This window comes from Capra hircus, chromosome 1 (genome assembly GCF_001704415.2).
Source record: "Capra hircus breed San Clemente chromosome 1, ASM170441v1, whole genome shotgun sequence".
Classification (NCBI taxonomy): domain Eukaryota; kingdom Metazoa; phylum Chordata; class Mammalia; order Artiodactyla; family Bovidae; genus Capra; species Capra hircus.
In genome coordinates this window covers 111,437,922-111,559,817 of record NC_030808.1, presented here as the reverse complement: position 1 = coordinate 111,559,817, position 121,896 = coordinate 111,437,922, and the positions used below count along the sequence as shown (strand labels likewise).

At 40.6% G+C, this 121,896-nt stretch overlaps 1 protein-coding gene, 1 non-coding gene and 1 pseudogene across 2 annotated transcripts; 1 reads left to right on the top strand and 2 right to left on the bottom strand.

The window, feature by feature from the left end:
• On the bottom strand, nt 229–53,671 carry LOC102184199. The gene is made up of 3 exons (XR_001918625.1): nt 53,448–53,671; nt 11,164–11,282; nt 229–261 (listed from the first exon to the last, which is right to left on the bottom strand). It is a non-coding gene; the product is annotated as an uncharacterized LOC102184199 (transcript).
• Nucleotides 70,406–94,730, bottom strand: C1H3orf33 (chromosome 1 C3orf33 homolog). The gene is made up of 5 exons (XM_018048605.1): nt 94,584–94,730; nt 92,660–92,719; nt 89,292–89,439; nt 73,968–74,128; nt 70,406–71,468 (listed from the first exon to the last, which is right to left on the bottom strand). The coding sequence occupies exons 1-5, from the start codon at nt 94,695–94,697 to the stop codon at nt 71,067–71,069; spliced, it is 885 nt and encodes a 294-aa protein (XP_017904094.1). The 5' UTR covers nt 94,698–94,730; the 3' UTR covers nt 70,406–71,066.
• LOC102175900 lies at nt 75,986–76,862 on the top strand (annotated as a pseudogene).

The following is a 121,896-nucleotide window of genomic DNA, read 5'->3' as shown; positions in this document are numbered from 1 at the left end:
TGCCCCCAATCCCTCCCAGTATCAGAGTCTTTTCCAATGAGTCAACTCTTCGCATGAGGTGGCCAAAGTACTGGAGTTTCAGCTTCAGCATCATTCCTTCCAAAGAACACCCAGGGCTGATCTCTTTCAGAATGGACTGGTTGAATCTCCCTGCAGTCCAAGGGACTCTCAAGAGTCTTCTCCAACACCACAGTTCAAACACATCAATTCTTCGGTGCTCAGCCTTCTTCACAGGCCAACTCTCACATCCATACATGACCACTGGAAAAACCATAGCCTTGATTAGACGGACCTTAGTCGGCAAAGTAATGTCTCTGCTTTTGAATATGCTATCTAGGTTGGTCATAACTTTTCTTCCAAGGAGTAAGCGTCTTTTAATTTCATGGCTGCGGTCACCATCTGCAGTGATTCTGGAGCCCAAAAAAATAAAGTCTGACACTGTTTCCACTGTTTCCCCATCTATTTCCCATGAAATGATGGGACCGGATGCCATGATCTTTGTTTTCTGAATGTGGAAAGAGGCAATTTTGCTCCAGACATACTGAGTCTGAGGACTGGCAGGCATCAGTGGAGCTGTCAGGTAGGAAGATAGACATCTGAGCGTGGTGCAGAAGAGGAGCCATCTAAGCCAGGGACACACTGATGGGAGCTATGGATGTAGAGATGGGAAAAGCTACAAGAGTGGGTGAAAAATACACTAGGTTATGGGCTTCCAATTTTTAAAAAATCTGAATATCCCTTTGAAATCAACAGTTTGCACTTAAAACAACCCCAAACATACCTGCTTCAAGGAATGAGCCCTAAAAAACATATAAACTATCACCAGTCAATTGGATGACTTTTCATGTACACAGAGTAAAGGACCAAACTGGAATTTTCAATCTTTGTTTGTGATTATAAATACAATCACTAATAATTATTACTTTGGTCAAAGAAAAAAAATATGGATCTTTTGTATAACTAAATTAAATAATTATGCTGCCCAGGAAGAACCCTGAATCTACTTGTGGAAAGACATCAATCTCTGTGCATACATTAGGCACAGAATAGGAAAGACAATGGGGAAGATGAGACAGCAAAGGAAAATTAATTATAATTATGGAAATGCAGCTGAAAGAACAAAGGCTTAAATTTGTAAGACAGGTCTAAAGGGACATAATTCTCATAAGTAACCATTTAAAACGTGAGAAGTCTGCAAATCAGAAGTTAAAGTTGACTGTTTATTAGATATTTCTTTCTAACTTAGGAAGTGGAAAACTGGTATTCCCAAGCATAAAGGAATAAAACAATCAGTCCTGCTTGGCTGGACTCCCAGTGACCAGAGGTTTGAGAGAATTTGAGAGATTATCGGGAAAGGCCAGCCAAGGATATCACTTAACCCAACAGGCTCAGTGCAGACAACAACTAAAGCTTCAAAGACTGAACACTGTTCACTTCTCATCCACCAGGGCTTCCCAAGGTGTCCAGATCTTCAATTTGCCATTTTCGTACACACTCCACCTGGGTCTTTTCATGCTCTCCATCATTACAGAATGTGAATGACCTTGACACAGAAAGCATGACAAAAGAGAACACAGTGGGTCCAGTCACCACCCCCACAAGAAGCCCACGGAATCAGATTCCCAATGGGGAAAAGAGGCTGAGACATCTCACCACAGATTTTTATAAATCTGATCATTGTTTGGTTCTGATTAGTCCAGATACACAATCTTGCAAGAAGCAAGCACAATAAAGAACACCAGTACCTTTGGGAAAAGGACATCACTTGAATCCAAAATGTTAGTGGACACAGACTGGCCTGACATGGCTCTAGAGAGGACCAAGGAGAACTGCCAGGGGTAAGGAGGGTGGGATTCCATCTATTCAAAATCACATGACCTGACTCCCTATTACATGTACAGCCTGCTGCTGCTGCTGCTAAGTCGCTTCAGTCGTGTCCGACTCCAGGCTCCCCTGTCCCTGGGATTCTCCAGCCAAGAACACTGGCGTGGGTTGCCATGTCCTTCTGCAATGCGTGAAAGCGAAGTCATTCCATCGTGTCAGACCCTCAGCGACCCCATGGACTGCAGCCTTCCAGGCTCCTCTGTCCATGGGATTTTCCAGGCAAGAGGCATATGGAATAGCACAGACAGTACTCTGAGAATTAAAATCAGAGCACCAGTCATTCCCAGAGATAAGCTGGGGAAGAGCTCATTTCAGTTAAGTCACTCAGTCATGTCTGACTCCTTGCTACCCCATGGGCTGCAGCATGCCAGGCTTCCCTGTCCATCACCAACTCCGGGAGCTTGCTCAGACTCATATCCATCCAGTTAGTGATGCCATCCAACCATCTCATTCTCTGGCATCCCCTTCTCGTCTTGCCCTCAATCTTTCTCAGCATCAGGGTCTTTTCCAGTGAGTCAGTTCTTCGCATCAGGCGGCCAAAGTATTGGAGTTTCAGCTTCAGCATCAGGCCTTCCAATGAATTTTTAGGACTGATTTCCTTTAGGATAGACTGGTTTGATCTCCTTGTAGTCCAAAACCACAGTTCAAAATCATCAATTCTTTGGCATTCAGCTTTCTTTATAGTCCAACTCTCACATCCATACATGACTACCGGAAAAACTATAGCTTTGACTAGACGGACCCTTGTTGGCAAAGTAATGTCTCTATGAAAAAGTCAGATAATTCAGAGAGGCTTCCTAAGGCTTGTGGGGGTAGCACCCATAACAGTGTAAGAAGAGACAGAGTCAGAGATCAGCAGGTCTGGGAGAAGGACAGGAGCAACTTCATACCTGGCCCATCCTCCAGGGCCCACAGAAATCCATGCGCAGAAACATGGAGCTAAGAAAAGGGGCAGGGACCAGGCAGTCACTCGCACCCCCTCACCAAGAGTCCTCAGGGCAAGGGAAGCCAGGCCTCAGCTAGAGGAAATTAGAAATGGACATTGGGTGGGCCTGAAGGGAGACAGCAGGTCCTCTTTGCAGAGTCCTAGGTGACAGAGGGGTCAGGGTGAAACCAAGTATTCACAGAAGATGGAACCAGAGGCTTGATCATCTCACCACCAATGAGAAACGGGCTGCTGTGTGGCTCCAAGGCCTTTGCTTCCCCCATCTCTCTTCCTAATACCAAAATCTGAGGATTTTGAATTCTTCTTCAAGGGGAAGAACTATAGCAGGGCCAGAAGAATGCCCACCCTCAGCCCCGAGCCAGGAGTAAGGCAGGAGACAGGATTTAAATGAGTTTGACTTTAACATTTCAAACTTGACTAGACCTCAACTAGGCTTCCCAGGTGGCACAGTGGTAAAGAACCCACCTGCCAATGCAGGAGATACAGGAGACTTGGGTTCAATCCCTGGGTCAGGAAGATCCCTCGGAGTAGGAAATGGAACCCACTCCAGTATTCTTGCCTGGAGAAATTCACGGACAGAGCAGCCTGGCAGGCTACAGTCTATAGGGTCACAAACAGTCAGGAGCAACTAAGCACGTATGAGCACACAGTACCTCAATAACCAAAAGCAGCCAAAAAGTATTAATAGAATTTGCCCAAGATGTTGCAAAGATTATTTTTCAAAGTAGTAATTGGTGAAAAATAGAACAATTTTGTGCATGTTAGTGTTAGTCGCTCAGTCGTGTCCAGCTCGTTGTGATTCCATGGTCAGTAGCCCACCAGGCTCCTCTGTCCATGGGATTTCCCAGGCAAGAATACTGGAGTGGGTTCTCATTCCTTTCTCCAGGGGATCTTCCCAACCCAGGGATCAAACCCAGGTCTCCTGCATTGCAGGCAGGTTCTTTACCATCTGAGCCACCAGGAAAGCTGTTTTAGTAATTGGTGAAAAATAAAACAAATTTGTGTATATGCTACAATAAATTGAGAATGCTCAATAAACAAGTTATAAATGGAATCCCCATCATGAGAAAGAAAGAAAGAAAAAAGAGGGGAAGAGGAGTAAAAATAATGAATTTTGAATTTTGGTATAAAAAGCATTTCACTGAGGTTTTGAGAATTTTCTCTGTCTCCAAGAGATGAAGGAAGAACATCATGTGATCAAAAGGTTATAAAGTAAGTCTGCCTCACCAGCTCACAATAAAGTTTATGTCTAACTACGCACAAGTGTATACGTTTGTTAAGGCCTGAATGGCGAACTCTAACTTGTCTCAAGCGAGGAATAAGTACATAGGCCAATTCGGCTGGTTGCTGCTGTTCGGTCATGTCCAGCTCTTTGCAACTCCATGGACTGCAGCACGCCAGGTTTCCCTGTCCCTCACCATCTCCCGGAATCTGCTCAAACTCATGTCTATTGAGTAGATAATGGTCAGTTAATTAATAGCAAATTCCTTAAACAGCCTCTATTTAAAAGTGGCCTGAGGAGGAGAGGTGGGAAAACAAGCATTTCTTGACATTTTAACACTTAGGAAGACATTTGGAGGTCATCTGTCCTAAATAGCAGCATTTGCTGATATGGAAACTTCGTCCAAAGCACAAAGTTCACAGCAACCCAGTGGGAGGGTGACCCCTGCAAGAGGCCTCGATCTCTTTGCTGAGCCCTCACTGCCTCTGGCTATTTGCAAGATGCCCTTAACATCACAGACCTGTCCTCCAAGCTTTCTACCTGAGTATGGGGCTAAAGAGGAATCCACTGGGCAAAGCTGCTTCCAAAATTAGTTCTATTAAATTTATAACATGTATATATATTATACATTCTCTCCTTTAAGGCCTTTTTAACTCTTTGTCTCAATTTGTCTTTGAAATTTTTTCCATGTAGTGTTCCTCTCTTGGAGAAGGCAATGGCACCCCACTCCAGTACTCTTGCCTGGGAAATCCCATGAGCAGAGGAGCCTGGTGGGCTGCAGTCCATGGGGTCGCAAAGAGGCGGACACAACTGAGCGACTTCACTTTCACTTTTCACTTTCATGCATTGGAGAAGGAAATGGCAACCCACTCCAGTGTTCTTGCCTGGAGAATCCCAGGGACGGTGGACCCTGGTGGGATGCCATCTATGGGGTCGCACAGAGTTGGACACAACTGAAGCGACTTAGCAGTAGCAGTGTTCCTCTCCAAGAAATAATACTTTTGATCTTAATGATGCCCACAATATCTTGACTATCATTGCATTAATAGATATTCTCTATGCACTGGTATTTTTCTGGACCCAGAAGAGAATGTTTATAACAGTCATTGGCTGGAAAAGCCAGGCTTTGACTCAGTAAAGCGATGACACTCTAATAAAAAAAAAAAAAAGGTAGTAATGCCCCCAAAACCCCTAAAGCAGGCAGGCTGCTTAAGTCATAACTTGCTAATAAACTGGTCTAAATTAATAAGAACCCTAATTCACTTCTGTATAACTTCATTCTCCTTACATATTTACCTGGCAGGATCTGACAGGATGGAATTCCAGTAAGGTAAATCTCTCCACTCTTCTTCTGTGAATAAATGACATTTGTCCTAAAAATCTGTCAGTCCTTGCTACTGGTCTCTCTATGGTCAGGAAGGACTTAGGAACACATACACACACAGACACACATCCCAACCCCCCACCACCTCCACCCAAAGGGACATGCTGCTTTTTGCCAGTGCAAAGGTAACTACAAATTTTACAGTCAAATAAGAATCCTACTTATGTTGCTTTTCCAATATCACAATTATAACAAACAATGCTAGAAATAAAAATTAAGTCACCTCCAAGGTGACTTGGAGAAACTCAAATGTTTGAAAAAGCTTATGTGCATTAGAAATTATATATGTTAAATAGCAAATATACTGACAATTGGTTTAAGAATCTGTGTCCCAAGTCAGAAAAAAATGAAGCAATTCACAACAGCCAAGAGAAAGAGCTGAGGATACAGGTCATTTTCAAATGAGAACAATTTACGAAAATATAAGCCATTAAAGCAAGGTTCATACTATATAAATTATTCTTTGCCCAAGTTCTTTCTCTATATCAAACAAATTAGAAACAAAATCCAACTAGAAAAAGCCTCTAGCAACTGGCTTCTTTGATAGGCTTATAATCCCTTTGGATTCAATAGACTCACTAAAAGTCGGGGCAAAAGACAGACAAGTGGGAAATAAAAAAAACAAAAACAAAAACAAAAACCTCATCATAATTCCTACCAGAGGTCTTCTCCTCACTGACACAGAATTAAGTCAATTCAACCAGCTCATTACTGTTAGCCAGCACCCACCATTTCCTACCTGTTCCAAATATTCTATTCCTAGAGCAGGATTGTTGCAAAAATGAGAAAAGATAAAAGACTGGACAGAAACTGAAGGTTAGTGTTACTCTTTGGTTTGTGGGATTGTGGGTAATTTTCTACACTGTTCCAATGAGAACTCACTTCCTCTATATTCAGAAAAGGAGGCTATGAATGCACTTTATGAACTGTGAAGCAGTATACAAATGTTACATTTTTATTTTTACTTTTATTGACCTCTATAACCCACCTGTAAGCTATGTGATCAACCTAGATGTCATATTCAAAAACAGAGACATTACTTTGCCAACAAAGGTCTTCTAGTCAAGGCTATGGTTATTCCAGTGGTCATGTATAGATGTGAGAGTTGGACTGTGAAGAAGGCTGAGTGCTGAAGAATTGATGCTTTTGAACTGTGGTGTTGGAGAAGACTCTTGAGAGTCCCTTGGACTGCAAGGAGATCCAACCAGTCCATTCTGAAGGAGATCAGCCCTGGGATTTCTTTGGAAGGAATGATGCTAAAGCTGAAACTCCAGTACTTTGGCCACCTCATGCGAAGAGTTGACTCATTGGAAAAGACTCTGCTGCTGGGAGGGATTGGGGGCAGGAGGAGAAGAGGATGACAGAGGATGAGATGGCTGGATGGCATCACCGACTTGATGGACGTGAGTTTGAGTGAACTCTGGGAGTTGATGATAGACAGGGAGGCCTGGCATGCTGCAATTCATGAGACTGCAAAGAGTCAGACATGACTGAGCGACTAAACTGAACTGAACCAAAGCTATGTGAGAGCTTGCAGGTGCTCAGTGGCTTTAGAGAGTTCTAGGAAAACATCTACCTCTGTTTTATTGACTATGCCAAAGCCTTTGACTGTGTGGATCACAACAAACTTTGGAAAATCTGAAAGAGATGGGAATACCAGACTACCTAACCTGCCTCCTGAGAAATCTGTATGCAGGTCAAGAAGCAACAGTTAGAACCAGACATGGAACAATGGACTGGTTCTAAATTGAGAGAGGAGTACGTCAAGGCTGTATATTGTCACCCTGCTTATTTAACTTATATGCAGAGTACATCATGCAAAATGACAGGCTGGATGAAACTCAAGTTAGAATCAAGATTGTCGGGAGAAATATCAATAACCTCAGATATGCAGATGACAACACCCTTATGGCAGAAAGTGAAGAGGAACTGAAGAGCCTCTTGATGAAAGTGAAAGAGGAGAGTGAAAAAGTTGGCTTAAAATTCAACATTCAAACAATGAAGATCATGGCATCCAGTCCCATCATTTCATGGCAAATAGATGGGAAAACAATGGAAACAGTGACAGACTTTATTTTCTTGGGCTCCAAAATCACAGATGGTGACTGCAGCCATGAAATAAAAAGACGCTTACTCCTTGGAAGAAAAGCTATGACAAACCTAGACAGTATATTAAAAAGCAGAGACATTACTTTGCCAACAAATGTCCGTCTTGTCAAAGCTATGGTTTTTGCAGTAGTCATGTATGGATGTGAGAGTTGAACCATAAAGAAAGCTGAGTGCCAAAGAACTGATACTTTTGAACTGTGGTGTTGGAGAAGGCTCTTGCGAGTCCCTTGGACTGCAAGGAGATCAAACCAGTCGAATCCTAAAGGAAATCAGTCCTGAATATTCACTGGAAGGCCTGATGCTGAAACTCCAATATTTTGGCTGCCTGATGCGAAGGACTGACTCACTGGAAAAGACCCTGATGCTGGGAAAGATTGAGGGCAGGAGGAGAAGGGGATGCCAGAGAATGAGATGGTTGGATGGCATCACTAACTGGATGGATATGAATCTGAGTGAGCTCCGGCAGTTGGTGATGAACAGGGAAGCCTTGGCAAGCCGCAGTCCATGGAGTTACAAAGAGCTGGACACGACTGAGCTACTGAACTGAACTGAGTGGCTTTAGTCGTATCGCACTCTTTGCGACCCCATGAACCATAGCCTGCCAGGCTTCTCCATCCACGGGATTTTCCTAGCAAGAATACTGGAGTGGGTTGCCATGCCCTCCTCCAGGAGGTCTTCCCAACCTAGATCTCCATCATTCAAGGATGGAGTTTTTATCACTGAGCCACCAGGGCAGCCCACCTAGTCCTCATTTTAAAGTGGTTCTTTTCTCCTGGGAATACTACTTAAGTATGCATATTCTAAAAGTCTATTATCTTGCAGAGGAAATGGTTCTTTTCTGTTTATAATGAATGGGGTTTTGTTTCTTTTTGTTTGCCTTGGTTTTGTAAGGAGAGTTACCAGCAGACCTGGAGAAGCTCCTCTAAAAGAAATCTGACCTTTCTAACTCAACACATCCTGTCCCCTGTCTTTTCTCAGAAATGTTCAGACATTCTCTATAAAAATGATATCACTAGTGCTCCCTTGGCTTAAAATATACTAAGAATCCTCACAATTCTCATTAAGTTAAATAAACTTCTGTCTTCACAGGCATTACTTTTCTGCAGAAGTAAATGTACAGCAAGAGCAAAAGCATCATACTTTCCTGAATTACACAGCCTTTGGCACAGAGATCCAAAATGATACTTTATACTATCAGAAATACTTAAGGCTACTCCTTTACTATAAATGAAGCAAACATAACTCTAATTGGTTTTAATCCTTTTAATCTTGAGAAGATTTGCTATCTCTAAATCCTCTCAAAAGAGTAATTCGTCAATGTAAGAAGGAACCAACTCATATTTTAAGTATTCTGCTGCCCCCTTGTGTATTTTACGTTTAGAGACAAGACAGCTCACGGAACACAAAGTGTAATCCTCAGAAATACTTCAATGGAATCTTGGAGCCTAGAACTGGAAAGAACCTAAAAAATTATGGAGAACGGCACACTCATTTCACAGAGGAGAAAACTGAGATCTGAAGGATTATATAACTTGGTCAAGATCAGATATGGTTAGTTAATAGCGGAGCACACACTGCTGAATAGAACTTCAACCTCTCAGTGTTAATTGCTCTATTAAAATGGAGATGGAGCCTGGAAGAAAACAGTGGGGTTCTGGAGTTAAGCAGATATGAATTTGATTTTAGGTCACCACTTTGCAACGGTCCACAAACCTCTTTCCCCATCCATAAAGTGGGATGAATAATAACTATGGCAAAGGTGTTAAAAGGATTCAGTAGGACTGTGTTTCTCAAGCCATCAGCATAACTACCAGCAATACGGTAATTCACTCAGTGGTAACACAACTATAAAAATACATAGAAAATTGTTTTAAGTTGTTATAGCCTTTAGATGTCTAGACAAACGTATTCTAAAATAACAAATGAATAAAACCTGAACTTTTTCAAAACCGGCACAAAACTTGGAAAAAGAATACAATTTTTCTAACTCCTGTGTTTCCTTGATTATCATATTTTTTTATTACAAGTAAATTTGTAACAGAAAACACCAACCACACTTTGTAACAGCAAACAAATTTGTAAATTTTTAACAGCAAACACTGTGTGAGAGATGAAGCTAGGAACAGGGTCCTTAGATGAGGCTCACAGGAAAACAAAACAGAACTCAGTGCCAAAGAGTTAAGTTACAATATTTTCATCTCCTTTGCTAAGAGGTCTTCACTGATACCATGCTGAGGGAGAGTCAGCCTTTGGTAGAGGCTAAAATATTAGCTATGACTTTGCTAATAACTGGTTATGCCAACTTGGGCTGGTCTTTTCCTCTCTTCCTCCCTTTCTTGACCTGTAAATGATGGCATCCAAGGCAATGGCACCCCACTCCAGTACTCTTGCCTGGGAAATCCCATGGGTGGAGGAGCCTGTAGGCTGCAGTCCTTGGAGTCGCTAAGAGTCGGACACGACTGAGTGACTTCACTTTCACTTTTCACTTTCATGCATTGGAGAAGGAAATGGCAACCCACTCCAGTGTTCTTGCCTGGAGGATCCCAGGGACGGGGGAGCCTGGTGGGCTGACGTCTATGGGGTCTCACAGAGTCGGACACGACTGAAGTGACTTAGCAGCTATCGAGCAAAGTTCCATAGCAAGGTGGTATAATGAATGTGAAAAAAACATGGCAAAGCATGCTTTGACAAAGTAGAGTTAAGTTTATCTTGAAGTTAATCTAAGGCAATAAAAAACATTATGTCTGCACTAACTTGAGGAAGAAAAACCAAACTGACAAAGTAGAAGGCAGGTTAGGTTAAGGATTCTGTTCAGCAGCACTCTACTCATGAAATCTCTCTTCTCACTACAGTTCCACTAGCTCTTGATGGAGATCACTCCCAAAATCCCGCCAACACACGCGTCTCTTGAGTCAATTTCACCCAAAGGAATCCTGATATCAGGATTGACAGAGCTTACCCCTAACTGTCTATCGTAAGACAAATACAGCAGCAGGGTAATGGCAATTCATCCTAGTTTGTCATGAAAATGACTAATGTTGACCATTCTGATTTATAGCCGCACTTGTCCACCCTGTTACATGAAAATGACTAATGTTGACCATTCTGATTTATAGCCGCACTTGTCCACCCTGTTACATGAAAATGACTAATGCTGACCATTCTGATTTACAGCTGCACTCGTCCACCCTGTTACGGTTACATGCCATGACCTGTTTTGTTTTGTACGGTACCTGATGGAACGCACACACCAGGCTGATTGATGATCCACCAATATTAACTGAATACTACCTGTGGGTCTAGCCCCTCAAATTTCAAACATCAGAGAGGAAGGATTATGACTAGAGTTGATAGCATGGAAGAGGAGGAAAGGCCCTGACATAAACTAACTTTCAACGTAGAAAGTGACGATGCGGTTATGGTTGTTGAGGTGAGGCATGCCGATTCCAACTGTGGGCAAGGAGTCCTGTGGGGCTTCTTGGGTAATTTTTCATCAGCAAGTTAACTCAAGCTCTTGGTTCAACCCAATAATTATACCACATTTGCATCCGGAGTGCTGGAATAAAAGTGCTGTGAGAAACAAAAGATCCAACTACAGGAGCAGAAAAGGCAACTCACCATGAAACAGACTGTTGTCCACCAGAAAATGCCTGCGGTACTGCACACAGTTCCTTTTCTCCAAGTTCCAGTAACTCATTGTCAGAAGATTGCTGGCACAGCATCAAAACCAAATTGCCCTGTCAAGGGAAACAGAAGGAGACAAAAAATGAAGAAAGCGGCAGCCACATGCCCACACTGGCCGCCTGATGCTTTCCAGTCCCCAGGGCTTTGGGGACAGCACACAGGGCTCCCGCCTCCTCCACAGGGGGAGCTGGTACCCCCCAGTGCCCCAAGAAATTCCCCCAAAGTTTTCCCACCCAGCAGAAGGTCCTTTAACACACCACCGCTGGAGCTTTTTCTAATAGCGCCTTTACAGGGCTCAAAGTTACCGCTGTCCTGGGGGAAAACCAATCCACCACCAGGGAACAAGTTTCAAGACTGGTTTCTGTGCTCCAGGCCTCGCCCACTCAGCCAGGACTCAAACCAGCCCGTGCTGGTCGCTTTTCAGGAAAGCTCAACTGCAGGAGGGAAGGTGATAACAGAAGGGTGACTGTCATTCCCAGTTCCCCAACTTTTTAAGTCACCACCACTCTGGAGGACTACATTTATGATCCACCCATGGAGATCTTAGAAATTGTAACGTGTCCATGTAGCCAGGGGTCAGGCAAACAGTAACAAAGCTCGTCTCCCTCTTCTGGACTCACTATGGGTGCCACTTAAGACCACTAGGGCCTGCCTCTGACCAGACTGAGCTTACTTGTATAACCAAAGCCGAGTACACAAGCAGTGGGTCTGGCTTCTCCAGAAGGTTTGCCCCTCCACAGACAGAGAAACACAGTGCTAACCAGAGCAAGGACTTGAAAGGCAGAGATCCGAGCTGATGAATTAAACGCCTCCAAAAGCTGTGTGCATAACAAGGTTCCCTTTGTTCCCAGCATTTGGTGAAAGCAACTTTTCAGAATCCCAACTCCTTTTCTGATCACAAAATAAAGCCAGGGAAAACCAAGCAAGGCTGGCACGAAGGAAAACCCACAGGTGGGTAACAGTTTGTCATCTGTCCTATTAAAGCAATCTAGACTTTTGTAAAGGCAGTCAGTAAGTGCTGATGAAAATAAACGAGCAGAGCTGCGCCTATTCATTAATGGAACCACAACTAGTAGAGGCTCCTAAAGCTCTTGCCAGCGCTTCTCCTTGGCTCCCGATGTTCACTCTTCCTCCCTCCCCTAACCACAACCTCACTCACCTTTTTCTCTGGCTCTAGGGGGAAGTGCCCGCTCTGGCTTCCAGAGTCAGAGCAAATGATTTTCTCCTCCTAACTCCCCCACTTCCTCTAACCTCACCCCCACCTGACTTCTGTAAAGACTCAGCGGGTAAAGAATCTGCCTGTAATGCAGGAGACAAGAGTTCGATTCCTGGGTTGGGAAGATCCCCTGGAGGAGAAAAATGGCAATCCACTCCAGTATTCTTGCCTGAAAAATCCCAGGGACAGAGGAGCCTGGCCAGCTACAGTCCAAAGGGTCACAAAGAGCCGGGCACAACTGAGGGACTAAGCACACAGACACTTGGCTAAACCTGGCTGCTTCTCCCACTCCTTCAGGCTGAAGATGAGTCCCATCCCACCAAGATAAAATCACCCATGCAACCAACTGTAAAATAGGACAGAAAACAAATGATTATAGAAACAACCCTCCCTGCCCTCTCCCCACCCAATATGCCATACTACAAAGATTTTTTTTAAAGTATTCTAGTTATATAGTTAGCTATACTCACCAATTTTTTTTAAACTCAATACTGAAATACATTAAAAATATTTTCATCCAAAATCCCCACTTGCCTCATTTAATGTCCCTTTCCTGGAATGATAACTTTGGGTTTGGTGTGCGTCCTTTCAGTCTTTTTATGCATTTACTTATTTATACATATATTCATTTTGGGGCTTCCCTGGTGGCTCAGATGGTAAAGAAATCCTGCCTATGAGGGTGACCTGGGTTTGATCCCTGAGTTGGGAAGGTCCGCTGGAGGAGGGCATGGCAACCCACTCCAGTATTCTTACCTGGAGAATCCCCATGGACAGAGAAGCCTGCCTGGCATGACACAGTTCACGGAATTACAAAGTTTTGGACACGACTGAAGCAACTAAGCACAGCATATTCATTTCTATATATATCCATGTATTCAATTTTGCATATATGTATATACTATGTTTTTCATAAGAATACCTTTTTTTTTTATGAACTAGAAAACACTTTTCCGTAATACCAGTAATAACTATTTCCTACAAAAGTATATTCATGATTTATATTAGAAATATTTTAGGTTATCCAGAATTAAGGAGAGCTCTGCCTGTATTCATGCTAATTTTTCCTTACTAACTTGATCTTATGATTTGGGTTTTTATTCTTTATTTTTATTTTATTCTTTTATTCTTTTTCATTTTTTATTCCAGTCTTTATTTTGCTCTCTCTGTTCATTTTTAATCCAAGAAAGATTAGTGGGATGGGAAGATGAAAAAAACTAAGGCATATTTGTACATAGTTAAAACATACACACACATACCTGACCCTCATTTGGCCCTTCCTTTTAATCAGATGAAGGCAGAGATGAGGACCTTGGAGTGAGTGACTCACTTCTGCTGCTACTTCTGAGTAGCAGCGGGACTTAAAGTTGTATGTTTGGATGACGCGCTCTGCTGGTAGGTGTTTTTAAAGAGGAGGGGACTCAGTTTAAATGATTAAACAAGAACACAAAGATAAGGAATTGAACACTACTGTCACCAGGCTGTGTGTCCCCTATTTTGGTTAATTACTGGCATGTCTTACCTCCCCTGGCATCTGTTTGCTGCTGCAGAGCAGACAGTAAGCTGCCTCTGAGTTGTGCACACACTACAGGCCCTCGGTAAACACAAGTGACGCCTTCGTCATACACCCCACTTCCTGAATTCCCTCCAGCCTGAGACTGAAGGAAGTGCCCGCTCTGGCTTCCAGAGTCAGAGCAAATGATTTCAAAATTGAGAGGTAACGGAGGCGGAGGTAATGAATGGAGTCAGTAGGGCAGAGGCAGGGGGAACAACCCCTATGCAACAATGCCAACCTTAGCCACAACCAGAATTAGCTGAGCCAGAGGCCGGGTGCCCAAATCTCATGCAGTGTAGCCAGAAGGAAAGTAGGTGTAGCTCAGAAAGTAGGTGTAACTTGCAAGACCGCATTGCTAGCTCCTCAAGAAAGCTAGCAGGAACTCCAGGCTCAGCAGTCCCAAACCAGGAGTCTTTTGAGGGTTTTGTGATCCCATTTGTGTGAACATAATGGGTGAAAATTGCCACTAAAATAAACTTTCATTGATTTAATATTTGCTACTTAATATACATTACATTTGGAACTCTATAGAATATTTAAATCGCCAATCCTTATTAAAAAATTAATAATTGGCAGTGACTAAGGAATATCACCTAAAGAAACAACTCATTAAAACTAGTTTTAAATTCTGCCTTTGAAACACGGATTACCTAAATTTTTTTTTAGTGGATAGGAAAGTCACAGAAAATGTCTATATGTGTGTATTTATCTTTAACAATTTATTTTTATCCATTTTTAGTGCTTGAAGCAAGTAGAAAACCCAAAAAAGAACTTATATAGTGGTATCACTTATCAGCCAAAGACAACTGCCATGGACACGGTGGTCCTTTTTTTAAAAAAAACAAAAACTAAATTCTATTTTTTGAAGCCTTTTTTTTTCACTTGATAACTTACTAATATATTGTGACATTCTAGCCATATGAATAAACATATTTCTACAGAATTATGTCTGTGATTTGAATAAGAAATTATAATCAACTCTACTCAGAATCTCTCACCTCCAAAAACTCTAAAGCAGCAACAAGAAATAAAAGAAGCTAAGTAAGGATGCAGACAGGAATCATGTTCAGTACAACTGCTTAGTCATGTTTGACTCTTCCCAACCCCATGAACTGTAGGCATGCCAGGCCTCCTGTGCATCACCAACTTCCAGAGTTCATCCAAACTAATTTCCATTGAGTCAGTGATGCCGTTCAATCACCTCATCCTCTGTCATCCCCTTCTCCTCCTGCCACCAATACCTCCCAGCATCAGAGTCTTTCAAATGAGCCAGCTCTTCGCATCAGGTGGTCAAAGTATTGGAGTTTCATCTTCAAAATCAGTCCTTCCAATGAACACCCAGGACTGATCTCCTTTAGGACAGACTGGTTGGATCTCCTTGCTCTCCGAGGGACTCTCAAGAGTCTTGACACCACAGTTCAAAAACATCAATTCTTCAGCGGTCAGCTTTCTTTATAGTCCAACTCTCACATCCATACATGACCACAGGAAAAGCAATAGCCTTGACTAGACGACCTTAGTCGGCAAAGTAATGTCTCTGCTTTTGAATATGCTGTTTAGGTTGGTCATAACTTACCTTCCAAGTCGTAAGCGTCTTTTAATTTCATGGCTGCAGTCACCATCTGCAGTGATTTTGGAGACCAAAAACATAAAGTCAGCCACTGTTTCCCCATCTATTTGTCATGAAGTGATGGGACCAGATGCCATGATCTTCGTTTTCTGAATGTTGAGCTTTAACCCAACTTTTTCACTCTCCACTTTCACTTTCATCAAGAGGCTTTTGAGTTCCTCTTCACTTTCTGCCATAAGGGTTGTGTCATCTGCATATCTGAGGTTATTGCCCTCCCTGGGCTCAGACTGCCTCATCTTGGAAACAAAACAGAGGGTGGTGATTGAGTGAGAGTGCTTCTCCGAAGCTTCAAACTTTCAATATTCTACTTAAGTAAGGCTGTCGGGCAACTCCCAAACCACCCGACTAATATCCCAGCCATTACAGCTTTAATTATAAATTAAAGATAGCCTGAGAAAACCACAGAGTTAATTTCCCATTAGTATAGCCTGTAACTTATTATGGCAGGAATGATTTCCTTCTCCTTAAAGCCTTGCTGAGGGACCAAAAGACATAATTAATCGCTCTGACAGCAAATACTTCATGAAAGAGAAAGCACCTGAGAGAAACAGGAAGACAAGCAGGGAAAAGTCCCAACACTGCGTCCTGCCACCCTCAGAGCCGTTGCTGGGCCACAACACTTTGGGCGAATTCACACCAAGGTCTCCCTAAAGGTTTGAAGATTCCAACTCAGTGTCCAGTTAAAGCGTACGGATTCAGAGACAGGTGCTGCTTCTCTCATTTCTCCACTAATTTTGGGCCAAAAAAGTTAAAATGAAAAATAAAAAATCAAAACAATTACATAGTGCAGAGGGATGGAGTGGCGAGGGGTCACAGCTCCTGTCCCCTGGTGCCAACGTCTAGATAAGAGGTACTAAAGCAGCTCAGATCGGCCTGGCTCAGAGGACGAGGCCAGAGCGGCCGCTTACTCCACAGAGGGCATCTCATCTCCTTACTCCCTCCCCCCTCGTACAGCTCCCTCCCGCATTCCACCGGTTTCCAAGCCGCGCCGAAAACTGGTTGTCACAGGGCTTGCGAAACAGCCTAACTCCATAGCTAGCCCCCTCCCAAGCTATTGTACACCACAGGGGAAAGAAATAAAAAGAGTACTTTGTTCATTTGTAAGGCTCCAGGGGGACATTCACTGAAACCCCAAGTTTCTCCATCGTTTTCTTTTCTTTAAAGGTAATCAGGAGCTGCCAAATTGCCCTGAGCTAAGTTGAGCAGTGAGATACACATCACTCCTCAAAGCACATGGCCATCTTCATTTGAAAGGACTGGTTTCAAGTATATAATATGTATCATCGCTTCAAAAGAGGTTCATACCTTTTGGTTCATAATTCAGTTGCTGGAAATATATCAAAATAGAAGTCACTAAAAATACAAGACAAAAATATATAACATTGAGAAAATATTCATTGCATCAATTTTTCATGATGCAGAAAAGATAGAACACTAAACTAGCAAGCTATTAGCCGGTTAGCGTCAATATTAGGTAGATATTTACACTACTTTGTTCGCAAAAAACCTTTGTAAGGGAGCTGGAAAATGCTCATGATGCTCATGTGAAAAATTAGACACACGTATGATATTAAAGCCATCAAACACGCAATATTGACATTAGCGTAAGATCTTAACAAGAAACAAAATACATGTTATATTTATTCATTAAGTGTACTGTTTCCATATGTTATTTGTAAAATATCTTTATTATGTTAAGAAAACTGCCCTCTATTCTGATTTCTGAACAGGCTTTTGCATAATTTTATTGAAACATTTTAACATGTTTTCTATCTATTTAATATTCATGTGTCGTGTCTCGACTGTTTGCAACCCAAATGACTGTAGCCCAACCAGGCTCTCTGTCCCATGGAATTCCTCCAGCAAGAATATCGAGTGGGTAAGCATTCTCTTTCTACAGGGAACAATTCCCAAACACAGGCGGAATACCAAACCCTGTTGGTCTCCTGGCATTTGCCAGGCAGTATTTTATTTACCATCTCTGAGCCATCAGGGAAGTTCTCCATTATCTGTTAATATGAATTTCCAATCTATATATCAACTCTGCATTCTCAAGATCTAAGCCAAAGTTCCGTTTACCATGTAATTACCTTTTAACACACTGCTGGATTTGGCCTGCTCGGGTTTTATATGATGTTACATGCTTATATTTCTAAGCTTGTCTATACCTTCCACTTCTCTCTTTCTTGCAAATTTTTACATTAGGTTATAACATAGCCTTGAAAAATGCAGTTTCTATTCTCTGGAATGCGTTTAATGCAGATTTGAATTATTTCTTGAGTGCCTTGGTTAAACTTGATTCATCATTCAGTTTCAAGTGGCTCAGTCGTGTCCACTCTTTTGCAACCATGAAATTCGCAGATCATGCCAGGCCTCCCTGGTCATCACCAACTCCCGAGTATTCACCCAGACCTTCACGTCCATGAGTTCAGTGATGCCATCCAGCCCATCTCATCCTCCGCTCATCCCCCTTTCTACCTGCCGCCCAATCCCTCCCAGCACTCAGAGTCCTTTAACAGTGAGTCAAACCTTCGCCATGGGGTGGCCAAAGTACTGGAGTTTCAGCTTTAGCTCTTCCCTTCCAAAGAAATATCCCAGGCTGATCTCCTCAGCAATGACATGGCTTGATCTCCTTGACAGTCCAAGGGCTTCTCAAGAGGCTTCTCCAAGCAACCAGCACTTCAAAGCACAATTCTTCGCCTCAGCCTTCTTCACAGTCCAAACTCTGTCACATCCATACAGACTGACTGGAAAAACCTAGCCATCACTAGTCAGACTTAGTCGGTCAGGTAAGTCTCTGCTTTTGAATATGACTATCTGGTGCGATAAGCTTTTCTTTTTTTTTTTTTTTTTAACTTTTTATTTATTTATTTATTTTTTAATTTAACAATCTTAAATTCTTACACGCGTTCCGCATACAATGAAACCCCCTCCCACTACTCCCTTCCCACACAACATCTCTCTGGGTCATCCCATGCCACCTGCCCAAGCAATAGGCACACCCTACGTCAGACACTGGACTGGCGACAATTCTTACATGACCAGATAACATGTTAGAAGCTCATTCTTCCCAAATGTCCACCCTCTCCCTCTCCCTCTGAGTCAAAGTCCGTTATACCACATCTGTCTTGCTATACCGGGTCGTTCATGCCAATCTTCCTAAATTTTCCAATATATATGTGATTGTATGACTGTATTGGCTGTTTTTCTTTCTGGGCTTACTTCACTTGCTGGTTAATTGGCTCCAGTTTTTTCATCCCATCTCATCGAATGATTTCCAAGATTGAATCTTTTTTTTTTTTTTTTTTTATTTAATTTTTATTTTTTTTTTAAATTCTCAAATTCTTTAATTCTTACACTTGCGTTCCCCAAACCATGCAACCCCTCCCACCTCCCTGCCCAAACTACTCTCTCTGGGTCAATCCGCCATGGCACCAGCCCAAGCAAGTGACCTACGGTCAGACATGGACTGGCCGATTCTAATTCTTACATGACAGTATACAGTGTAGAATTCCATTCTCCCCAAATCACTCCCACCTCTCGCCTCTCCCTCTGAGTCCAAAAAAAGTACTGGTATACACATCTGTTCTTTTTCCTGTCTTGATAACAGGGTCTCATGTCCACTTCCTAAATTCTCCTTATATTTGTGGTTTAGTGATACGAATTGGTCGTTTTTCTTCTGGCTTACTTCACTCCTGCTTAAATTGGCTCCAAGTTTTCACCCTATCCTCATCGAACTGACTCAATGATTCTTTTTAAAGCGGCCTGGTAAATACTCCATTGTGTATATGTGACCACAGTTTCTTATCCATCATCTGCTTGATGGACATTCGTAGGTTGTTTCCAGTCCCTGGATTATAAACAGTGCTGCGATGAAACTATGGGTACATGTGTCTCTTTCAATTCTGGTTTCCTCCATGTGTATGCCCAGAAGTGGGATTGCTGGTCATAAGGTATTCTATTTTGCAATTTTTACAGGAATCCCACAATGCTCTCCATAGTGGTTGTACTAGTTTGCATCCCACCAACAGTGTAGGAGGGTTTCCCTTCCTCCTCCAGCCCTCTCCAGCATTCTATTTGGCTGGACAGATCTTGGATCGCACGCCAATTCTGACTACTGGTATGAATGAAGTTGGATACCTCATTCAGTAGCGTTTTTGATTTGCATTTTCTCTTAATAGAGTGATGTATCGATCTAGCGTCACTTTTCAATGTGTTTGTTACCTATCGCTATGTTTCTTTGGAGAAATATAATTTATCTTCCAATTAGAATGGCCCATTCTTTTGACTTGGGTCGTTTATATTTTCTGGAATTCGAGCTGCAGAAGTGCCTTATGTCTTATATTTTGGAGATTTAGTTGTTTGTCAAGTCTTGATCATTCATTGATAATTACCTTTCCTCCATTCAGAAGAATGCTGGCTCACATTGCTATTTCCTTGTGTACAGAGCTTATTATTTAATTAGATCCCATTTGTTTATTTTGCTTTTATTTCCAGAATTCTGGAGAGGTGAGTCCATAAAGGTCCGCCTGTGAATTTAATATCTGAGACCAGTGGTTTTTCCTCGCTTCCTTCCTCTAGTGAGTAATTCCCTAAAGGAGTTCTATCTTACCATTCTTAGATCTTTAACATCCATTTTCGAGTTTCATACTTGTGTACGTGTTTAGAAATAGATCTAGTTTCATTCTCTTTACAAGTAGTCTCTGAACCAGTTTTCCCAGCATCAGCACTTGTCATAAGAGTCATTGTCTTTACCCATTGTACATAATCTGCCTCCATTTGTCAAGAGATAAGTGTCCACCTCATGTGTGTGGGATTTATCTCTGGGCTTTCATATTTTGTTCCATTGCATCTATATGTCTGTCTTCTGTCCAGCTCCATATCTGTTCTGACTGTGGCTTTGTAGTATGAGCCTGAAGTCAGGCGAAGTTGATTCCTCCAGTTCCCATTCTTCTTTCTCAGATTGCTTTGGCTATTCAGAGGGTTTTTTGTGTTCCATTACAAATCTTGAAATATTTGTCTAGTTCTCGTGAAAATGTGGCTTGGCGTAGCTTGACAGGGATTGCATTAATTTTAAATTCGCTTTGGCGTGTTACTCATTTTCACCTATAGTGATTTGTCCGATCCATGAACATGGTATATTGTCTTCCATCTATTTAGATAGTCCTCTTTGATTGCTTTCATTCCAGTGTTTCTATAGTTTCTATATATGGTCCTTTTAGTTTCTCTATAGGTAGATAATATTCCTAAGTATTTTATTTCCTTTCGTTCTGCATGCGTGTAATGAATTGATTTCCTTAATTTCCTTTTTCTACCTTTCTCCATTATTGTGTCACACCCCGCCGCCGCGCATCCAACCACGCCACCTGCTTGTTTTTCGCCCCTCAACTCCCGCCCCACCCGACACCTATAGAATGCAAGGATATTCTGTGTGTTGATTTTTATATCTGCAACTCTTACTATATTCATTGATTAGCTCTAGTAATTTCTGGTGGAGTCTTTAGGGTTTTCCACTGCTACGAGGATTATGTCATCTGCAAACAGTGAGAGTTTCTCTTCTTCTTTCAATTTCGGATTCCTTTATTTCTTTTTCATGCTCTGACTTGCTGATGCCAAAACTTCCAGAACTAGTGTTGAATAGTGCGGTGAAAAGTGGACACCTTTCTTGATTCCTGACTCTTAGGCGGTTGAATCGCTTTCAATTTTTCACCATTGAGATAAATGTTTGCTGTGGTTTTGTCATATTATTGCTTCTTATTATGTTGAGGTATGTTCTTCTATTCACTTGCCTTTCTGGAGAGTTTATCATAAATGGATGTTGATATTATTGTCAAAGGCCTTTCTCTGATCTATTAGATATCATATTCGGTTTATTATTTTCAATTTTTAATTGTCGTGGGAATTAATGTTGATCGATTTCGCGGATATGGAAGAATCCTTGCCATCTTGGATAAAGCCACTGTCATGTGTTATGATCTTTTTAATGTGGTTGTGGGGATTCTGATTGCTAGAATCTTTGTTTGAGGATTTTTTGCTATCTATGTTCATCAGTTGTATCTGGCCTGTAGTTTTCCTTTTTTGTGACATCTTTGTAGGTTTTGGTTCTAGCGTGATGGTGGCTCATTAGAATGCAGTTTGGAAGTTTTACTCCTTTGCAATTTTCTGGAAGACTGGTGAGGAGGATAGGTGTTAGCTCTTCTCGAATTTTTGGTTAGAATTCAGCTGCTGAGCGTACTGACCTTCGGCTTTTGTTTGCTTCGAAGATTTCTGAATTACGTTTCAATTTCCGTGCTTTGTGACTGGCGTCTTTTAGGAGTCTATTTCCTTCCTGGTTCAGTTTTGGAAAATTGTACTTTTCTAAGAATATGTCCATTTTCCACGTTGTCCATTGTATTGGGCATACAATCTGATAGTAGTCTCTTATGTCCTTTGTATTTCATGATTGTGTTCTGTTTGATCTCTCCATTTTCATTCTAATTTTATTGATTTCGATTTTTCCTCTCTCTTGCTTCTTGATGAGCTCGCTACATGGTTTTGTCTTTTAATTTTCCTTTCAAAGAACCCAGCTTTTGGCTTTTGTTGATTTTTGCCATATGGTCCTCTTTTGGTTCTTTTGCCTTTATTTCTGCACCTAAATTTTTAGAGTTTCTTCCTTTCACTAATCACTCTGGGGTTCTCCAAACTCTTCCTTTTCTAGTGTTTAGTTGCAGAGTTAGGTTATTATTTGAGCTTTTCTTGTTTCTTGAGTATGCCTGTAGTTGCTATGAACTTTCCTCTTAGCACTGCCTTTATAGTGTCCCACAGTGTTTTGGGTGTTGTGTTTTTCATATTTCATTAGCTTTCAGCATATTTTTGATTTCTTTTTTGCATTTCTTCTTGTGATTTGTTGGTTATTCAGAGTTGTGTTTTCAACCTCCATATGTCTGGATTTTTAATAGTTTTCCTCCTGTAATTGAAGACTGAATCTTATGATTATGGTCAGAAAAGATTGCTTGGAATTGATTGCGAATTTTTTTGAACTTTATCAAGTTTAGATTTATGGCCCAGGATGTGATCTATCCTGGAGAGGTTCCATGTGCAGGTACATGACAAAAGTTGCCGGTGTCCAACTACAGGGCCAAACGTAAAATTATGAAAGCAGAACACCACCAAGAAGGTAAGTAAATGTTAGTCATTCAGTCATATCCAACTCTTTTGCAACCTCATGGACTGTAGCCCATCAGGCTCCTCTGTCCGTGATAATTTTCCAGGCAAGAATCCTAGATGGGTAGCCATTCCCTTCTTCAGGGGATCTTCCAACCCAGGGATCAACCCTGTGTCTCCCACTGCAGGCAGACTTCTTTTAATGTTGAAGCCAGCAAGGAAGCCCAAGAAACATTAGAAATTCAAGGACATTTTTCATTAAGAAAAGTAGAAACTATTGTGATTATGAAGCATCTGTCAACGCTTTTAAAACTCCACAAAAAAAAAAAAAAAAAAGAGAGAGAGAGAAAGTTTTCATACCAACACCCATTCATTTTAAAGAAAGGCCCTAAGAAAAAGTCACAGTGACAGCCATCCACTGTTGTCCCTCTGCTTCCTCTGATGTCCTCTAAGAAATGCCTTCTCCCAAGTTCTGTCCCTGAGATGCAGCTGGTATCAGCTCCATCTCAAGTCAGGTGGGGGCCTGGCTAAGCCTGGCAACTCAGAACACCACCTCCCTCAGGCCATAAAGCAGGAGGTGCACATCACCCAATCTGGACCACTGAGACTCAGTCACGGAAGTCTGTTTGAACTGTTGAAGAGAAACTTTCTTGTCTGTTGGACTCAAAGTTGTGAGGTTATGAAGTTGTGAAGCCTGGAAACCTAGAACTCCTTGCCACTACAAGGGTAAAAAAAAAAAAAAAAAAAAATCTATGAGACAGGATCCAACCAAGAGGAATGAAGGGAAACTTGGTGCTACTGATATCATTTAAGCACACCTGAAGTCAGATCTCTTCCTGTACTTTTTAGGTAAATGAGCCAGTACATTCTTTTCTATGTTATGTTTACTTTTATTTAAGCCACATTGGTTTTCTGTCACTTGCATCCAAAGAGTTCTGACTGATGAAATATGTCAGCAAAGCAAAGTATCAAGGGACACCTGGCTGGCAGTCATGAGCTCGCTATTCTGGTTTCACCTCTAACAATTGAATCACAGGCAGGGGGTGGGGGAGGGGGGGCGGGGCGACCTTGGCAAGTCTTTTTAGCTGGCGCTAAGGTTCAAAATATGACTCCGTATTTACTTGGGCTTTCCCTAAGGATATGCTGTATTCAAGTTATTTCTTCCGGTAGTAAAGGATTCCGTCAATCCCCTTGAAGTGCATTTAAGCAGAGCACACCCTGAAATCTTTTCTTTAGAATTTCCTTACCTATTTTTACATGTGAGGCAAATCTATACTACTGCTTTAACATGAGTTTTATGGAACTCAACAAACATGTTCAAAGCCACTAAATGGCTTAATAAAAAGCAAACCATTCAAGGTTCATATATGGTAAACAGTTCTAACACTGTGCCAAAGGAAAAGAAGGAACAGGAGAATGTTAAAAGAGAACTTTGGGGAAACGGAATATATTTATGTTTCTGTGTATACTTATATTTTAAGTACAGGGATTTGGTTACTATATTACTGACTATCTCCACCTCTTCATCTTCTGTGACTGCTACATCACAGCCCATTCTCCTCTGGCACCGGGCCTCTTCCATAAAAACTAACCACGTCTACTCCCATTCCTTTATATTCTTTTTTTCTTAAAAAACTTATTATTTTGTAAATCACTTTATGGTTTTATACAATATTTCCACTTACATCTTATCTTTTTAAAAAGTGATCTTTATGGCAGCCCTGTAAGTCATGTATTATTAAGCATGAGTTCAAAGCGCTTAATAGGAAACAATAGGTTGCAAATTCATGCCTTCCGACTTCCCAAAGCCATGGACCTAATCGCAAGTTTACACTGTATCCAGCTGTTTCCTCCCCGATCTCTGATTCCCTATGAAAAAGCCTAGAGTTGTATTACTCCATGATTAATAAGATTAATTCTTCCCACCTCCACCATTCAATCCAACTCTACTATGGGCCAGCCAGTGAAGGAGAAGAGCCAGGAGAAAGGGAGGAGATGACTAAATGAAACATTACTTACTAAAAAAATACCTACCTTGTCCCTCCATCCAGGAGCCTTTTTGAGTATACAGATTGGAGGGGATCAGTGCAAAAGTATCAGTCCTTTGAGAATCAAATAGTGGGAGGTTTCACTGCAATGATATCTGAGTGAGCTACTTGGACCAAGTTCAGAAACACCAAGGCCAAATTTTTGAGCCAGAAAGCATTGTGAAAACTGTCTGAGGGGCTCATGTGTTTTCCAAATTGCTAACAACAGGGAAGAAGGCTACAGCCAGAAATTAAAATGTGTAAACACACCCTGTTGTTGGAAAAGGAGGAACTAGTTCATGAGATGTAGTAAGACATGAGAAACAATGGGAAAATGTCTGACTGGCTGTCAGGAGGCCAGGGTTCCAACCCAGCTGATCCTGACTAAACAGTGTCAGGTAAATCTCTTCCCTCCCCTGGGCTCAGACTGCCTCATCTATGGAACAAAACAGGGGTGGTGATGAGTGAGATGCTCTCTCCGAGCTTCCAAACTTAATATTCTACTTAGTAAGGGCTGTCGGCAACTCCCAACCCCCACTAATATCCCCAGCCATACAGCTTTAATTATAAATTAAAATAGCCCTGAGAAACCACAGAGTTAATTCCCATTAGTATAGCCTTTAACTCATATGGAGGAATGATTTCCTTCTCCTTAAGCCTTGCTGAGGGACAAAAGACATAATTAATCGGCTCTGACAGCAATATTCATGAAAGAGAAGCACTGAGAAACAGGAAGACAGCAGGGAAAAGGTCCCCAAACTGCGTCCTGCACCTCAGAGCCTCTGGCACAACACTTTTGGGAATTTCCACACCAAGGTCTCCCTAAAGGTTGAGAATTCCAACTCAGTCCAGTTAAAAGGTACGATTTCAGAGACAGGTGCTGCTTCTCTCATTTCTCCACTAATTTTGAGGCCAAAAAGTAAATAAATAAAAAATCAAAACAATTACATAGTGCAGGGATGGAGTGGGAGGGGCCACAGCTCCTGTCCCCTGGCCAGGTCTAGACTAAGAGGTTCTAAAGCAGCTCAGATGCCTGGCTCAGAGGGACGAGGCCAGAGCGGCCCTACTCCACAGAGGGCATCTCACTGTCCTCCCCTCCCCCCTCGTAAGCTCCCTCCCCCGCTTTCCACGGGTTTCCAAGCCCCGCCAAACTGGTTGTCACAGGGCTCTGCAAACAGCCTAATTCCATAGCTAGCCCCCTCCCAGCTATGTACACACAGGGAAAGAAATAAAAGAGTACTTTGTTCATTTTGTAAGGCTCACAGGGGACATCACTAAACCCCAAGTTCTCCATCTGTTTTCTTTTCTTTAAAGTAATCAGGAGCTGCAAATGCCCTGAGCTAAGTTGAGCAGTGAGATACAATCACTCTCCAAAGACATGGCCATGCTTCATTTGAAAGGACTGGTTTCAAGTATATAATATGTATCCAGCGCTTCAAAGAGTTCATACCTTTTGGTTCAGTAATTCAGCTGCTGGAAATATATCAAAAAGAAGTCACTAAAAATACAGACAAAAATATATACATGAGAAAATATTCATTGCATCATTTTTCATGATGCAGAAAAGATAGAACACTAAATAGCCAGCTATTAGGGTAGCGTCAATATAGGATAGATATTAACACTTCTGTTCGCAAAAAACTTTGTAAGGGAGCTTGGAAAATGCTCATGATGCTATGTGAAAAAATTAGACACAGTATGATATAAAGCCATCAAAACCAATATTGCATAGAGTAATGGATCTTAACAAGAAACAAAATACATTTAATATTTTATCATTAAGTGTAATGTTTGCCATATGTTATTTGTAAATATTCTTTATTATGTTAAGAAAACTCCCTCTATTCTGATTTTCTGAACAGCTTTTGCATAATTTGATATGAAACATTTTAACATGTTTTCTATCTATTTAATATCATGTGTCGTGTCCGACTGTTTGCAACCCAATGGACTGTAGCCCAACAGGCTCCTCTGCCCATGGAATTCTCCAGGCAAGAATACTGGAGTGGGTAGCCATTCTCTTCTACAGGGAAAATTCCCAACACAGGGATCAACCCTGTGTCTCCTGCATTGCAGGCATATTATTTACCATCTGAGCCATCAGGGAAGTCTCCATTAATCTGTTAATATGAATTTTCCAAATTTATATCAACTCTGCAATTCCAAGATAAAGCCAAGTTGTTTACCATGTATTACCTTTTTAACACACTGCTGGATTTGGCCTGCTCGGGTTTTATGATTGTTACATGTATATTTCTAAGCTTGTACTATACCTTCCACTTCTCCTCTTGTTCTTGACAAATTTTTACATTGAGGTTAACATAGCTTGAAAAATGCATTTCTATTCTCTGGAATGGTTTATGCAAGTTTGAATTATTTCTTTGAGTGCTTGGTAGAACTTGATCATCAGTTCAGTTCAGTTGCTCAGTCGTGTCCGACTCTTTGCAACCCCATGAATCGCAGCATGCCAGGCCTCCCTGTCCATCACCAACTCCCGGAGTTCACCCAGACTCACGTCCATTGAGTCAGTGATGCCATCCAGCCATCTCATCCTCTGTCATCCCCTTCTCCTCCTGCCCCCAATCCCTCCCAGCATCAGAGTCTTTAACAGTGAGTCAAACTTCGCATGGGGTGGCCAAAGTACTGGAGTTTCAGCTTTAGCATCATTCCTTCCAAAGAAATCCCAGGGCTGATCTCCTTCAGAATGGAATGGTTGGATCTCCTTGCAGTCCAAGGGACTCTCAAGAGTCTTCTCCAACACCACACTTCAAAAGCATCAATTCTTCGGCGCTCAGCCTTCTTCACAGTCCAACTCTCACATCCATACATGACTACTGGAAAAACCATAGCCTTGACTAGTCAGACTTTAGTCGGCAGGGTAATGTCTCTGCTTTTGAATATGCTATCTGGGTTGCTCATAACTTTTTTTTTTTTTTTTTTTTTTAATTTTTTATTTATTTATTTATTTTTTAATTTTAAAATCTTAAATTCTTACACGCGTTCCCAAACATGAACCCCCCTCCCACCTCCCTCCCCACAACATCTCTCTGGGTCATCCCCATGCACCTGCCCCAAGCAAGCTGCACCCTACGTCAGACATGGACTGGCGATTCAATTCTTACATGACAGTATACATGTTAGAATTCCCATTCTCCCAAATCATCCCACCCTCTCCCTCTCCCTCTGAGTCCAAAAGTCCGTTATACACATCTGTGTCTTGCATACAGGGTCGTCATTGCCATCTTCCTAAATTCCATATATATGTGTTAGTATACTGTATTGGTGTTTTTCTTTCTGGCTTACTTCACTCTGTATAATTGGCTCCAGTTTCATCCATCTCATCAGAACTGATTCAAATGAATTCTTTTTTTTTTTTTTTTTTTTTTAATTTTAATTTTTTATTTTTTTTTAAATTTTAAAATCTTTAATTCTTACATGCGTTCCCAAACATGAACCCCCCTCCCACCTCCCTCCCCACAACATCTCTCTGGGTCATCCCCATGCACCAGCCCCAAGCAAGCTGCACCCTACGTCAGACATGGACTGGCGATTCAATTCTTACATGACAGTATACATGTTAGAATTCCCATTCTCCCAAATCATCCCACCCTCTCCCTCTCCCTCTGAGTCCAAAAGTCTGGTATACACATCTGTGTCTTTTTTCCTGTCTTGCATACAGGGTCGTCATTGCCATCTTCCTAAATTCCATATATATGTGTTAGTATACTGTATTGGTGTTTTTCTTTCTGGCTTACTTCACTCTGTATAATTGGCTCCAGTTTCACCCATCTCATCAGAACTGATTCAAATGAATTCTTTTTAACGGCTGAGTAATACTCCATTGTGTATATGTACCACAGCTTTCTTATCCATTCATCTGCTGATGGACATCTAGGTTGTTTCCATGTCCTGGCTATTATAAACAGTGCTGCGATGAACATTGGGGTACATGTGTCTCTTTCAATTCTGGTTTCCTCCATGTGTATGCCCAGAAGTGGGATTGCTGGGTCATAAGGTAGTTCTATTTGCAATTTTTTAAGGAATCTCCACACTGTTCTCCATAGTGGTTGTACTAGTTTGCATTCCCACCAACAGTGTAGGAGGGTTCCCTTTTCTCCACACCCTCTCCAGCATTTATTGCTTGCAGATTTTTGGATCGCAGCCATTCTGACTGGTGTGAAGTGGTACCTCATTGTGGTTTTGATTTGCATTTCTCTAATAATGAGTGATGTTGAGCATCTTTTCATGTGTTTGTTAGCCATCCGTATGTCTTCTTTGGAGAAATGTCTATTTAGTTCTTTGGCCCATTTTTTGATTGGGTCGTTTATTTTTCTGGAATTGAGCTGCAGAAGTTGCTTGTATATTTTTGAGATTAGTTGTTTGTCAGTTGTTTCATTTGATATTATTTTCTCCCATTCAGAAGGCTGTCTTTTCACCTTGCTTATATTTTCCTTTGTTGTACAGAAGCTTTTAATTTTAATTAGATCCCATTTGTTTATTTTTGCTTTTATTTCCAGAATTCTGGGAGGTGGATCATAGAGGATCCTGCTGTGATTTATGTCTGAGAGTGTTTTGCCTACGTTCTCCTCTAGGAGTTTTATAGTTTCTGATCTTACATTTAGATCTTTAATCCATTTTGAGTTTATTTTTGTGTACGGTGTTAGAAAGTGATCTAGTTTCATTCTTTTACAAGTGGTTGACCAGTTTTCCCAGCACCACTTGTTAAAGAGATTGTCTTTACTCCATTGTATATTCTTGCCTCCTTTGTCAAAGATAAGGTGTCCATATGTGTGTGGATTTATCTCTGGGCTTTCTATTTTGTTCCATTGATCTATATGTCTGTCTTTGTGCCAGTACCATACTGTCTTGATGACTGTGGCTTTGTAGTAGAGCCTGAAGTCAGGCGAGTTGATTCCTCCAGTTCCATTCTTCTTTCTCAAGATTGCTTTGGCTATTCGAGGTTTTTTGTGTTTCCATACAAATCTTGAAATTATTTGTTCTAGTTCTGTGAAAAATGTGGCTGGTAGCTTGACAGGGATTGCATTAAATTTGTAAATTGCTTTGGGTAGTATACTCATTTTCACTATATTGATTCTTCCGATCCATGAACATGGTATATTTCTCCATCTATTAGTGTCCTCTTTGATTTCTTTCATCAGTGTTTTATAGTTTTCTATATATAGGTCTTTAGTTTCTTTAGGTAGATATATTCCTAAGTATTTTATTCTTTTCGTTGCAATGGTGAATGGAATTGTTTCCTTAATTTCTTTTTCTACTTTCTCATTATTCGTGTATAGGAATGCAAGGGATTTCTGTGTGTTGATTTTATATCCTGCAACTTTACTATATTCATTGATTAGCTCTAGTAATTTTCTGGTGGAGTCTTTAGGGTTTTCCATGTAGAGGATCATGTCATCTGCAAACAGTGAGAGTTTTACTTCTTCTTTTCCAATTTGGATTCCTTTTATTTCTTTTTCTGCTCTGATTGCTGTGGCCAAAACTTCCAGAACTATGTTGAATAGTAGCGGTGAAAGTGGACACCCTTGTCTTGTTCCTGACTTTAGGGGGAATGCTTTCAATTTTTCACCATTGAGGATAATGTTTGCTGTGGGTTTGTCATATATTGCTTTTATTATGTTGAGGTATGTTCCTTCTATTCCTGCTTTCTGGAGAGTTTTTATCATAAATGGATGTTGAATTTTGTCAAAGGCTTTCTCTGCATCTATTGAGATAATCATATGGTTTTTATTTTTCAATTTGTTAATGTGGTGAATTACATTGATTGATTTGCGGATATTGAAGAATCCTTGCATCCTTGGGATAAAGCCCACTTGGTCATGGTGTATGATCTTTTTAATGTGTTGTTGGATTCTGATTGCTAGAATTTTGTTGAGGATTTTTGCATCTATGTTCATCAGTGATATTGGCCTGTAGTTTTCCTTTTTTGTGACATCTTTGTCAGGTTTTGGTATTAGGGTGATGGTGGCCTCATAGAATGAGTTTGGAAGTTTACCTTCCTCTGCAATTTTCTGGAAGAGTTTGAGGAGGATAGGTGTTAGCTCTTCTCGAAATTTTTGGTAGAATTCAGCTGTGAAGCCGTCTGGACCTGGGCTTTTGTTTGCTGGAAGATTTCTGATTACCGTTTCAATTTCCGTGCTTGTGATGGGTCTGTTAAGATTTTCTATTTCTTCCTGGTTCAGTTTTGGAAAATTGTACTTTTCTAAGAATTTGTCCATTTCTTCCACGTTGTCCATTGTATTGGCATACAACTGCTGATAGTAGTCTCTTATGATCCTTTGTATTTCTGTGTTGTCTGTTGTGATCTCTCCATTTTCATTTCTAATTTTATTGATTTGATTTTTCTCTCTTTGCTTCTTGATGAGTCTGGCTAATGGTTTGTCAATTTTATTTATCCTTTCAAAGAACCAGCTTTTGGCTTTGTTGATTTTTGCTATGGTCTCTTTTGTTTCTTTTGCATTTATTTCTGCCCTAATTTTTAAGATTTCTTTCCTTCTACTAACTCTGGGGTTCTCCAACTCTTCCTTTTCTAGTTGCTTTAGTTGCAGAGTTAGGTTATTCATTTGACTTTTTTCTTGTTTCTTGAGGTATGCCTGTATTGCTATGAACTTTCCTCTTAGCACTGCTTTTATAGTGTCCCACAGGTTTTGGGTTGTTGTGTTTTCATTTTCATTAGTTTCTATGCATATTTTGATTTCTTTTTTGATTTCTTCTGTGATTTGTTGGTTATTCAGAAGTGTGTTGTTCAACCTCCATATGTTGGAATTTTTAATAGTTTTTCTCCTGTAATTGAGATCTAATCTTAATGCATTATGGTCAGAAAAGATGCTTGGAATGATTTCGATTTTTTTGAATTTATCAAGTTTAGATTTATGGCCCAGGATGTGATCTATCCTGGAGAAGGTTCCATGTGCTCATAACTTTTCTTCCAAGGGTTAGCATCTTTTAATTTCATGGCTGCAGTCATCATCTTCAGTGATTTTGGAGACCAAAAAAATAAAGTCTGACACTGTTTTCCACTGTTTCCCCATCTATTTCCCTTGAAGTGATGGGACTGGATGCCATGATCTTCGTTTTCTGAATGTTGAACTTTAAGCCAACTTTTTCACTCTCCACTTTCACTTTCATCAAGAGGCTTTTTAGTTCCTCTTCACTTTCTGCCATAAGGGTTGTGTCATCTGCATATCTGAGGTTATTGATATTTCTCCCGGCAATCTTCATTCCAGCTTGTGTTTCTTCCAGTCCAGCGTTCCTCATGATGTACTCTGCATAGAAGTTAAATAAGCAGGGTGACAATATACAGCCTTGATGTACTCCTTTCCCTATTTGGAACCAGTCTGTTGTTCCATGTCCAGTTCTAACTGTTGCTTCCTGACCTGCATACAGGTTTCTCAAGAGGTAGGTCAGGTGGTCTGGTATTCCCATCTCTTTCAGAATTTTCCACAGTTTATTGGGATCCACACAGTCAAAGGCTTTAGCATAGTCAATAAAACAGAAATAGATGTTTTTCTGGAACTCTCTTGCTTTTTCCATGATCCAGCGGATGTTGGCAATTTGATATCTGGTTCCTCTGCCTTTTCTAAAATCAGCTTGAACATCTGGAAGTTCATGATTCACATATTGCTGAAGCCTGGCTTGGAGAATTTTGAGCATTACTTTACTAGCATGTGAGAAGAGTGCAATTGTGTGGCAGTTTGAGCATTCTTTGGCATTGCCTTTCTTTGGGATTGGAATGCAAACTGACCTTTTCCAGCGCTGTAGCCACTGCTGAGTTTTCCAAATTTCCTGGCATATTGAGTGCAGCACTTTGACAGCATCATCTTTCAGGATTTGAAATAGCTCTATCGGAATTCCATCACCTCCACTAGCTTTGTTCATAGTGATGCTTTCTAAGGCCCACTCAACTTCACATTCCAGGATGTCTGGCTCTAGATGAGTGATCACACCATCGTGATTATCTGGGTCTTGAAAATCTTTTTTGTACAGTTCTTCTGTGTTTTCTTGCCACCTCTTAATATCTTCTGCTTCTGTTAGGTCCAGACCATTTCTGTCCTTTATCGAGCCCATCTTTGCATGAAATGTTCCCTTAGTATCTCTAATTTTCTTGAAGAGATCTCTAGTCTTTCCCATTCTGTTGTTTTCCTCTATTTCTTTGCTTTGATGGCTGAAGAAGTCTTTCTTATCTCTTCTTGCTATTCTTTGGAACTCTGCATTCAGATGCTTATATATTTCCTTTTCTCCTTTGCTTTTCACTTCTCTTGTTTTCACAGCTATTTGTAAGGCCTCCCCAGACAGCCATTTTGCTTTTTTGCATTTCTTTTCCATGGGGATGGTCTTGATCCCTGTCTCCTGTACAATGTCACGAACCTCATTCCATAGTTCATCAGGCACTCTACCTATCAGATCTAGTCCCTTAAATCTATTTTTCACTTCCACTGTATAATCATAAGGGATTTGATTTAGGTCATACCTGAATGGTCTAGCAGTTTTCCCTACTTTCTTCAGTTTCAGTCTGAATTTGGCAATAAGGAGGTCATCATCTGAGGCACAGTCAGCTCCTGGTCTTGTTTTTGTTGACTGTATAGAGCTTCTCTATCTTTGGCTGCAAAGAATATAATTAATCTGATTTTGGTGTTGACCATCTGGTGATGTCCATGTGTAGGGTCTTCTCTTGTGTTGTTGGAAGAGGGTGTTTGCTATGACCAGTGCATTTTCTTGGCAAAACTCTATTAGTCTTTGCCCTGCTTCATTCTATATTCCAAGGCCAAATTTGCCTGTTACTCCAGGAGTTTCTTCCTACTTTTGCATTCCATTCCCCTATAATGAAAAGGACATCTTTTTTAGGTGTTAGTTCTAAAAGGTCTTGTAGGTCTTCATCGAACCATTCAACTTCAGCTTCTTCAGTGTTACTGGTTGGGGCATAGACTTGGATTACTGTGATATTGAATGGTTTGCCTTGGAGATGAACAGAGATCATTCTGTTGTTTTTGAAATTGCATCTAAGTACTGCATTTGGGACTCTTTTGTTGACCATGATGGCTACTCCATTTCTTCTGAGGGATTCCTGCCCACAGTAGTAGATATAATGGTCAGCTGAGTTAAATTCACCCATTCCAGTCCATTTTAGTTCTCTGATTCCTAGAATGTCAAAGTTCACTCTTGCCATCTCTTGTTTGACCACTTCCAATTTGCCTTGATTCATGGACCTGACATTCCAGGTTCCTATGTAATATTGCTCTTTACAGCATCGGACCTTGCTTCTATCACCAGTCACACCCACAGCTGGGTATTGTTTTTGCTTTGCCTCCATCCCTTCATTCTTTCTGGAGTTATTTTTCCATTGATCTCCGTTAATATATTGGGCACCTACTGATTTGGGGAGTTCCTCTTTCAGTATCCTATCATTTTGCCTTTTCATACTGTTCATGGGGTTCTCAAGGCAAGAACACTGAAGTGGTTTGCCATTCCCTTCTCCAGTGGACCACATTCTGTCATACCTCTCCACCATGACCTGCCTGCCCTGGGTTACCCTGCAGGCATGGCTTAGTTTCATTGAGTTAGACAAGGCTGTGGTCCTAGCGTGATTGGATTGACTAGTTTTCTGTGAGTATGGTTTCAGTGTGTCTGCCCTCTGTTGCCCTCTTGCAACACCTACCATCTTACTTGGGTTTCTCTTACTTTGGGTGTGGGGTATCTCTTCATGGTTGGAGAAATATTTGATGAATGGCTTATTTAATTAAAAAATTAAGAACTATTCAACCGATTTTTTTTAGTTTTGGTAAGTTATATTTGTCTAAAAATACATTCATTTCCTCTAAGCTTTCAAATGTTTTAGCATCATGTAAGTAAGTAAGTAAGTAAAGTCTCTCAGTCGTGTCCGACTCTTTGCGACCCCACAGACTGTGTCCTCTCAGGCTCCTCCACCCATGGGATTTTCCAGGCAAGAGTGCTGGAGTGGATTGCCATTTCCTTCTCCAGGGGATCTTCGCCACCCAGGAACCGAACCCGGGTCTCCTGCATTGCAGGCAGACGCTTTACCGTCTGAGCCACCAGGGAAGCCATGTAGTTCATAATATTTTTTAATATCTACAACATCTGCTTTTCCACTCCTAATATTGCTTAGGAATACTGTGCCTCTCTTTCCTTTTGAAATTGATCTCACCAGGTCAGTTAATCAACATTACTAGCTTTTACCAAGAACCGAATTGTATCATTCTTGATCCTCTCCACTGAATAATGAAATTATTATTTCCTTCCATCTGTTTTCTCTATTTTGCATCTTTTTTAACTCTTCAGTGTCTAGCTTATTTTCAGACTTTCTTTTCTCTAATTTTAACATTTTATGCTTTAGCTGCTTACCCCTACCCCAGGTCTTGACCCATTATATTTTTGTCATCATCCAGTTAAAAATAGGTTCTGATTTCCATTGCAATTTCTTTGATCCAAGGGTCATTTTGAAATATATTCCTATAATTATTCATATTCATTGTTTATTATCAGTTTCTAGCTTAACTACATTGTGGTCACAGATCTGGTCTAGATGAAACCAATCGTTGTTCACTGTTAAGGCTTGCTTGATGACCAAGTTTGAGGTCACTTTTTAATAAGTGTTCTTCGTGTGCTTGAAAATGTGCATTCTGTGGTTTTGAGATGCAATGCCTTCACATGTCTATCAGCTCAAACTTACTAACTGTATAGCTCAAATATTCTATATGGTAGCTGATCTTTTCCCCTCTTTATCAAGTACTGATGAAGTATATTACAATATCACTGGGAATATATGTTTCCCATTGCAGTTCTCTCAGTTTTTCTATAACATGCATAATATACATTGAGACCACATTATGAGATGCAGAAAACTTTTTTCTGATGAGTTCAAACTTTTGAACCAATATCACGTTCTTTTATCTCTAAAAATGCTTTTTTGACAGTCTGTTTCATCAGATGTCAGAATTGCCAGCTTTTACTTTATAATTACCTGTTTACCTTTCTATATCCTTATGTTTTAGACAAATCTTTTATAAACAGCAAATAGCTAAATTGTCATCTAGTCTAACAATCTTTGATTTCTTTATAGTTGCTAATACATTTCATTTTACTTCTTCATTTTACTTATTTTGTGTTTGCTACTTGTCTTGCCTATTCTATGTCTCTTCTCTCAACTTTCTTGTGTTTATATTTAATAGTTTTCTCATTTCCATTTCCCCTTTAGTTAGAAAGTTATTCATTCTTTTACTAAATTTTAGTGGTTGCCTTAGAAATTTTAACAGGTACACTTGATCAATCAAAGTACAAATTTAATCTATCTTTAACCTCCTCCCAAACTATACAGAAACTTTGGAAAACAATGACTCCTTTTGTTTCTTCAGCTTAATTCACTTCCTTTATCTAGTTTCCACTAAAGACATCATTATCACCTTACATACAGTCAATGTGTGTTTTACTTAAAATTTTCCTTTTCTTTGTTTTTCACTTCTTGTTTCTGAGACCTTCCATCTGGTAATAATTTTCTTCTGCCTGAAATGTATACTTTTTGTGAGGATCTGCTAGAACTCTCGGAGAAGGCAATGGCACCCCACTCCAGTACTCTTGCCTGGAAAATCCCATGGACAGAGGAGCCTGGTGGGCTGCAGTCCATGGGGTCGCTAAGAGTCAGACACAACTGAGCGACTTCACTTTCTCTTTTCACCTTCATGCATTGGAGAAGGAAATGGCAAGCCACTCCAGTGTTCTTGCCTGGAGAATCTCGGGGGAGCCTGGTGCGCTGCCGTCTATGGGGTCACACAGAGTTGGACACGACTGAAGTGACTTAGCAGCAGCAGCAGCAGCTAGAACTCTAAGGATTTTTTTTAACTCTGAATGTCTTTGTCTTTGCTCTTTAAAGATATCTTTAATGAAAACTGAATCCTAGGCTGATAATTAACATCTATTGGGGCATAAAATTTAAGTCTACTGGTCTTCTGGCTTCTATTGCTGCACTGTCAGGATAATTTGTCATGTCTTTTTAAAAATAAGCTGCCTCTTCTCTCTGACCTTGCTTAAGATCTTCTCTTTATCTTTTGTGTTCTGCAATTTAATTATATTTTATCTCTGTGTGGATTTCTTTTTCCTTATCCTGAATGGGATTCAGATGACTTCATGAATGTTAAAGTAATGCTTTTTATGGGTCCTTGAGAATATTCGGTCATTACCTGTTTAAATGTAGCCTCTCCTCATTGTCTTTCTGCTTCTGAAATTATATTTAAACTTACCTTGAGTCTGAATTAGGTATCTTCCACATTGACTAACCTTTCTTTTGAGTTTTACATTGCTTTGCCTCTCTGTTGCCACTAGAAAATTATCTTCAGATCTATCATTCAGCTGACAATTTCCCTGTTCAGATTGGATGAATCTGTTGTTAAATCCATTCACTGAGTTCTTTCTCTTTAATAATTTTACTTATTTTTGGCTGTGCTGGGTCTTCACTGCTGCATAGGCTTGTTGCAATGCTGCAGCAAGCAAGGGCTATTCTCTAGTTGCAGCGTGCAGGCTTCTCACTGAGGTGACTTCTCTAGCTGCGGAGCATGGGCTCCAGGGTGCATGGGTTTCAGCAGTTGCGACACGTGGGCTCAGTAGTTGCTGTATAGCACAGGCTCAATAGTTGTGGCACACAGGATTAGTTGCCCCACAGCATGTGGAATCTTCCCAGATCAGGGATCAAATCTGTGTCTCCTGCATTAGCAGGCAGATTCTTTACCACTGGGCCACCGGGGAGGTCTCCTCTTTTCTTTCCCCAAGTTCTATTTGGTCCTTTCTCAAATCAATTTGGTTAGAGTTTCTGTTTCTCAGCTCATACCTTGTGTTTAGCAATTTTTTTTTCCCCCAAACTATGAGATGCCTATTTTCCTTCTAATTTCATTGATGGGGATTCTTTGAAGTTTAGGGTAAAAACAGATTCCTCCAAAAGAAAGGAGAAACTGGTCCCTCGGTACCAGGGACACTTGCATTGTAGGAATTCCTTAAAAGTTTTCATCTTGAGGTTTTTCTGACCACTTAGTTATTGTGATTCTGGATGCAAATCTGTTTCAGAGCTGACTCAGAATCACAATTTCTCAGGACCAAATAATCAGTATCTGCTCAGAACCAAATTTATTGATAAGTGATTTTCCTTACAGACATAGGGTTAGAAAGAAAGTTTGTTGTTTACTCACTAAGTCATGTCCAGCTCTTTACAACCCCATGAACTATAGCCCACTAGGCTCCTCTGTCCATGGGATTGCCCAGGCAAGAATACTGGAATGTGTTGCCGTTTCTTTCTCCAGGGGATCTTCCTGACCCAGGGATCAAACCCACGTTTCCTGCATTAGCAGACGGGTTCTTTAACACTGAGCCATCTGGGAAGACCAAAAAGAAAGAAAGCAGATAATTTTTAATTTTTTAAAAATTCTCATTCATATTTCCAAAGAGTGAGAAGCCCTTTGAAGTCCTAGGTTTAAGACCAAAGAGTCCCTCCCAGATGTCTTACTATATCTCTTGTCCCCTGTGCCCTCAGGCCATGAAAGGAGAAGTTCAAGTTAACCTGGTTTGGCAATTGTCCTCGAGGCAAAAAGCCGGCTTCAGTGCTCAGTAGACCCCTCTTCACTTAGCATTTGGCCTGAGTAGTCATTACTTTCTTATAGAGTATTGTACTTAAAAAAAAATCTTTCTATTGTACCCAACATTTTCAAATTGTTTCATCAGGAGTACTGATGAATTATATTGTTAGAAACAGAATTCAACCCTGGAGATTCACATTCAAAGCCACAGAACCTTGCAGTCTGATGGTCAAATCAGAACCTGATCTAACCCCAAAGCATATTAGCTCAGGACCTGCTATTTTGTAATATCTGCTGATACTTTGAGCACTTTCTATGAGCCAAGTATATTGATAAATATTTCACAAGTATTATTTTTCATCTTTACAATGATCCTAAGGGCTAGGTAAAATTATTACCCCATTTTACAGATGGAGAACCTGAAGCACAGAGAAGTTAAGTAATTACCCTTAGGTAATTGCCCAGGGTTAAGTGACAGCACTAATATGTGGCCTAAATTAAAACTTCAATGATTACACTCTTAAGATCTATGTAATTTTACTTAATAAATAATGAAGAGGAAGAGAGAAAAAGACAGTAAGAGAGAGGGAGAGAACACACTACTAGGCATGGCACAGTCAGTAAAAGGATCCAGACTTCTCAATGCAATTGTTTCTAACTCCTTATGCTCATGTCACGGTTGAGATATTTTAATCTTTTTAAAAGTATACTCTTTAATTTTAAAAGTAGACAGAAAGTACACACTGAAAATTAAAACTACATTTAAAAATAAAAAAGCCCCAAAGGAATGACTGTTAGGTAATTAGATTTCAACTCTCAGTGGCCGCCAGTCACAAAAACCAGCCCAATATTAACGCTTTTGATCATATTTCAAGACTGTTCCTGATGACACACTAATAGCAAACATTTTTTTGGTCACAATTCTAATTTCACCTACTTCTGTCCAGGTCTAACATCAAAAAAAACCCTTTGATTTATACTGGTTATCTCTAAACCAGTGATTTCCATAGTTTTTAAAAACTATACAAGGACTTCAGAATAGCTCTACTCCTAATTCCTTCATATATAAGGATGTCCAAAATTTAGTCGCAGAAATGGCAACCCCCGGAGAAGAGCAGATCTCCCAGCTTTCCCAAGTTCATCTCACCCCTTCTCCTATCCACTTGCCCACACACCAGTGAGACAGAGAGCTTATCACAGAGGATGTATTGGATTCTCATCTTTGTCTGCTTTCCCTGCCCCTTCCACTCAGCAATAACGTGCAGCTCCAACAAGAGATCTTTACTGGGGCTGGTGCACTAGGATGACCCAGAGGGATGGTACGGGGAGGGAGGTGGGAGGGGGGTTCAGTATGGGGAACACGTGTACACCCATGGCGGATTCATGTTGATGTATGGCAAAACCAATACAATATTGTAAAGTAATTAGCCTCCAATTAAAATAAATAAATTTAAATTTTAAAAAATTTAAAAAAGAGATCTGCCTTTAATTGGTCAATTAAACCTCCAGTTAATACCTTCTCTCCTTCCCGACCACACAGCAGGGTAAGTAGGGGAAGTGGCCCCTGATCTGTGCTCAAAAACAGGAGTTCAGGACCCCTTAAGGTGCAAAAAGCTACAGTCAAACCAATTTATGAGTCAAATAACCCACTAGTATGCTCTGAGCCTTACTACAGGTGCTATAAATATTGAGGGGATGGAGAGATGGCTAAACACTGTCCCAGTCTTCAAGAAACTAATGATGAAGATGGGAGAATAATGCCTAGATAAACCCAAAAAGTTTATACAAAACTTGCACAGAAAAAAGCAGAATACATGATACTTGGCAAATGAAGCATCCTGTAATGGTTCAAAGAAAAGAAACCAAAGGTGTCAGGAAAGAGTTCCTGTAGGGTGGGAGGATAGAGCTAGATGTCAAAAGATCAGTAGGTTTAAAAGAGGAAAGATGAGAAGGGAGGGGAGTGGGAAGAGTAGTTTAGTGGGAAGGCACTGTAGATGCCCCAAATACCGCTCTCAGTTATCAAAGCAAAAGTGACTAAAGTACATTGTTAATATGCTGTTTAAATATAATGTGATATAACAAAGTACATATAAGGATACTGGCAAAAATAACATCATCAAGAATGCTTAAACGTAACTTATTCAGAATCTAAATCCTGAGACTGATCTCACCTCTCTTTAAAAGGATAGTAGTGATCATAAAGGAGAAGGCAATGGCACTCCGCTCCAGTACTCTTGCCTGGAAAATCCCATGGACGGAGGAGCCTGGTGGGCTGCAGTCCATGGGGTCGCTAAGAGTCGGACACGACTGAGAGACTTCACTTTCATGCATTGGGGAAGGAAATGGCAACCCACTCCAGTGTTCTTGCCTGGAGAATCCCAGGGATAGGGGAACCTGGTGGGCTGCTGTCTATGGGGTCACACAGAGTCAGACACGACTGAAGCGACTTAGCAGCAGCAGCAGCAGTGATCATAAAGGGCCCTCCTCATGGCTCAGCGGTAAAGAATCCACCTAAAATTCAGGAAACGCCATCTGAATGGCAACCCACTCCAGTGTTCTTGCCTAGAAAATCCCATGGACAGAGGCACCCAGTGGGCTACAGTCCACAGGGTTGCAAAAGAGTCAGACGAGACTTAGTGACTAAGCAATAAGACATCAGTGATCATAAAGACTAATTTTGCAAAGATTTTAGCCTAAGATAATGGGGGTAAAGATTTAGAGTTTAATTTCTATAAAGCCAGCAGAGATGTTAACTATCTAGATGTTCAATAGAGAACTTATACCAATGCAAATATTCAGTTCAGTTCAGTCGCTCAGTCATGTCTGACTCTTTGTGACCCCGTGAATCGCAGCACACCAGGCCTCGCTGTCCATCACCATCTCCCGGAGTTCACCCAGACTCACGTCCTTGGAGTCAGCGATGCCATCCAGCCATCTCATCCTCTGTCGTCCCCTTCTCCTCCTGCCCTCAATCCCTCCCAGCATCAGTCTTTTCCAGTGAGTCAACTCTTTGCATGAGGTGGCCAAAGTACTGGAGTTTCAGCTTTAGCATCATTCCTTCCAAAGAAATCCCAGGGCTGATCTCCTTCAGAATGGACTGGTTGGATCTCCTTGCAGTCCAACACCACACTTCAAAAGCATCACTTCTTTGGAGCTCAGCCTTCACAGTCCAACTCTCACATCCATACATGACCACAGGAAAAACCATAGCCTTGACTAGACGGACCTTAGTCGGCAAAGCAATGCCTCTGCTTTTGAATATGCTATCTAGGTTGCTCATAACTTTTCTTCCAAGGAGTAAGCGTCTTTTAATTTCATGGCTGCAGTCACCATCTGCAGTGATTTTGGAGACCAAAAAAATAAAGTCTGACACTGTTTCCACTGTTTCCCCATCTATTTCCCTTGAAGTGATGGGACCAGATGCCATGATCTTTGTTTTCTGAATGCTGAGCTTTTAGCCAACTTTTCCACTCTCCACTTTCACTTTCATCAAAAGGCTTTTTAGTTCCTCTTCACTTTCTGGCATAACGATGGTGTCATCTGCATATCTGAGGTTATTGATATTTCTCCCGGCAATCTTGATTCCAGCTTGTGTTTCTTCCAGTCCAGTGTTTCTCATGATGTACTCTGCATATAAGTTAAATAAGCAGGGTGACAATATACAGCCTTGATGTACTCCTTTTCCTATCTGAAACCAGTCTGTTGTTCCATGTCCAGTTCTAACTGTTGCTTCCTGACCTTAGGACATCAGAAATTGTAAAAGGAAAGGTTATCACTGCAGATGGTGATTGCAGCCATGAAATTAAAAGACACTTACTCCTTGGAAGAAAAGTTAGGACCAACCTAGATAGCATATTCAAAAGCAGAGACATTACTTTGCCGACTAAGGTCCGACTAGTCAAGGCTATGGTTTTTCCTGTGGTCATGTATGGATGCGAGAGTTGGACTGTGAAGAAGGCTGAGCGCTGAAGAACTGATGCTTTTGACCTGTGGTATTGGAGAAGACTCTTGAGAGTCCCTTGGACTGCAAGGAGATCCAACCAGTCCATTCTGAAGGAGATCAGCCCTGGGATTTCTTTGGAAGGACTGATCTAAAGCTGAAGCTCCAGTACTTTGGCCACCTCATGCGAAGAGTTGACTCATTGGAAAAGACTCTGATGCTGGGAGGGATTGGGGGCAGGAGGAGAAGGGGACGACAGAGGATGAGATGGCTGGATGGCATCGCTGACTCCAAGGACGTGAGTCTGGGTGAACTCCGGGAGATGGTGATGGACAGCGAGGCCTGGTGTGCTGCGATTCATGGGGTCGCAGAGTCGGACATGACTGAGTGACTGAACTGAACTGAACTGAGAGGTCCTCAAAGCAGTAAAGAACAAGATGGGATAGTAAACCTAATTTGATTATAAAAATTTTCAAGCTCAAAAGAACATCAAAAAATCTAGCCAAATGTTTTAAATTTTGGAAACTCAGCTTTGTTTTTCATGTGCTGAATTCTTAATTATTAAGAAGCTCTGAGGAAAAAAACCTGAAGCTGATGTAGTTAGCCCAAGTTAAACGCATCTAACATACTTCCTGGTCAAGTTTATAAGTATTTGATTCTTTAAATCTAATAAATAGCTTGTCCAAAGTTGCCATCTGAAAAAAGGTGTCATAGAAAGCATTAACAAGACAAAATAGGGAAATAAAACCAAACAGTATTACAAATTCCTCAAATGAAATTTATAGTGTGGTGTTTTTTCCTTAAATTGGTACAAACAAGATTTTAGACACAGCAGCAAACCCCTTGTTGCCCCTGGCCTGTGGGTCTTCTCCTAGTATATTCTCCTGCACAGTTTCCTCACCTTGAATATCTAATATGTTCACACTAAAATCATGGGAATCAGAGTGAGGCACAATATTCTTGCAGCCAGGGCTTGGTTCCCTGCCACCCTCAGAATTCTCCATTATTCCTAAGCATCTCATCCATGTTCAGGGAAGAGCAGGGATCTCTCGAGTGTCCAAACAAACAGCAGCTGAAAGTCTGAAGTCTGAATGCTCACTACTACTTCTTTCCTTAAATAATGCTAGGACACAAGAACCTATGCAGCCACTAATGACAATAAGGAATTCAAGTTAGCTTCCAAACCAGGGAGTGGTAACAATCAGTGCCACAGCCGAGCCCATTGCTGACACCATCCTGCCAGGACTGGAGATGCTCTTAGATGTCGAAGATATCAACTCTCCCAGACCTGGGGAGAGGAGTGAAATATTGAGGCTTGGAAGGAAGTGTGAAAAGCAACTAAATGCTTATCATTCAAGAAAAGTAAGTGTGCTGAATCTGATCCTCTATCAGGCAATGATCAGAAACCTATTCATTTGCTTCTTCAAAACTGATTTTTTTCCATCTATAAAAGAGAGAATGAAGTGACACTTTCTACTCTGAGACGCTACTCAAAATGGAAATTTGCAAAGTCACCCATAAGTGAATATGAGAAAAGCGAGTTTTATCTATACCAAGACGGTAATTTTTTACCTATCAGATCAGCAAAAATCAAAAAGTGTGATGACAAACTGTGTTGGTGAACATGTGGAAAAATCATGTGATATATTTCTGATAAGAATAAAAACTGTACAAATTTCATCAAAGTTGATTTGACATTTTCATCAAAGTTACAAATGTGTATAATACCTTTGGTTGAGCAATCCCACTTCCAAAAATATATTCTATAGCCATACTTGAGCATGCAGAGTGTGTACAGGGTTATTTACTACATCATTGTTTTCAAAAGTTCAGAAACAACCAAGTTGTGCATTAATCTGGTTAAATTTAATATATCCATACACTGGAAAATATGTAGCCATTAAAAAAATATCCAGAATAGCCAACACAATATTCAACAAAGTTGGAAGACTAAAATAATCCAACTCAAGACTTACTCTAAACCTACAGTAATCAAGACTGTGGTATTGAAGGAAGAGCAAATGAATAAATCAGTGGAACAGAACAGATAGCCCAGACACAGACCCACATAAATGGAACTCAACGATCTTTTACAAACAAACAAAGGCAATACCATGAAACAATTTTCAACAAATGGTGTTGGAACAACAGTTTTCCACAAAAGGTGCTGGAACAACTGAACACCCTATGCAAAAAAAAATAAATGAATTTAACCATACCCTTCACAAAATTTAACTCAAAATGAATCACAAACCCAAATTTAAAACACAAATACTAGATAGATAACATAGGGGAAAAAAAATCTATATGACCTTGGGCATGGTGGTGATTTTTTAGATACAACACCAAAGGGATGATACACTAAAGAACTGATAAGCAGAACTTCATTAAAATTTAAAACAATCCCAAATGAATTAGAAGACAAGCCACAGACTGGGAGAGAATATTTGTAAGACATTTAATAAAAGATTTATTCAAAATATACACAGAATGCTTAAAACACACACACACACAAATGGAATTAAAAAACGGACCAGAAACCTGGACACCTCACCAAAGAGACAGAGATGGCAAAGCAGCATATGAAAATATATTCTTTTCATCATATGTCATCAGGAAATACAAATTAAAACAATGAGATACCACCACACCCCTATAAGAATGGCCAAAATCCAACTAACACATCAAATGTTGGCGAGCATGTGGAGCAACAGAGAAGGTTGTCTTCACTGCTGGTGGGAATGAAAAATGGTACAGCCACCCTGGAAGACAGTTTGGCAGTTTCTTACAAAACATATTCTTACATACAATCTAGCAACTGTGCTCTTTGGTACTGTCAGCTCTCAAAGGAGCTGACAACTTATGTCCACACAAAAACCTGCACAGAAGTGCGTAGAGCAACTTTATTCATAATTGCCAAAACTTGTCATCAAGATATTCTGCAACAGATGGATGGATAAACTGATACATGCAGACAATGGAATATTATTTGGCACTAAAAAGAAATGAGCTATCAAGCCTTGGAGGAATCCTTTCACATTACTAAGTGAAAAAAGGCCAATCTGAAAAGGTTACATACTGTGATACCAACTATAGGACATTCTGATAAAGGCAAAACTAGCGAGACAATGAAAAGTTCAGTGACTGGTAGGGGCTGAAGGGTGAGAGAGCTGAACAGGCAGAGCACGAAACTTTTAGGGCAGTGAAAACACAGTGTATGATATCACAGTGATGGATATAGGTCATTACACATTTGTCCAAACCCACAGAATGCACAACACCAAGAGCGAACTATAATGTAAACCACGTACTCTAGATGACTATGATGTCTCAATGTAGGTTCATCAATCATACTGCTACTGCTAAGTCGCTTCAGTCGTGTCCGACTCTGTGCGACCCCATAGACGGCAGCCCACCAGGCTCCCCCGTCCCTGGGATTCTCCAGGTAAGAACACTGGAGTGGGCTGCCATTTCCTTCTCCAATGCATGAAAATGAAAAGTGAAAGTGAAGTCACTCAGTCGTGTCCAACTCTTAGCGACCCCATGGACTGCAGCCTACCAGGCTCCTCCGTCCATGGGATTTCCCAGGCAAGAGTACTGGAGTGGGGTGTCATCAATCACAACAGATGTACAGCTCTGGTAGGGGATGTTGGTAATGGGGAGTCTATGTTCTGGGGCAGGGAATACATGGGAAAGTCTATACCTTCCCTTCAATTTTACTGTGACCCTAAAACTGCTATTTTAAAGTATGCTATTAATAAAAAGGGGACTTCCCTGGTAGTCCAGTGGTTAAGATTCCACACTCTCAACACCAGGTGTGTGGGTTCCACCCCTGGTTGGGGAAACTAAGATCTCACACGTTATATGGTGTGGCCAAAAAATAATTAAAATTAAGTAAAAAGAAAAAAAATTAAGAAGCCCAGTATGCTGATATGGAATGACATACAATATATATTATTACAGTAAAAAAAAAAAGCAGATTCTTATGGATGGTGCATTACCATTTGATTTTTGAAAGAAGGCAAAAAGCATCCATATGCATTTGCTTATATATTTAAAAAAAAATACAGAAGAAACCAATAACTATTGGTCTGTTAAAGAAATAATTGGATGGCTGAAGGACAGAGGTTAGAGAATTTTCACTAAATGCCCTTTTAGGTTTAAAAAATTTAAACATGAGAAAGTATGATCTATTCAGTTATTCTTTTCTAACAAAAGTAACAGAGTAATAAGAATTCTGTGAGGAAAGAATGCCTTATTAACTTCAGTTTTCAATGAGGAATTTTCAAAAAGTTGAGAACTGACCCTGACTTGAGTTTTTTGCTTTTGATTGAAACTTGGACACTAAATAATACATTTCACACTTCTCTCTGGACAAGTGAAAAAGAAGTTGGTACACAGTTTTGTGTTCTCTCTCTTCCAAGATTGCACTTTCAAGATTTACCCAGTAAACAGAAAACTACTTCCAATTCACAACCTGTTTCAAAAAGAAAAGCTGTGGTTCAGAATAAAACAGTTGTATAAGCTTTTTTTCCCCCCCTTTTCAATCTGAGAAGAAAAGATTCCTCTAACATTCGCAGTTAGACACTGATTAGGAAAATAAAATATTCACGTTACAGGGATTTCTCCATGGGGGAAAAAAACAGGGCAGGGGGCTGAGTGGGTTGGGGAGAGGGCTTTCTGGGCTTCATTCCATAAACATACTGCCAGCAGAAGACAGGCTTAGTGACTCAGGAAAGGAACAGATTCTCATTGGCCCACTGAGTCTGGGAGCAGCCAATCACTGATGCTTTATGAGAGGGAAGAAAACTATCAAAATTAAAAAAAAAAAACAAACAACAACAACTCCCCAAGCTCTGTTATTTAAATCCAGTGTTAAAAACACTGCTTTTAAAAATTACTAAATACAAAAGAAATTACTAAATGTGAACTCTGGTGAGCCTTAAAAAGATAGCTAAAAAAAGAATTTCTTTTCTTTAATATCGCTTCCCAGTTTCCTACTTCTATCACTTAGGTCCCAGGAGATAGTTACTAGTTTCCTTAATACTGAAACCCAAGTTTGTTTTTTTTTACTTTAATTTTACTCATTAAGTTTCAAAATCCAAGGGCATGAGAAGGTATACGGTGAAGAGTTTACCTCTGGTATATCTCCCAGCAACCAACATGATTAGTTTCTAGTGTACCTTCCAGAGATACTCTATATGCATAGAAGAAAACTTTCTTTTCCCATCCCTCCCTTTCTTTCTGTTTTACACAAATGGTTGTCTGGAACCAACAGTCTGAATTGAAATAAAAATCAAAGGATCTTTTCATAACCCTAACTCCTTTTATTAATAAAGAAATCATTTTTTAAAAAATTCTTTTCAATCCCGTATCAAAGTTAAGAAAGAGTTGTTTGGCAAAAAGAAATAGGAAGTCTAGAGAACTAAATTACATGCAATCAAACAGCAAATCCACTCACTTAACTTCTGGTCCAGGATTTTGACCCCTGGAAAAAACAAATAGGTCTTCAAAGTTCCCACCAGAGGTTCCACTAGTGCTCCACAGAGACCTGTTTCAAGATCCAGTGGCTCCTTTAGTTAAACTGAAGAGGGAAAGAAGAGGGAAGTAGGAAGCTAAATTCAAATGTTTGGTTCTTGCACGCTAGCAACAAGGAAGCGAAGGCAGATGAAAGAGAAACCATGATTGCCTTAGATCAGTTAATCAGTAACTCACAAGGAGAGCACCAAGCTAGATCTTTCTGCCTTCCAGTGGTAACAGAATAGCCAATGCATGGGCACATGAATGGTTGGACAGGTTCTTAAGCCCCCTGCTAGATTCTGAAGATGGAGCCACAGAGAAAAGAGGCCTCTAGGAGGTCAAGACACAGAGAAACAGAGGGAAACACAGAACACACCCCAGGGTCCTTTGCATTGCCTGAAGCGAGGCTGGGCTGAATTCCAAAGTGAAGTCTGGCATCCAGGCTTCCGAAATCCTCAACCTTTTCTTCTCCCCTGGAGCCAGAAATACAGGGAGAAAAAGAAGGCCCAGGAGAGAAAGGGGTGCGTTTAAGGCGAGGTGTGCTAATTAGGTCACTAGACCAGGCATCTGCTGGCAAGTCAAGGTTCAGTTCCCAACTGTTTGAGGTGGACATCCCTGAGCCTCAGTTTCTTCCTGGGTACCTCTCAAATACACTGTGAATCTGAAACCAGCTGAGTATAGTCTCAACACCATGGCCAGAGTAGTTTCAGGAGTATCAAAACTCCAGCTTTTGGTCAAAGTTTAGAAATTTTCAGCAACTGTCCGAGGTGATTCAGGTCTCCAATTTAAAAACATTACGGAAACATGCCATCTGATTCCATCCAGCAGTAAGCCATTATTTCAAGAAAAATAAGTGAGCAAAGCTTACACAAGATAAAAATCAACATCTAAGTCTTGGGATGCCAGAAAACACACATTAAAATCATGAGGGGTCCTCTTAGACCCAGCATAATTCGACAACAATCTCAAAATGATAAGTGGGCCACTTTGATGTGGAAGAGCATTTGCACAAGAGAATCTAAACACCACTCACTTCTAAACAAATAGCCAACACAGTTTATAAACAAAGCCTTGAATGTTTTTCTGGAACCAGGCCTGGATTTATAACCTCCTAAACACCATACGGGGAATGCAGCGTCTCCACTCACCAGAAAGCTTATCAGAGAAACTTCTAAATGTCTGTATTTTGGATGGCATGCTGAGTTTGAATGAAAACTCAGTATTTTTCATAATTTAGCCTTGCTTTTCTGAATGACAACATGACATAACAGAACATGGAGGCAGACAGACCTGGGTTCTAATTCCAAGACACTTTCATACTCACTTAGATTTGGGGCAAGAAACTAATCTCCAAGTCTCACTGTTTCATTAAGTAGTATGGGATAATAATTCCTGAATCCCTTTATGAATTTTAAAGTTGAACTAAAGTAAATGAACAGGCACATGATTGGACTCTATCAATGTTCATTTCCTCCTTTTCTTCTAGAACTCCTTGTTTAAGATATTTACTGGATAATAACCAGAAACGCTGCTCTCCCTTACATTGTGTTCATCATGGCAGAATTCTTCAGGCCAAAATACATACTAAAAAAGATCTCTTTCTTGTTTATACACATGAACCATACACATTCTCATGACATACATTTGCTTATAACCAAATATTTAAATCAGAAGGTGCCCACTGTCAATTCCACTCAGTGAAATTAGACTAAATCATAAAACACTCTTGATGTTTGACTACTTTATAAGTTTATATGGTTACAAACACCAAAGTCTAGAGAAAGGATTTCATATCTGCCCTTCCTAGATTTCCTAGAAACAGCAGCATCATTAGTAATCATAACATTTTCACCTCAGTTTTTTCATTTATTAGCTGTAGGACATTAAGAAATCCTTTGGCAACCATGGGCTCTGGCTTCCCGAATCATATAATAAAAACAGTAGACATATTTTTCTGCTCTGTAACATGGCAGATCATGAGGCACAAGCATTTGGTTTAACGCATCAAAAATGCAGAACTTGATGAGACTTTAACTTTGCTACAAAAGTTTTCTTAGCTGTCCCTTCTGTGTCCATCCTGCCCTCTTTTACTTTGAAGCACAGAAGACAGAGACCCTGAGGATAACAACACAAAGCTGTGTAAACTTCTTCATGGCTTCTTAAAATGCACTTCTAATTCGGCACACCCTACCACAGCAGTCCTGGATTTCTCCTTAAACAAAAATGGTCACGGGTATCAAAGAAATGTGAGTGTCCACTGAACTGTGTCTAAATGATTTTCCTTGTGAGCAAAGCCAGCCTGGAATAAGCCCCTACTAGTGAGGAGAGAGAACACGCTTCCCAGGCCGAGGAGGCATTGTTCAAAGAACTGAGTTCTGCACCACTTGGGCCACAATTCACAGCTGAGTCTGATTTTCTGAAACAAAGAGCAATAACCAAATGGCGATGCTCTTCAGCAAGATTCTCTGAGCTGCTACTGTTAAGCAGACTCATGAGGATGAAGAAAAGGAGGCTACAGTCTCCCTCATCTTCTGTGTCCCAAGAGTGACCAGAGGAAACGTTTGTCAACCTTGGTAATTATTATGCCAGAGGTTTGTCATGACTATAATGGATTTCAGTGGAGTCTAAATGCATGAAAAATGCCTAGAAAGAAATTATTCCAGTTCAAAAGTTAAAACGTTCACATGCCCTACTGTATTCCTTTTAACCTTCTCCATAATTTTATATCTTTTTTTTTTTTCAGACAAATAATAGTCATGATCCTTCAAGCATGCAGACCAGAACTATTCTTAGAAGGGAGCTGCAGGAGGTTTATTATGTCATGAAACACAGAGCCAGAACAAAGGACTACTGAATCACTCACCTTATCTTCATCTAAGAAACCTGAGAATTACAGGGTTTCTTTTTTCCTCCCAAACTCAAGAGCTGCACTTGCCAAGACTGCAGGTTTTACGGTTGAGACTGTATTACAAAAATGTAAAAAGATAGATGCACATAATGTTTCTTACTGTATATATGACTCATCTAAAATGCTCAAAAACAAGGTTCAGGATATTTTTAATCAAAGTTTAAGCCTTTGTTTCTGAATCTAGATGTCTGATTGCTTGGCACTTATTTAAGGACTCTCCTTAAGAGTGCCAAGATAGCATCTTTTCCCTGAAAACCTGAAACAGGATTAAAATTATTTCAGAAGTCACAATTCTTAGTTCATTGAGAACAGAAATCTAGGTTTACTTACCTATATCTTATATATCACTTTGTTGTATATCTTATATAACTGGTTTTCAATAAATACTGTTGACTAAATGAATAAATTAAATAGGAAGGATTTAAGAGTTTTCCCAGTATATTATAGCACCCTAATATAAACCACCTTTATCATATTCTATTTCTGTAACTGTCTTTATAATTATTTAGAAGACTGATTCTAAAAATAAGTTTAATTGATGTTGATGATGTGGGGAAATGTATCAAACAGAAGCAATGACTGTGACAGCTTTTATGAATAATCTGGTGCAGCTATAAATCCTGGCTCTGCCCATCAACCTTCCCTCCCTTTGTCTCATCCCATGGCCTCTCCCCAGCCTTCCCCCAAGCACTCCCAGTCTCATTATCCCATGATCTGCTAAACTGCAGTTTACCTCCTGGAACCAGCAGAAACACATGTCACTGAGAATTAGGGAATTGGAGGCAGTTACAAGCCACCAAATAGGGTCACAAAGTATCTGAACCTGAAAATTAAGAGTTTTTATATTTTTAATGATAAAAAACTTAATTGGACACTTCTAAACGTTTGAGCCAGATGGATTGCATAATGTCTCGGCATTCATAATGAATGGGATGGGAAAGAGAACTTTAACAGCATGTTATTTGTTAATCATCTGAAAAGTCATATTACCGTTGACTTCATTTGCTGATAGTGGAAGGATATTGTCTGAATATTGCCACTAATAAACATTTGCTATTCTTGAAGGCAAATTACTTAAAAATAGGATATAGCAAGACAGTGCTCATGTATTACTACACTTACGGTATTTTTTATGCCGCACTTTATCCCAGAAAGAGTAATTCCATTTTCATACTTTTATTAGCAGTTAATTCTTACCAATGTTTATTTAATAGCAACTAAGTATACCAATCACGCTGCCAAATACTGATATAACTTAAGAAGTGTACTACAAGAAGCTACAGCGCCTTCTACATAACCCTTAAGATGTGTACCCTTGCCAAATACTAACCTATACGTAAACAAGTGAAACTCTTAAAGGGCAATGGAGTTGTCAAGACTCAATTTTAAGAAAAAGTGACTCTCAACAGAAAGCTTGAGGGATCTGACTGGTTCGTGCCAAAGTTTCTTGAAACATTCCCTGCAGATGATTAACCCCAGAAGTGATCAAAACGCCTGAGCAACTGGAAAAACAACCTCTTCTGGGAAAGCCTTTGTTTCTTTTCATTGCCATTTTACGTTGGTCCATTTCGGATCGCCTTTAGTTCTCATAAACAAGCCAAAAGGAGGACACAGGTGCTGCTAGTTTGTACACGCCCGCCTCTACACCTGCGGAAAAGCGGCGCAGGTCTGTCCCCGTAACGCGCAAGAACACCTGACCGATTTTTTTTTTAACTGCTTAACTAGTAAGAATATTTTATTCGGGTCCATTTTCATGGGCTAAAAGAAGTGGGGGGGGGTGGATCTCAAAACACCGTCCCAATAAGCAATTTCTCATCTCTTCTTCCGTCGATGATCAAAGCGGTATTGCCCTAAGACCTGGGCGGGGGGTGGGGGGGGGGTCTTTAAAATTTTACCTGGTTATTGTTCTAATGCTGAAGTCCTAACGTCAAAATGAGATCATAAACTTATTCCGAGTTACAAATAACAAAGAAAAAGTCTGGGGGAGCGGGAGAGCGCGCCGCAGACGCTCAACAGGGAGCAGGGCTTGGGGCACACCGGGTGGCTTTGCGGACTCGCGGCGCCGTCGCTATGGGAACCCCGCGCAAGCGCAGAGTGCGCGGCTGTGTGTCCGGGACTAGCCTCCACCGCCCAGCCCGGCGCCGCTCGGGTGCCCCGGGTTTATTCCAGGAAAGGGCAATGGAGTAAATCCTCCCAGCATTGAGAGCACCCGGTCTTCTCTCAAAGGGTCCTGAGTGGGGTCACTGGGCGCAGGAAGAGCTCGTGAGACTCCAAATGTAATGGACACCGCACTCCCCTTGCTGGGAAAAGCGGACCTGCTCTTTGAGAAGACTGCGGGTCAGACAGGCGGCCCTCCTAGAGATGAAGCACCCTGCAGTGAGCGGTGCTTTACCCCTCACCATGCATAAACCCCCACTCACCACCACAAGAGACCTGAGAGTTAAATCCTGGCGCTGGCTCACACACCCATCCTTCTAAATTACGGGACCCCAAGACCAATTGTGGTCCAGTTCTCCGCCAGGGGGTTTAAGGGATCCCCACTCACACCACACCTCACTGTCCTAAAGAGCGTGTCCCGACCGGAACTGCAGAGAGGGGAACTCGAGCCACCTGCTCACTTGCACACCTGGACTGCAGTACCAGTCCTCTTCTTTCTCGTCCGCCACCCTGACTCCCCCCAAAGCACTGACCTGCTCAACTTTGGGTGCTCGAGAGATGGATTCCTCTGAGTCCTCCCCGCTTGATGAGTTATTGGTCCCTGTGACTCCAACTCCAAAACCCTGTGGAGGAGCAGAAAAGCCCCCCAGAAGGACACGTCTGCACACCAGCCAGTAGATCCCCAGAGACGGGCAGGACAGAATGGGTCGCCGCCACCACAACCTGCTTTCTCATTCAAATCCTCACACACACTCCGGAGCCCCCTCCCTGCCAGTCCCGCAGCTCCCGCGGAAATCAGGAACTGGAGCCGCGGAGAGCGGACTGGAGCTGGCGCCGCCGCCAGGGGACCCAGCGACTGGGTGCGAGGGTCCGAGCGCTGTGCCCGGACCCCAGGGCTTACGCCTCCTTGAGGGGTTCCCCGGCAGGCAAGGGTCAGGAGCACTGGAGATGAACTCTTTTTGTCGTTGTTTTGTTTTCTCCCTCAAGTTTCAAAGGGTCCCAAACCTAGGGAAACCCCTCGATACTCAGTTCGGGGCTGAGATACTCAAGAATGTCCGCGGTGGGACAGTAAAGGAGTCTGGCAAAATGAAGCTGGGAAGGAAGGGAGCAGGGACTATGGGCAGTTTGCACCGAAGTAAAAAGTGCCAGAAGTACATCTTAAGGAAAATTCCCACCTGCTCATCTTATCTCCCCTCTTTGTTGTTGTTGTTGCTGCTGTTTTACCATTCTAAGAAAACAGCATCTCTTATGCTGTTACAACCAAGAAAACCTGTTTTGAGCAAAATGGAGCTAAAACTGAGCAAGAGAGGGTAGTTAAGCCCACTTTTATTTCCCCGCCCCCTCTCCCAGGTGCTTCTCCTCAGTTAACATGTCAGTTATTCAATCAGATCAATTTAGTGGCAGGGGAACTCGAGCGGCCCACAAGCGGTGAATGAGAGCACAGGCCTGCGGCGGGAAGCAGTAGGCACTCCAGTGGTGCTAAAACGATGCAATCTACTGAGCATCCCGAGTGACTAGGTCGCTGCGGCTGCTGGAGCGCGCACCGAGGCTGTCGCGTGGTGATCCGGCGTCGGCATTCCGGGATTTGCATTTATCAGCCTTCATTCAACCTGCCCTATTGTTAGTTCAAAGCCTGGCTGGGAGGGACTGGGAGACGCGGCTCCTCACTCACCTTCAGTTTAAAATTCTCCACCAATAAGAAGGTCCTAGGAAAGCTGGCAGCTGGGGGTTGGCAGGGATTTTCTGGGCTTAGTGACAACATAAACTAAAGTCATTTTCTTTGTCAAGCGTGAATTTGCTCAGGAAGTTACAAATGAGCACCAGAGCTCGGAGAACAGGGAGCCTGGCTGCCGGTCAGCTTTGACGGACAGTTAGTGTTGGAGGAGGGGGTGGGTGGTAGCACCGTGACCTCCCAGCGCAGGATCTAGGGTTTCACCTTTTCATCCCACTTAGCCGATACCATAGAAACAACCCATTTGTATTATTCAATTCAACAGAGGCAATTACAATGTCACAGCAAAGCACCATGGGCAAGAAGAAACTTTATCCCAGAAGGCGATCCTGGACTCTAAGAAAAAAGGAAAAAGCCACCTGAATAGTTACTTGGATTTTTTTTTTTCCTGCCGGGAGTAACAAGAAGAAATCAGTTTGGGAAAAGATGTAGAAGGTCCTTTGGCTCCATAGAAAGACACTGTCCCAAATTTTCTGGCCCAGCTGCAAATTCCCAGCTTAGGAGAAATTAACCAGATCCTCCCCCCACCAGGTTACTTTTTGGAGAGTTGTTTGACTGTTAATCTCCCTGGTGATTAGGAAGCACCCTCCCCCAAGAAAAAGAAAAGGGGAGAAAGATATTCAAGACAACCCCTCACACAACCCTAGAAGTTATCCATGTCCCCCCAACCTACTGTGTTTGCATCTGCAATTTTTCAGATAGGAAAAAGACAAATGGTGAAATAAATGCATAAAAATGTTCATAACAAGGGCACTTGTTTGCTATGCATCTTTTATTTTGATAGTTTTAATCAATTACCATAATTTTGAGAACACTACATTTTTTAAAAATCATACAATATTTCAAACCTACCAAAAACAAGGCAAGCAACCCAAATCATACTCTCATTCCTTCATCCCTTAATTTTTTAAATAAAGCATTCCAGATACAGCTAAAGCCCCATCTCATGGCCCTTCTCCCTCCCTTTCTCCTCAAAGGCAATCATTCTGAAGTTGGTGTGAATCATACTTCATCATGGTCTTAAGTGTATATATCCATAAATCTTTTAATGTAGCTTTTCCCTCTGAGTCTGTCTTTCACCATTAATCAGAGAAAAATTACTAACTAAAACCAAGAAAATGTGGTGGTTATACTAAGTTTTTAGAAGCAGGACAGAACTATTTTTCCCTGCTTGTGAAAATCAAGGAGAACAATAACAAAGGGATTAGACAGTGGGTAGTAAACAGCCTCTCTAGGTTACACAAACCCTTCCATGGTTACTGAACAGTCCATAGGAAAACAAACCAAATAACACCCCATTCTTCCTTCACTGGTTACAAGGGAATTGGAGAAAATGGGACCTAGGTTAACACTTCTTTGAGCAGGTAAAACATAAGTCTTAAATGGTAATAAAGTACATTTTTTGACTGGTCTCTTGGTCACGTAAGCTATAATCTTTTAGTAAGGATTTCCAAGCATAAGGAACTCCTGCTGGGAGCTCAATTCAAGGTTGAAATCAGCCTTGCTGAAAAATCTGGGGTTGAATTCTCCCTGCTTCCCCATACACAGGGACCTCCATCCTCGCAGGGAGTTACAGAAAGCCCTTTACAGCAGTCCTTTGACTTAACCTCCTCACAGCAGTAAAAGGGCTATGAAAGCACCGATTTTTCTTAAATGCCATTGACTGGTGAAAGACATCCTTCCCAACCCCCACTCTCCTCTGGCTTTCAGAGCGATGACTCTCATTAATTATCCTGGCACAGCACTGCCTGGCCTCCCTTCTAAATAGCTGCCAGACTCCTCCATATCACCCCTGCCTTGATACACAGTGCGCACTGACACCAGGATCACAGAAAATCCTGTAAAAGGTACCCGATAAACGGGAGATGATTGATGTGCCTTGCGGTGGGCCCGCTGTGCTGCAAATCTTACCGAGTTCTTAGAAAACTGAACTAGAAATCTGTGTTGGAAATAGCTTTCTCTAGCTGTGCAAAAAAAAAAAAATCATGTTTTCAGTTGCAAAAATAGCTGTGTTTGAGAGACTCAAATCAAATCTTTAAGTTACCAGCATGAAACAAGAGAGTGAAGGAGATGAATATTCTCTCTATTTTAATACATGCACCAAGAAATCAAGAGGATGACCGAGGAGCTTAACAATTATCAAGGAGGACCCACTGATCTTTCAACACTTATGTCTGAAGCACTTGCCATGTACCAGGCGTTGCTGAAGTCTTAGCTGGAATATAGATAGTACTGAAATATAGAGCAGTAGCTGTCACAGATCTGCTCCCTGTAATGATGAAGACTTTTAGATTAAAAATCCCAACTCAAATTAGCTTGAGGGCAAAAGGCAATGTGCTGACTCCTAACTTAAGACAGGAGAAAGGATAAGGGCTGCAGTAATGACTAGATCCTGGAGTTCAGTCATCATTACGCTCATTTTCACTTTTGTTTCTACTCTTTCTCTGCTTTTTTCCAGTTTTGATTGTATTCTCTCCTACTACACAAGAGCGTCCTCTATAGGCTGGTGGGGATGGAGCATGGCTAGAGACAGCTCCAGGCTTCAACCATCTCAGCTAACACCCTGGAGAGTTGCAGGGGGGTGGGGGGGGGGTGGGGGTGGGGGTGCGTGGCAGTGGGAAGGGAGTCCTTCCCGCTTTTACCATCTATAAACAAGATTGAAAGTATTCTAACTGACCTGCTTCAAGTCATGTGTCCATCTATATAGATCAATTATTTTGGTCATCAACAGTATATATGTGTCCCACTCCTGACTAGATATCCATGCCTCCCCAGGGCTGGGTGGAATATTATGAGGAACAGCCCCACCAGAACTTGGGGGAGGATTTGCTCACCATAGGAAAGGGGTTGCTCTTCCCAAATAAGGGTAGGAGGAGAATCTGGCAGATGAAAAGAGCAGGTGTCCCCTATGTACCCTCTCCTGAATGTGCCACCAAAGAAAGACAGCATGTTTTGTACAGATTCATACCCTTATGAGAGGGAGAAAAATGAGAAGAGAAACTTGCTAAGTCCATCAAGAAGGATGGGGTAGGGGGGAGTGGGCAGACCAGGGTAAGTCTCACTGGTTTTTCCCTCCCCAGCTTGAGAGACATGTATCCACATATGTGGCCAACTGTCATGTGGAGCAGGAGATGGAAAGAAAGGAACACAAGCAGGATGGATGATCTTGGATGATGGGATTGTATTATGCGTTTCAGTTTGTTTTTCACTTTTTACTATGGAAAATTGTATACGTACCCCAAAGTAGATTAGTATAAGGATACTCTAGGTATTGTATTATCCAGGTTCAACAATTATTACTATTTTGGCAATCTTTTATCTACTCAGGAATGTGGAAAATTCACTGGAATACTCACATTGATAATAAACACATTTCTGCAGTTCTACAATGTCAGTTAATGAAAGAAATGCACGCCTCCAAAATAACTAAACAGAAGACCAATACATGTGAAACTCTTAGCAAATTGTCTAGTACAAAATTAGCTCTCAAAAATGTCCATTATGTTTACTGTTATTATTGGCAACCCATTTCAAGCTTTTAAATACTAAGAAACTACGCAGTGAAACAAATTTTGCCTACAAAAGAAAAAAATGTTTTAAGGGTAAACTCCTTCTTCTTCTTGTTATTGTTCAGTCGCTCAGTTATGTCCGAGTCTTTGCAACCCCATGGACTGTAACCTGCCAAGCTGTCTGTCAATGGAATTCTCCAGGCAAGAATACTAGAATGGGTTTCCATTCACTTCTCCAGGGAATCTTCCCAACCCAGGGATAGAACCCAGATCTCCTGCATTGCAGGCAGATTCTTTACTGTCTGAACCATGAGGGAAGCCCCCAAACTTCTTACCAATAGACAATAAATAACATTTTTAAATAGGCTATTTGTATGCTTTTTCTATAACAAGCCTATATAATTGTTTCCCCTTTTATAGGGAAATGTCAAAAATATTACAAGCAAATGCAATTTTCACCTTACAAATAAGGAAAAAGTATAGGTTAAATGGTCAAGATCGAGAATGAGTCTGGACTAGATATCTGAATTCTAAACTCCAGGTTCCCTATTTTAATACCTCGGGAAAGAGATTTATCCTGTGAATGCTGGATGAAGGTAAAGTAACTGAGTTATGCCTGCCTAAGTCCTTCAATTCAACTAAGATTTTCTTATAACCAGTTACACATCTCAAGTTTCAGTTCCCAGCATAGAATGAATACTTTGTAAAAGGAAGAAAGCATGCTAATTAATGTGAACTTTCCCCATCTTCTGTTTCTTCCCAACTTGTGTTGTTATTGGGAATTGGGGAGCAGAATGAAGTATTTTGGAGGAAACAATAGTGTCAGAGAAGGACAGAGTCCCCTCTCCTTCCTCCTAAAAGCTTCACAACTCAGCTTCTACGTGTTTTGTTTCCAGAAAGACCTCCCACAGAGCCAATATCTACAGCTTTCAAGATGGCCAGAGCCTGATGGGCAGGACAGACATATAACTGAAGTACTTCCTACAGCCTAAGAAATAATATTGAAACTTTGACATTACGTATTTCCCTTAGGGAGTATACTGGGATTTCCCCTCCCATACTAGTACAAATTCCTGCAGAATTCCATAATACAATCAAAATCTAATTGCAGACCAGTCGTCTAATACAGAAATTATTTTTATAGTCATTGAACAAAAGTTTAGGTACATGGGCAAATCATATTGCAGAGTGAAAAATGAAGAAACTGGTAAGACAATACAAATTCCAAAACTTTGAAAGCTGGGGGCTGGGAAGGCAATTTATACCATGAGGAAAATTCTATTTCCAGGACTATTTGGAATCCTAATGAAGCATGCAATCTCTATTAGTAACAGTTGTTTTTTTAAACCAGACAACAAATGGTTAGGTTTTCCCACACAAACATAGTGAAAGGAAAAACTGCATTTTAAAAACCATATGTTAGTTTTTGTTTCATTTACTTGCATATTTAAACTAAATATGTACTTGGGGGCTTGATCTGTTCAAAATATCATGTTCAAATTTGACTAGCTTAAAAAATGTTCCTTCAGACTACTTAAGGCAAATCAATTTTCTTGGTGTAAGATCATGAGAGGTACAGGGGAAATTAGACTGGAAAAATAAAATTTTGGTCAAAATGAGAAGGCAATGCTGTAATGGTCCACTTCATTCCTTATTTGGTTCCTTTATTTTAAATGAATATTTATAGAGTTCCCAATAAGCAAGCAACTAAGCTAAATGCAGTGGAAGGAGCAGAAATGATCCAAAATGTACAAGGGATGGTTAGAGTAACAGGATGGAGAAGGCAATGGCACCCCACTCCAGTACTCTTGCCTGGAAAATCCCACGGACGGAGGAGCCTGGTGGGCTGCGGTCCATGGGGTCGCTAAGAGTCAGACACGACTGAGCGACTTCACTTTGACTTTTCACTTTCATGCCTTGGAGGAGGAAATGGCAACCCACTCTGGTGTTCTTGCCTGGAGAATCCCAGAGATGGGGGAGCCTGGTGGGCTGCCGTCTATGGGGTCGCACAGAGTCAGACACGATTGAAGTGACTCAGTAGTAGTAGAGTAACAGGATGCCCTATACCTCAGACGTGAAAGAAGACCCAGTAGATCGCCTACATATTAATACAATGTGTCAAGTGCTAAAATAAGTATGTGCAAAAGTGTTAGTCGTCCAGTCGTGTCCAGCTTTTTGTGATCCCATGGACCGTAACCCACCAGGCTCCTCTGTCCATGAAATTTTCCAGGCAAAAATGCTGGAGTGAGTAGCCATTCCCTTCTCCAGGAGATCTTCCCTACCCAGGGATCAAACCTGAGTCTCCCGCATCACAGGCAGATTCTTTACCATCTGAGCCACCAGGGATTCTTTGAAATAGATATGTGTAGTGGTGTTGTCAGAGAAGGCGATGGCACCCCACTCCAGTACTCTTGCCTGGGAAATCCCATGGGCAGAGGAGCCTGGTAGGCTGCAGTACATGGGGTTGCGAAGAGTCGGACACGACTGAGCAACTTCCCTTTCACTTTTGACTTTCATGCATTGGAGAAGGAAATGGCAACCCATTTGAGTGTTCTTGCCTGGAGAATCCCGGGGACAGGGGAGCCTGGTGGGCTGCCGTCTATAGGGTCACACAGAGTCGGACAGGACTGAAGTGACTTAGCAGCAGCAGCAGTGGTGTTGAAGAACAGAAGAGGGCGCTAATTACTTAATTTCATTGACAAAGTCTCTACAAGCTATTTTAATAACAAAACAGAACAGAAAATAGAAGTAATGATCCCAGTACCTCTGTTTCTAAAAATCTCACTTCTGCCTGAATTAGTTGTAGTCCTAACTTAGTTATATAAATCTACAGATTAGGATTCTTCAGAAGAGCTTGTTGGAGAACGAGAGCTTCTTTTGTGGCTTTTAGTAATCCATATATTTTTGCATTCCAAGCCAGTACACACATTCAAACATATTTGTAAAAAAAATTTTTTTTCAAAAAAAACCCACATATTTTTGCCATGTGCCATGCACTTATATATTCTGTTCTGTTTTTTTTCTTTATCTTTTCTTTAATTGCTAGTAACAACACATTACAGAGAAGGCGATGGCACCCCACTCCAGCACTCTTGCCTGGAAAACCCCTTGCATGGAGAAGCCTGGTGGGCTGCAGTTCACAGGGTCACAAAGAGGCGGACACGACTGAGCTACTTCACTTTCACTTTTCATTTTCATGCACTGGAGAAGGAAATGGCAACCCACTCCAATGTTCTTGCCTGGAGAATCCCAGGGACGGGGGAACCTGGTGGGCTGCCGTCTATGGAGTTGCACAGAGTCGGACACAACTGAAGCGACTTAGTAGCAGCAGCAGCAGCAGCAGCAACAACACATTAAATTGATGTCCATCTCACTAATTAGAGTTCATGACCTGCAGCTGAAAAACGTGGTTCCACAATGTTCTTTAAAAGTGAAAAGAAGGGACTTCCCTAGCCTTCCAGTGGTCAAGACTCTGCACTCCCAATGCAGGAAGATCAGGTTCAACCCTTGGTCAGGGAACTAGATCCCTCAGGTCGCAACTAAGACCAGAGCAGCCAAATAAATAATTTTCTTTTAAATGAAAATAAGGAAAAGCAGTAGTTTTCAGTACATTGATAGATCTCAAAACAATAAAGATTTAAACCTGTGGGAGAAAAAAAAATGCATGTGATTGCTCAACCCTTTGACCATGAACCCACAGCAACAGAAAGGAGCTTCTGAAGTTGCCCAGCCCTCAAAGGGTAGATCCTCCCCCTTGTGAAGAGGCTATGAAAGGTAAAGGTAATCTTCCAGAGAGCAGAACTGGGCACCCAGATTGACTAAGAAATGTGCACTCTGCCAAGACTGGGAGGCATTGTTATCCCTGTCCAGCAGGTTGGAACATATTCTAGAAACTATTGACATCCTATTTTCCCTCTATGTTATATATTACACTGGATGAACTGACATGTGGCCTTAGGCTTCCAGATCATGAGGAACTTCCTCAGCGAAAGTTGCTCAGCCGTGTCTGACCCTTTGCAACCCCATGGACTATACGGTCCATGGAATTCTCCAGGCTAGAATACTGGAGTGGGTAGCCATTTTCTTCTCCAGGGGAATCTTCCCAACTCAGGGATCTAACCCAGGTTTCCCACATTGCATGTGGATTCTTTACCAGCTGAGCCATGAGGGAAGCCCACCTCAAGACCTGAGCAAAAGGAATTCACATCACTCAGAGATCCCAAACTGGTGCAGGGACTTACTTCTGAGAGGGACCTCACCTTCTTTCCCGAGGAATAATGAACCCTAGCATCATCATTATCTCAGTCAAACTCTTTTCATCCTAGTTTGCAAAACTTCAAAATATCTAGCTAATTAAAGGCCTTATTAATATAGTTTTCCAGTTTTTATACCATTTTTCTCCATTCTTTGTTTGATATTTTGACATAATTTGAAAAGAAGGCAAATGAGTGAGCTCAAGAACCATTTTGGAATAGAAATATGGTTCATGTCTTAAGTTTTTTTACTATTTTATTTTTAGATATCTATTGACATTTTATTTTTAATCCTGGGCATTTTATTTTCTTCAGTCTTCTCATAAATTTGCATTACTTTCTTCCTGTGGTTTGCCTTCCTTGAAATAGCTACCTTGGTAACATTAAAAAAGTTCCAAACCACTTCTGGGGTTCAAGACATGCTACCCCCAAAATATGGGCTTCCCAGGTGCTACAGTGGCAAAGAATCTGTCTGCCAATGCAGAAGATGCAAGAAACACAGGTTTGATCCCTGGGTCGGGAAGATCCTCTGGAGAAGGAAAGGGCATCCCAGTCCAGTATTCTTGCCTGGGAAATCCCATGGACAGAGAAGCCTGGCAGGCTATAGTCCATGGGGTCACAAAGAATCGGCCATGACTGAGCATACAGACACAAACACACCCCCCCACCCCAGTGTATGGCACCTTAGTATACTGAATATTTAAAGCTGAAGGAGTTCGAAAAAGCAGCAAAAGCATAGGTTCACTTGACCTCTTCTCCTCCTTCTTCCCTGGAACAGGACATATTTCAAGAAGCCAAGAAACGGCATTTCAGAAGCTCAGGGCACCAACAGAACTATTATTGCTTCAGTCACCATTAAAAGAGATGGCAGACATACCAAGGAGATGCACCTGCTGCTGCGCTAGCTGGGGTAGAGATGGCTTCTCTGGCTCTTTGTGGTGTGAGGAGGGGGAAGTTTTCCTTGACCTTCTGAGGGTCTCTGGCTGGGTTTGAAAATTAAACTGACAAAGATTAACAAGAGAAAAGCACACAAATTTATTTAATACAAGTTTTATGTGACACAAGAGACTTCATAAGGAAATAAAGTGTACTGAAAGTATACCGAAAGTATACCCAAAGAAATAGACCTGAGTACTTTATGGTAGGCTTGATGGAAGAGTATGTACTTGTGGAGGAATATGATAGGAAAGGAGTGAGGTAATTGCAGTGCATTTACTGGGGGAAATTTAGCAAGCCTGTTTGTTAGGATTCCTCTTGGCATCCCTTTGTGTTTGCAGAAAAGGATGCTTCTTCCCTTCAGCTATAGCGAGGGCACTTCCCATCCTAGATGGTAGGAATCCGGCAGTTAAAGGCTGTGAACTAGATTGCACTGGGAGTGAAGCAAGTGGGAAGAGAAGAGTTAAGAATCTCCCAAGCCTGGGGACAATGACAGAAAGCCCTACAGACCCCTCCCTGAACAGTAACTGTTACCCAATGTGCTAGAGAAGAGCCAGACCTTGCCTGTCTCATGGATGGAACTAACAGAAACACTAGCACCACAACAGAAAGCCACGTGTAAGGAGCCCTCGGATGTCTGTTTTCCTCCTCTGGATGTTAGTGGGATATGCTTTTAGCTGCCAAAAATGACCAGTGCTGAATGATATATATGGGACTAGCTTTCACTCTTTTCTCAAGTGTTGTTTATTGTTAATTATGATAAAGCTAGTAACGCTATCAGCATTTCATATATAAAAAATACGGGGACTTCCCTGGTGGTCTAGTGTTTAAGAATCCACAAAGCAGGTTCAATCCCTGGCTGGGGAACTAAGATCCCATATGCCACATGCCACAGAGCCACTAAAGCTGTGCACTGCGACTATGACCTGATGCAGCCAAATAAATAAATGAATATTTTTTAGAAAGTATGATTGAAAAATGAAAAATAAATAAACCCCCAAAAGGAAATGTGGATCTAAGACAAAATAGATAGAAAAGGACCATAAAAATCCAATCCTTTAGAAATACTGTAAGAACTAAATTCATGTCATAGAAATATATTTAAAAAGTAAAGGAACCTAAATACCCAAAATACCAAAAAAAGAAAGCCAAGGGGAAAGGTAGTCATGGACCCTGTCATTTTTGAAGGCAAGAGACCAAGAAGTAGTAAATCCTTGGGCTTCCCTGGTGGTTCAGAGGTAAAGAATCCACCTGCCAATGCAGGAGACAAAGGTTCGATCCCTGGTCCAGGAAGATCTCACATGCCAAGGAACAACTAAGTCTGTGTGCCACAAGCACTGAGCCTGTGCTCTAGAACCCAGGAGCTATAACCACTGAGTCCACATGCCACAAGTATCAAAAGCCCACATGCTCCAGAGCCTGTGCTCCACGACAAGGGAAGCGCTGCCATGAGAAGCTCTCGCACCACAACTAGAGAGTGGCCCACACTTTCTGCAACTATAGAAAGCTCAAACGCAGCAACAAAGACTCAGCACAATCAAAAATTAACTATTTTAAAAAGTAGTAGTAAATCCTCCATTACTTCCCTGGTGGCTCAGACGGTTAAGCGTCTGTCTACAATGTGGGAGACCCAGGTTCGATCCCTGGGTTGGGAAGATCCCCTGGAGAAGGAAATGGCAATCCACTCCAGTACTATTGCCTGGAAAATCCAATGAACAGAAGAGCCTAGTAGACTATAGTCCATGGTTGCAAAGAGTCGGACACGACTGAGCGACTGAGGTAAAGACCTGGACTTTGGTCAGAAATTTAGCCTAAACGGACTTTTTCACATTTTTAGATAGTCCTGTTATAACCATCCCCAATGACAAAGATCTAGCCTCTCTGCAGTTATCTAGTTCATCTTGCCCTTGGACCAAACAAGCTGGTCTAATTAGTGTTCCCTAGGAGCCATCCCACGTTGAAGGTCAGGAAGGGTGGTGGTGAGGAGATACCCCTCATCCAAGGTAAGGAGCAGTGGCTGTGCTTTGCTGGAGCAGCTGTGAAGAGATACCCCACGCCCAAGATAAGAGAAACCCAAGTAAGATGGTAGGTGTTACAAGAGGGCATTAGAGGGCAGACACACTGAAACCATACTCACAGAAAACTAGTGAATCTAATCACACTAGCACCACAGCCTTGTCTAACTCAATGAAACCAAGCCATGCCCGTGGGGCAACCCAAGACGAGCGGGTCATGGTGGAGAGGTCTGACAGAATGTAGTCCACTGGAGAAGGGAATGGCAAACCACTTTAGTATTCTTGCCTTGAGAACCCCATGAACAGTATGAAAAGGCAAAATGATAGGATACTGAAAGAGGAAATCCCCAGGTTAGTTGGTGCCCAATATGCTACTGGAGATCAGTGGAGAAATAACTCCAGAAAGAATGACGGGGTGGAGCCAAAGCAAAAAACAATACCCAGCTGTGGGTGAGACTGGTGATAGAAGCAAGGTCCGATGCTGTAAAGAGCGATATTGCATAGGAACCTGGAATGTCAGATCCATGAATCAAGGCAAATTGGAAGTGCTCAAACAAGAGATGGCAAGAGTGAATGTCGACATTCTAGGAATCAGCGAACTAAAATGGACTGGAATGGGTGAATTTAACTCAGATGACCATTATACCTACTACTGCGGGCAGGAATCCCTCAGAAGAAATGGAGTAGCCATCATGGTCAACAAAAGAGTCCGAAATGCAGTACTTGGATGCAATTTCAAAAACAGCAGAATGATCTCTGTTCATCTCCAAGGCAAACCATTCAATATCACGGTAATCCAAGTCTATGCCCCAACCAGTAACGCTGAAGAAGCTGAAGTTGAACGGTTCTATGAAGACCTACAAGACCTTTTAGAACTAACACCCAAAAAAGATGTCCTTTTCATTATAGGGGAATGGAATGCAAAAGTAGGAAGTCAAGAAACACCTGAAGTAACAGGCAAATTTGGCCTTGGAATGCGGAATGAAGCAGGGCAAAGACTAATAGAGTTTTGCCAAGAAAATGCACTAGTCATAGCAAACACCCTCTTCCAACAACACAAGAGAAGACTCTACACATGGACATCACCAGATGGTCAACACGAAATCAGATTTGATTATATTCTTTGCAGCCAAAGATGGAGAAGCTCTATACAGTCAACAAAAACAAGACCGGGAGCTGACTGTGGGTCAGATCATGAACTCCTTACTGCCAAATTCAGACTGAAATTGAAGAAAGTAGGGAAAACTGCTAGACCATTCAGGTATGACCTAAATCAAATCCCTTATGATTATACAGTGGAAGTGAGAAATAGATTTAAGGGACTAGATCTGATAGATAGAGTGCCTGATGAACTATGGAATGAGGTTCGTGACATTGTACAGGAGACAGGGATCAAGACCATCCTCATGGAAAAGAAATGCAAAAAAGCAAAATGGCTGTCTGGGGAGGCCTTACAAATAGCTGTGAAAAGAAGAGAAGTGAAAAGCAAAGGAGAAAAAGAAAGGTATAAGTATCTGAATGCAGAGTTCCAAAGAACAGCAAGGAGAGATAAGAAAGCCTTCTTCAGTGATCAATGTAAAGAAATAGAGGAAAACTACAGAATGGGAAAGACTAGAGATTTCTTCAAGAAAATTAGAGATACCAAGGGAACATTTCATGCAAAAATGGGCTCGATAAAGGACAGATATGGTATGGACCTAACAGAAGCAGAAGATATTAAGAAGAGATGGCAAGAATACACAGAAGAACTGTACAAAAAGGATCTTCACGACCCAGATAATCACGATGGTGTGATCACTCATCTAGAGCCAGACACCCTGGAATGTGAAGTCAAGTGGGCCTTAGAAAGCATCACTACGAATAAAGCTAGTGGAGGTGATGGAATTCCAGTTGAGCGATTTCAAATCCTGAAAGATGATGCTGTCAAAGTGCTGCACTCAATATGCCAGCAAATTTGGAAAACTCAGCAGTGGCCACAGCACTGGAAAAGGTCAGTTTGCATTCCAATCCCAAAGAAAGGTAATGCCAAAGAATGCTCTAACTACCACACAGTAGCACTCATCTCATACACTAGTAAAGTAATGCTCAAAATTCTCCAAGCTAGGCTTCAGCAATTTGTTAACCGGGAACTTCCTGATGTTCAAGCTGGTTTTAGAAAAGGCAGAGGAACCAGATATCAAATTGCCAACATCCGCTGGATCATGGAAAAAGCAAAAGAGTTCCAGAAAAACATCTATTTCTGCTTTATTGACTATGCCAAAGCCTTTGTGTGGATCACAATAAACTGGAAAATTCTAAGATGGGAATACCATATCACCTGACCTGCCTCTTGAGAAACCTGTATGCAGGTCAGGAAGCAACAGTTAGAACTGGATACGGAACAACAGACTGGTTCCAAATAGGGAGAGGAGTATATTGTCACCCTGCTAATTTAACTTGTACACAGAGTACATCATGAGAAACGCTGGACTGGAAGAAACACAAGCTGGAATCAAGATTGCCGGGAGAAATATCAATGCAGATGACACCACCCTTAATGCAGAAAGTGAAGAGGAGCTAAAAAGCCTCTTGATGAAAGTGAAAGTGGAGAGTGAAAAAGTAGGCTTAAAGCTCAACATTCAGAAAACGAACATCATGGCATCCAGTCCCATCACTTCATGGGAAATAGATGGGGAAATAGAGGAAACAGTGTCAGATTTTTTTGGGGGGGGGCTCCAAAATCACTGCAGATGGTGACTGCAGCCATGAAATTAAAAGACACTTACTCCTTGGAAGGAAAGTTATGACCAACCTAGATAGCATATTCAAAAGCAGAGACATTACTTTGCCGACTAAGGTCTGTCTAGTCAAGGCTATGGTTTTTCCTGTGGTCATGTATGGATGTGAGAGTTGAATTGTGATAAGGCTGATCACCGAAGAACTGATGCTTTTGAACTGTGGTGTTGGAGAAGACTCTTGAGAGTCCCCTGGACTGCAAGGAGATCCAACCAGTCCATTCTGAAGATCAACCCTGGGATTTCTTTGGAAGGAATGATGCTAAAGCTGAAACTCCAGTACTTTGGCCACCTCATGGGGAGAGTTGACTCATTGGAAAAGACTTTGATGTCTGGAGGAATTGGGGGCAGGAGAAGAAGGGGATGACAGAGGATGAGATGGCTGGATGGCATCACTGCCTAGATGGACGTGAATCTGAGTGAATCTGGGAGTTGGTGATGGACAGGGAGACCTGGCGTGCTGCGTTCATGGGGTCACAAAGAGTCGGATGAGCGACTGAACTGAACTGAACTACCTCTTTAAGGAAAAGATTAGACCAGGTTACACAGTCCCCAGGAGGGGCTTCACCAGCCCCGCCTTCACACAGTTCAACTGGAAAGATAACAGTTCACTGGCTGAGCTGGCAGAGGTCATCAGAACTAATTCCAGTGATAACTGTGATGAGATCTGACATCACTTGGAGGCAAACTGAGGGGGAAAAAAGGCTCAGGAGCTTGCCACAAAACTAGTTTAACATCTCTGTAAATAAAAATCTTAACATCTCTGTAAACAAAAATAACACATCCCCTTAAAACAAATAGAAAGCTATTGATCCAAGGAATAAAATCTACCACGTAACTTCCTAATCTACCCCAAAGATGATGAAATACAGTCACACACACAAAAAGAACTTTGGAAGATTTGAGACCTCACTAAAAATTCATGTTGTTTAATTAGAAAATGTTGGGAAATCTACTTTGCTGTATTTTTAGGTTACATTTATTTTTAAAACCTGTATTTATTGATTCATTTGGCTGTGCTGGGTCTTCACTGCTGTGGAGGGCCTGCTCTGGTTGTGGTGAGTGAGGGCTCTTCTCTTGTTTTGGGTGCAGGGTCAGTAGCCGCGGCTCCAGGGCTGTAGAGCACAAGTTCAGTAGTTGTGGCACAGGGGCTTAGCTGCCCCTCAGCATGTGAAATCTTCCCAGACCAGAGATGGAACCCACGTTCCCCACATTGGCAGGCAGATTCTTAACCACTGGACCACCAGAAAAACGCTACTTTGCTATGTTTTATCCCAGAAGCAGCCATTTCCTGCTTTAATCAGGTTGCAGCAGTAAACTTCCCATTCTAAATCACTGATTCTGATAGGAGTCAGCATGAAGAGGACCAGATGACTCCTCTGACTTTGGTCAGTTCCTTTGCAACTCGTTAGGAAAAACTTCTGGAGACCCTGTGAGGGGATCATTGCTGGTGTTTTGAAAGAAGCTTATAATGTCAGGATTGATTTTAGCAGCAAGTACATATTTTTGTATGTCACATCCTCAAGCCACTCAAACTGACTCTAAAAAATAAAGAAATGTATTATGTAGGGGACAAGGTATAAGGAAGGTTGAGAAGTGCTTGCAAACGAGACTCTCAACCAGGGCTGAACATTCTTGCAAACGAGATGTTCAGCTAAGAATCCTCTGTTTGTTCCCGTGGGAAAAGAACATTTCTTGCACACAAGGATGTTTCTCTGATTCCTCAAAAGGAACAGACCCAGGGACAAAACGGATTCTAAGTTGATAAGGAAGTTCCCCAAAACAAAGTCTTAGCTGCAGTAACTAAGTTAAGGTAAAGGTTATCTTGCCCTACGCCTGCGCACTGTATAGTCACTAAATCATAGTGCTTGGCAACTTGCCCTGTAGATTGTTGTGCAAAGGATATAAAATAAAGCAGCTGTAAAAAGCGAGGAGTTAAAATACAAAGATTCAAACTACTCTGCAGTGTTGGTGTTTCCTTCCATCGCCAGCAGTATTACCTTGCACAATGAGAAACTGGGAGGCAAGAGAATTCAAGTCCTCGGGGTCTTGACAATGTCAGAAGACATCCTTGTTCTTTCCCATGTCTGTGCCGCCATCCTCAGCACATTTGTGCTTTTGTTCACAGGATTGGCCCCCTCATCTAACAACAGGTGGAAATAAGCCACTCTTTATTACTAGAAACGGTCCAAGTGAACTTCTCTTGTGGCTCTGCCCCAAATTCATAAGCAATTAGAGAGCAGTGGAGAAGAAAGAGCAGCCTCAGACATGCTGCCTAAAGAATTCCTTTATTATAAGTAATTAAAGTTGATAAAACTGGCAAAATAAACAAATACTGTCTTTCAACAAAAGCTAAACATGGCTGCCCCAAATGACTAAAATAATACAACGGCCAATAGTTACACTTTCTCTTCATATACCATCATTATATGTATACCTTCTTCAACCTGATACAAATTTTTTTGGACTCCGTTGGGTCATCATCGCTGCTCAGGCTTTTCTCTATGTGTAGTTCGTGGGATTCTCGTTGCGGTAGCTTCTCCTGTTGTGGAGCACAGGCTCTCGGGCGCAGGGATTCAGCAGTTGTAGCTCCTGGGCTTTAGAGTACAGGCTCAGCAGTTGTGCTGGACAGGCTTAGTTGTCTTCTCCGTCGATAGGTGGATTCTTTACCACTGAGCCAGCAGGGAAGCCCAACCTGTAACTTCTGTGGAGTATTTCATTCTTCTTAAAACCATACTATATTAATCACAATTTATTTACATTACTCTGATATTACATGTACAAAGAATCATCTCTTAAATAGTTAAATACCATTAGAATGCAACTTTGATCTTCTGGGGAAATTTCCCATTTCAACTCAATGAAAAATATCCATTATAATTACACGTTTTATTCTTTTTGGAGTAGATCACCTCCAGACCTCTTGGAATATTTCATTCTTTTCTACGAAAGTGTATGCGACTCATAAGTTCTCTGAACTTCAGTACTAAGGAGTGGTTATTCATGTTCTCTTTCCATGTTTCATAAGACCTTTTAAATCTGTCATAATAACTTTCTTTTTTCAAGTTGGAATCTGATCCATTTTTTTTTAAATAACTGTCTTTTTTCCATATTTCTCTCCAGGAGCCTTTCAGTTTTTCCAAGTAACTTTCTTTTTCAGAGTCTTCCTTCCATATTCCTTCTCCTTTTCTTAAGGCTGTTAATTCAGCTTTAAGTAAATTTCTGTGAATTCTCCAATAGATTTTAGAATTATGACTTAACCCCTTAACAAGAACAGTTTTGCCAAGACCTCTTCTCAGGATTTCTTCATTCAGACTCACACTAAAAAATCTACCCTTGAATAAAAAATAACACAAATCAATTATTTAATAAAATTACTAATATACCCACAATACCTTATTTACTTCAAAATCAGTCAATCTGCAATTTGAGTCCTCCAGAGAAAAGCCAAAAATATAAATGATGGGACTTGCATGGTGGTACGAAGGTTAAGAATCCATGCTTCCACTGCAGGGGGCATAGGTTTGATCCCTGGTTGGGATCAAACATACATATATATGTATGTATATATATATATATTTACACACACACACATACATATACATATATATGCAAAGGGGTCCTTAAGAGCTTAAAACAGCTAATGTTAAATCCAAGAATTTCATTACTAGATGAGACCTTTGTTCAAAGACAACTGACTCTTTTATAACACATAGCTCTCCACAGGCTCACTGGTCACCTAACTCGAAAGTGTGTAGAAGCGATAAAGTATGAAAACAGATTTTTGATTTTTCGGTTGATGTTTGAATAGAGAATGGAGCACATACCAGTTAGGGAAAATGACAGGAGGCCACAGCAAAAGAAATTAACAAAACTAAAAAGTAGACACATGCAAAATGGACCGAAGCATCACAGAACTGTTAAATTATGCTCAGAATTTCAGGCCTTTAGCAAGGCCTGGCATGTAAGAATGTTTTTAAAAGATGGTCCATAAAATAATAAATGTAAAGATAGCCCTGGCCCTTGAATCTTCAAACTTCAAGAAATTTTAGTTATATCTCACTGCCCTGTGAAACCAGATAAATGGGAACTTTTTTTCCCTTTACTAATTTACAGTGTAAAAGAGATCCTGCTTAGCTGCTTCCACAGTCCCTCCGGGATTTTAATTTAACAAGATTAATTTTAACAGGTGTTAGTAATTTTATAGCTTCATTAGACAAGTAATTCACAGTTAAAATTTTTTAATGTGAAAACTAAAGGTTTAAAGTAGGAAACATTTTCTAAGATTATCTAAAAGAATAAAGGAAACTTTTGTTCCTTTAAATCCATAACTTTTGATACATGATGATAAGCAGCTAATAAGTACAGTTTTAAAGGGTATATCATATTTGTCTCACTCTTTTAAATTTAATGAGCTGAACCAAAATGAGAATAATTAAAGTTCAACCTCACACTACAGAAAAGTTCAACAGGAGAAGTAAATACTGAAATATGCATAAAGTATAGTCTGGTGTAAGGTAAAGACAGAAAAGGTAAAGTTCGGGCTCTGGAGCCCCAAGGAGCTGGACTTCAATACCAGCTCTTCCACTTGGTTACTCAGAGTCCCACCTTTACATGGGAATAAAATGATTCCATAGTGGGCTTTGAGGATAAATACTACATACTCCTCAATTTAAAAGAGAAGTTAATATTTGAATAAGGCCTTTGGGATCTTTTATATAATTTTGTATTATCAACTTAGTTAAATACAGATGCTTCAACCAATCAAGGTTGGATAATTCTTATTTTGAAAGAACTGAATATGACCTGGACATGCAAAAATTAATGGATTTCATTAGGTGTTCTATTAATTCAGAAAGCTTTTAATAATTAAAATGGTTACCATTCTAATCACTTTAATGTGAGATTATTATTTTTCTTCAGATTATTCTCACTTGTAGTATAATAAAGAACTTTAAAAGAAAAACTACCCTTAATGCTGTCATAATAATGTAAATTAAAAAAAACAATTCTTAATTCTTTCATATTAACGTTTCATTTTTCCATGTCCTTTTTTCAGTAATCATCCACCAAAAGAAATTTGGAGGAAGGCACAGCAAAGAACTCAAGACAGTAACAGAGCAACAGCAATGAGGCTCTGTGGCATTCCCAGTTACAGAATGGCTACGGTCAATCACAAAAGTAAGGAAATTCGGAAGCAATGACTGACTACTGATCATAAATAGTATTTTTTTTAAGTAAATAGTACTTAAATAGGTTCCATTTAAATATGTCCAGTAATATTAAATATGCTCAATGCTTTTAGAGTTCAAATACTTACATGTTAAGTCATACTTTTCTACAAGGTATTGGACCAGAATGAGCAATATTTACCTTCAGCAAACATTCTCACTCTTTGCAATCACCAGTTGACACCACACTCAACAAGTGGTTTATAACAAGTGTGATATAATATACTTGTCCATAAATAAATATATAAGATACTCTTTAAATAAGCAATAGCCAGTCATTAATAATTTGAAGTTTTTACTTTTTCTTCATTTTCTATTTTTCTGTAATAAACATATAAACATTTTCTATAATAAATTCTATAGAAGAATGTATATATGAAACATGGTTTCTTACACATAATCACTAACAGTAGTAGTTACAAAAGACAAAAGAAAACCAGTTTCATTATATAATCAAGGTTCTAATTAATGATGTGTTTATATATTGGGCTACAGTCCATGGGGTCACAAAGAGACACGACTGAATGACTAACACTTTCACTTTTCATTTATGCATAAATAATAAGAATAAAATATTGCTAGCTATTTCTTCACACTACTTACCTTATTCACTAAAAGGTAGCAAAAGAGTGCTGAATTCTCCTTCCCAAGAAGTTGGAACCATAGTACTTGGGAAGGTTTTAGCTCTTTTTGTAACCACACCTTCCCAGTTTCAGTAAGTTCTACTCCAGCCAACTTAATCAGCAAAACACCACATGGCTCTTCTAAAAAGGTTAGGTAGAAAAGAGTTTACCTTTAATACCACAATTGCAAAAGCAAATTCCAAAGTCATTTGTGCTCCAAAATACAACTGGATATGTTACTTATAAATACCCAGACTCTAGATGTAGATCTATTTATTGCTATAGTCAACTTGTCTTTTAAAACAATACAAGTAGGTAACAGATGGAATAATTTTAAAAACTAATTTCAGTAAGATCCAGAACAGGATGTGGGGTTTAATCAATTTACCTTTAAAAAAAAATATCTTCCAGATTTATTTCTATGTACACATACACATAATGCTACAAGTCATGGCATTCAATAATATAGGCTCCTCAGTTCAGTTCAGTCGCTCAGTCGTGTCCGACTCTTTGCGACCCCATGAATCACAGCATGCCAGGCCTCCCTGTCCATCACCAACTCCCGGAGATCACTAAGACTCACGTCCATCGAGTCAGTGATGCCATCCAGCCATCTCATCCTCTGTCATCCCCTTCTCCTCCTGCCCCCAACCCCTCCCAGCATCAGAGTCTTTTCCAATGAGTCAACTCTTCCATGAGGTGTCCAAAGTACTGGAGTTTCAGCTTTAGCATCATTCCTTCCAAAGAAATCCCAGGGCTGATCTCCTTCAGAATGGACTGGTTGGATCTCCTTGCAGTCCAAGGGACTCTCAAGAGCCTTCTCCAACACCACAGTTCAAACACATCAATTCTTCGGCGCTCAGCCTTCCTAAAACTGTATAAACTGCTTTTTCACTTAATTTACTGAGGCTGTTTTCCCAACTCAATAAATATTAATATCAACATTATTTTTATACAGCTTATAAAACTGATTTCCAGGTAGGATTTTATCAATTTATATTCCAAGTAATAAGGTCTATATAGTCAAAGCTGTGGTTTTTCTGGTGGTCATGTATGGATGTGAGAGTTGGACCATAAAGAAGGCTGAGCTCTGAAGAACTGATACTTTCAAATTGTGGTGCTAGAGAAGAGTCTCTTGGATAGCAAGGAGATCAAACCAGTCAATCCTAAAGGAAATCAACCCTGAATATTCACTGGAAGGACTGATGCTGAAGCTGAAGCTCCAATATTTTGGCCACCTGATAAGAAAAGCTGACTCTGGAAAAGACCCTGATGTTGGGAAAGATTGAGGGCAACAGGAGAAGGGGACAGCAGAGGATGAGATGGTTAGATAGAAGCACTGACTCAATGAACATGAATTTGAGCAAATTCTGGGAGATAGTGGAGGACGGAGGAGCCTGACAGACTGAAGCCTGGACTTCAGGGGTCGCAAAGAGCTAGACATGACTGAACAACTGAACTGAACTGAACTGAGAGGAGCCTGGTGTACTACAGTACATTAGGGTCACAGAGTCAGACATGACTGAACAACAACACAGCATTAAGAAAGTTTGTTTGGGCAAACTCTGGACAAAATTTTTACAAATTAAACTTTAATAATAGGATCTTATTTTAGAAAAAGTTTACAACTTTCCAAAAGGGGAAAATGGCTGGCAAAAAAAAAAAAAGTTAATGCTTTTTTTTTAAAAGAAATTATACATTTAACATATATTAAACTCTTATACAAGTATTGGTAGTTGAAAGTATAAAGTTTGTCCATTTAATTGCTAGGGAAAAAGTAACACTTGAGTTCAGAAAGATATCCTAGAAGTTTCTCGTGATATTATTTGATGATAGAAAACCATTTTCTTTAAGGCTTGGGTTTCTTGAAACTTGTCCGAGAGTTTCGGTTAGAGAAGTTTCAAAAGGTATAAGTAGGAGGATTATGTCCTTAGAAAACTCTGTGATACAGCATATTCACAAATTAGATTAAGGCAGAACACACATAATAAAGATTAGATGAAATCAAATCACTGGTACCTAATGAGTGAAGCAAGTCTAAAGATTCTGAGGCCTCTCTTCAGCCCTTTAATGCTACCATCAACACCAATTGTCTTTCAATAAAATATCCTCTAGTCTTTAAGACCAAATCTTTAGGACCAAAAACATGAATCTAATCAGCGCTATCAATCTTGATTATTAATGTCCTAATTCTTCACTTCAACAAAGGTCATGGGATTCCTTTAAAATTAGCAAAGTCCCCATTAAGCATTTAACTATGATATGGTCGGAGCGACAGCGATGCAAGATGGCAGCCACCACAGGCTCAGACAATTTATGAAAACTGAATATACAGCCTTAAAATAGAATGTGGACCTAAATACCCAGAAGCATCCCCCCTTTGTAAGATTTGCAACAAAAATTAATATGAATGGAGTTCATAGTTCTAATGGAGTGGTGGACCTAAGAGCCATATCCGTGCTAGCAAAATGGCAGAACTGGTATAGCATCAAAGTTGTCCTGCAAGAGCTTCGGCGCCTAATGATGTCTAAAGAAAATGTGAAACTCCCTCAGCCACCTGAAGGACAGTGTTACAGCAATTAATCAAAAAGAAAAGCCACAGGCCCTCCCCTGTCCCCGTTCGATTTAAGCAGTCTTCATTTTCCACAGTAGTAAATTTTCTAGATTTGTCTTGTAGACCTCAAAGTACTGGAAAGAAAGCTCCCATTCAAAGGCAGTTTATCTTAAGATACTATAAATGATACCAATTTTTTTGTCCATTTGAAATATATAAGTTGTGCTATAACAAAAAAAAATATGATATGGTCAATACCAAATTTATGTAAACATAAATTTTCCAGAAGCTAATCTACTGAATAAGGTAAGTTATATCCATCAAATATTTTTGCCCAAACAGTTGATGTTTCCTTGAAAAAGGAGAGGTTACTTTTAATATTTATGATTTCTAATTTTAGCTTTGTGTGAATCCTTGTCTTTCCAGCTCTTAAATAAATCTTTTACATATATACTTTTAAAAAGCCTAATTCATACTGGATAGGATGACACAATGCAAAGGAGTATAAGGGTACAGCAAAACGGGCTCCAGTGGAGGAGCCCAACAGCACTCCATGAAAAGTGTACAGCTTGGGTTTTGCAGAATGAACAGAGAGAGGCACAGGGAGGAATAGGAAGTGAGCATGTCAAGTAAGGGAAACACCATGCACCTGGAGAAAACTGCAGACATAAGGTGAATACTGACGTACACCACCACTAAGGACTTTGTTACATTTATGTTCTATCAGATGGGTAGGAAACTTCACAACTTAATATTCCTAAGGTTTTTAGAAAGATAGTACTTGATCGCAAAACCACTGATTCATCCCCTAGATTTATAGAATATTAAAAATCAGGAAGTTCCCTGGTGGTTTAGTGGCTAGGATTCTGCACTTTCATTATGGAAGCCTGGGTTCAGTCTCTGGTCTGGGAACTCAGATTCCACAACCTCACAACAGAAATGATAAATGACTGAATAAATAAATATTATAATTGGATTCATGACCAGTGGACAATTGCATGAGATAGGTATATCACATATATCGAAAAGATTATTTTCTGCCATTAGGAATAGAAGAAGCTTTGAAATAATATCACTAGACTGCAGGTTTTCTGACTACTGCAGGCTCACATCCATTGTTTGCAACTGCATCCTGAAACTGCAGCAAAGGAGCAAGCGTCCAGTAACCATCTGCTGAAGAAATGAAGTGTTCCAAGAGTTTCACTTCACAAAAATTTTCAGCTTTGTGTGTGTTTGCCTCATCATATACACCAAAGATAAGATCATGGAAGGCAAGGATATCACAGAATAGTCGTAAGGAAGGAGTCTTGGAAATGTTATGATTCTCTTGTTTGATAGTGGTGGAAACCATTGGCTGAACTGGAAACAGAACACAAGCTCTCTACACCAAACACGTTCAACTACACCACACAGACTCTACTCTGATGTATTTATCTGAGCCAAACCATTTGGTTAGAATGGCCTCAATTTGGGGGGCCTGAATCTCAGCCCTCCTTACAATAAAATCTAAAGTCCATCTCTATCCTATAGACCAGGTAGTAAAAACAGTGAAAGGAACATAAGGAGCTTTCAATTAATAGCTATTATTAAATGAACAAGATTATGCTCTAACATCTTATTATGTCATTCAAAATAGTGCTTGGAAAGCAACTTCTAGATTCTGTAACTGTTTTATAGGCAAACAGGTTTAACCAATGTAAATGCAAATTGATCTCTTTAACATGAACAATTTGGGGACGTCTCTGGTAAGAACCAGCCTTGCAATGCAGGGGACACAGGTTCGATCCCTGGTCAGGAAACTAAGATCCCACATGACTAAATGGGACAAACTAAGCCTGCATGCCTCAACGAGAGTCTGCATGCTGCAACTAAGACTTGACGAGGCAAATAAATAAATATTTTTTTAAATGAACAATTTATGTCAGTTACAAAAAGTATTAACACTATCATTACATTTGTACTGGTTAGCATCTGTCGGTGTGTCTGTTTCTTTAATTTTTGCAACTCTATACACAAAGTTGTGGACTGGGTAGCAAAGAATCTATTTTCTATCTTTAGTTCCATCAACTGTTAGGGAGATGGCTGCATACATGGCCTTTAACTTCTATAGAAAATATTAAAATAAGTAGGGGAAGTAAGTTTCCTTTTAGCTTTAAAATTTTGATTGTAACAAGTTGATAAACATTACTATTTGATGTATATACTAATAATACATTAATAATAATATGTATATATAACAAAAACAAGACCAGGAGCTGACTGTGGCTCAGATCATGAATTCCTTATTGCCAATTCAGACTGAAATTGAAGAAAGCAGGGAAAACCACTAGACCATTGAGGCATGACCTAAATCAAATCCCTTATGATTACACAGTGGAAGTGAGAAATAGATTTAAGAGCCTAGATCTGATAGATAGAGTGCCTGATGAACTATGGAATGAGGTTTGTGACATTGTACAGGAGACAGGGATCAAGACCATCCCCATGGAAAAGAAATGCAAAAGAGCAAAATGGCTGTCTGGGGAAGCCTTACAAATAGCTGTGAAAAGAAGAGAGGTGAAAAGCCAAGGAGAAAAGGAAAGATATAAGCATCTGAATGCAGAGTTCCAAAGAATAGCAAGAAGAGATAAGAAAGCCTTCTTCAGCAATCAATGCAAAGAAATAGAGGAAAAGAACAGAATGGGAAAGACTAGAGATCTCTTCAAGAAAATTAGAGATACCAAGGGAACATTCCATGCAAAAATGGGCTCGATAAAGGACAGAAATGGTCTGGGCCTAACAGAAGCAGAAGATATTAAGAAGAGATGGCAAGAATACACAGAAGAACTGTACAAAAAGGATCTTCACGACCCAGATAATCACGATGGTGTGATCACTCATCTAGAGCCAGACATCCTGGAATGTGAAGTCAAGTGGGCCTTAGAAAGCATCACTATGAACAAAGCTAGTGGAGGTGATGGAATTCCGATAGAGCTATTTCAGATCCTGAAAGATGATGCTGTGAAAGTGCTGCACTCAATATGCCAGCAAATTTGTAAAACTCAGCAGTGGCCACAGGACTGGAAAAGGTCAGTTTGCATTCCAATCCCAAAGAAAGGCAATGCCAAAGAATGCTCAAACTACTGCACAATTTCACTCATCTCACATGCTAGTAAAGCAATGCTCAAAATTCTCCAAGCCAGGCTTCAGACACATGTGAACCATGAACCTCCAGATGTTCAAGCTGGTTTTAGAAAAGGCAGAGGAACCACAGATCAAATTGTCAACATCCACTGCATCATGGAAAAAGCAAGAGAGTTCCAGAAAAACATCTATTTCTGCTTTATTGACTATGCCAAAGCCTTTGACTGTGTGGATCACAATAAACTGTGGAAAATCCTGAAAGAGATGGGAATACTAGACCACCTGACCTGCCTCTTGAGAAATCTATATGCAGGTCAGGAAGCAACAGTTAGAACTGGACATGGAACAACAGACTGGTTCCAAATAGGAAAAGGAGTACGTCAAGGCTGTATATTGTCACCCTGCTTATTTAACTTCTATGCAGAGTACATCATGAGAAATGCTGGACTGGAAGAAACACAAGCTGGAATCAAGATTGCTGGGAGAAATATCAATAATCTCAGATATGCAGATGACACCACCCTTAATGGCAGAAAGTGAAGAGGAACCAGAAAGCCTCTTGATGAAAATGAAAGAGGAGAGTGAAAAAGTTGGCTTAAAGCTCAACATTCAGAAAACGAAGATCATGGCATCCAGTCCCATCACTCCAAGGGAAATAGATGGAGAAACAGTGGAAACAGTGTCAGACTTTTATTTTTGGGGGCTCCAAAATCACTGCAGATGGTGACTGCAGCCATGAAATTAAAACACGCTTACTCCTTGGAAGAAAAGTTACGACCAACCTAGATAGCATATTCAAAAGCAGAGACATTCCTTTGCTGACTAAGGTCCGTCTAGTCAAGGCTATGGTTTTTCCAGTAGTCATGTATGGATGTGAGAGTTGGACTGTGAAGAAGGCTGAGCACCAAAGAATTGATGCTTTTGAACTGTGGTGTTGGAGAAGACTCTTGAGAGTCCCCTGGACTGCAAGGAGATCCAACCAGTCCATTCTGAAGGAGATCAACCCTGGGATTTCTTTGGAAAGAATGATGCTGAAGCTGAAACTCCAGTACTTTGGCCACCTCATGAGAAGAGTTGACTCATTGGAAAATACTTTGATGCTGGGAGGGAGTGGGGACAGGAGGAGAAGGGGATGACAGAGGATGAGATGGCTGGATCGTATCACTGACTCGATGGACGTGAGTCTGAGTGAACTCCGGGAGTTGGTGATGGACAGGGAGGCCTGGCGTGCTGCAATTCATAGGGTCACAAAGAGTCGGACACGACTGAGCGACTGAACTGAACTGATAGCAGTTAGAGTGCTGTGGCATTGCACACCTTTCAGGACAGATACTCAGTGAATACCAACCCTGGAGTTGTGCAATGTACTACCTGGACAATCACAAGTGATGGCCTTGCTGTCTAAGCACTAAAAAATCATCACTATTTCCGACAGGAGAGATTTAAATTACTACTGCATTATTACAACAACTGAGAAGTATAAACCATGCTTAGAGCTGAAATGGCCAACAAATAAACATCCCAAGTAATCTTTCTTTAGGGAACAACAGTCATTCAAATTGTGTAAGTTCTGCTTGATTTGTTAAGAAATAAAATCAATCATGTCAGGTGTGTTTGAGGGAAAAAAAAAATCAATCTTATTCCTTTATAGCCATACATCAATTGAAGAGTAATATTCATTCATCTCAGGGTAAAGAAATAAGAACTTTCTTTGAAACATTAAAATAATATTAAGGAGATCTTTAAATATGATTCAATTAAATCATTTGACAATTTTGCCAAGTCTCTGTTGGCTAAAAATTATTTTTCTAGGGACTGTGAATAATTAGACAAGAAAAGTTCCCTGCCCACTAGGGGCTCATAGTTCAATAGAAGGATATAAACCTAGATACGTAATTACAGGAAAATGTGTTTTAGTACTGTAATTGCAGCATGTATAAATTGCTTGGGGCGTAGGAAAGAAAGAGGCCAGCTCTGCTTGGGAGTTAAGGAGAGCTTCACAAAGGAGCTGACGTTTGAGCCAGATCCTAAAGAATCCACAGACTAGGACTTCCCTGGTGGTCCAGTGGTTGAGACTCCATGCTTGCAGCGGAGGGGTTATAGGTTCAATCCCTGGTTGAGGAACTAAGATGATACATGCCACATAGTAAAGAAAAAGAGAAAAACAAAAAGAATCCACAGACACTCAGGCACTTGGAAAAGATCTATGCCCAGGGCACGAGAACACATGGAAGCAGCAGGAAGGTCTGTGTGGCTGTGGTCTTTGCTGAGAAGCAGGGAGAAAAGGGAATTGCAGCAGCAAGCTCTGGCCTCTGCCCAATTCTCCGACCTCTTTGGTGTCTCTCGTCCCCTTCTTCCCTCTGCTCCAGCCACATGAGCCTTCACGTGCCTTGTCAAAAGAGCCAGGCTCATCCCCATGCATGTTCTTCCTAGCCAGCTCCTTCCCATTCTCCAGGCCTCTGATGAGGCCTTCTCTGACCACCATATATGTGGATTCCCTCTTCATACAAGCTCCAGTAATGCTCATCCTACACCCTGAACCTTTTCTTCATAGCCCTTAGGACAATTTTTCATTGTTTTTGTTGCCCATTTTTTTGTTGTGGAGAATCTTTTCAGCATTAACCTAGATGTTTTATCATCAGTGCTGTATGGATGGAGAACTCTTGAGGCTATTGTAAGAATAAGACTGAAAGCCAGAGCCAGGAGGTTTAAATCCAAAACTTGAGAACACCAGAGAACTCCTGACTCCAGGGAACATTAATCGACAACAGCTCATCCAAAAGCCTCCATACGTACAGCCCAGATTACTGTACCCAGCAAGGATCTCATTCAAACATGAAGGAGAAATCAAAAGCTTTACAGACAAGCAAAAGCTCAAAGAATTCAGCACCACCAAACCAGCTCTTCAATAAATGTTAAAGGATCTTCTCTAGACAGGAAACAGAGAAAAGGTTTATAATCTCAAACCCCAAACAACAAAGTAAATGGCAATGGGATCATACTTTTCAATAATTACCTTAAGTGTAATGGGTTGAGTGCCCCAACCAAAACACAAAGACTGGCTGAATGGATACAAAAACAAGACCTGTATATATGTTGTCTACAAGAGACCCACCTCAAAACAAGGGACACATACAGACTGAAAGTGAAGGGCTGGAAAAAGATATTTCACACAAATGGAAACCAAAAGAAAGCAGGAGTAGCAACACTCATATCAGATAAAATAGACTTTGAAATAAAGCCTGTGAAAAGAGACAGAGAAGGACACTACATAATGATCAAAGGGTCAATCCAAGAAGAAGATATAACAATTTTAAAAATATATGCACCCAAAATAGGAGCACCACAGAATATAAGGCAAATGCTAACAAGTATGAAAGGTAAAATTAACAGTAACACAATACTAGTGGGAGACTTTAATACCCCACTCACACCTAAGGATAGATCAACTAAACAGAAAATTACCAAGGAAACACAAACTTTAAATGATATAATGGACCAGTTAGACCTAATTGATATCTATAGGACAATTCACCCTAAAACAATCAATTTTACCTTTTTCTCAAGTGCACACGGAACATTCTCCAGGATAGATCACATCCAGGGCCATAAATCTAGCCTTGGTAAATTCAAAAAAGTTGAAATCATCTCAAGCATCTTTTCTGATCACGCAAAGGTCCATTTAGTCAAGGCTATGGCTTTTCCAGTGGTCATGTATGGATGTGAGAGTTGGACTGTGAAGAAAGCTGAGAGCCGAAGAATTGATGCTTTTGAACTGTGGTGTTGGAGAAGACTCTTGAGAGTCCTTTGGACTGCAAGGAAATCCAGCCAGTCCATTCTAAAGGAGATCAGTCCTGGGTGTTCTTTGGAAAGACTGATGCTAAAGCTGAAACTCCAGTACTTTGGCCACCTCATGCGAAGAGTTGACTCATTGGAAAAGGCTCTGATGCTGAATGCGGGCAGGAGGAGAAGGGGATGACAGAGGATGAGATGGCTGGATGGCATCACCAACCCAATGGACGTGAGTTTGGGTGAAATCCGGGAGTTGGTGATGGACAGGGAGGCCTGGCGTGCTGCGATTCATGGGGTTGCAAAGAGTCAGACACGACTGAGTGACTGAACTGAACTGAACAGGAAAAAAACTATTAAAAATACAAACATATGGAGGCTAAACAACACATTTCTGAATAACCAACAAATCATAGAAGAAATCAAAAAACAAATCAAAATATGCATAGAAATGAACAAAAATGAAAACACAACAACCCAAAACCTATGGGATTCAGTAAAAGCAGTGCTAAGGTGAAGGTTCATAGCAATACAAGCCTACCTCAAGAAATAGGAGAAAAATCAAATAAATAACCTAACTCTACACCTAAAGCAACTAGAAAAAGAAGAAATGAAGCACTCCAGGGTTAGGGGAAGGAAAGAAATCATAAAAATTAGGGGAGAAATAAATGCAAAATAAACAAAGGAGACCATAGCCAAAATCAACAAAGCTAAAAGCTGGTTCTTTGCGAAGATGAATAAAATAGACAAACCATTAGACAGACTAAATAAATTTAAATTAAAAATAAATAAATAAATAAAGGGAGAATAATCAAATCAACAAACTTAGAAATGAAAATGGAGAAATCACAACAGACAACACAGAAATACAAAGGATTATAAGAGACTACTATCAGCAACTATATGTCAATAAAATGGACAACTTGGAAGAAAAGGACAAATTCTTAGAAAAGTATAACTTTCCAAAACTGAACCATGAAGAAACAGAAAATCTTAACAGACCCAACACAGGCACAGAAATCGAAACTGTAATCAGAAATCTTCCAACAAACAAAAGCCCAGGACCAGATGGCTTCACAGCTGAATTCTATCGAAAATTTAGAGAAGAGCTAACACCTATCCTACTCAAACTCTTGCAGAAAATTGCAGAGGAAGGTAAACTTCCAAACTCATTATATAAGGCCACCATCACCCTAATACCAAAACCAGACAAAGAAGCCACAAAAAAAAGAAAACTACAGGCCAATATCACTGATGAACACAGATGCAAAAATCCTTAGCAAAATTCTAGCAAAAACAATCCAACAACATATTAAAAAGTCCATACATCATAACCAAGTGGGCTTTATCCCAGGGATGCAAGGATTCTTCAATATTAGCAAATCAATGTGATACACCACATTAACAAATTGAAAGATAAAAACCATATGACTATCTCAATAGATGTAGAGAAAGCCTTTGACAAAATTCAACATCCATTTATGATAAAAAACCCTCCAGAAAGCAGGCACAGAAGGAACATACCTCAACATAATAAAAGCCATACATAATAAACCCACAGCAAACATTATCCTCAATGGCAACAAATTGAAAGCATTTCCCCTAAAGTCAGGAACAAGACAAGGATGCCCACTCTCCCACTACTATTCAACATAGTTTTGGAAGTTTTAGCCACAGCAATCAGAGAAGAAAAGAAATAAAAGGAATCCAGATTGGAAAATAAGAAGTAAAACACTCACTGTTTGCAGATGACATGATCTTCTACATAGAAAACCCTAAAGACGCCACCAGAAAATTACTAGAGCTAATCATTGAATATAGTAAAGTTGCAGGATATAAAATTAACACACAGAAATCCCTTGCATTCCTATACACTAACAATGAGAAAACAGAATGAGAAATTAAGGAAACAATTCCATTCACCATTGCAATGAAAAGAATAAAATACTTAGGAATAAATCTACCTAAAGACACAAAAGACCTATATATAGAAAAATATAAAACAATGCTGAAAGAAACCAAAGATGATACATATAGATGGAGAAATATACCATGTTCATGGATCACAAGAATCAATATACTGAAAATTAGTATACTACCCAAAGCAATCTATAGATTCAATGCAATCCCTATCAAGCTACCAAAAGTGTTTTTCAGAAAACTAAAACAAATAATTTCACAATTTGTATGGAAATACAAAAAACCTCGAATAGCCAAAGCAATCTTGAGAAAGAAGAATGGAACTGGAGGAATCAACCTGGTTGACTTCAGGCTCTACTACAAAGCCACAGTCATCAAGACAGTATGGCACTGGCACAAAGACAGAAACATGGATCAATGGAACAAAATAGAAAGCCCAGAGATAAATACATGCACCTATGGAGAAATGCAATGCCAAAGAATGCTCAAACTGCCGCACAATTGCACTCATCTCACATGCTAGTAAAGTAATGCTCAAAATTCTCCAAGCCAGGCTTCAGCCATATGTAAACCGTGAACTTCCTGATGTTCAAGCTGGTTTTAGAAAAGGCAGAGGAACCAGAGATCAAATTGCCAACATCCACTGCATCATGGAAAAAGCAAGAGAGTTCCAGAAAAACATCTATTTCTGCTTGATTGACTATGTCAAAGCCTTTGACTGTGTGGATCACAATAAACTGGAAAATTCTAAGAGAGATTGGAATATCAGACCACCTGACTTGCCTCTTAAGAAACCTATATGCAGGTCAGGAAGCAGCAGTTAGAACTGGACATGGAACAACAGACTGGTTCCAAATAGGGAAAGGAGTACGTCAAGGCTGTATATTGTCACCCTGCTTATTTAACTTAAATGCAGAGTACATGATGAGAAACTCTGGACTGGAAGAAACACAAGCTGGAGTCAAGATTGCCAGGAGAAATATCAATAACCTCAGATATGCAGATGACACCACCCTTATGGCAGAAAGTGAAGAGGAACTAAAAAGCCTCTTGATGAAAGTGAAAGAGGAGAGTGAAAAAGTTGGCTTAAAGCTCAACATTCAGAAAACGAAGATCATGGCATCTGGTCCCATTACTTCATGGGAAATAGATGGGGAAACAGTGGAAACAGTGTCAGACTTTTTTAGGGGGGCTCCAAAATCACTGCAGATGGTGACTGCAGCCATGAAACTAAAAGACACTTACTCCTTGGAAGAAAAGTTATGACCAACCTAGATAGTATATTCAGAAGCAGAGACATTCCTTTGCCGACTAAGGACCGTCTAGTCAAGGCTATGGTTTTTCCTATGGTTATGTATGGATTGAGATTTGGACTGTGAAGAAGGCTGAGAGCCGAAGAATTGATGATTTTGAACTGTGGTGTTGGAGAAGACACTTGAGAGTTCCTTGGACTGCAAGGAGATCCAACCAGTCCATTCTGAAGGAGACCAACCCTGGGATTTCTTTGGAAGGAATGATGCTAAAGCTGAAACTCCAGTACTTTGGCCACCTCATGAAAAGAGTTGACTCATTGGAAAAGGCTCTGATGCTGGGAGGGATTGGGGGCAGGAGGAGAAGGGGATGACAGAGGATGAGATGGCTGGATGGCATCACTGACTCGATGGATGTGAGTCTGAGTGAACTCTGGGAGTTGGTGATGGACAGGGAGGTCTGGCGTGCTGCGATTCATGGGGTCACAAAGAGTCGGACACGACTGAGCGACTGAACTGAACTGATGGACACCTTATCTTTGACAAAAGAGGCAAGAATATACAATGGAGAAAAGACAATCTCTTTAACAAGTTGTGCTGGGAAAACTGGTCAGCCACTGGTAAAAGAATGAAACTAGAACACTTTCCAACACCATACACAAAAATAAACTCAAAATGGATTAAAGATCTAAATGTAAGACCAGAAACTATAAAACTCCTAGAGGAAAACATAGGCAAAACACTCTCCAACATAAATCACAGCAAGATCCTCCCACCTCCCAGAGTAATGGAATTAAAAGCAAAAACAAACAAATGGGACTTAATTAAACTTAAAAGCTTTTGCACAATGAAGGAAACGATATGCAAGGCTTAAAGACAGACCTCAGAATGGGAGAAAATAATAACAAATGAAGCAACTGACAAAGAATTAACCTCAAAAATATACAAGCAACTCCTGCAGTTCAATTCCAGAAAAATAACTGACTTTATCAAAAAATGGGCCAAAGAACTAAACAGACATTTCTCCAAAGACATACAGATGGCTAACAAACACATGAAAAAATGCTCAACATCACTCATTATCAGAGAAATGCAAATCAAAACCACAACGAGGCACCATCTCACACTGGTCAGGATGGCTGCCATCAAAAAGTCTACAAACAATAAATGCTGGAGAGGGTGTGGAGAAAAAGGAACCCTCTTATACTGTTGGTAGGAATGAAAATTAGTACAGCCACTATGGAGAACAGTGTGGAGATTCCTTAAAACACTGGAAATAGAACTGTCATACGACCCAGCAATCCCACTGCTGGGCATACACACCGAGGAAACCAGAATTGAAAGAAACACGGGTACCCCAATGTTCATTGCAGCACTGTTTACAATAGCCAGGACATGGAAGCAACCTAGATGTCTATCAGCAGATGAATGGATAAGAAAGCTGTGGTAAATATACACAATGGAATATTCAGTTCAGTCCAGTTGCTCAGTTGTGTCCGACTCTTTGCGACCCCATGAACTGTAGCATGCCAGGCCTCCCTATCCATCACCAACTCCCGGAATCCACCCAAACCCATGTTCATTGTGTCAGTGATGCCATCCAACCATCTCATCCTCTGTTGATCCCTTCTCCTCCTGCCCTCAATCTTTCCCAGCATCAGGGTCTTTTCAAATAAGTCAGCTCTCCACATCAGGTGGCCAAAGTATTGGAGTTTCAGCTTCAACATCAGTCCCTCCAATGAACACCCAGGACTGATTGGGTGTTGGATGGACTGGTTGGATCTCCTTGCAGTCCAAGGGACTCTCAAGAGTCTTCTCCAACACCACAGTTAAAAAGCGTCAATTCTTTGGCGCTCAGCTTTCTTTATAGTCCAGCTCTCATGTCCATAATGACTACTGGAAAAACCATAGCCTTGACTAGATGGACCTTTGTTGGCAAAGTAACGTCTCTGCTCTTTAATATGCTCTCTAGGTTGGTCATAACTTTCCTTCCAAGGAGCAAGCATCTTTTAATTTCATGGAATATTACCCAGCTATTAAAAAGAATGTATTTGAATCAGTTCTGATGAGGTGGATGAAACTGGAGCCTATTATACAGAGCGAAGTATGTCAGAAAGAAAAACACCAATATACCAGTTCAATAGTGTATTGAATACTGTACTGAATTTAGAAAGATGGTAACAATGACACTATATGTGAAATAGTAAAAGAGACACAGATGTACAGAACAGACTTTTAGAATCTGTGGGAATAAGCAAGGGTATGATGATTTGAGAGAATAGCATTGAAACAAATATATTATCATATGTGAAACAGATCGCCAGTCCAAGTCCAATGCATGAGACAGGGTGCTCAGGGCTGGTGCACTGGGATGACCCTGAGGGATGGGATGGGGAGGGAGGTTCAGGATGGGGAACACATGTACACCCATGGCTGATTCATGTGAATATATGGCAAAAACCACTACAACATTTTAAAGTAATTAGCCTCCCATTAAAATAAATAAATAAATAATTGTTTGTTTGTGTAAGTCAAGAGTTTAGACTTTCTCTCATAGACAATGGAGAGTTATTAAAAATTAAAATGACATTTTTTTTGCTATTTTAAAAATCACTTCTAGTAAAGGAACTTTAGTTATTCAGTGCTATTATTTTTGTGCCTTACTTACTTCTCCATGAAGATATAACAGGTAAAGTAATGGGAATGTGTTCAATCTCTAAACCATTCTCAGTTATTCGGTGCAGTCGTCCTCGTAGTTTAACATTCTTTCTTATAAATTCTACTGGAATATCTGAAGAACGTGTGAATTTTGATGTCTGTTGATTTACAAGGAGAAAAGTATAACATTTTATTACTATTTTTATTTTAAAATTAAGCATGTTGTATTCTCTAAACATTTCAAAGAAGACATAATAACCACTGAACATTTTTAATTTGGTTCTTAATTTTATATTAATATTTTTAAAAGACTTAACGGAAGTGTTTATAAGCACATTATTTAGAAACCTTTAGTCACTGTTTTACTGTTTGAGACTACTATATGCTAAGTCACTTTAGTCATGTCCGACTCTGTGAGACCCCATAGATGGCAGCCCACCAGGCTCCCCCGTCCCTGGGATCCTCCAGGCAAGAACACTGGACTGGGTTGCCATTTCCTTCTCCAATGCATGAAAGGGAAAAGTGAAAGTGAAGTCGCTCAGTCGTGTCCGACCCTCAGTGACCCCATGGACTGCAGCCTACCAGGCTCCTCCATCCATGGGATTTTCAAGAGTACTGGAGTGGGGTGCCATTGTGACTACTATATAGAGAACATTAAACAAATTCCTCACTTTTAAAAAAGCTTACATCCTTAAAATGTGACACAATTTATCAAGAAGCAGTGAGTATAGAGCTGTGTCTGGCACTACAAAATTTGGTTAAATTTACTATCTTACTGGTTAAATTACTATCTCATTCTATAAATGTACTATTTATTCATACTGTTACTCTGGGAGATGGAGAAGGAAATGGCAACCCATTCCAGTATTCTTGCCTGGGAAATGCCACAGATACAGGAGCCTTGCAGGCTACAGTCCATGGGGTCACAAACAGTTGGACACAATTTAGCAACTAAAGAGCAACAGCAGCAACTGCTGAGAGAACCTAGCCAAAATTGAGGCAATTTAAGTTAGACTAATAATCAACAAGTTTTTTTCCCTTATTTTTCAATCTCATAGGAGAAAAACACCCCTCCAAAAAGGCCAACATTAGGAATTTATTTAAATAACTAACACCTTGGAGTTATTCAACATTTTATACCTGTGTCTTTCATATTAACAGTACTATAGAAACAAGCTTAATTCATAAGCATGGCTGGGTGAGAGCCTCATAACAGGCAGAAGGATAAATTAGTAACCAACTTCCTAAGACAGTAAAGTTGGTCTAAACATTAAAAAAAAAATTTTCCAAATAAGAAAAACATTATAGCAGACAAATACAGAATGTGGAACATTAATAATGGGTAAATGACTTGGTTATTCTAAAAAATAAATGGCTTATGGGGGAAAAAAAAGGGAATGGGGGTATAGACTGTTATAAAATAAATGAGACAAATATACAAACAAATACAGTATATGGACCACTCGAATCCTGCCATAAACAGATCACCTATTTTTTTTAAAAAAAGGACACCATTGAGACAATAAAATAATTCTTAATATTGTCTGGATATTAGATGATGCTAAGAGGTTATTAATTATGTTAGATGTGATAATGTTCTAGGACAGACAGACACTGCCAGTCTCCTGACGTAGCATAACAGGAAGCAGCATACGCCATCACCTTCTTGTTCACACTAAATCTACGGAGGAAACACAAATCCAGGCTGTGGGAGATTCTCTAAGACTAATGCGGCCTCTTCAAAATCACAGTGTCATGAGAGACGAAAATTAAAGTGGGTGTAAAAGTCTAGATTGAAGACGACCAACGAGACATGACAACTAAATGTTCAGGAGATAAATATGAATGTTAACTGGGTTTCAGAAATTACTACAAAAATGTTAAATTTATTAGATGTAAAAATATTAATGTGATTATGGAGGAACGTATTCCTGCTCTTAGCAAGTACATGACAAAGTCTATGGGACTAGTTATAAAATAAGTGAGTCACAGGTAGGAAGCGTACAGCATGGGGAATACAGTCAGTAATTATGCAGAATCTCTGTAGAGTGACAGACTTGTGATCATTCTGAAATGTATACAAACATCAAATCACTATGTTGTGTAACAAGAAGTAACACAGTGTGATAGGTCAATTTTACTTCAAAAACAAACTCATAAAAAAACAGATCAGATGTGCAGTTATGAGAGGTAGGAGATGGAAGGAGGGAGAACTTGGAAGGTACAAACTTCCAGTCATAAGATAAATAAATACTAGGGGTGTAAAGTACAACATGAGTAATATAATTGACAATTATTGGAGAAGGAAATGGCAACCCAATCCAGTATTCTTACCTAGAGAATCCCAGGGATGGGGGAGCCTGGTGGGCTGCCGTCTATGGGGTCGCACAGAGTCGGACACGACTGAAGCGACTTAGCAGCAGTAGCAGCAATGTACAACATGAGTAATATAACTAACAATACTGTATGTTATACATAAAAGTTGTTATACATGAAAGTAAATCCTACCTAAGAGTTCTCATCACAAGGAAAAAAACTGTTTTCTACTAATTTAGTTTTGTATCTATATGAGATGATGGATGTTCATTGAACTTACTGTGGTAATCATTTCCTGAGGTATGTAAGTCAAATCATTATACTGGACACCTTAAGCCTAGGCAGCGCTGTAGGACAATTACATTTCAGCTTTAAAAAAGTGAGTTCAAGGCATTAATAAAAAAAAAAAAAAGAAGAAGGAAAAAAAGACGAGTTCTAAAATTGGAGTCTGGGTGTAAAGGCAACAGTTGTGAAAAATGTAGTGTGAAAAAAAAATGTAGTGTGGTAACAAAGTGTAGTCGATGATAATACAAAACAATACAGAGATAAGTATAGGAAATGAATATATACAGAAGCAATATGACACTGAAATGACATCCTATGACAACAATCAGGTAGATTAAAAAGTACTTGTAAATCCTGAATTATCAAATAAATTTCCAAAATGTCTGTTATTAAAATACTTTTGAAAGCGCAAAACTAAATAAGCATAAATTATTTAGTTCAAAGGGACATAATTCAATTTCAATTTAAACCTAAAACCACTACAGAAAACATTTTTGAGATATTCTTCAACATCTGAAATGCAAATTTAATGATTATTTATTTCAAGCATGAAGAAAAGTCATTATGGAAAGACAGGTTGTGCAGTTCTTTCCATAAAACCCTGTGGATGTGTTACTTTTAAACCAACATCTTAAAGTACGTTCACTGTTCTAAAATGTTATTTAAAAGCTTCTAATATGAACAACAAAATGACACCCATGTTGAGATAAAAATCATCTGAAGTGAGAGAAATTAACCGTCTAGTGCTTATCATAATGTCTTAATTTTTTAACTTACCAGTCGAACACTTCTTAGAAGTAACATTACTCCGGCTACGGCCATTACAGTGCTGATGTTCTTTAGAAAGAGATTTTATGATTAATTCTAATTATTATTCACAATACTGAAAGTACTCAATAGAAGGCAGGAAAAAAAGTCATCCCTTATACCTAAGTTCTCAAATAAGGCATATCCTTCAACTAAAGGCCCACTTCTTCCAAAAAAACCAACTGCCCACCAGCTCATTAATCTTCTCCTTTTTTTCCCAGACAATCCGGTACACACAGTAATTACATATATAATACTGTATGGTTTTCTATTGATTGTATTGCTTTAACCATGAGTCCCTTGAATGAATCAGTCTAATATTAATGCTTTTTGTGCAAGGCCCATAGGAACGACATGACCCTAAGTCTGCAGGTGGAATTAAAATATTTAGTAGAAAACTTTATTACCGATACCATAAAAACACAGCACTTGGGAAACAGATGCGGCAAACACTCAGGGAAATCACAGCAATGTTTTTAAAGTGTTTCATTTAAACTGAAATTGATCTGAAGGAGTTTAATTAATAAGGATCCTGCAACTCCCTCACCAACAGTGGTAATTTAACGTGTTTTCCTTCAATAAATACAACTAAGGATGTAAGAGATGAAAATATATACAAGAGTATATTCTGTTATTGGATTATTTGGAATAAAACATCCATGCACTAATTTAAATACTGTTTCCTCTCCCAATCCTGATGAGGTTATTTTTTTATTTGAAATTAACCAATGCATCTCTTCCTGCTTAATTGGAAGAACCAAGGCCTTGTCAATTAACATCCGTGTTTCTGTGTACACATACATACACATATATGTATACAATTCATTAATGTTAAACATATTTATGTAGCACTAAGTGGCAGACACTGTTCTCAGGACTGAGCTGCAGGTGAGTGAGCCGCAGTCTCAGCACTGAGCTGCAGCCCTGGTGAGTGAAAACAGACATGGTCCTGGCACTTTGGCTGCAAAGTATTTGCAAACCTAATGAGCCTACTCAACTTCCCAGCAGAATTCTTCTATCTGAAAACATTCTCTTCACTTGGCTTCTAGCACACTTGGTTTTCCTGATATTCCTCTTCCCCTCTGTTCCCTCCGAGTCTTTGCTGATCTCCTTTTCACTCTCCAAATTCTAAGTGTTAGAGAGGCCCTCAGGTCTCAATCCTAGAGCTTTTTCAGGAGCTTTTCTGACTCGCTCGAAAACGTCATCCAAGCTTTGAATACTAGAAGTTTTCTATAATAATACTTAAATACTATAAGGTTTATTTACACTTTAAATACTTAAGGTATTATGCAGCCCACTCCCAGATTCCCGTTCTGATCTCCCTTTAAGACACGTCTCCTGTATCCAGTTGCCTAGAACACCTAAGCTACGCTGGGAAGTCTAATGACCACCTTCAAGTTCACACATCTCCATTAGAAGTCTAATAGGCATCTTCAATTTCACCTTGCATAAAGCTCTGTAGATTTCCCCAACAAATCATTTAACCTAACTCCTCCATTTCAGCAATTTCCACACCATCCACGAAGCAGGCAGCCCCTTTGATTCTTTGTTACAAAGAAGGAAATCACCACCAGTGCTTAGTCACAATCTTCTCTCCCCTGGTCGCCTGCGATGCCCCTCCTTTTTCAAACTGCCCGCCCCGCCCCAACTGCTCCAATGGCCCCGCGGGCGCCCCGCGCTGGGCTGCAGCTTCCCCTTGGAGGCATCCCGGGGCTCAGCACAGTCAAGGCAGTGATGGGGCTGAGGCAGCCCCGCCAGGCCGCGCGCCCCCGCCGCCCCGCACACACTGCCCCGACCCGGCGGCCCTCCGCCGCTGCCCGGGCCTCCCTCAGGACGCGTCTCCTTCAGCCTGACGCTGCGCGGCCCGCGCCCACCACCGCCCGGCCCGCAGTACCCGGACGAGGCGCAGGTGGTCGTCGGCCCACTGCGAGATCCGCGCCACCACGTTGGGCGCTGCTCCGTCCGGGTTGGGCGGCGGTGTGGCCGCGGCCGCGGGCTGCCCCGCCATGTTCCCGGGCTCCCGGGAGCGGGCGCCGCCTCCTTGACCGGACGACAGGGGGCGCCGCTCTCCGCGGGCGGACGGACGGCGGGATCCAAGCTCCTGCGGCTAGAGGGTGCGCCGCGCGAGCGGACCTTCGGGTCGGGTTCTCAGCAACCAAGTGGCCGGGGGCGGTCCTCCCGACCCGTTAGGAGAAGTCTTTACAGTGATCCTCCAGTATTTACACGAGGTTTTCCCACAGCGCAAGAGATCTCTGTCGTTAGGGGATGCGAGCTGCAGGATTACAGGGCATGCTGATGGAAGATGATCAGTTCAACTCCCTTAACTCAGAGCAGTGTAGGTAGCAAGAAAGAAAATTGAAGTAGACCATTCTTACACCTGCTCCCGAACATATTAAAATGTGTATTCCTTATATTTGAATTATGTTTTCAAGTTGTCACAGTTGCTTCCTAAGCGAAATATCAGATGCTCTAAATCTATGATTAAATGTAGGGAGCTGACCTACTAAACTTACTGTGGTAATCGTTTTGCAATATAGTATGAATATATTAAAGCATTACAGTGTACACTTACAACTAAGAAATGCCGTGTCAATTATATATCCGTAAAAAATCAGTACAGTTAATGTATTTTACAAATACAAAAAGTCACAGGACAGTGAAAATTATATTTGTGTAAAAAAGTTGTGTCTGAGCCATGAAAAGTTGTGCAAGAAATCTGTAACAGGGGTGGCTCCTGGGTGGAGGGATTGTGGGAATGGGAGGGAGGTTTCACTATCTACCAGCTCTAACAGCACATTTTGCAATGACAGAAATGTTCTGTATCGCACTACCCAATTTCATAAATAGCCACATGTGGCTATTGTGTGCTTGAGATGTAGCTAGTGTAACAGAGGAACTGAATTTTTAATTTTATTAATTTTAATTTGTTTAAATGGTCACAACTAGCTAGTGGCTACCATATTGGACAGGTTTTTTTTTAACTTATGCATATATATCATTAACTAGAGTATTCCCTACTAACACATATTATAAGGATTGCCTACAAGGAATATATTGTCTGAATACTGTAGCCAATAGTAAATACAATGGCTAACACTTAGATCTTGCTTACTATGTGCCAGGCCCTGTCCTAAATATTTTATTTCATATATTAATTCTTTTGATCCTCATAGCAACTTTCTGAGACAGGCACTATTATTAACCCCAGTTTTAAAGAGGAAGTACTTAGAAAGTGTTAAGCCAGCAGCCAAGGTCACCAAGCCAAGAAGTGCTGGGATTCAACTCAGCCAGCTAGCTCAGTCTGTGCACTTAACCACAATACTGACTCTCCCACAAAGACAATCAGCTAAATCACCTAAATCCCTATACATTTCCAGTGAAGGAAAAATACAAATGATAATAGGGGGAAAAAAAAAAAAGATACACTACACCCAAATCTTTAATCACTCTGTCATGTAAAAACAGAAGCTCTGCATATTAGATTTTGAATAGCTTTATTTAATAAATGAAAAAAAAAAGAAAGACAATGGGCAATTATGTGCCTAATTCTGCTTCCTTTGCTTTTCTAAATGTCCTATATCTCTTACCTCCTTTCTGCTCCCACTCTAGCTGTCCTAGTTGAAGATAACTAGTCCATTCTCCCTAGTTTCCACCCCAAAGTCTTTTTTCTGTACCCCAGATATCAGTCACCTGGGTGTCTCTAACTTCTCTAGATTTCTGAAAATGTCTTTTCAGTAATATTTTAGCATCATCCCACTAACCATTGGTGTGAGAAGTATAGTGCATGCCCCAGGATTTCTGCAGATTAACCGAAATTTAACATTCTTCTGGAGTAGCTCCACAAAGGAACTTTGCTTATTTTGCTGCTGATGACCTCTGAGAACTCACTGGATATGTTGCTTATGCCAGTAGCAGTAGGAACAGAAAAGCATACTTAGATTCTCTGCCCATCCCTTAATTTCCCACAATATCATAAACACAAAGACTGTGTCTACAATAGAAGTTTGGGGGAAGTTGGATATTAATGAGGTGCAATTACATGTTTTTTAAAAAATAACTAGATATTAAAGTGAATGTTCCTAGAATCCAAAGTAAAAGGAAAACAAATTGAGTGGGACCACTCACAAAACTCACGAAGATCAATAGATGGGGAAACGGTGGAAACAGTGTCAGACTTTATTTTGGGGGGCTCCAAAATCACTGCAGATGGTGACTGCAGCCATGAAATTAAAAAGACGCTTACTCCTTGGAAGAAAAGTTATGACCAACCTAGATAGCATATTGTTCTGGTTAACTTGTGAAACTACTTCTTAAAGCAATAATTCTTTGAGCAATCCACTGAAGCACCATGTCCTATTCATCAGCCCCCTCGAGACCTCAGTTCCCATCTTATCCAGCTTAGACTTATGATTTAACATTATAATCATTTTCTTAAAGATAGGCTCAACTCCAATCCCCCTCTGACTTCTTTATTATACTTGTCAGCAAAACCCCAACATTGGATGATACTGAACCTTCAGCAAACACTTAGGGTTTGGTATAGGGAGGTCTTCAAATTTTATTTTATTTTTTTAAAGAGTAGCTGCAAATCTAACCATTTATATGAAATCATCCTACTATGAAATTAAAATTAAGTGTTGGCAGGCTTCCCTGGTGGTCCAGTGGTTAAGAATTTGCCTGCCAATGCAGGGGATATGGGTTCAATCGCTGGTCCAGGAAGATTCCACGTGCCTTGGGGAAGCTAAGCCCATGCACAGCAACTACTGAGCCTGTGAGCACCCTAGATAGAGCCTGTGCTCTGCAACAAGGGAAGGCATCACAATGAGAAGCCTGCACTCCTCAACTAGAGAGGAGCTCGTGCTCACAACTAGCGAAAAGCCCAAGAGCAGTAACAACGACCCAGTGCAGCCATAAAAAATACATAAATAAATAAATTTAAAGAATAAATGTGTTGGTAATGCACTGTGCTGGGTACAAGACATGTTTGAGACAAGAGACTACAGACCTTCAGTTTATTACCTCTGCTTTAATGGCTTTCCCTTATGCTTCAAGTAATGTCAGAACTCCTTGGGATCACATACAAGGTGCTGCATAATCAAGGCCCTGCCTATTTTTTCTCACTCCCCACTTCACTCACTATGCCTCAAGCGCAGTCAGCTTCCTAGCTGCCTTTTAATATTTATTCATTTAGCTGTTCAGGGTCTTAGTTGTGGCACAAAGGATCTTTGATCTTTGTTGTGGCATGTGGGATCTAATTCCCTGATCAGAAATCGAACCAGGGCCCCCTGCATTGGGAGCACGGAGTCTTAGCCACTGGACCACCAGGGAAGTCCCCTCTCTGACCATCTGTCTTCACACACATCAAGTTCATCCCTGTCTTAGAGCCTCTGCAAATACTGCTCCTCTGTCTAGAATGTCCTGATCCCTCTTCCCTCTTCACGTCCCTGGCCCGTCACTACCACCAAGCTGGCTCCTTACCCTTCAGGTCTCAGTTTAAATATCATATCCACAAAGAGATTGTTTCTAAACACTACCTCAGATGGGCCCATACCATACACAACATAAAATTTAATGTGTAGTTTGATGGACTGGTAAGACTTTGCTTTATATTCTCTTCCTTCCCCATTAACCTGCAGGTCAGGGCCTATATCTATTTACTAGTGTGTGTCTACAACTGAATAGCCAGTGCTTAGTGTATTTTCTGATACAGAGAAGAATCTTCCAAGTATTAACTGCATAAGAGAGAATCTCTTCCATTTTCTGCACAGCAAAATCTCTACCTTTCTTCTTTCCACTTCTATTTTGTCCTCATCTTCCTTCCTTCCATTCCCTCCCATTCTCTTTCAGACCAATTCAGTACTACAGTCATTAGAGAGTGCAGAACTAGTAACTTGAGGAATTAAAGATCAGTAATGTATGGATGTGAGAGTTGGACTGTGAAGAAGGCTGAGCACCAAAGAATTGATGCTTTTGAACTGTGGTGTTGGAGAAGACTCTTGAGGGTCCCTTGGACTGCAAGGAGATCCAACCAGTCCATTCTGAAGGAGATCAGCCCTGGGATTTCTTTGGAAGGAATGATGCTAAAGCTGAAGCTCCAGTACTTCGGACACCTCATGCGAAGAGTTGACTCATTGGAAAAGACTCTGATGCTGGGAGGGATTGGGGGCAGGAGGAGAAGGTGACGACCCAGGATGAGATGGCTGGATGGCATCACGGACTCGATGGACGTGAGTCTGAGTGAACTCCAGGAGATGGTGATGGACAGGGAGGCCTGGCGTGCTGCGATTCATGGGGTCACAAAGAGTCGGACACGACTGAGCGACTGAACTGAACTGAACTGAACTGAACTGAAAGGTAATTACATAGGTAAATATAAGATACTGTACAAATATATTTTTGTTTCTAATTCTTTCCTTCTCCTGTATGATTCAAAATACAACTGGATAAAGCAATAATACAAACTGTATTGAGGGCCTATGATGTATAAAGATATTTTTATGACAAAAAATAGCACAAAGGAGGGGAGAAGGAACAGAATTATATTGGAGCAAAGTTTTTGTAGAACAGTGACTGAACTGTGCACTTTACTACAGGTAAATTATAACTTGATTTTTTTAAAAATAGGGTAGGAGGGAGGAGTATGAATAGTATAATAATACTTGTAGAAATTAGGAACCCTGGAACCTCAATTCAGTTATTAGGCAGTGATCAGTTACTGCAGTCTAGCTAGGTCTTATGTTTGGGATGTAGTTTGGGAACCAAAAAGTTGTTCAAGAACTTATACAACTCTACTGAGTCAGCCACCAACATGGTTCTCTTCTCAGGATCAGAAGTTCATTAGTCTCTATGAATGTTTAACCTATCCTGTCTCATTGTGTATTTCTCTTAACAATATAACACACACTTAGTACCTCTCCCACATAACCTCCAACTGTAATTGGTCCAAGCATTATCATTCCTATCAAGAAAAGTTTTCAGGCCAAGCCACCTAATAGACTGATAGCTGCTCTATAAAGTGGCTTTCAGTCAGAGGCTCACTTCTCTAGCACAATCAGCTGGAGTCTGTATGACAAAGTTTACTGGTTAAAAACATGGCCACAAGCTTAAGAAAAAAGCCAGAGTTGCTTTGCTATGCCTGGGGCTCTCGGCATAGCATTTGCCCTCCGAAGGGGATGTGGGAAGCATATAAAAGATAAAACCTCCTCTCCAGAGCATTCTCCTGTAAACAAAATTACTGTCTGCTCAATTTTTTCATAGCCCTTTTTTTCTCAGTAAATTATGATCCTCTAAAGGAAAAGACATGTCAAGATATTTCTATTCTTTCCACAGTGTACATTTTGAAGAAAAGATAGTAACTTTGCTGAATCAAAGTAAGAGTCAAAATAAGAATCAAGGCTTCCTTGATGGCTCCGTGGTAAAGAACCTGCCTCCAATGCAGGAGACACAGGTTTGATCCTTGGTCCTTGAAGATCCCACATGTGGCACAGCAACTAAGCCCGTGGGCCTCAACTAGTCAGCCTGTGCTCTAGGGACCGGGAGCCACAGCTACTGAGACGTTGTGCTGAAACTCCTGAAGGCAGAACACTTTAGAGCCCGTGCTCCACAACAAGATAGGCTACCTCAATTAGAAGTCCTCGCACCACAGCTAGAGTAGCCCTCGCTCGCCACAACTAGAAAAAAAGCCTGTGCAGAAATGAAGACCCGGTACGGTCAATAAATAACTAAATAAAATTATTTTAAAATAAATAAGAATTAAAGACTACAACCAACATAACAAGGACACTGTATGAATACATTTCTGCAATGTCACTTGTAATCTTTATATTACATCAAGTTCAAGAATTAAATATTCTTATAGTATTTTCCTATTTATAGAACAGTGTTCTGCCATTCCACTCCATCATGTAATAAGCTTAATTTAGAAAATGAGATAGTAAAACTCTGAAGTGTCTGCCTCCTGGGCTTATCACTGCAGTCCTTAGCTCTTATTAAATTTACTTGCACTGTTTACTTTCACTTCTGGGCATTAATCTGGCAATTACGTCTATGGAAGGAATTTCTGGCAGATCATTGCAAACTATATACAGATGAAATCTTTATTATATTAATATATAGCCCCAAGTTTAGCCTTTGTGGTAGGACCATACTTATTTTATTGACTTCTTGTTTAAGAAGAGAGATTTACTTTCTCTACTTCGAATAAGAGAAACAGTCCTCCCAGTGTAAATGTTTGAGGTAGAAATGAGAGGGAAAGGAACCTCACAAAATTATCATACTAGGAATCTCAGACACTGGAAAATAGCCCCAGTGGAATTTTAAGAATCCCATCATCAGGGGTTTGTGACTTTGTTAATACTTCTATACCGACCTGACCTTGGTTTTCTCTTCTTCCATTTACACTTTCCTTCTCGTCATGAAATTAACTTCCTTACCCTCTTTTCTGTCACTAGGATGACCATACAATTTACAATCAAAACCATGACATTTTTCAGTATTAAAACAAATTTCTAGGAATAATTTTGCTGGCAGCTTCCTTGGTGGCTCAGTCCTAAAGAATCCACCTGCCAATGAAGGAGACACAGGTTCGATCCTCAGTCTCGAAAGATCCCACATCTCAAGGCGCGACTAAGCCCATGTGCCACAACTAGTGAGCCTGTGCTCTAGAGCCCAGGAGCCACAACTATGGAAGCCCAAGCACCTAGAGCCCATGATCACAGCAAAAGAAGCCCATGCACACAACTAGAGCATAGCTCCCACTTGCCACAACTAGGGAAACCCTGCATGCAACAAAGAAGATCCAGTGCAGTCAAAAATAAATAACATTATTAAAAAATAAATAACATTATTAAAAGTAAATTCTGCTGGGACAGCAAGCATAAACTTGTATTGTTGTACAAACACAGGAAATTAAGTAACCTTATCCTCTGCCTCGCAGTTTACACCTAACACAGTCTCTGTATCCTTGCATCTACAGCTTACTTGCTACAGCAAGTCTCTGGGATCTGCACAGCCTCCACTCAATGCCTCCAGGTCAATAACAAGGCCAATCTGAGCACAATCTGAGCGGAAATATACCAAACCTGCTCAGGGTGGAAAGATGTTATTCACAGAGAAAATCAGATAACTTAGGCTTTAGTGTACCAGCAGGGGATGGGAAAACACTTGTGAGAGTGAATCTTGCAGGTGTGGAACCAGGAAAGCAGAATATAAGGTTAGTGAGCTTCCTGGGAAAGAAATCTAGAGCCAGGTTATTAATTATTATTTTTCTTATATATATATTTTTAGCTGTGCTAGGTCTTCATTGCCAGAGAAGGCAATGGCACCCCATTCCAGTACTCTTGCCTGGAAAATCCCATGGACGGAGGAGCCTGGTAGGCTGCAGTCCATGGGGTCGCTAGGAGTTAGACACGACTGAGCGACTTCATTTTCACTTTTCACTGTCATGCACTGGAGAAGGAATTGGCAACCCACTCCAGTGTTCTTGCCTGGAGAATCCCAGGGACGGGGGAGCCTGGTGGGCTGCCGTCTCTGCGGTAGTACAGAGTCAGATATGACTGAAGCGACTTAGCAGCAGCAGCAGCAGCAGGTCTTCATTGCAATGCAAACTTTTCCTCTAGTTGCAGAGAGCAGGAGCCACTCTCCAATTGCGGTGCAAGGGCCTCTCATTGTGCTGGCTTCTCCTGCTGCAGACCACGAGCTGTCAGTAGCTGTGGTACATGGGTTCAGCAGTTTTGGCTCCCCGGGCTCTTGAGCACCAGCTCTAATTGTGATACATGGGCTTAACTGCTCCTCGGCATATGGGATCTTCCTGGACCAGGGATCTAATCCGTAGGGCCTACATTGGCATGAAAATTTTTACCTCTGAGCCACCACGGAAGATCCTAGAGCCAACTCTACGACACAAGTGGGACGGATCTTTAAAGCAAGGACACCTATCTTTAAAGCAGCCTATAGTAAAAGAAGCAGAGATGCTAAACTGCCTCAGCAGAGTGCAGAAGAATGAATTCAAAAAAGGACTGAAATGTTAGAATGGAGTTACTACACAAAACCAGAGAATCTACAATCTGAATATGTTTTCTGGATACTACTTGGAAGAAAAACAGATGCTAAACATCACTAGTCATTAGGGAAATGCAAATTAAACCACAAGAGCTTGTTCAAAATTACACACATCCAAATACTCTGTGTGTGTGCACATGTGTTACACCTATATATACATGAATTGCAACAAACAAAAAGAACAGGGACATAATTTCAAATTGAAGTCAGTTATTATTCTTACATGCTACTATGTTAAGTGGAAAATAGACAGTTAAAGTCCCTTCAGGATTAGAAAAGGCAAAGGAACCAGAGATCAAATTGCCAACATGCATTGGATCATAGAAAAAGCAAGAGAGTTACAGAAAAACGTTTACTTCTGCTTTACTGACTACGCCAAAGCCTTTGACTGTGTTCAGTTCAGTTCAGTAGCTCAGTTGTGTCCAACAACTGGACTTCAATAGGCCAGTCCTCCCTGTCCATCACCAACTCCCAGAGTTTACTCAGACTCATGTCCATTGAGTCCGTGATGCCACCCAACCATCTCATCCTCTGTCTTCCACTTCTCCTCCTGCCTTCAATCTTTCCCAGCATCAGGGTCTTTTCAAATGAGTCAGCTCTTTGCATCAGGTGGCCAAAGTATTGGAGTTTCAGCATCAGTCCTTCCAATGAATATTCAGGACTGATTTCCTTTAGGATGGACTGGTTGGATCTCCTTGCTATCCAAGGGACTCTCAAGAGTCTTCTCCAACAACACAGATCAAAAGCATCAATTCTTTGGTGCTTAGCATTTTTTATGGTCCAACTGTCACATCCATACATGACTACTGGAGAAAAACATAGTTTTGACTAGACAGACCTTTGCTGGCAAAGTAATATCTCTGCTTTTTAATAAGCTGTCTAGGTTGGTCATAACTTTTCTTCCAAGGAGCATACATCTTTTAATTTCGTGGCTGCAGTCACCATCTGCAGTGATTTTGGAGGCCCCCAAAATGAAGTGTGCCACTGTTTCCACTGTTTCCCCATCTACTTGCCATGAAGTGATTGGACCAGATGCCATGATCTTAGTTTTCTGAATGTTGACTGTGTAGATCACAACAAACTATGGAAAATTCAGAAAGAGATGGGAATACTAGACCACCTTACCTGCCTCCTGGGAAATCTGTTTGCAGGTCAAGAAGCAACAGTTAGAACTGGACACGGAACAACGGACTGGTTCCAAACTGGGAAAGGAGTACATCAAGGCTGCGTATTGTCACCCTGTTTATTTAACTTGTATGCAGGGTATAGCATATGAAATGCTGGGCTGGATGAATCACTAGCTGGAATCAAGACTGCCAGGAGAAATACCAATAACCTCAGATATGCAGATGACACACCCTTATGGCAGAAAGTGAAGAGGAGGTGAAGAGTCTCTCGATGAAGGTAAAAGAGGAGAGTAAAAAAGCTGGCTTAAAAAACTCAACATTCAGAAAGCAAAGATCATGGCATCTGGTCTCATCACTTCATGGCAAATAGGTGGGGAAACAGTGACAGACTATTTTTCTGGTATTCCCGTCTCTTTCAGAATGTTCCAGTTTGTTGTGATCCACACAGTCAAAGGCTTTGGCAAAGTCAATAAAGCAGAAGTAGATGTTTTTCTGGAACCCTCTTACTTCTTTGATGATCCAACAGATGTTGACAATTTGATCTCTGGTTCCTCTGCCTTTTCTAAAACCAGCTTGAACATCTGGAAGTTCTTGGTTCACGTACTGTTGAAGCCTAGCCTGGAGAATTCTGAGCATTGCTTTGCTAGCAGGTGAAATAGTGCAACTGTGAGGTAGTTTGAACATTCTTTGGCATTGTCTTTCTTTGGGTTTGGAATGAAAACCGACCTTTTCCAGTCCTATGGCCATTGCTGAGTTTTCCAAATTTGCTGGCATATTGAGTGTAGCACTTTCACAGCATCATCTTTTAGGATTTGAAATAGCTCAGCTGGAATTCCATCACCTCCACTAGCTTTGCTTGTAGTGATGCTTTCTAAGGCCCACTTTATTTCACACTCCAGGATGTCTGGTTTTAGGTAAGTGTTCACACCATTGCTGTTATCTGGGTCATTAAGACCTTTTCTGTATAGTTCTTCTGTGTATTCCTGCCAACTTCTATTCTTCTGCTTCTGTTAGGTCCATACCGTTTCTGTCCTTTATTGTGCCCACTTTTGCATGAAATATTCCCGTGGTATCTCTAACAGGTCTTTAGATAGATATTTTCAGGAACTGATTTCATGATCCTAATCCTTGCATCTCTTTATATGTTAGTCAGTCGCTCAGTTGTGTCCAGTTGTTTGCAATTCCATGGACTGTAGCCTGTCAGGCTCCTCTGTCCATGGAATTCCCCAGGCAAGAATACTGGAGTGGGCTGCCATTTCCTTCTCCAGGGGATCTTCCCAACTCAGGGATTGAACCTGGGTCTCTCACATTGCAGGCAGATTCTTTACTATCTGAGCCACCAGGGAAGCCTTTCATATCTGGAAAATCACTAAAACCCCTGATGGTGACATCAGCTCCTTGTGACTAGCAGAAAATCTTTGGTCAAGTATTTGATTGCACTGAACTCCCCCTTCACTGAAATCTTACATTTTGGCCTTTCCTGACTGCCTATTTGGACCAGCTATCTGAGGTGCTATCTCCCAGGCTGCAGTCTCATTTTACCTCAAATAAAATTTAACTCCCAATTCTCAACCTGTGCATCTTTTTTAGTCAACGATACCAAAATACCGGAAAAAGTTCAACTTCTGTCCCAACTCTGACAGATTCTGAATTTTGTCTCATATTCTTTTCTCCAAGTTCAGAGAATGATATGTCTTGTCTGGCTACAACTCTTATCCCTGTCAAATAATTATCCTAATTAAAGGTCACTTTTAGGAGGAAAAGTATTTAAAGAAAAAGAGATGGCGTGAACCAAAAAATATAAAAAGGAAAATGGAATCTTGGCTCAAGAATGAGGAGCTCTCTTTCATGAGGAATTGAGTTATCATCTGAGAGGCAAAGTTCAGCATGCTGCTGCTGCTACTAAGTCGCTTCAGCCATGTCAGACTCTGTGCGATCCCATAGATGGCAGCCCACCAAGCTCCTCTGTCCCTGGGATTCTCCAGGCAAGAACACTGGAGTGGGTTGCCATTTCCTTCTCCAGTGCATGAAAGTGAAAAGTCAAAGTGAAGTCGTTCAATCGTGTCTGACTCTTAGCGACCCCATGGACTGCAGCCTACCAGGCTCCTCCATCCATGGGATTCTCCAGGCAAGAGTACTGGAGTGGGGTGCCACTGCCTTCTCCGAAAGTTCAGCATAGAATAATGTTAAGCTGTGAGGTGGGCTGGGTGAGCTTGTATTGGTAGCACAGCTTTGGCACTTAAATTATTTAGGAGTGTAAACTCAGCTAGATTACCACAGTTGGAATCTGACTCTGCCATTTCCTAGCAGTCCCACCTAGAATGAATCACTCACCTTCTCCATGTCTCCATTTGCTGTTGTATAAAATAGGAATTACAATGATACCTACCTTTTAAGATTATGTATTGTTATGGAGACTAAATGAGCTGAGGTCCTGGGGACAAGGGAGTGAATGAAAGCCCACTGCTAATTTTAGAGGAAGAATACATTGGGGCTTGCCTTGAAGAGTGAGTATACAGTGTTCTAAAAATCAGGAATTCTCTTACTGTGGCTGGTATGTAAATTATGCAATGAACAGAGACTGTTGGAAAATGCAACAAGATCATGAAAATTATGGATTTTATTACTTTAAGGGAAGCAACTATTCTAAATAAAAGTGTTAATGATTTCTTCCCCCCCCCATAAGTTCTGATTGCCTTTTGGAAGAACTCTATAATATCTGTAATGACAAATATAGACATAGTAGAACTGAGAGTAAGAACCATCAGAAGGCTATGGCCCAATCCTAGGCTGATAGATGGTGGGCCCTTCAAAAAAGTACTTCTGATATTCACCATGAGGAGTATGAGCTTTAATAACAAAATTCCAACTCTTAACTTTTATTTTTATTGGGACTGGAATGATGAAGATGTACCATTAGATTTCTTTACAGTAATAAAATGTTAATTTTTAAAAAGAGTACTATGTTATCTTCATCCTGACTTCTCCAGAACTTTGTCCTACAAACTTTCGCCCTTTCTTCTCAAGAGAATGCTCAAGTCTCAATTCCGTAGGAGAAAAAAAGTTCAAAACAAGTGCTTATTTACACTCATACAATCATCTTCTGACTAAAACTGCCTTCTCTTTCAAAGCTGCTCCCCCATCCACATTTCCCATATCATCTAAACTCAAAGTCTCATGTCCTGGCTTCCAATGGCATCCAACTGTCCTTGCAATTCACCCTCACAGTCTCTGGAATCCATTTCCTCTTTTCCAATGCTACTAGTCTAGTTTAGACTGTCTATCATGAAGGCCTTTAACCGATCTCTCCTCCAATTTCATTACTAGAACTTGGCAGAAAAAAAAAAGAAAAAGTAAACACAATAAACCAATGCTTATAGTCTGTAAAATCTTAGCTTTTGTATTCTCTGACTGTATATACCTAACTATCCATGTATAAGTCAGTCTCAGTGTAGGCAGTATCTGATTGGCAATTTTTAAAAATTTTGAGGACTGAAACAGAAATGAATTTTTAAAAACCACTCCACTTTTGGTGTGGAGAAAAGGGAACTTTTCTACATGTTGGTGGGAATGTAAACTGGTCCAGTCACTATCGAGAATGGTATGGAGTTTTCTTAAAAAACTAAAAACAGAATTACCATACAATCAAGTAACCCCATTGCTGGGCATATGTCCAGAAAAAAACATACTTCGAAAAGATACATCCACCCCAGTGATCACTGCAACACTATTTACAGTAGCCAAGACATGGAAGCAACCAAACTGTCCATCGACAGATGAACAGATAAAGAAGATGCGGTACACATATACAATGGAACATTACTCAGCCATTAAAAAGAGTGAAACGATGCCATTTGCAGCAACAGGGATGGACCTAGAGAATATATTAAGTCAGACAAAGAAAAACAAATCTATCACTTACATGTGGAATCTTTAAAAATTATAGTAATGAATTTATTTACAAAAACAGACACAGGATCACAAACTTAGAAAATAAACAGTTTCAGTTTATTTTTACTTTTACAGTCAAAATTTACAGTTATCAAAGTTATACAGTTTACAGTTATCCAAGAGGAAAGGCAGGTGGCAGGGAGGGATAAGTTAGGAGGTTGGGATTAATATCTACAAACTACTATATATAAAATAAATAATCAACAAGGACCTATTAAGTAGCACAGGGAACTCTACTTAATATATCACTTTGCTGTACACATGAAACTAACACAACACTGTAAATCAACTACATGACAATATAAAATAAAATTTTTTTAAACTCTTATTTTTTCTTTTATCAGAAGCCTAGTAAACAAAAATGTACAAAAAAAAAATTTTTTAAGTACAATTTTGAAATCGCTTCAATTTGCTGCCAAAATCTTGGCTATGAACCAATGCCAAACAGAAATATGGAGATGGTTATGGAGGAGAAGGAAAAAGGAGCTTTATTACTCTGCTAGGCAAAGGAGGAACACAGTACGCTAGTGCTTCCAGAACGGTGCCCCGCTCTCTGCTGAGCAGGGAAATGTTAAATAGTCAGGGGTGGCATGCTAAGTCACTTCAGTCCTGTCTGATCTTTGCCACCTTATGGACCATAGCCTGCCAGGCTCTGTTCATGAGATTCTCTAGCGAAGAGTACTAGAGTGGATTATCATGTCCTCCTCCAAGGAATCTTCCCAGATTTCTTATGTCTCCTGCACTGGATTCTTTACCACTAGTGCCACCAAAACAGTCAGATAGGAGTATGTGCTAAGTATCAAGGCAGTAACAGTCTTGTATTTTTTTTGCTGCAAAGTTTTAAAAGGGTGGGCAGTTTGCTGACAACATTAAGGTGTGTCCAGGGTCCAAGGTGGTCTCCTAATCTGGTCCTTTAATCTTGCCTCGCTATTTCAAATCCTGAAAAATGATGCTGTGAAAGTGCTACACTCAGGATGCCAGCAAATTTGGAAAACTCAGCAGTGGCCACAGCACTGGAAAAGGTCAGTTTGCATTCCAATCCCAAAGAAAGGCAATGCCAAAGAATGCTCTAACTACTGCACAATTGCACTCATCTCACATGCTAGTAAAGTAATGCTCAAAATTCTCCAAGCCAGGCTTCAGCAATATGTGAACCGTGAACTTCCTGATGTTCAAGCTGGTTTTAGAAAAGGCAGAGGAACCAGAGATCAAATTGCCAACATCCGCTGGATCATGGAAAAAGCAAAAGAGTTCCAGGAAAACATCTATTTCTGCTTTATTGACTATGCCAAAGCCTTTGACTGTGTGGATCACAATAAACTGTGGAAAATTCTGAGAGAGATGGGAATACTAGACCACCTGACCTGCCTCTTGAGAAACCTGTATGCAGGTCAGGAAGCAAGTTAGAACTGGATATGGAACAACAGACTGGTTCCAAATAGGAAAAGGAGTACGTTAAGGCTGTATATTGTCACCCTGCTTATTTAACTTATATGCAGAGTACATCATGAGGAACGCTGGACTGGAAGAAACACAAGCTGGAATCAAGATTGCCAGGAGAAATATCAATAACCTCAGATATGCAGATGACACCACCCTTATGGCAGAAAGTGAAGAGGAACTAAAAAGCCTCTTGATGAAAGTGAATGAGGACAGTGAAAAAGTAGGCTTAAAGCTCAACATTCAGAAAACGAACATCATGGCATCCAGCCCCATCACTTCATGGGAAATAGATGGGGAAACAGTGGAAACAGTGTCAGATTTTATTTAGGGAGGCTCCAAAATCACTGCAGATGGTGACTGCAGCCATGAAATTAAAACACGCTTACTCCTTGGAAGAAAAGTTATGACCAACCTAGATAGCATATTCAAAAGCAGAGACATTACTTTGCCGACTAAGGTCCATCTAGTCAAGGCTATGGTTTTTCCAGTAGTCATGTATGGATGTGAGAGTTGGACTGAGAAGAAGGCTGAGCACCAAAGAATTGATGCTTTTGAACTGTGGTGATGGAGAAGACTCTTGAGAGTCCCTTGGACTGCAAGGAGATCCCACCAGTCCATTCTGAAGGATATCAGCCCTGGGATTTCTTTGGAAGGAATGATGCTAAAGCTGAAAGTCCAGTACTTTGGCCACCTCATACGAACAGTTGACTCACTGGAAAAGACTTTGATGCTGGGAGGGATTGGGGGCAGGAGGAGAAGGGGACGACAGAGGATGAGATGGCTGGATGGCATCACTGACTCGATGAACGTGAGTCTGAGTGAACTCTGGGAGTTGGTGATGGACAGGGAGGCCTGGCGTGCTGCGATTCATGGGGTCGCAAAGAGTTGGACACGACTGAGCGACTGAACTGAACTGAACTGAACTGAATCTTGCCTCAGGTGGTTTCCTTGCTATCCCTCCTTTGATTGGCATTAGCAACTGTTCTGCCATTTGGAATGGAAAAAAGGTCATGGAGGGTGGACTCTTGCCTCTAAGAAATGAGGGACAAAAAGGCCTCTGTGCCCAGGAGCCCCCCAAGGCCCTGCTTGGCATCAATTTCTTTTTTTTTTTCAACTCACAGTCAGTTGCTTCTGCTTTTGTAGTAGTTTTCATTTTCCAACTTACAGGGTCTAATTTCTACCACATAAACCTTACAATTTTTGCCTCAACTCATATTTCACTACTGAAATACTTTTATAAACTTACAATTTCCTTTCCTCCAAAGGACTGGGCTTTTTTTTTTTTTTTAATATATATTTAACCTTAAATTGATTTAGATAATTTGCCCAATTTTGGCTAGAAGAAAACATAAAAGGAAACGTCTAATCACTTGAGACTGAACCCTTGCTTCTAAGACACAGGTTTTCATAACCCCAGGCCTCTGACCATAATATAACCAAAAAATGTGAATTAAGCAGAATTCAATTTCAATTGAAACTTGTAAATTTCAATTTCAAGAAACTTACATGTCTGTTAACTTATATTTATCCACATTGTACTGAATGTACACACAAAGTTTCTGGAGTAGGACTTAATTATTACTTTTAATAACCACACAGGTTCCCCATACTCCAATTCTCAATTCTCACCTGTGGAGTGACTGATAAGAGCCAGATTGATAACAGTTATAAAAGCCGACATATAACAGGCTTAGTACTACAGAGGAGGAATTTCAAAATATGAATTTGGGGCCCTATAAAGGATAGCTTTGGTTCCATCCCTTCATTCTTTCTGGAGTTATTTCTCCACTGATCTCCAGTAGCATACTGGGCACCTGCTGACTTGGGGAGTTCATTTTTCAGAGTCCTAACTTTTTGCCTTTTCATATTGTTCATGGGGCTCTCAAGGCAAGAATACTGATGTGGTTTGCCATTCCCTTCTCCAGTGGACCACATTCTGTCCAACCTCTCCACCATGACCCATCTGTCTTGGGTGGCCCCACATTGCATGGCTTAGTTTCACTGAGTTAGACAAGGCTGTGGTCCGTGCAATCAGATTGGCTAGTTTTCTGTGATTATGGTTTCAGTGTGTCTGCCCTCTGATGCCCTCTTGCAACACCTATCATCTTACTTGGGTTTCTCTTACCTTGGACGTGCGGTATCTCTTCATGGCTGCTCCAGCAAAGCGCAGCCACTGCTCCTTACCTTGGATCACGGGTATCTCCTCATGACCACCCCTCCAATATGCTACTGGAGATCAGTGGAGAAATAACTCCAGAAAGAATGATGGGATGGAACCAAAGCAAAAACAACACTCAATTGTGGATGGGACTGGTGATAGAAGCAAGGTCCAATGCTGTAAAGAGCAATATTGCATAGGAACCTGGAATGTCAGGTCCATTAATCAAGGCAAATTGGAAGTGGTCAAACAGGAGATGGCAAGAGTGAACGTCGATATTCTAAGAATCAGCGAACTAAAATGGACTGGAACGGGTGAATTTAACTCAGATGACCATTATATCTACTACTGCGGGCAGGAATCCCTCAGAAGAAATGGAGTAGCCATCATGGTCAACAAGAGAGTCCAAAATGCAGTACTTGGATGCAATCTCAAAAACAACAGAATGATCTCTGTTCATCTCCAAGGCAAACCATTCAATATCATGGTAATCCAAGCCTATGCCCCCAACCAGTAACACTGAAGAAGCTGAAGTTGAACGGTTCTATGAAGACCGACAAGAGCTTTTAGAACTAACACCCAAAAAAGATGTCCTTTTCATTATAGGGGACTGGAATGCAAAAGTAGGAAGTCAAGAAACACCTGGCTGCTACTGCTGCTAAGTCACTTCAGTTATGTCTGACTCTGTGCGACCCCACAGATGGCAGCCCACCAGGCTCCCCCGTCCCTGGGATTCTCCAGGCAAGAACACTGGAGTGGATTGCCATTTCCTTCTCCGATGCATGAAAGTGAAAAGTGAAAGTGAAGTCCCTCAGTCGTGTCCGACCCTCAGCAACCACATAGCCTGTAGCCTTCCAGGCTCCTCAGTCCATGGGATTTTCCAGGCAAGAGTACTAGATTGGGATGCCATTGCCTTCTCTGAAGAAATACCTGGAGTAACACGCAAATTTCGCCTTGGAGTACCAAATGAAGCATGGCAAAGACTAATAGAATTTTGCCAAGAGAAAGCACTGGTCATAGCAAAGACCCTCTTCCAACAACACAAGAGAAGACTCTACACATGGATATCACCAGATGGTCAACACTGAACTCAGATTGCCTATATTCTTTGCAGCCAAAGATGGAGAAGCTCTATACAGTCAGCAAAAACAATACCAGGAGCTGACTATGGCTCAGATCATGAACCCCTTATTGTCAAATTGAGACGTAAATTGCAGAAACTGGGGAAACCCATTAGACCATTCAGGTATGACCTAAATCAAGTCCCTTATGATTATACAGTGGAAGTGAGAAATAGATTTAAGGGACTAGATCTGATAAGAGTGCCTGATGAACTATGGACAGAGGTTTGTGACATTGTACAGGAGACAGGGATCAAGATCATCCCCATGGAAAAGAAATGCAAAAAAGCAAAATGGCTGTCTGAGGAGGCCTTACAAATAACTGTGAAAAGAAGACAAGCGAAAAGCAAAGGAGAAAAGGAAAGATATAAGCATCTGAATGCAGAGTTCCAAAGAATAGCAAGGAGAGATAAGAAAGCCTGCCTTAGCGATCAGTGCAAAGAAATAGAGGAAAACAACAGAATGGGAAAACTAGAGATCTCTTCAAGAAAATTATAGATACCAAGGGAACATTTTATGCAAAGATGGGCTCGATAAAGGACAGAAATGGTATGGACCTAACAGAAGCAGAAGATATTAAGAAGAGGTGGCAAGAATACATGAAGAACTATACAAAAAAGAGCTTCACAACCAAGATAATCACAATGGTGTGATCACTCACCTAGAGCCAGACATCCTGGAATGCAGAGTCAAGTGGGCCTTAGAAAGCATCACTACAAACGAAGCTAGTGGAGGTGATAGAATTCCAGTTGAGCTATTTCAAATCCTGAAAGATGATGCTGTCAAAGTGCTGCACTCAATATGCCAGCAAATTTAGAAAACTCAGCAGTGGCCCTAAGACAGGAAAAGGTCAGTTTTCATTCCAATCCCAAAGGCAATATAAAAGAACGCTCAAACTACCGCACAATTGCACTCATCTCACACGCTAGTAAAGTAATGCTCAAAATTCTCCAAGCTAGGCTTCAGCAATATGTGAACTGTGAAATTCAGATTTCAAGCTGGTTTTAGAAAAGGCAGAGGAACCAGAGATCAAATTGTCAACATCTGCCTGATCATAGAAAAAGCAAGAGTTCCAGAAAAACATCTATTTTTGCTTTATTGACTATGCCAAAGCCTTTGACTGTGTGGATCCCAATAAACTGTGGAAAATTCAAGAGATGGGAATACCAGACCACCTGACCTGCCTCTTGAGAAACCTATATGCAGGTCAGGAAGCAGCAGTTAGAATTGGACATGGAACAACAGACTGGTTCCAAATAGGAAAAGGAGTATGTCAAGGCTGTATATTGTCACTCTGCTTATTTAACTTAAATGCAGAGTACATCATGAGAAACGCTAGGCTGGAAGAAGCCAGGAGAAATATCAATAACCTCAGATATACAGATGACACCACCCTTATGGCAGAAAGTGAAGAGGAACTAAAAAGCCTCTGGATGAAAGTGAAAGAGGAGAGTGAAAAAGTTGGATTAAAGCTCAGCATTCAGAAAACGAAGATCATGGCATCTGGGCCCATCACTTCATGGGAAATAGATGGGGAAACAGTGGAAACAGTGTCAGACTTTTATTTTTTGGTCTTCAAAATCACTGCAGATGGTGACTGCAGCCATGACATTAAAAGATGCTTACTCTTTGGAAGGAAAGTTATGACCCACCTAGATGCTGCTGCTGCTCCTGCTAAGTTGCTTCAGTCGTGTCCGACTCTGTGCGACCCCATAGACGGCAGCTCACCAGGCTCCCCCATCCCTGGGATTCTCTAGGCAAGAATACTGGAGTGGGTTGCCATTTCCTTCTCCAATGCATGAAAGTCAAAAGTGAAAGTGAAGTCGCTCAGTCGTGTCCGACTCTTAGCAACCCCATGGACTGCAGCCTACCAGGCTCCTCCATCCATGGGATTTTCCAGGCAAGAGTACTGGAGTGGGGTGCCATTGCCTTCTCCAGACCCACCGAGATAGCATATTGAAAATCAGAGATATTACCTTGCCAACAAAGGTCTGTCTAGTCAAGGCTATGGTTTTTCCAGAGGTCATGTATCAATGTGAGAGATGGACTGTGAAGAAAGTTGAGTGCCGAAGAATTGATGCTTTTGAACTGTGGTGTTGGAGAAGACTCTTGAGAGTCCCTTGGACTGCAAGGAGATCCAACCAGTCCATCCTAAAGGAGATCAGTCCTGGGTGTTCACTGGAAGGACTGATGTTGAAGCTGAAACTCCAATACTTTGGCCACCTCATGCAGAGTTGAGTCATTGGAAAAGACGCTGACGCTGGGAGGGATTGGGGGCAGGAGGAGAAGGGGACGACAGAGTATGAGATGGCTGGATGGCATTACCGAGTCGATGGACATGAGTTTGAGTAAACTCTGGGAGTTGGTGATGGACAGGGAGGCCTGGCGTGCTGCGATTCATGGGGTTGCAAAGAGTCGGACACGACTGAGCGACTGAACTGAGCTAAACTGAAACGATAGCTGTATGGAAGCTCTGCTCTCTTCCAGAAAAAGGAAGATATACCTTATCTCCTTAATTTAACCAAATTCTCCTTGGGAAGGATCCTAGACTCTTATCCTTTGGAATGTAAATATATGTCTTTAGTGGATGACAAGACTTGTATCTCCAGATTTACAGCCCAGAGCTGTCTCCATGGTCTTCATTCTCATCCTCCCTTGAACTGTGCCTAGTAGAGATGTAAACATCCGTGTTATGGACTGAATTGTGTCTTTCCAAAATCCTTATGTTTAAGTACTGACTTCCAATATGACTGTATTTAGAGATATAGCCTTTTAATTCAATTCAGTTCAGTTTAGTCGCTCAGTTGTCTCCAACTCTCTGCGACCTCATGGACGGCAGCACATCAGGCCTCTCTGTCCATCACCGACTCTGAGCTCCCAGAGCTTGGGCCTTTACAGAGGTAAATAAGGTTGTTAAGTCATTAGGGTGTGTGTCTTATTCAACACAACTGGTGTCCTTGAAAAAGGAAGAGACATCTGGGATGTTTACACACAGAGGAAAGGTCATGTGAAGACAGCAAGAAGGTGGGATTCCAAAACAAGGAGAGACTGGAGAAACCAAACCTACCATCACCTTGATCTTAGAGTTCCAGCCTCCACAACTGTGAGAAAATTAATTTCCTTTGTTTAAGCCTGTAGTCCGCAGCATTTTGCTAAGGCAGCCCTAGCAAACTAATATATTCTGGATGGTTTCTCACTATCTGTTCAGTCACAATTTAACTTTCATGACTTCTCTTTGAGCCCAGGTCCCAAGTCTGAGTAAAATTTGTTCAGAAAGCTCTAATTCTGCAGAAACAAAACATTTTATCTACTGTCCCAAACTGTCCTATAAAGAAATTTTCAAAACTATACCTACTAAAGAAGCCACATCCATACACAAATGTGTCAAAGGAAATTCTATATATTTTCAAACTGCCCATATATATTACCTTCTCTTGAAGGAGAAGTGTTATGCTGCTAACTATTTTCACTTTGCCGGGTTATTAACAGTACAATCAACACTGCAGGCTGACTTCATAAAAACAGAGAAAAAGAAATGTGGTTTAAGTATGTATCTCTTGAAATCACTGTATTTGCTTTTAATTATATAATACCAAGCTAGTATAATTTTGACATGAATGATTTGAAGGTAAACTTAGCTAATACTTAATAAAAATGAAAGCAATCTTTCATTGTTTTATATTTTAGAGAATGTTAATCAATTATTTTGAGCATTAAATCATTGTTTAAATAAAAATATGGAGAATTTATTTCAAATGTACTCTAAATACTTAAATACTACACACATATCAAACTTTAATGCACCTCTTTTAATAAATAAGCCAAATAAACGTTTCACATGTACTTAAATAATGCAAAGCTATCAAAACTAACGGTAGATCTTCCAAAAATATTAATTAAAATGATTTTGGACTGTGCATTTTTAACTCAAAACTGTACACAGGTGCAGTGATTAACCTCAACAATGATGGCTTTAAAAATTGAGTAATTTTTTCAATTTTACACTAATCCTTGCAAAGGCACTATCAGAGGAAAATAGATACAGACTTATCATTATAACTTGACAATGGTAATCTACCAATTTATCAGATATGTTTCACTTTTTAAAATATCAAAATTTTGCCCCAATTTTATATTTTCCTAATCGTATAGTTGCTTGTGATAAAAAATTTCAATTTCATTAACTATAAGGCTATAAAAAGTAAACTTTCCCCAACATTTAAAGTCACTTTGATGAAATTAAGAATAGACTTTAATACTCATATTCTATAATAGTGACTAAATTTAGTTGAAATAATTATTATATAGAATAATAATTTTATAATAGTGACTTATTTATTGAAATTAAGGTGCTAAATTTTAGATACTTAGGATAACTCCCTAAGAATTATACCAAAATCTTGTTCATTTCAAACATGCTATTTAATCATAATTCTTCACACAAAATTAGTATAAAAAGTTATACCTATATTGATAATAGAAAACTATTAAAATGTAGCAACCTTTTCCTCCATGCTTCAAGACTTCTTATAAATTATGCAAATTAATACTGCTGATATATTAAGATGATCTTTTAAACATTTTTTAAAAAGAGGAACTATAATTAATCATAAAATTTTCATTCTGGGACTTCCCTGATGGTCCAGTGATGAAAACTCCATGCTTGCATTGCAGGGGGAGTCTGTTTGATCCCTGGTCAGGGAACTAAGATAACACATGCTGCACAGTGTGGCCAAAAAATAAAATAAATAATAAATAAAATCAATTAATTTAAATAAATAAAATTTTCATTCTGCTACATAAAACTATTTTCTCCAAAATAAATGTCTGCCCCCTATCCGAAGGTAAAAAACAAAACAACAAACAGACCTCCTTAAAAACAATATCCAACAAAGTTTCACTTAGCTTAAGGGAGAGGACATGAATCCTGTACAATTAACTATCCTGCTCTGATATAAGGCTTGCTTCACTTCTTGGCCTTTTGGCTAAGATCAAATGGTGGCTCAGACTGAAAGCGTCTGCTACAATGTGGAAGACCTGGGTTTGATCCCTAGGTCGGGAAGTTCTCTGGAGAAGAAAATGGCAACTCACTCCAGTACTCTTGCCTAGAAAATCCCATGGACGGAGGAGCCTGGTGTCCGTGGGGTCGCAAAGAGTTGGACACGACTGAGCGACTTCACTTTTCTACCAAAACAGAATTCCAGTAAGGACTATTAGCATGGAGAGCTAATCTCCATGCCCATTCTACCTTGCTAACAACTTAGAGGACTAAAATGAAGACTCAAATAGACTCTAATAGTAGTTTTAACAGGTGAAAAATGGAATGGCTCTCCATCTCAGACTAAATAGTAATTACATTATAAAATTAGCACTGTCAAATTCACTTCAGTTCAGTCGCTCAGACATGTCCGACTCTTTGCGACCCCATGAACTGCAGCACGCCACGCCTCCCTGTCCATCAACAACTCCCAGAGTCCACCCAAACCCATATCCATTGAGTCAGTGATACCATCCAACTATCTCATCCTCTGTTGTCCCCTTCTCCTCACAGCCTCAATCTTTTCCAGCATCAGGGTCTTTTCAAATGAGTACCTCTTCGCATCAGGTGCCCAAAGCATTGGAGTTTCAGCTTCAACATCAGTCCTACCAATGAACACCCAGGACTGATCTCCTTTAGGATGGACTGGTTGGATATCCTTACTCTCCGAGGGACTCTCAAGAATCTTTTCCAACACCACAGATCAAAAGCATCAATTCTTCGGTGCTCAGCTTTCTTTATAGTCCCAACTCCCACATCCATACATGACCTCTGGAAAAACCATAGCCTTGACTAAATGGACCTTTGTTGACAGAGTAATGTCTCTGCTTTTGAATATGCTGTCTAGGTGGGTCATAACTTTCCTTCTAAGGAGTAAGCGTCTTTTAATTTCTTGGCTGCAATCACCATCTGCAGTGATTTTGGAGCCCCAAAAAATAAAGTCAGCCACTGTTTCCCCATCTATTTGCCATGAAGTAATGGGACCAGATGCCATGATCTTCGTTTTCTGAATGTTGAGCTTTAAGCCAACTTTTTCACTCTCCTCATTCACTTTCATAAAGAGGCTCTTTAGTTCTTCGCCACTTTCTGCCATAAGGATGCTGTCATCTGCATATCTGAGTTATATCTCCTGGCAATCTTGATTCCAGCTTGTGCTTCTTCCAGTCCAGCATTTAGTTTCTCATGATGTACTCTGCATAGAAGTTAAATAAGCAGGGTGACAATATACAACCTTGACGTACTCCTTTTCCTATTTGGAACCAGTCTGTTGTTCCATGTCCAGTTCTAACTGCTGCTTCCTGACCTGCATACAGATTTCTCAAGAGGCAGGTCAGGTGGTCTGGTATTCCCATCTCTTGAAGAATTTTCCATAGTTTATTGGGATCCACACAGTCAAAGGCTTTGGCATAGTCAATAAAGCAGAAATAGATGTTTTTCTGGAATTCTCTTGCTTTTTCCATGATCCAGCAGATGTTGGCAATTTGATCACTAGTTCCTCTGCCTTTTCTAAAACCAGCTTCAACATCTGGAAGTTCACAGTTCATGTACTGCTGAAGCCTGGCTTGGAGAATTTTGAGCATTACTTTACTAGCGTGTGAGATGAGTGCAATTGTGCGGTAGTTTGAGCATTCTTTGGCATTGCCTTTCTTTGGGATGGGAATGAAAACTGACCTTTTCCAGTCCTATGGCCACTGCTGAGTTTTCCAAATTTGCCAAAGATTAAACTAAAGTGGAAAAGTATCTACCATACATACTTCAAATCTTCTAAGAGAAAATCAAATCATTATACTTTACTATCTACCAAAGACATTGATTTTAAAAAAAAGTAGTTACCATGTAGTATAACATCTTCCCTTCTGTAAATAAAATGGCTGTTAAATACATTAATCCTATATTATGAACTATTTTTCAAGTTTACTTTCTTTCTGTAATACTAAAGTAAAAAACATTTTAAGAAAGCTAAAGTAAAGGTCAAAATTCTCTAAGCTAGGCTTCAACAGTATATGAACCATGAACTTCCAGATGTTCAAGCTGGATATAGAAAAGGCAGAGGAACCAGAGATCAAATTTCCAACATCTGTTGGATCATGAAAAAAGCAAGAGTTCCAGAAAAATATCTACTTCTGCTTTATTGACTATGCCAAAGCCTTTGACTGTGTGGATCACAACAAACTGTGGAAAATTCTTCAAGAGTGGGAATACCAGATCACCTTATCTGCCTCCTGAGAAATCTGTATGCAGGTCAAGAAGCAATTAGAACTGGACATGAAACAACAGACTGGTTCCAAACTGGGAAAGGAGTACGTCAAGGCTGTGTATTGTCACCCTGCTTATTTAACTTGTATGCGGAGTACATCATGCGAAATGCTAGACTGGATGAAGCACAAGCTGGAATCAAGATTGCTGGGAGAAATAACCTCAGATATGCAGATGACACCACCCTTATGGCAGAAAGATGTCCTTTTCATTATAGGGGACTGGAATGCAAAAGTAGGAAGTCAAGAAACACCTGGAGTAACAGGCAAATTTGGCCTTGGAATGCGGAATGGAGCAGGGCAAAGACTAATAGAGTTTTGCCAAGAAAATGCACTGGTCATAGCAAACACCGTCTTCCAACAACACAAGAGAAGACTCTACACATGGACATCACCAGATGGTCAACACCGAAATCAGATTGATTATCTTCTTTGCAGCCAAAGATGGAGAAGCTCTATACAGTCAGGAAAACCAAGACCAGGAGCTGACTGTGGCTCAGATCATGAACTCCTTATTACCAAATTCAGACTGAAATTGAAGAAAGTAGGGAAAACCGCTAGACCATTCAGGTATGACCTAAATCAAATCCCTTATGATTATACAGTGGAAGTGAGAAATAGATTTAAAGGACTAGATCTGATAGATAGAGTGCCTGATGAACTATGGAATGAGGTTCGTGACACTGTACAGGAGACAGGGATCAAGACCATCCCCATGGAAAAGAAATGCAAAAAAGCAAAATGGCTGTCTGGGGAGGCCCTACAAATAGCTGTGAAAAGAAGAGAAGCAAAAAGCAAAGCAGAAAAGGAAAGATATAATCATCTGAATGCAGAATTCCAAAGAATAGCAAGAAGAGATAAGAAAGGCTTCTTCAGCTACCAATGCAAAGAAAGAGAGGAAAACAACAGAATGGGGAAGACTAGAGATCTCTTCAAGAAAATTAGAGATACCAAGGGAAAATTTCATGCAAAGATGGGCTTGATAAAGGATAGAAATGGTATGGACCTAACAGAAGCAGAAGATATTAAGAAGAGATGGCAAGAAAACACAGAAGAACTGTAAAAAAAAGATCTTCACGACCTGGATAATCACGATGGTGTGATCACTAATCTAGAGCCAGACATCCTGGAATGTGAAGTCAAGTAGGCCTTAGAAAGCATCACTACGAACAAAGCTGGTGGAGGTGATGGAATTCCCATTGAGCTATTTCAAATCCTGAAAGATGATGCTGTCAAAGTGCTGCATTCAATATGCCAGTAAATTTGGAAAACTCAGCAGTGGCCACAGGACTGGTAAAGGTCAGTTTTCATTCCAATCCCAAAGAAAGGCAATGCCAAAGAATGCTCAAACTACTGCACAATTGCACTCATCTCACACACTAGTAAAGTAATGCTCAAAATTCTACAAGCCAGGCTTCAGCAATATATGAACCATGAACTTCCTGATGTTCAAGCTGGTTTTAGAAAAAGCAGAGGAACCAGAGATCAAATTGCCAACATCCACTGGATCATGGAAAAAGCAAGAGAATTCCAGAAAAACATCTATTTCTGCTTTATTGACTATGCCAAAGCCTTTGACTGTGTGGATCACAATAAACTGTGGAAAATTCTTCAACAAATGGGAATACTAGACCACCTGACCTGCCTCTTGAGAAATCTGTATGCAGGTCAGGAAGCAGCAGTTAGAACTGGACATGGAACAACAGACTGGTTCCAAATAGGGAAAGGAGTACGTTAAGGCTGTATATTGTCACCCTGGTTATTTAACTTATATGCAGAGTATATCATGAGAAATGCTGGACTGGAAGAAACACAGGTTGGAATCAAGATTGCCGGGAGAAATATCAATAACCTCAGATATACAGATGACACAACCCTTACGGCACAAAGTGAAGAGGAACTAAAAAGCCTCTTGATGAAACCAAGTGGAGAGTGAAAAATTTGGCTTAAAGCTCAACATTCAGAAAACGAAGATCATGGCATCTGGTCCCATCACTTCATGGGAAATAGATGGGGAAACAGTGCAAACTTTCTGGGGCTCCAAAATCACTGCAG

Excerpts from the sequence above, each read along its gene's own strand:
- C1H3orf33 (XM_018048605.1), bottom strand. The coding sequence starts at position 94,697 with ATGGCGGGGCAGCCCGCGGCCGCGGCCACACCGCCGCCCAACCCGGAC. Across the intron at positions 92,720-94,583 it reads ACCACCTGCGCCTCGTCCGG|AACATCAGCACTGTAATGGC; the intron begins GTACTGCGGGCC and ends CTCTTTCTAAAG. Across the intron at positions 74,129-89,291 it reads TGTTATATCTTCATGGAGAA|AAGAGCCATGTGGTGTTTTG; the intron begins GTAAGTAAGGCA and ends TAACCTTTTTAG.